We start from the raw sequence: 144,179 nt of genomic DNA, 5'->3' as shown, positions 1-144,179 counted from the left end.
TCCCTGAAGGGGACTTTGCAAATACTTTTTTATTCACTGATCAGATCACTCTGGGATTTATCAGGCATCACTCTGGACAAACCAACAAAATCTCATCTCCTACTCAAGGTTCCATGTACTTATGGTGTTCAATTAAGCTGTCTACATAAGTTAGGAAATGCACTAGTCAAAATACAAATTTTGTACCAAATAGACATTTTTTGCTTTAGTCTCACACATAAGTTGAAATTTTAAAATATTAATCATCATCTATTTCAACACTCTGCAGTAATGACATTCCTTTGTTCTTCCTCATGCAAAAACATTTTTAAAATTTGTACATTTAGTCACGATCATTATACATTCTAGGCATTCCTAGATTATACCATCTCAGTCCTTATCATCTATGTTTCTTTGTGATTTCATTTGTGCCCCCAGCCCTCCTCCCTCTATTATTCTCACATTCAGCTTCATTTAGTGTTTTAACATTGTTGTATTACAGTTAGGTAGTATTTTGCTGTCCCTTTCTGAGTTTTTACATTCAGTCCTGTTGCACAATCTGTATCACTTCAGCTCCAGTTACCCAATATCTTACCCCATTTCTGTCTCCCGATGTTCTCTGTTACCAACGAAATTCTCCAAGTTTATTCATTAATATCAGTTCATATCAGTGAGACTGTACAGTATTTGTCCTTTCGTTTCTGGCTAATCTCACTCAGCATAATGTCCTTAAGGTCCATCCATGTTGTTACATACTTCATAACTTTATTCTGTCTTACAGCTGAATAATATTCCACCATATGTATATACCACAGTTTGTTTAGCCATTCGTCTGATGATGGACATTTTGGCTGTTTCTGTCTCTTTGCAATTGTAAATAATGCTGCTATAAACATTGGTGTGCAAATGTCCGTTTGTGTCCTTCCCCTCATGTCCTCTGAGTAAATAACCTAGCAGTGGTATTGCTGGGTCATATGGCAATTCTATACTTAGCTTTTTGAGGAACCACCAAACTGCCTTCCACAATGCTTATACCATTTGACATTCCCACCAATAGTGGATAAGTGTGCCTCTTTCTCCACATCCTCTCCAGCACTTGTTTTTTGTTTTATTGATAATGGCCATACTTGTGGGTGTGAGATATCTCATTGTGGTTTTGATTTGCATTTCTCTAATAGCCAGGGAAGTTGAGCATCTCTTCATGTGCCATTTGGCCATTTGTATTTCCTCTTCTGAGAAGTGTCTGTTCAAGTCTGTTGCCCATTTTATAATTGGGTTGGCTGTCTTTTTGTTGTTGAGTTGAACAATCTCTATATAAATTCTGGACACTAGACCTCTATCTGATGCATCCAAATATTGTCTCCCATTGTGTAGGCTGTCTTTTTACTATTCTTGACGAAGTTCTTTGATACGCAAAAGTGTTTCATTTTGAGGAGTTCCTATTTCTTTATTTGTTTCTTCAGTGCTCTGTCTTTGGGTGTAATGTCTAGGAAACTGCCTCCGAGTATAAGATTATAAGATATTTCCCTACATTTCCTTCTATGGAACAAAAACACAGTTTTATGGTCTTAGATCTAATGTTTAGGTCTTTGATCCATTTCGAGTAACTTTTGTGTAGAGTTTGAGATATGTGTCCTCTTTCATTCTTTTGCATATGAATATCCAGTTCTCTAGGCACCATTTATTGAAGAGACTGTTCTGTCCCAGGTGAGTTGCCTTGACTGCCTTATCAAAGATCAGTTGTCCATAGCTGAGAGGGTCTATATCTGAACACTCTATTCAATTCCATTGGTCAATATAGCTATCTTTATGCCAATACCATGCTGTTTTGACCACTGTAGCTTCATAATATGCCTTAAAGTCAGGTATCGTGAGACCTCCAACTTCATTTTTTTTTCTCAGGATACTTTTAGCTATTCGGGGCACCTGCCTGTATTAGTTAGGGTTCTCTAGAGAAACGGAATGAACAAGGAACACTCGCAAATATAAAATTTATAAAAGTATCTCACGTGACCACAGGAACACGGAGTCCAGAATCCGCAGAGTAGGCTGTGAAGCCGACGATTCCGATGGAGGGTCTGGACGAACTCCACAGGAGAGGCTCACCAGCCGAAGCAGGAAGAGCCTGTTTCTTCTGAATCCTTCTTATAAGGCTTTCAGTGATTAGATTAAGCATCACTCATTGTAGAGAGCACGTCCCTTTGGCTGATTACAAATGGAATCAGCTGCGGATGCTGCTGACATGATCATGATTTAATTCTATGAAATGTCCTTATCCCAGCAAACAAACCAGCACTTGCCCAACCACCACTTGGCCAAGTTGGCACATGAACCTGACCATGATACTCTACCCCTTGCCAAGTTGGCAACTATACATGCTACCTTAAACCATAATAACGTGGTTATTATAAGGTGGTTATAATAAATAACCACCTTAATAAATAACCACCTTAAAAAAAACTAATTTCTAAATAAAAAACACATTTTTTTTTCTTTCACTTAACAATACTCAGCTGTCCTGCATATAATTGGAAACACATTAAATCTCTCCAGAATAGGGTGCAAATCCTTGAGTAATATTCATTCTTAAACTTGATATCTTACAACCTAAATAGTATAACAGGAACAAAACAGCATTACATTCCTCGTTTCTGTAACTGATCACGTGGTCAAAGTTCATATTTATCACTACCTTCTTCCACTACCCATTCCATGTTCCCCTTTACCCTCAGCAAGCACTTCAGCTGGCCATGGTTCTTTGCCTGGTGGGGTGACCCAAACCTTCATTCCTGAGTTTTCAGAGCAATTGGTAGTCCTGCCTGCATTGCGTTGTTGCAGGTTTCCATTGATTTTAATCACAGGGCATGGTAGTACTAAAAGATACCCTAGGGGATCTCCTATATTCCAAGAAAACTCTTCTTATCTCCATTATGTAGTTGCAGTCCTACATCCCCCTGATAGTCAGGGTCAATTACCCCAGACAATAATGCAATCTCCTTTTTGGCTTGTTGATCCAGTGGCATAAGTAGCCCAAAGTGACCAGGTGGCACTCTTAACTTCCAGTTCAGTGGAATCATTGTTTCTCCTGGAGGAAGCACTCCCCATTTTGGAACTAAAAACCTGTAGACCAGCAGAGCTCAGGGCCACAGGGACAGGAAGCAGAAATTTTCCTAGTGGATCACTAGGGGTAATAGTGAGTGGTACCACTCCCATTTCCACCCCTTGGTTCCTGGACCCATGGATCCTGGCTATGGGAGAAACAGCACCATACAGCAGATGCTGATTCAGAGCATATACAGCTTCCTGGAGAATATTACTCCAGCTTTTCAAGGTATTGCTACCTAGTTGGCACCGTAATTGAGTTTTCAAAAGGCCATTCTACCATTCTATCAATCCAGCTGCTTCTGGATAATGAGAACATGGTAAGACCAGAGAATTCCATGAGCATGTGCCCATTCCTGCACTTCATTTGCTGTAAAGTGTGTTCCTTGCTCAGAAGCTATGCTGTGTGTAAGGCCATGACGATGGATAAGGCATTCTGTAAGCCCACGGATGGTAGTTTTGGCAGAAGCGTTGCATGCAGGGAAAGCAAACCCATAACCAAAGTATGTATCTATTCCAGTTAGAACAAATCGCTGCCCCTTCCATGAAGGGAGTGGTCCAGTGTAATCAACCTGCCACCATGTAGCTGGCTGGTCACCTAGAGGAATGGTGCCATATCGGGGGCTGAGTGTGGGTCTCTGCTGCTGGCAGATTGGGAACTCAGCAGTGGCTGTAGCCAGGTCAACCTTGGTAAGTGGAAGTCCATGTTGCTGAGCCCATGCATAACCTCCATCCCTACCACCATGACCAGTTTGTTCATGAGCCCACTGGGCAATGGCAGGAGTTGCTGGGGAAAGAGGCAGACTAGTATCCACAGAACGGGTCATCTTACCACTTGATTGTTAAAATCTTCCTCTGCTGAAGTCACCCTCTGGTGTGCATTCACATGGGACACAAATATCTTCATGTTTTTAGCCCACTCAGAAAGGTCTGTCCACATACTTTTTCCCCAGATCTCTTTGTCACCAATTTTCCAATTATGGTCTTTCCAAGTCCCTGACCATCCAGCCAAACCATTAGCAGCAACCCATGAGTCAGTATACAAATGCACCTCTGGCCAGTTTTCCTTCTAAGCAAAATGAACAACCAGGTGCACTGCTCGAAGTTCTGCCCACTGGGAGGATTTCCCCTCACCACTGTCCTTCAAGGACACCCCAGAAAGGGGTTGTAATGCTGCAACTGTCCACTTTTGGGTGGAACCTGCATATCGTGCTGAACCATGTGTAAACCAGGTCCAAGTTTTCTCTTCCTCAGTCAATTCACTATAAGGAACTCCCCAAGAAGCCATAGCTCTGGTCTGGAAAAGAGAAGGTAATATGGCAGGAGTGGAGACCATGGGCATTTGGGCCACTTCTTCATGTACCTTACTTGTGCTTTCAGGACCTGCTCTGGCTCTATCTTGTATATACCATTTCCATTTTACAATAGAGTGCTGCGCACGCCCAACTTTATGGCTTGGTGGATCAGACAGCACCCAGCTCATGTTTGGCAGCTCAGGTCTCATGATAACTTGGTGGCCCATAGTTAAGCATTCAGTCTCTACTAAGGCCCAGTAGCAGGCCAAAAGCTGTTTCTCAAAAGGAGAGTAGTTATCTGCAGCAGATGGTAAGGCTTTGCTCCGAAATCCTAAAGGTCTGCGTTGTGATTCTCCTGTAGGGGCCTGCCAAAGGCTCCAGACAGCATCTCTATTTGCCACTGACACTTCCAGCACCATTGGATCTGCTGGATCATACAGCCCAAGTGGCAGAGCAGCTTGTACAGCAGCCTGGACCTGTTGCAGAGCCTCCTCTTGTTTAGGTCCCTACTCAAAATTAGCAGCTTTTCTGGTCACTCGATAAATGGGCCTGAGTAGCACGCGCAAATGAGGAATGTATTGTCGCCAAAACCAAAAGACCAACTAGGTGTTGTGCCTCCTTTTTGGTTGTAGGAGGGGCCAGGTGCAGCAACTTATCTTTCACCTTAGAAGGGATATCTCAACAAGCCCCACACCACTGGACACCTAGAAATATCACTGAGGTGGAAGACTCCTGTATTTTTGTTGCATTTATCTCCCATCCTCTGACACGCAAATGTCTTACCAGTAAGTCTAGAGTAGTTGCTACTTCTTGCTCACTAGGCCCAATCAACATGATATCAATATAATGGACCAGCATGATGTCTTGTGGAGGAAACGATCAAGGTCCCTACAGACAAGATTATGACATAGGGCTGCCGCTATAGCATGGGGAACTCACGGTTCTGGGGGGGCTCACAGCCGGTCTACCTGGTCCAGACTGGGGTATGCTGTGTGTCCAGTCACTGATGTGGCTCTAGGAGCTGCTCTGTACTGTTCCAGGTTATTTTGTAGCTGTTCTGGAGGACCAACTAAATCGTGCACCTTGCTAAGCCACCATCTTGGCCGATCTGCCCCTAGGGATAATTTAGCACAAATGTGAAAGAACAATTTACTGGAAATGAGCTTTGGAGAAGCTAGAGGCTGAACCCCCTTTCAGTCCTTATGTAGCAACACCTAGAAGAATGAACTTAGGAAAGATTGTTCTCGGAGGAGAGTTTAGTTTCCGTTATGACAAAAAGGTGAAGTGTGAGCATTTATTGCAGTTTGTTTCTATGGAAAGTTGGTTCCAGAGAGGAGAGGAATCCACTCTATTGAATAAGACATGAAGCACAGCATTATGGGGAACAGTGTACTGCAGAGATGGTCAAGCATAGATGATTGCATTTCTTAGGATGTGACCAGGATAACAAAAATGTGAATCTCATGGTCTAGCAGTTTCAAAGCATTCTAATTTCACAAAAATGCAGTCATAATATATGTATGATTTTGTAATCTGCTGTTTTAAAGTTAACCATATAGTGAACAGCTTTCAGTATCAGATTTTAAAGTAGTTTAATTGAGATATATTCACATCCCATACAATCTATCTAAAGTGTGTAATCAGTGTCTTTGATTATTCAGTGTTGTGTTTTCATCATCACCACAATCAATTCTAGAACATTTTCACCACTCCAAAAAGCAAAACCCCATACTCCTCAGCAGTCACCTCTTAGTATCACTGTCCTTCTCTAGCCCTCCATAACCACCAATCTGTTTCTGTCAAAGCACTTTTTTTTCCATCTCTATAAATTTATTTATATCTACATTTTATATAAGTGAAGTCGAAGAGTATGCAGTATTTTGTGTCAGGTTTCTATCACTTACATAATGTCCTTGCTGTTTGTTTTTGCAGTTGATGAAAGAACATTCATGTGACTATTCAGTACACTCCATAGTTTGCTATGTGTATTTTTACCCATGTACCACCCTATTATTGATACATTAATAGTATCATACATTTGTTCTAATACATGAAAAAGCATTCTTATATTTGGACTATTGATCACATTCATTCCACAAGAGGGTTTATTTACTATGTTATGCTACCCCATGTTATATTCTCTCGCTTTCCTTTGAAGATATACATAACCATAAATTTCCCCTTTCAACCACAGTCACACACGATTCAGTGCTGTTAGTTACTCTCACAATACTGTGCTACCATCATGTGTGTCCATTTCCAGTTACTAAAATTCTGCACAAACTAACCATTTGCCCCCCCCCCCCATTCTCTACCCTCATTCTATCTTCTGGTAACCTGTATTCTAGATATTAATTCCAGCGAGTTTGCTCATTATTTTTGTTTCATGTTGGTGAGATCATACAATATTTGTCTTTCAGTGTATGGCTTATTTCAGTTAACATAATGTTCTTCAAGGTTCATCCATGTTGTCACATGCGAAAGGACTTCTTTCCTTCTTAGAGCTGAATAATACTCCATTGTATGTACATACCACGTTTTGTTTATCCATTCATCAGTTGAGGGACACCTGGGTTGTTTCCATCTTTTGGAAATTGTAAATAATGCTGTTGGGAACATCAGTGTGTAAATGTCTGTTCACATCCCTGCCTTCAGTTCTTCTGAGTATATACCTAGTAGCGGAATTGCCAGATCATATGGCAGTTCTATACTTAGCTTCCTGAGGAACCACCTAACTGTCTTCCACACAGTTACACCATTCTTTAGTCCCACCAAGTATTTTGTTGAGGATATGAATTTTTAATCATCTCCTAGAAATTTATTTTTTATAAGTACCTATGCTTTATTGATCCATTCCCCTCTTGTTAGATAGCATAGTCTTAGCACATTTGTTTAGAATTAAGGTTGAATGGACATTCATTTTTCAACTGCTTCGAGAAATCAAGTATATGTTACGTTGGTGTACATTTATAATTTTAAATATTCTTAAAATACTGTACTATAAGTGAATTTGTGAGAACTTCAAAGAATGAGTCCACTGCTATTAGAGTAAGAATGCTTCCTCACCGCATGCACTTAAGCTGAGAATAATTCTGACCTTTATAGTTAGTAGGTGTAAAGGATCCCAACGAATCTCCAACTTAATAGAAAGTCAGTACAATTCTGAACCCAAACAATTAGTGAATTGATTTCAGTATTAAAAGTATAAAATCAGACCTGGACTTGAATCCTATCTCCATCCTTTTTTATCTTTGTGACCTTTGACAGGTCTCATAAAAATCTTAGTTCTTCATCTATAAAATGTAGATGATTTAATTTATTTTTCGTAGAGTTTGGAGGATTAAATGAAGTAATATATGTAAAATGTTTAACCTAATGCCAACACATAGGAGATATTCCTTAAATATTAGCTTATTATTTTGTTGTGTTTCCTTATTCTCCTCTTTCACTTGATTGTCTATACTTCCAGTAACTAGTCTTTAAGGAGAGTTAACAACTCTTTGTTAGAGTTAATAAACAGTATTGAAAGTACCAAGTTTCATTTAAACAGTTAAGCTAAAAACGTATACTAGATTTTCCCCTAAGTTTTGCCTACACTTATATAGAATGTCATCAAATAATTCATCCTGTGTTGATTCAGTAAAGCAGCAGTCCCCTGACTTGTTTGATGCTTACTGCCTGAGTATTATCCTGGGAGTTTATTAAAAACACAAATTCCCAGATCCCAGAGTTGTCAACTTAAGTTCCTCAAGCTGTTCTCTTTGGGCTCATTTGAGATCCACTTTTAGTTAGAAATTTTTGAGACCCCTTTAGAACTTTAAGAGAGTTAAATGAATATACGGGGATATGTGGAAAGCAACAAAACTATTTTTAAGATGTGACTCCTAGCTGAGTGTCTGGTTACTGCACACATTAATTAGTTTCATAGTACATGGAATTCAGGCGTGTGTCTCAGAATAATTACAAATCAAATGTTCTGAAAAGCTTGCAAATAATCGAAACTTACCAATTTACTCATCATTGCCTAGAGTTAGACACATCAAATCATCTAGATTTTTATTAAATATCTACAGTATAAAAGTCTGTGTGTTTCAAAAGTTCAACGAATCGTGCTGCAATAAAGATACTCACATGGAAAACTAATGAAATGTGACCCTGCCATATAGCATACAAGAAAAAAAAAAGTCTGTGTGTTTCATGAAACTGTCAGCGTTTCTCATCAAGCTGTGTTTCATTTTTAATATTTTTATTGTGCCTAATTTTTCATTTGCATTGAATATTATGGGATAATATGTTTCTCTTAGTAGTTTAGTGGTTTCTTTATGATTTAATTGGATTTTATTATATTCATTTAACAAAACTTCCCAATAACAGATTTATTCCATTAAGCAAAATATCTACATGTAGTTTCTTTAGTATGTGAATATGTTTACCACTTAGGTGCCTATGGTTCATGCTTGAAGTTTTAATGACAAAGAATGAAAACAATAGCCATGCCTTTATGAAGAAGATGGCAGAAAATATCAAGTTAACCAGAGATGCCCAGTCTCCAGATGAATCAAAGACAAATGAAGTAAGATATGTGTTAGGCCAGTCAGTTCTAAGTTGTACAGAAAAAAGATTATGGCCTTGTCACACTAGTTTTTTCTGTCCTTTTTTTTTTTTTGTCCTTTTTTAATCAATTAGATTGCAGAATGTCTATTTAAAAAGATATTTGTAGTCATTTTATCAGTTTTAGTGCATTTCATTACAATTGAATTCTAAAATTTTTGAAATATTTATTATTCTTGAAAAGATGAGGATAAGAACTAATAAATATTAACTGCTATCTTACGAGTTACAACATAAGTGGGAACTCTGTGTGTGTATGCATGTGTGCACACATCTGGTTATGTTTTGGTTTGTTTATTTTTAAGATATTTTGTTGTTTACCAGGACACTATTTAAGAAAAAATGTTGAACACAAATATGTGTTTTCACATCTTTCTTTTGACTCTAATCTATACATTGGATAAGTTAGTACTTATGGTTATTTTGTACTACTGAAAGCTACATATGATCTTTCTTTTTTCTTCTGTAGAAACTTTATACAGTATGTGATGTGGCCCTCTGTGTTATAAATAGTAAAAGTGCTTTGTGCAATGCAGATTCACCAAAGGATCCAGTCCTCCCAATGAAATTTTTTACACAACCTGAAAAGGTAATTTTCTAACCCCTTGTTTTATTACCATGCAAAACTGATTTGCATTTATCTTAGAGGCAAGTATTGGCTTGTGTTGCCACATTTAGTCAGAAATTATAAGTGTATTTCTAAATTCTGAGACACTAAAATTGTATTTGTATAAGCTGGTATTTCCCTGGAACTTTGAGAACTTTTGTGACACCTAAGACCCAGAAATGGAGTTCTGCAGCCCTGAACGTTACGTCACTACATACAAAAAACAGTTAGCGTAACTGAAAAAAAGAGATCACTCTTCAATTAGAAATAAAATGAAGCCTATCTGATTGAGACTAAGGTAAATCAGAATACAGGGTAAAAGATCATAGCTTACGTGTTCTAGAGCTTCCCCTACTGTATAAGACTAAAGGCGGAGAGGTTTATTGTTATCTAGAACCTAAATTTTCTGTAACACACAATCTAAGTCAGCCTGTCTGGGTAGCTCGTTTAAATAACCCAAACTGGTTCATAGATCCATCTCACACTGTGGTGGGCTGACTATTAAACTTTCCCATCTGGGAAACATTGGAGAATCCCAAGAATATGGGCCAAACCCTTGATTTTAAGGCTTGCCCTTATGAAATTTCTTCTGTAATAGATAAGCTAGGACTCCCTATAATGAGGCCTATGCGTTGACAATGCTATCCTGATGAAAAATGGGGAAAATGTAATAAAATAAGCCTTCAGTGGCTGAGAAAGTTCAAATAGAATCAAGAGGCTATTCTGGAGGGTACTCTTATGCAAAATTCAGCTAAATATTGCTAATTCCTATGGTTTGCCAAACCCCAACCAATATCATTGCGGTTAACTCTTAAGAACACCTGGGGCTCTAACTGAGACTCTGTATAAGTTTCAGGCACTAAGTTTATTTTCCTTGAAAACTGTGACCTCCAGAGGATAACCTAGAACTAGGATTTCTTAAAAAAATAGTATTTAACAAAGGGATATGACTGCTGAATCATTATATTCATATTTTTTTTAGCCTCCAGTGTTTTGGAGCAGCTATAAGGAAAAATCTGACATAGTGGGATGATAATCCGTAGCAAATGCTGAAATCTGCTCTGTAACTCCTTGTTAAAATATACTTTGAAAATTATAGTTTTTTTCTTTGTTTACCTTGAATATATGTTGTATTTTACAATTTTAAAAAATTAAAAAAACATGTAATTTGAAGTAATTGCTTTTTCCTCTCCAATTAGGTGGGCTATTGTTCTTTACTAAAGTATCAGATAATCTAAATGATATTGTATATTTTAATTCTACATATATTTGAGCCTCCAGATGTTATCTTTAGTATTTTGTAATCAGCTCATGTTCATTTAGATCTTCCCACATATTCACTATGTCTACTATTCTTTAACCCTTCCTTTATTGCTTTTCCATCTCGAGTCACATTCTTCTGCCTAAAGTACTCCCATCACTGGTTATTGATTTCCAGGTTGGCAGCAATTTTCTTTCACCACTTAAAAAGTGTCATTCCATTTATTCCTTGTTTCTATTCTTTCTGTTGTTTGGCTGTCAATAAAATAGTCTTCTTTTGAAGGTAAATATATATATATTAATATATGATTGTCTTGACTACAGAGTAGAAAAATACCTCTATAATTTAATGGAGGAATGAGAGATTTTCTTCCAAAGCCCTGTGACACATCATTCTGACCTGCTGAGTAGGACACTGAATCAAGCATAGAGACTTCCTGGTCTTTTCTCCACATACATTTTCTCCTGGCATGCACCCTTTGCCCTAGGAATTCCCCCGATCACACAGATATGAATGTCCTCATTCCCATAGAAAACTGTTTCATCGTGGTGTTAGGTGCCACACTCAGTGTCCCACAGCTGGCATTCCTTTGCCCCAGGCAGCTATGATTTTAATGTTCTCCTTCAGTGAAGTAGGAGAGTTCTATGAACTGCTTGAGAAAATATCAGAAATTCCCCAGGTGGGGAAGTTTAATATTTTCTCCTTTCTCCCCTGTCCACCAAGGGGACTTTGCAAACACTTTTTCATTCTCTGCCCAAATTACTCTGAGATGTATTGGGGCATCACATTAACTTGTACAAACCAATAAGATCTCATGACGTATTCAAGATTCCATGTAATTATGGTGTTCAACTAAACTGACCATACAAGTTAGATAATATGCAGCCCACAATATAAATTTTGCACCAAATAAATATCTTTCCCTTTTGTCTCACACAGAGGTTGAAGTTTGAAAATATGGGCCATATCATCCTTTACCCAATATTTTGATTTACCTTTGTCCTATCCAGATCAGCGTCATTCATACCTCTAAGCATGTATGAAACCAGAAGGAAAGATAGAGGATAAAGACTGAGATGATATAACTTAGGAATGCCTAGACTCCAGATTGCATTTTAACCACTTAGGTTTTTCTGATTTTAATGTGCATCTTCCCTTATTTCCTTTTCTAATCTGTTGCTTTTAATGTACTGTAAATTGAAACACTAGAAAATTAGGCTTGGTAAGATAATGAGTTTAGTGAATAAAATGTATGAACTTTGGTGCCCAGACTTAGTAATATTTATTTTAGCTGCACAAAAATCAAGGATAATAAAAATTAATACACTTGTTCCCTTTGACTTTTTTTTTTTAATAGGATTTCTGTAATGACAAGAGTTATATTTCAGAAGAGACGAGAGTACTTCTGTTAACAGGAAAGGTATTATGTGCTAGGGATCTTTCTCATATTCATATAACTTCTGCTATTCCTAGAAATAACCTTCATGTCCCTGAAATTTTATAGTTCCTAATTCTTAAGCGTCACATTGTGGATTATAGCATCTAAAGCAGCTGTTCTCTCCTGGTTTTTCTGCATGAACACTCATGAATTGCACCCACCTACCCTCATCAGTAATGATAGATTTCAAGTTATTTAGAATCCACAAAACAAATTTTTCTAAGAAATGGTATAATAAACCTAGGTATGTAAAATAAAGAATAATTTTAAAGGAAAATTTAATTTTTGATAAATAGTTCATAACTATCGTATCATTCCATAGTGTGCTTGTAAGACTTTTATGTATTTCACTGTTTTTCAAGGGTACTTTTATTTTGATTGAGCAATAAAGATAATAAATATTGCCTAGTTATTTCAATTAAGTGGAGTTAATGGATATGACTTGGTCATATTAAGACAAACATAATTTTACAAAATTATCTTTTCTAGTAAATACATTTCTAATGAATTTCCAATGTAACAGCAATTCCTTGGGGTAGGCTAAACAATAACTCTTACATGTACCTAGATTTATATGGATTCCTTTCATAAGGTATAAAATAACATGCGTGTATATAATTTTTAGCCAAAACCTGCTGGAGTATTAGGTGCAGTAAACAAGCCTTTATCAGCAACGGGAAGGAAACCATATGTTAGAAGCACTGGAGCTGAGACTGGAAGCAATATTAATGTAAATTCAGAGCTGAACCCTTCAACCGGAAATCGATCAAGGCAAATTTTTCTCTACTTTGTTACTAAGATTCATTTGGTTCACATTTTAATTTAGTCCTGAAGTACTGTATCACAAAATGGACTTCTCTTTAGAAAATGTTTTGGTAAAAAAATGATGACGAATTTTAGTATAATTAGGGAAATTTTGAGTGAACTATATATTTTGAAACGGTATAGCATTCTAAGTGTGTAGAAAAATTAAATGGAGGAAACATAGGAATGTGTAATTTACCTGGAAATTTTTGTTGTCTATGTAGGAATACTGAAAAAAAAAAATACTCAGCCCCTAGGAAAATTATAAGAAAATAGAACTTTTAAATAAACTGAATTAATATCCTTTAAAATTTTAAACTTAAATTAATATAGAATGATATAAAATAACCTTTTGAAACATTTTCAACTTATAAAAATATTTCATGCTTATTATAATGATTTGTATTCACTGTTTTAGCAACTAACTGCATGAGATAATGCACCTGACCCTATTATTTTAACACTAAATATGGCAGCTTTTAAATATTGAATAAAGATTTTATTCTTTATGTGGGATCTTTAGAACACTCTCAACCAGTGGTGTTTTAAAACCATTTTTAGGGCAGGCCACGTCGCTCAGCAGGCAGAGTTCTCACCTCCCATGCTAGAGACCCTGGTTTGATTCCTGGTGCCTGCCCATGTTAAAAAAAAAAAAAACATTTTTAGCATTTTAGAACCCTGAATAAATTATACGGAGCAGCTTTGGTTTAAAGAGATAGTGAAAGCTTGAATATCTCCCATGTAGCTTCTTCCTGCAGCTCCCTTAGAGAACATTAAGAACCCTGACTGGAAGTAACTATACTATATACTATGATCTGTAGTTTTAGTTTTGTTTTGTTTTATTCTTCGCTACTCTGTCCCAAACGAGAGACAAGGCTTAGAATAGTTGTGTTATTTTGTTTCTCAACAACTAGTCTTTTTGTCAGGTGATTTTTAAACACTCACTTCTAGCCTTTGTTATTAAGATTACATAGGAATCAGTAAGGTGATGTTATAGAGGAATAGCCTTGAGCCACAGAAGATCTGAAGCTTACTAACTTGGCTTCAACTTGGTCAGGTTTCTAAACCAGCCTGAGTCCCCCATTTCCTTATCAATATAGTAAGAGAGTAAACTTTGACTCGTGGTGAAAAAAGAAACCTTGATTACATTTTGTTTCAGCAGGGAACAGAGTTCAGAAGCAGCAGAAACTGGAATTAGTGAAAATGAAGAAAACCCTGTGAGAATTATTTCAGTCACACCTGTAAAGAATATCGACCCAGTCAAGAATAAGGTAAACTTAAAAACTTAACAAGTGGATTTCTCCCATAGAAATTGTTATTTCAACTTCATGGTAGGTGTTAGAAACTCACAGCATGCAGATTAGTATATCCTCCCTTTTGTGCGTTTGTATATGCCATGCCCTGTGTAGTACGCACTGTGCCTCTACGTATGCCCACCTACTTCATTTTACAAGAGTTTATATGGTCGCCCATAGTGGTGTCCTTCTACTACAGCTACCTCTGCCTACTAACTCGGAAGGATTAAAATTGAAAGCTTTTGAAATCTTAATTTCAAAAGTTAATTGATCCTTGCCAAAATTCTTGTCTTGTTTCTATCACTTTTTTTAATTAAACTGAAAATTTTTTAAATTTTAAGTTTTTGTTTAACAACTATATTCTTTATTGTTTTGACATGTTAATTATGGCACTGACTTTTCTTAATATTTTGGCGGGAGAGAAAGAAGTATACCCTAACTGGTAGGAGGACAATTCATATATTTAAAGGTTACTTTCATTATGAGAACTGTTACTCTTCTTTTATGTTAAAATGAAGCTTTATTACTTTGAACATTTGATATGACTTAAAACATGTGTGTATGCTAACTAAAAAGAGGAAATGACCAAAGTGGAGCATTAATGATTACTGCACTTAAAAGGGACAACATTTGGATTAGAATGATTAGAGGGAGAGATTATAGAACTTCCGGTCATAGAACTGTAAGGATTACTATATTTAGGTGCATTGTAAAGAAATAATATAACATATTGAATTATGAGACTGTGTACCCATCTTTTGAAAAGTAATCAGATTTAGAGCATACCATCAATTTAAAAGAACCATTCATTGAAATGTGTATGATAACAAAAGCAAGTGGATTTTCTCTCTTTTATATATACTCACTGTGCATTTTAATAATCATTTATTGAGCACATTATGTATGTGCCAAGCACCATTGTAGCACTAGACATCATCCATACCCTCAAATGACTATCCTAATGGAATGTAACAATTAACTAGAAGGCTTAGAAACCTCACTCCTTTAAAATACTTTTAGAATATTCTTTCCAGTACAGATTGTTAATATTTATAGAATTGTTTTGTGCTATTTCAGGAGATTAATTCTGATCAGTGTACCCAGGGCAACATCAGCAGTGACCGAGGGAAGAAAAGAACAGCAACAGCCGCTGGGACAGAGAATATCCAACAAAAAACAGATGAGAAAGTAGATGAATCAGGACTACCTGCCCCTTCCAAACCCAGAAGAGGACGTCGACCCAAGTCAGAATCTCAGGGCAATGCAACCAAAAATGATGATATAAATAAACCAGTTGGCAAGGGAAGAAAGAGAACGGCAGTCAGTCAGGAGAGCCCTGGGGTGCTGGAAGCAGGTAATGCCAAAGCACCCAAACTGCAAGATGTAGCCAAAAAGGCAACACCTGCAGAGAGACAGATTGACTTACAAAGGTAATGTATACTCTCTTTTATGAATATGAATATGAATTTAGGCTTTGTGTTTTATTATTAGTATGTGCCAGTCAGCTTCAAATACCTGGACATCTGTTAGTGAAAATTACCCTTGGTTTTCTTGAGTAGGTTATAATGGCATTTGTTTTCTTATCCCATAACTCCAGTTTTAAGGTGTTATTTTGAAGAGAGATCTCCTTTCTTTCATTAATTGTTAATTAGGTTATGGATAGTAAAATAATACATACCTCAAAGCTTTGTTCTAAGAATTAAATGGATTAAAGATATAAGGTAATTAGAAAGTGTCTCGCACAAAATAATTATCCTTGTTTTGAATTCCCTTTGCTTGACTCCCTAAGAATTTTCTGTTATACAAAAATTGAACAGTTTCCTTGGTGCTTGCCAGAATTCCAAGGCATCTCTAGAATTACTATCCTAGAAATTCCTCATATATCCAAAAATGTATTGGTCGTCCCAAAGGCCTCCTGAACCACATGACCTTACCTACCACTAACCATCTTTTTGTTATCTAACTAAAATACCCAAGGTACATACTAAGACCCAAAAAACTTTTCAGTGGCAACCAGACCTCTGAATTAGAACACTGTAAAATTTATTTCTACTTTTACCCACACCATACACCCCTTTAACATTTTTTTTAAAAAAGGTGGCGGGAGGGCCTTTTATGCCAGAGACCAAATGGCATTTGGTCTTAAAAAACTCTAAAACACCTTTTTTTTAGAGTGGTAAAGGCACCCTAGAGATCTTAAGTGTATAATTAATAGATTTTGGGGGGCATGTGTATTCAAAATGCAGAATTTTATTTATTTTTTTGTTCTCGATGAAAAGTTGGTTAAATCACATGTGCATGACAACATTATACTGTGTCAATTCAATAGAATTGATCAAACATTTTGCTCACATATTTCAGAAACTTCTGATTGAGTGGTTGACTGCTTCGTCTTGATTAATGAAACAGAAGTACATTCTGGTATCTTTTCCAAGCCTCTTTTTGTCTTTTCCATCCATACCTGGACACAATACACAACTCTGCCATTGGAACCTAGGCTTGCAGTTTAGGCTTAGAATCCTGGTGAACTTTATTCAGAGAAACCTAAATTGCTCCAGAAACTATATTGCTCATATATTATATGAGCATGATTAGCTCATGCTAATCAGTTGCATAGAGTTGAAAGCATTATGAGACACATCAGTATTTCTCCTTGTCCTACTTCTCATTCATTCATTCTTTTAACAATTACTTACAGATTTGAGTGCCAGTCATATTGTGTGTTAGCAATGTAGTAGTGTCCAAAATGGTAGGTACTTCCCCTTAAAAAAATACTTTTCTTAGCTAGTCAACTACAGAAAAGAGGAGAAAATTTTCACTCTAGGTGTGTTGATAAAGACAGAACCATTTCAAAATTATTACATGAAAATAGTAATAGCTAAAACTAATAAAGTATTTATTATATGCCTGACTCAGTCCTAAGCACTTTATTTGTTAACTGATGGAGTCCTTAAAACAGCTTCATGTGGGTAAGTACTATCATTATCCTCATTTTAAAAAGGAATAAACTCAGGCACAGAGGGATTATGAAGCTTTTGGTCACTTTGCTTATATATATATAAGTGGTGGAGCCAGGAATAAATCCAGGCAATGAGACTCTAGAATTTGCAGCCACCACATTATATTATACTTTTAAGAGTGAAATTAAGTCTTAATCTGTAGACACTGTACATTCTCAGAAAATTGCTATTTTGAAAATATTTACTTGTATATTTTAAACAGCTAATGTACTTCAGTAATGTGATAGTTTCCATAAAGTGGAATATATTTGTACACATAATGTAGTAGCTTATTCTAAATAAGCATAGGTTAAACCAAACAGACCAAATGTAGACTTCATTTTTACCTCTTTCAGAGTATATACAAACAAAAACTTCTGCATTTTAGGGTCAGAAAGGGAAGCCAAGAGAGATCAGATGGTCATGTAAGTAGCAAACTTAATGTAAATGAAGCACCCAAGCTAACTAAGAACCTTGTCAGGCTGTAATGAGAATTAGCTAGAATAATGTGTGGATGGTATTTGGCATGTGCTTGGCCATATATTAGTAGTAATAATGGGAAAGGTTTACCAAACATGAATTATCCTTGCCAACAACCATTTGAAGCAGGTGCAATCCTATGTTACAGGTAAGAAAATAAAGACCTGAAATGATTAACTACTCTAGGGTTAGTGCTACATAGAGCAGGGCTTTGAACCCAGGGGTAGCATCCCTTATTAACTGCCTCATTATACTGCTAATAGCAGAGGCTGTAGTTTTGTTTCTCCTCTAACTTATGTAGTATTTTGAAACATTAAAACAAAAGTTCCTTGTTTGTAATTTTCAACTCATGTTTTTAGCTGTGCCTCAGTTTGAAGAGAAAACACTAAATGGTTAAAATCCTGAAGGTACCAGCTGTATTTTTATTTCATATGGAACTGTAGCTTCTACCTGCCTACAAGATTCTAAATATAGCTCTCATTAACTGCAAATATTACTTTGCAAATGATTTGACATCCCTCCTGTATTTTCCTGAAAGCTAGCAAGGATAAAGTACAGGTAAAGACCACGAATTTACCAATTCTGAATATATAACTAATGTAGCATCTTGAATCATCCTATTAAAATTATTACAATTTCAATCATTTAACAGGAAAGAGAAGAAATAGTGTTCCCAGATCTAGGTGCCATCAAGCATTACATTTCCAAGCTAAGGATAAATGCAAAATAACAAAATCAGCTCACTTCATTCCTTGGCCCTGGGACTTACATTATGAATTGCTGCACTAAGTGGTTTCTAAGCCTGAATGCAGGACTTCCGTAAATAAGGCTCAGCATCCTGTGCTTTCATCCTGATACCACTTCATCATTCTTTCCTCCACTTTTCACTTAGTCTCTCACTGCCCAGATAGTCAATTCCTGCTCTGTTCAAAATCCTCCCTGTAGTCGCATCTCAGAAAAGCCTCTCCTTCCTAATTTTCACCCTACATCTTTAACCCCTCTAGTCCCGTGCCAGTCTTTGTATAGGATCTCCTCAAGGCAGCCAGTCCACCTAGCGCCACTCTGGAAAACTTGTCCTATTTTATCATGTGGTATTCATATTATTGTCATACTGTATGGTTATTTAAATTTATTATTAAATAATTAATTTAAACCATTTTTTCGTTCCTAATATATGCCAACAATACTAGATGCTTTATGTTTATCTCGTTATTCCTTCAGCCCTTTTTGGTAGGGCTTTTGATAAGTGTTAGTCTCTAGAGCCATTTTAATATCACAGCATTACTTCTGATATGTGACATAACCCCTCCAGAATTCCTCTTACTAGGTTTTTACTGACATTAGGTTAATAATAATTCTTTTCTGTATGATCACTATATATATATATATATATATATATATATATATATATATATATTTACTAGTTCACTCATACTTTATTCCACTGAAATATGGATAGTATATACAAAATCAGATTTTACTGTTGATGTGGAAGTTGATGCTAAGCATTTTAATTTGCAGAGTTAACTGCAGAATTTTATCTCTTTGGATTTTTGTAGTAAATATACTCCCTCAATCATTTATTTACTTTTTCTCATGGGTTCCAATAAATATCTCTTTTTATTTTGGGGCCTGCATTTGGAATTGTTAATGCATTTGAGAAAATTCCTTCAATTCCCCCTGTATGGTCCCAAGATACCATATCCTAGTCCACATCTATAAAAATCAGCCATTGGTACTACGGTAAAAAAACTGAGTCTGAACGAGTGGACAATTAATATTGACTCTTTGCAAATTTTGGGTGAAGCATTGATCATTTCCATTGTTTAGTTCACTTGGTATTGTCTTTGAGCTATTTTCTACATGGCAAACAGTTCCAGACATTTTGCATTAAATATGTGTATTTATTAAGGTGATTTTTTTTAGTTTGTTTTGCTTACAGTTAAGGCCAGATTCTTCCATGAAGAAATATTTATCAATAAACACCAGTGGACAAACAGGATACCTCAAACTTGGGATTTCTGAGGGATCTTAGATTTAAAAAGAATGCTGTAGGATAAGAGACTCTAATTTTCCCATCTTTGTATTGGCATGCTTAGTGTAAGAGTATCCAAGGATTTTGACATTTATCCTTAAGTAAAGAATTTCCTGATTTCCTATGCTTATTTGTATATTGAGAAGGTTTCCTCGTATGACACAGGTTCATATCTTGAAATTAAAGTAACCCCTGAGTGTGTATCCTCATGTGTTAAACAGTTATATATTAATTTGATATGAGTTTTTTTTTGGCAACAAGTAAATTTTTATCAAAATAATATGAATTTTTCAGAAGTGAAGTCCTTGGAAGTGATGGCAGTTCATTTTGGGACATAGAATCAAGTCCAGAAAATTCTTCTAGTAATCTGAATCATTTAAAGTTCTGTGAGAGGAGCCAGGAAGATACTGAGAACTCAGAGCTAGAAAAGGGAGGCTTCCTGAAGGCGCTGCAGGCAGCTTATAGAGGATCTTTTATATCATATTATTAAACTTGTTCTATGTATTATAACACGTTATTAATTTAATAGCTTTTGTAAGACTATTAATAATCACCCACCATTTTTAGCATAGTTACCTTCATAAAATATATATATAATATGGAATATAAGGAAACAGCTCTTCTTGTACTCTCCCAAGTTTGAAATTGTCGAGAAGTATCTTAATACTATAAGGCTGATTAAAAATGTGGAATTATACAGGCAAGGTGGTGCACCACAATTGAACCAGAGGCCTCCCCTGGTAAAGAGCAGAACAGAATACGCTTCCCTGGGCAAAGGAGAACAAATTGAGATTAGGCCACCAGCAATCAGTTCCTGGTCTCATCTATTTGAGTTGATCTTCCTCCTCCCAAAGAATTAGTGACGGGAGATGAAGAAGAAGCCATATCATACTCCCTATGCTCCCAGAGTCAAACTTTCCCTTCTTACTGGGGAAGTGGTGGATTCCCCCCAACCACTTAACAGAACTGAAACTAAATTTTCTTTCCAGTTTTCTTTGTTTGGGGCTTTTGATTCAAACATGTATTTTCTAATACAGCTCAGGAGTCAGAATTTATTGTGCTGCTTATAAATTCATTTTGCCATATTGTCCATTAGGTTTTCTTATTAATTACAAATTTTTTTCAACATAAGTACCTTTTATTGTTGTAAGCAAATAAGAGTATTGAATAGTAGCACTTAATGACTAAAAACAAAGATTCTCCGTTTGGTATTTTGTATTTATATAAAGAAAGGTTCCTTGAAGTAATAAAGTCCTAGGTGGGAAATGAAAAATATATACACTTAAAGAATTTGGATGGCCATAGAAGCAAAATAAGTCTGGTTTTGGTTTGTTTTCCTTTCTGCATCTTATCTAACTTTGCTCTTTCTCCTACTCCTATCCCCAAGGTAAAAAGAAAACTCAATTTGCAAAGGGAGAAAATGAAGGCCAAACAGAAACAGGATCCAGCTTCTGCTAAACTTGGATTCGAAATGTCCCTGAATAGAGAAGTTAACTTCAGAACATACACTTTCTGCCTTTAAAACTAAAAGAAACTATTACTTCCTTTTCACATGACCACAATTCCTTCGGTGGAAATGTACAGCTGAAACTCTTGAAAGAGAGGCTAAAAGCAACTCTTCTACCCCCCTCCCCAGACTTTTCTTATGAAAAGTCAATAATTAAGCAAATTGCTTAACACTTGGTTCCAGTTCCTGCATATCTGGAGTTTAAAGTGCATAATACACCATTAATTTTCATGCTGCATTTTTTTATTTTAAAGAAAGTAACAGTATGTCCTTACACTGACACTGAAAATTCATCAATTTTAGAGCCAGGAATCCCCATGTTACACAAGAGAAAATAGAAGTCTACTGAATTGATTTTTAAGAAGAAAGGAGATCAGATATTTGTTTTTCCTTTTTGGAAACTTTTATGTATAATTCTTTTCTGCCTGCCTACTTTTCTGCAAAAATGAGATGTACAGATTTCAGTTCCCTGCTATGAAAAGTGATGTGGTGGCAATTTTATAAATGTTGCTTTCTGATTTTTATCAGAGTGAGAAAATAATTAAAATTATTATTGATTTGCAAGTAGTAAACACTTCCTTTTTGATTTCCTCTCCATTTTAGTTTAATATAATTTGCAATAAATGTACATATTGTTGTTTGTTTTATAAAACATATCACTTTAAAATGATTTCTACTCCTGTGATTATGTTGGAATATTTGGAATTTTAAAGGAGTAAAGACTATCCAGCCTTTGGTTTTATAATGTTTGTCACCAGATTTTTATTATTAATGTAAAAAAAAAAAGTCAATTTTTTAAACTAGTTGGACTTTGGCAGCTTTGTGAGGAAAGTTGGAGGTGTTTAGGATTTCTATCAATATTCAGCATTGTGCTATATGGAAATAAGTCTGTTTGCTTTTGTCTGCCAGTCTGGGCTCAGTTTTTATGTTTATTTTAGAAGACAACTGTTGCATCAGTATATTGTTTCTTGGCATTGTTCAGCATAGGTCATGTGTACACTTTTTGTGTACACATAATCATATTTAAGTTTTTTTGCATAAAATAAATGCTTCTAGATGTCATATGGTAGTCTTTTAATCTTTTTATCATGTTTTCTTGTGAATTTTTTTAATGTGAAAGGGCTAAAAACATGAAACAAAGAAGATGATTACAGTCAACTCTCAATTATCTATAAAATTTTAACTTTGCCTCAGGTTTTAACTTTTGTAGTATTCATAACCTTACAAAGAAATAATGGAGGGGTATACTGTAAGACCTGATTCAGGAAAATCTTGAAATGTGTCTTATCTCACATTCAATATTATAACCTGCCTCTACTGTCCACTTAGCTTCATCTGCTCAGTTTCCTTACATATATCTAGCTTAGGCTAGAAGAAATAAATGTTTGGGTTATAACTTGGTCTTGACAGGCTGTAATCTACATAGGCTGTAAAAGAAACAGTGAAAATTAATTGTGTCAAAACAAGAGCGACCTCGTTAAGAGTGAAATTTGCTGGCAGTAAATGTCATTTATGCCCTCATAGATAATCAAGAGTTGGCTGTATTTTGATTCTGAGTGATAGATGGGTAATTCTTTTAAATATGCATATATACACTTATTTAGGCTTCTGAAGATGGTTAGGGAACAATGGATACCAATGATAAAACCAATGTCTTTTAAAAGGGCAGAAAAACCTCTATTCTTCCATATTGCCTCTTCATAACCCTTTTAAAGGAAAGTATAAAATACTGCCTCCAGCTTGCTGAAAAAGAATATCTATGCATAAGTACCAGAGAGGTCCCTCAAGCAATCAATAGGCATGTTCTAGTTAGAAAGATTTTAAAGTTCTCTTAGCATCAGATAACTTGATTCTTATGGCCTCCAGTTTATCACCAACAAAAAGCACACTGTTAGGGACCTTCCTTCTCTTCTCCTCCTAATTCTCCAGCATCACAAGTTACTAGATTACCTGGAGTGTTAAGTCATATTTAGCATTATGTGTAACAGAACCGCTTATATGGATCTACGGCTGCTTAGGTTTTTGCAGAAAAGGAGTTAGCTAGAAGGATCTGGTCCTCATAAATAGGTAAATGGCCCACTTGCATCATTTGTGAAATGATGTGTCTGCCACTAAGGGAAGGGAATGAAGGATGATCGAAAAGAAGTTAAGCTGATGGGGAGGGACTTATTTAAGGGAAATCATTTGTTTTCCTTAAAGGAAAACATAAGATCCCTTAGGAATTTGGTATTCACATCTCAGAGACAACACAAAAGTGCAGACTTATATTTGAAAATTAATGTTAACCCTTTGTGTCTAGTTTGAAGCTTCTTGTATTTGTCTAAAACTACAAGCCAGAATTTTGTATCTCCTTTGATAAAAAGTGTATAATGTAAAGTAGTTTTGCATATTCTTGTGCTGCACATGGGCTGAATTTTTAGAATTTTTTAAAATCTTGAAGCAGAACCTTGTAATGTGTGTATATGACAAGTGTAAAATCCTACCATAAAATATGCACTGTTTCGAATAAAACCAAGAAATGCAGCATTACATAGTAGTGTGGAGCCCTGAATATTCATGTACCCCTTGGATGTCACACGTGATAAAATGTCTCTGCATATTTTCCTGTTTAGATACTAGAATCTGCATATCCTAATAAATTAAATGGCACCTTCAAACTTATGGCTAGGTTCTGTAGTGACTGAGGGAAAACTAAATTCCGATGAACATTTAACTTTAGAAATTGTTGTTTAACCCAAGAACATAAAAATATCCTTTCAATGCTCACTTCGGCAGCACATATACTAAAATTGGAACAACACAGAGAAGATTAGCATGGCCCCTGCGCAAGGATGACACACAAATTCGTGAAGTGTTCCATATTTTTAAAATATATATATATATATATATATATCCTTTCATCACTATCCTATATTGCATCTATGTCACACAAATTTTGACATGCATACTTGGGAAATAGTTCTTGGGGAATAAGCAGATTTCATAAATCTTCAGAGTAAGAGGTAAACAGAAGTAAGATAAACTATCATGCTGGGTTTTTGCACCCTCAGGGGGTTGAACTTTTCACACATGATATTTCCACACTTGTATTTTCAAGGCTTTCTGACTTTACCAGAATCTGAACAGCTCTGACAATAACTTTGTTGCTGCCTAAGTAATACTGTTGGGGTTGCCCACAAGAAGTTGAAAATTTGCTACAAGCTAGCAACAGTTATTTAAGAACAATGGAAATTAGAGTGCCTCATCAGTCACCTTTTCTCCCAACCAGAGCTCCAATCTTTCACCCCCATAACAGTAATAACCTTCACTTACTTAATTTTGTACAAGGTCCCATTTCTAAAGTGGTTTCTCAGCTAAAGCATTTTGCTTTACCTTTTGTAAGTTGCTAACTTAGGGCACTTCTCTTCCCTCATTCTCTAGTAACTCATGTTGGCTACCAAAGACTGTCATTCTGAGTAAAAGCCATTCCTTTTAGGAAATAGCCTTGTATCTGTTTTTCATAGAGAAGCTTTGAAAGAGGCCAACTTATGTGGCGGTCAGCCACACAAGGAGCACCATTGTACAGGGAGTGGATATGTGGAAGGTAATAAGATAAAACTTGAGGGTTTGGGCCAGGTAGTAATTTTCTTCATTATTGCTGTTTATTAACTGTACAGATGAGGCATAGTGCCAGGATCTCATGCTAAAAAACAAGACTGGTGCCTTAGAAAGATCAGCAATATAAAGCAAGGACCACAACACGGGCAGATGTGACTGCTCCAGCTTATACATTAGGTCTGGATTTTAGAACCCTGAAAGATACTGTAGAAGCAAGAAATCCCCTCTTATCCCTATAGAGAAGTGTAATCCTGAGACCTATTATGCGAACTTCTAGGTCCCTAAAGAAGTGATCAGGCTAAATGAGCTGCCTGCCTCATGGGATGAGCTAGAACTGGTGCAGGAGGCAGCTCTACATGTTGTGGGCCCCCTGGGAGGATGTTATACAGGTAAGCAAACATGGGCTGGGGAACAGCAAGATGGTAGCTATGTCAGTTTCAAACTTGCATTGCTCTAGTCACACTGGAGAAGACCTGGTCTCAGCCCTCAGACTTTGCCTCTCTACCATCATAAGTGGCACCCACACCCCAACTACAAATTCAGGCGTGCTGGTAATTTTGTGACTTCTCTAGACAAACTTTGTGCAACTGTACAGGCTTTGTGGGCTTCAAGAAGCTAGGTTTGTTGGGGCCCAGGCAACATCCCCTTAAAGCACCCATCCTAGTTTGATTTTGAGCCTTTTTTTGAGAGGAGAACCATACTACCATTATCACCAACTACTCTTAAAAAAAAACCCAAAACCCTCCTACCTTAGGAAGGGTGTGGCAGTTTTGCTATCTGGTTGCATCTAGCCCCCCAAGAGAAAGTTAAGCTGCAAAGATAAGGGAAACCTGTGCCTTAGCAACCCATCTAAAAGCTGAAAGAAAGGGTACCCTAAAACTACCTTATGACCTATTTATGGGTTCTTTTTTAAATGTAGTATGTACATTGAGCCAGGGGATGGGGCTAAAGTCTCCGCATTTATTGACCTCTTGGCAGTTGGCCTGCTCATGGGAGTTTATGTCATGGGCACCAGGAAGTCTCTCCTTTTTAGAGCTTATGGCTCTTAGAAATCTCAAAACTTAAGATTCCCATCTCTCACCACATGCACATACTATCAGATTTTATTTATCACAAGGCATCCAACACACCGTGGTAGTCAAGCACATTCCAGTCCCCAAAGTCGGCTCAGAGGAAAACTTTTACGAAGATTTTTTAAGCTCAAGTATAACATCATCTTCAGTCTCCTGCTGAATTAACCTTTTCATCAGAACAGCCTTAAAGGCAAAAAAGTATTTGTTCTCCTTGCATTGCGGGGATGGAAGAGTGGAACATTTGCCACAATTGACGATGGCAAATTTTTATAATTGTACTATTAAGTAAAGTCCATAGTTCAACTTAGGATTTTCTATTTGTTTAGTGTAGTTTCCACTGATTTTTTTTTTAATTTTGTTCTCTTATCATAGGCAATCTAACATTTGCCCTTTTAATCATTCAGATATATATTTCAGTGCTGTTGAGTTTACAATGTTGTATACCATCAACACCATCTATTACATAAACATTTCCATCATTCCAAGTAGGATCCTTGTACATTTTAAGCCTTAAGTCCCCATTTCTTATCCCTACCCTGAACAATAGAATTTTTCAAATTGTGACAAACCTTCCAAAAATTTTTAAGTACCAGATTGCTAATATGCACATGGCCAAAGCACCATTATTAAGTTGATTTCAGAAGCTACACACCATTTCCAATGGTGATCTACAGGATTCCACTCGGGCTTACTGGGATCAGTCCAATTTTCATCTCTGAGGGCCTGGAAATGGTTTTCTCCACCATGGCCATAGCCATAGCCATGACATGGTTCTTCACTAACCACAATGAAAGACACTGTAAACCAGAGGCCAAGTATTCATGATGGCTGATGAGTTCCTTCTCTCTGCTTGGAAAGTCACTGTGGGCACCTGAGTTGGAATGACAAAGACTGGGAAGCATAGGCTTGCTGCAGGGAGGGGTTAGCTGGGTCATCTGACCAGTCTGCCTTAGTTAATCCATTGGCCCTCCTCTGACTCAGTTTCCCACCTATAAAATAATAACTTCTTTATAGATAGTCGTGAGGAGTCGTAGCAGACATCCAGGCCGAGTATGACGAGTTGGCCCAGAAGAACCAAGAGAAGATGTTCAAGTACTAGTCTCAGCAGATTGAAGAGAGCATAACAGTGGTCACCTCTCAGCTGAGAGAGGAGGTGCTGAGATGACATTCACGGAGCTGAGATGTACTGTCCAGTCCTTGGAAATCAACCTGGATTCAATGAGAAATCTGAAGGCTAGCTTGAGGGATAGCCTGCAGGAGGTGGAAGCTTGCAATGCCCTGCAGATGGAGCAGCTCAACAGGGTCCTTCTGCACCTGGAGTCAGAGCTGGCGCAGATGCGGGCAAAGGGGCAGCACCAGGCCCAGAAGTATGAGGCCCTGCTGTATAATTCTGTATAGCTTAATGTAATACACGGATACATCTTATAATTATAATTCTGTATAGCTTAATGTAATATACAGATAAATCTCAGACTATGTTGAGCTGATAATTAAAAAGTATTGGTAGAGTCCCTTGAGGGACAGAAGGAAAAGATAATGGAATTATTAAACTTTCCCATCTGGGAAACATTGGGGATTCCCAGGAAAATGGATCAATCCCTTGATTTTTAGCCTCCCCATATGAATCTTATTTCTATAGTGGAGAAGCTAAGAGTAACTGCAACAAAGCCTAAGAGTTGCTTCTGGGAAATCTCTTTTGTGGCTCAGATGTGGCCTTTCTCTCTCTCAGCCCAATTCTGCAAGGAAAATCATTGCCTCCCCCCTATGTGGTACGTGACATTCAGGGTGAAAGTCTCCCTGACAACATGGGACAGGATCCTGTGAATGAGCCTGGCCCTGACACCATGGGATTGATAAGGCCTTCCTGACCAAAAAGGGGAAAAGAAGTGTAATAAAATAAGGCATCAATGACTAAGAAAGATAAAATAGAATCAAGGAGCTATTCTGGAGGCTTCTCTGGGAGCCATGTCCCACATTGTGGGGAGGGCAGTGAGTTCACCTGCTGAGTTGGCTTAGAGAGGCCACATCTGAACAGCAAAAAAGGTTCTTTGGGGCTGACTCTTAGGCATAATTTTCAGTAGGCTTAGCTTCTCCTTTGCAGGAATAAGTTTTATAGGGCAAATCCTAAAATCGATGGCTTAGCCTATTGGTTTCCCCCACTGCTTGTAAGAATATCAGGAATCTTCAAATAGGGAAGTCGGATATGTCCTCATTTCTCCCCAGTCTTTTATATCCTTGGTTAATTTTATTCCTAAATCTTTCTTTTGGTTGTTATTGTAAATGAATGTGGTAGTTAGGTTCAGTTGTCAACTTGGCCAGGTGAAGGTGCCTAATTCTATTGTTGTGGACATGAGCCAATGGCATGTGATGCTCATCTGTTGCTAATTACATCTGCAGTCGGCTAGGAGGTGTGCCTGCTGCAATGAATGATGCTTGATTTTATTGGCTGGATGCTTAAATGAGAGAGCTCAACGTAGCACAGCCCAAGCAGCTCGGTATACCTCATCTCAGCACTCGCAGCTCAGCCCAGGCCTTTTGGAGATGCAGAAAGGAATCACCCCATGGAAAGCTGTTGGAACCCAGAGGCCTGGAAAAAAGGTCAGCAGAGATTGCCCTGTACCTTCCTGTGTAAGAAAGAACCTCAGTTGAAAGTTAGCTGCCTTTCCTCTGAAGAACTATACATTTTTAACTAAATAAATCCCCTTTTATTAAAAGCCAATCCATCTCTGTTGTATTGCATTCCAGCAGCTAGCAAACTAGAACACTGGAGAAATGGGGAGCTGCTGCAGTTTACAAATACTAGGCATGTTAGAACAGTTTTTTGGATGGCTAAGGGGAAGATTTTGGAGGAACTGTGAAGAAAATGATGGAGAAGTCCTGGAGTGCTTGGAGTGCTTGTTGGTGTAAACGGAACCACTGCCAATCTGGACAAAGGAGGACACAAAAGGGACAAATTGGAATTGCAGAGTGAGAACCATGGAAACTCAGGTCTGAAGCCAAGAAACCTCAGCCAGGAGAGTGGACCCACCCATACACATGGAGAGGGTGAATTCGTCCTGAAGGCAGAGGATGAGTTTCCCACCTCATTGCAGTGGAAGAGTTGTGCCACCTCAGGCCTTGGAGAAGGTATAGTTCCTTGCGGACTGGGGAGAGTTTGGTTGCCACCATATGGAGGGGTTGAGTGTGTGCCCTGGAAATGGTAGAGAGCCCAGGTGTGGCCCCAATGCTTAGAGTGGGTGGAGCCAAGAAAAAGCTGGTCTCCTCAATGTCCCCCGAAGTTTATTCAAAAAGAGGTGGGCCACTGTGTAGGCCTTTGGAAAGAGTGGGTCTACCACTTTCTAAAGCCAAAGGATAAATGACTTTCATTCAGACTTTGAAATCCAATGGAATTTGCCCTGCAGGTTTTCAGAACTGTTTGGGTCTTGTGACTCCTATGTTCCTTCCAATTTCTCCCTATGGAAATAAAAACATGTATCCTGTGACTGTCCTACTTTGCATATTGGCACTAAATAACTTGTTTTGAGATTCCTAGGTCCACAGCCAGAAGAGATTTTTGCCACTTTAATATCGTTTAAGATGATGTGTATAGTTGCCAAGTTGACAAGGGGTGGACATGTGGTAGTTAGGGTCAGGTGTCAACTTGGCCAGGTGAAGGTGCCTCATTCTATTGTTGTGGATATGAGCCAATGGCATGTGAAGCTCATCTGTCGCTGATTACATCTGCAGTCGGGTAGGAGGCATGCCTGCTGCAATGAATGATGCTTGATTTAATTGGCTGGATGCTTACATGAGAGAGCTCAATGTAGCACAACCCAAGCAGCTCAGCATGGCTCGTCTCAGCACACGCAGCTCAGTCCAGGCCTTTTGGAGATGCAGAAAGGAATCACCTCAGAGAACGTTGTTGGAACCCAGAGGCCTGGAATGAATGCCAGCAGAGATCGCCCTGTGCCTTCCCATGTAAGAAAGAATCTCAGTTGAAAGTTAGCTGCCTTTCCTCTGAAGAACTATACATTTTTAACTTAATAAATCCCCTTTTATTAAAAGCCAATCCATCTCTGGTGTATTGCATTCTGGCAGCTAGCAAACTAGAATGATGGAATTTTCTTTTCTTGATTTCCTCCTTAGATTGCTCATTAATAGTTTATATAAACACTAGTGATTTCTGGATGTCGCTCTTGTACCCTGTAGATTTGCTGTGGATTTTTTGGGATTTTTGACATATAGTTAGATATCTGCAAACAAGTATTTTACTTCTTCCTTTCCAGTTTTGATGCCTTTTCTCTCTTTTTATTGTCTAATTGCTCTGGCTAGAACTTCCAGCACAATGTTAAATATCAATAGTGACAGTGGACATTTCTGTCTTGTTCCTGATCTGAGAAAACTTGTAGTCTTTCCCCATTGAGGATGATGTTAGCCGTGATTTTGTTTTGTTTTGTTTTGTTTTCATGTATTTCCTTTATCATGTTGAGGAAATTCCCTTCTATTCCTATCCTAACACTTCTTGATGAAGTGTTCTCATCAAGAAAGGATGCTGAATTTTGTCAAATGCCTTTTCTGCATCAATCGAGATGATCATGTGGTTTTTCTGCTTTGATTTGTTGATATGGTGTATTATGTTAATTGATTTTCTTATGATGAACCATCCTTCCATACCTGAAATAAATCCCATTTGGTCATTGTGTATAATTCTTTTAATGTTCTGCCGCATTCAATTTCTAAGAATTTTGTTGAAGATTTTTGCATCTATGTTCATTAGAGAGATCGGTCTGTAGTTTTCTTTTTTGTGGTATCTTTGGCTAGCTTTGGTATGAGGATGATGTTGGCTTCATAGAATGCATTAGGTAGGCTTCCCTCTTAAATATTTTTTGAAGAGTTTGAGCAGGATTGGTACTAATTCTTTCTCAAATGCTTGGTAAAATTTACATGTGAAACCATCTGGTCCTTGATTTTTCTTCTTGGGGATCTTCTTGATGACTGATTCACTTTCTTTACTTGTGATTGGTTTGTTGAGATCATCTATTTCTTTTTGAGCCAATGTTGGTTGTTCATGCTGGTTTGAAAGGATGTATGTCCCCTAGAAAAGCCATGTTTTAGTCTAAATCCCATTTTGTAAAGGCAGAATAATCCCTATTCAATACTGTATGTTTGAATCTGTAATTAGATCACCTCCCTGGAGATGTAACCCAATCAAGAGTGATTGTTAAGCTGAATTAGGTGACAACATGCCTCCACCCATTTGGGTGGGTTTTGAGAAGTTTCTGGAGTCCTATAAAAGAGGAAACATTTTGGAGGATGAAGGAGATTCAAAGAGAACAGAGCAGAACGACATAGCCACAAAAAGCAGAGTCCTCCTGCCAGTGATCCTTGGAGATGAAGAAGGAAAATGCCTCCCAGGGAGCTTCATGAAACAGGAAGCCAGGAGAAGAAGCTAGCAGATGACATCATGTTCACCATGTGCCTTTCCAGGTGAGAGAGAAACTCTGACTGTGTTTGCCATGTGCCCTTCCACTTGAGAGAGAAACCCTGAACTTCATTGGTCTTTTTGAACCAAGAAGGTATCTTTCCCTGGATGCCTTAGATTGGACATTTCTATAGACTTGTTTTAATTGGGACATTTTCTTGGCCTTAGAACCTGGTATATTGCATCCTGGCAACTAGCAAACTAGACCAATGCCTTTCCAGGAAATTGCCCATTTCATCTATGTTGTCTAGTTTACTAGCATGTAAGTTGCTCTTAGTATTCTCTCATTACCTCCTTTATTTCTACAGGGTCAGTGGTTATGTCTCCTCCATTTCTGATTTTATTTATTTGCACCTGCTCTCTTTTTCTTTTTATCAAATTTGCTAAGGGTCCATCAATTTTAATTATTTTCTCAAAGAACCAACTTCTGTTGGTTTTGTTGTTTCTGGTTTTGTTGATTTACTCGATTGTCTTCATGGTCTCAATTCCATTTGTTTCTGCTCTAATTTCGTTATTTCTTTCCTTTCACTTGCTTTGGGGTTAGTTTGCTATTCTTTCTCTAGTTCTTCCAAGTGAACAGTTAATTCCTCGATTTTTGGTCTTATTTTTTGATATAGGCATTTAGGGCAATAAATTTCCCTCAGCACTGCCTTTGCTGCATCCCGTAAATTTTGATATGTTGTATTTTCATTTTCATTTGCCTTTAGATATTTACTGATTTCTCTTGTAATTTCTTCTTTGATCCACTAGTTTTTTAAGAATATGTTGTTTAGCTTCCATATATTTGTGAATTTTCTGGCCCTCTGCCTGTTATTGATTTCCAACTTCATTCAATCTTCAACTTCATTTCAATCTTTTAAAATTTATTGATGGCAGGCCACAGTGGCTCAGCAGGCAGAGTTCTTGCCTGCCATGCCGGAGACCTGGGTTCAATTCCTGGTGCCTGCCCATGCAAAAGAAAAATGAGACTTACTTTGTGACCCAGCATATGGTCTATCCTTGAGAATGATCCACGAGCACTTGAGAAAAAGATGTATCCTGCTGTTGTGGGGTGTAACGTTCTGTAAATATCTGTTAAGTTTAGTTCATTTTTTGTATTATCCAAATTCTCTAATTGGGAAGTCTTCAGCCATTATTTCTTTGAATATGCTTGATGTCCCCCAGTTTCCCCAGGTTCTCTTCACGTTTCTTTGTTTTCTGTTCCTTCTGTTCCTCAGACTGGATGATTTCAGTTGTCTTATCTTCAAATTCATGGACTTTTTTCTTCTTTCAGTTCTATTCTGCTGTTGAACACTTCAAAGGAATTTTACATTTCTAGTACTGTGGTCTTCAGCTCTGTTTGGTCCCTTTTCATAATTTCCATATCTATACTGGTATTCTTTGTGGTCCTTTGTCTTTTTTCCTTTAGTTCTTTGTCCATGTTTTCCTCTAGCACCATTTTTTTTTTAATGGATAAATCATTTGTGTATTTATGACCATATATGTAGCATTTTCAAGCTTCTATAGTCCAAATAAGGAACAATGCATATGTATACTGTATAATGTTACTTTCCTTACAATAGGTCTTTGGTTTAGATTTTCAGACCAAATATAACACCTTTGATCATATTTGATTTCTAATGACTCTAAAATAAATATATTAAAACTACTCCACACTTGTTTTTTAAATGTCTTTTGGAAATTCTCATTTACTTCTGCTGCTCTTGTTTTTCTACTCTTCTTTTACTCCATCTTATGAGTCCCTATTTCTTCTTCATTTCCTAATTTGCCACTTCACAGCTAATGTTGCCAGTTTTCCCATCTGTTCAACTGATTGTTATTTTTCTTTCTCTCTGAACTGAACTTTCTACTTGATTGTCGCATTTAGATCTTGTGTGACTTGTAGCACCATTTTTTTTAAGAAAACAAACAATACACTTAGAGCCACAATAGCACCATTTTTTAGAAGTCTTTGCTGGCTTGTCCAGGTCTGGTCCTCCTTGTTAATGTTTTCTAATGTTTTAATTTTCTCCTTTGCCTGTGCCATTGCTTCCTGTTTCTTTGTATATTTTGCAATCTTTTATAAAACCTGGACATTTTGATACTTTAGACTCTGAGACTTCTGTTCCTTAAGCTCGTATCCAGCTAATGTTATGGCAGAGCTTTTCCTGAATGCCACAAGCCAGGTACTAACCACACAAAAAAGAAGGCAAAGAAAAAATAAAACACCTTTTCCAGCCTTTGCAGATTGGCCTATGTGAATGCCTTCCTGCTGCACTTAGGCATACTATAATAAGTTTAGGGGGCAACTCAAGCCCAAAGCATAGGGAATACTCTGATCCTTTCTGCACGTGTCTTGTCTTGGGCATGCACATGTGGCCCTAGAAATTGTACCATTTACATGGTTCTGAATGTCCCCTCTTCCCCAGAAATAGGGTCATCATAGTCCCAGGCACTGTATTATATATCTTGAAGCCAGATATCCCTTGCCTCAGGCAGCACAATTTGACTACTCTCCCACAACATTCTTCAGGAGGGCTCTGCAAGTTGCTTTATACATACAGAACAAATTTTGGGACCATGATTTCCTCAGGCCACCACTAGACAGATTGGGCCAGATATACATGCTCATAGTATGGATCCAAGAGTTACTCTGTTTCCTCTAGAACAGGGATCATGGATCCACAGTGGGAGCATGGCTAGCTCCATGCTGAGCCTGTAAGCAGTGGGGAGAGGGTGCAGCCACGGTACAAGGTCCTACTGTTTTCAACAAGCCTTTTTCTTGATTTGGTATTCACCCTGTTAATGCAGTCCTTTAACTGTTTTCTGGAACTTTGAGAAAGATGTTTCTGCCGGTTCTTGCTGGTTGTTCAAAGCTTCTGTGGTGGGACAGAGCCCTGAAGTGTCTGCATCTGACTCTATCAGGGTGGGAATAATGTTGTTTTAAATGGAATTTTTTACTTGATGTCCTTTTTTAGATAATTCATTGCTAGTGTATAGAAACGCAACTAATTTTTTGTGCACTGGAGTTGTATCCTGCAACTTGGATGAATTCATTTTTTACCTGTAGTAGCTTTCTACATAGAGGATCATAACATTTGTGAGTGAGTAGGGAGCTTTACTGCTTCCTTTCAAGTGTGTGTGCCTTCAGTTTCTTTTTCTTGCATAATTGCTGTGGCTAGAGCTCTCAGTACAATGTTTGAATAACAGTGATAAAAGCAAACAGGGAAATGAGACAAAGTGTCAATGGCTGAGAGATTCCAAACAGAGTCCAGAGGTTATCCTGGAGGTTATTCTTATGCATCAAGTAGATATCATCTTGTTATTCAAGTTGTAATGGAGAGGCTGGAGGGAACTGCCTGAAAATGTAGAGCTGTGTTCCAGTAGCCATGTTTCTTGAGGATGATTGAATAATGATACAGCTGTCACAATGTGACTGTGTGATTGTGAAAACCTTGTGTCTGATGCTCCTTTTATCTACCTTGTCAACAAAGGAGTAGAACATATGGAATAAAATAAATAATAGGGGGAACAAATGCTAAAATAAATTTAGTTTGAAATGCTAGCGATCAATGAAAGCAAGGGGTAAGGGGTATGATATATATAATCTTTTTTTTTCTTTCTGTGTTCGTTTTTCTTTCTGTTGTCTTTTTATTTCTTTTTCTGAATTAATGCAAATGTTCTAAGAAATGATGAATATGCAACTAAGTGATGATATTGCGAATTACTGATTATGTATGTTTTATTTTGTTTCTTTATTTTTTTAATTAATAAATAAATTTTTTTAAAAAATAGACATCCTTGTCTTGTTCCTGATCTTAGGGGTAAAAGCTTTCAGTCTCTCACCATTCAGTATGATGTTAGCTGTGTGCCCATCATATTTGAAGAATATTTTCATTGAATATAGATAGAGTTCTGGGTTGACCCTTTCTTCCTTCCAGCATTTAAAAATTGTCACTGTGTTGTCTTTTGGATTGTCTTGTTTCTGATGAGAAGAGTCCAAACAGGGCTTCCTGTCTTTCCCACAGCGGCAGCTGCTCCACCTCTCAGGCCTGCACTAACAAGGGTCTTTCTTCCGGTCTCCATATATGCCCAGTCTTTTTCATGATGCCCACTGGAGGACCAGGTACCAGTGCCTACAAGTAGGTGTAAACCCCCTTTTGTCTGAGATTCTCAGGGGTTCCACACTTTCATGATAGCCCACACTTGGCCTTTAGAAAGTCATTAAAAACTTTAGCTGAATTCTTCTTATTCATTTTATGTTTTCCTCCCAAGTCCTACCACAGATAAACCAGTGCTCATGTTTTATCTTTCCTTCAAGGCACCTTTCTTTAGATCTCAGGCTACTTGGTTGTCTCAGTTCTTTGAGTGGTTCATGAGAAATTATGATTTTTTGGATTATCTAACTTTTTCTTGTTATGGTGGGAACTACACTCTTTTCAGATTTCTATGTTCTAGACAGAAGTTAAAAGCCCCAAGATTAAAAATAAACAGTGATAACATAGTGACTGAAGATGAAAAAACAGAACTTCAGCTACTTTAATTTTGTCATTCTACATGACTGCTTCGGACTTTTGTTTTTAAAAGGACTTCAAATGAATGGTACTCCTCTTTCAGAATACTAGTCCTGGTGAAAATTGCAGTACATTGTCCTCTCTTTTCCCTCCAGTCATGGGCAGAAAAGTCAAAGCTATACCAGCCTCCTGGCTCTGTCTAGAAAACTACTCTGCCTGTCTCTGTAGATGGGGAGAAGGGCTCCAGGGCCTTGGGATCATGGCCCCGTGTACCCAAGTGTGGGATGTTACTGGGAATAGTGCTGGCAACTTCACCAGTTTAACCATACCCCAAATACACCTTTGGTGGTATTGTGGAAAGGGCATCCTCTGACCAAAATTACCTAAGAAGTGGTAGAGGACCTGTACTCTGATCCAACTGGCCATCCCATTCACCCTGGCATTTGAAAAGGAAGAAGTTCTAACTCAAGGAGAAAGAAAGGATCTTTCCATGATTGAGTTTATTTAGACAGTAAAGGGGTGTCAAGAGGAATTCCAGATAAGTTTAAGGCTAGGAATCAAATAGCGGCAGGAATTGAGTCATCCTTATTCCGGTAGGTCACCGTCAACAAAAATGTGGAGTGGACACACCCTATACAAAAGTTAACTCAAAATGGATCAAAGATCTAAACATTAGGTCTAAGACCATAAAACAGTTAGAGGAAAATGTTGGGAGATATCTTATGGATCTTACAACTGGAGGCGGTTTTATGGACCTTAAACCTAAAGCAAGAGCACTGAAGAAGGAAATAAATAAATGGGAACTCCTCAAAATTAAACACTTTTGTGCATCAAAGAACTTCATCAAGAAAGTAGAAAGACAGCCTTCACAATGGGAGACAATATTTGGAAATGATATATCAGATAAAGGTCTAGTATCCAGAATTTATAAAGAGATTGTTCATCTCAACAACAAAAAGACAGCCAACCCAATTACAAAATGGGAAAAAGACTTGAACAGACACCTCTCAGAAGAGGAAATACGGATGGCCAAGAGGCACATGAAGAGATGCTCAATGTCCCTGGCCATTAGAGAAATGCAAATCAAAACCACAATGAGATATCATCTCACACCCACCAGAATGGCCATTATCAACAAAACAGAAAATGACAAGTGCTGGAGAGGATGCGGAGAAAGAGGCACACTTATCCACTGTTGGTGGGAATGTCAAAGGGTGCAACCACTGTGGAAGGCAGTTTGGCGGTTCCTCAAAAAGCTGAATATAGAATTGCCATACGACCCAGCAATACCATTGCTAGGTATCTACTCAAAGAACTTAAGGGCAAAGACACAAACGGACATTTGCACACCAATGTTTATAGCAGCATTATTTACAATTGCAAAGAGATGGAAACAGCCAAAATCTCCATCAACAGAAGAGTGGCTAAACAAACTGTGGTATATACATACGATGGAATATTATGCAGCTTTAAGACAAGATAAACTTATGAACCATGTAATAACATGGATGGACCTAGAGAATATTATGCTGAGTGAATCCAGCCAAAAACTAAAGGACAAATACTGTATGGTCCCACTGATGTGAACGGACATTCGAGAATAAACTTGAAATATGTCATTGGTAACAGAGTTCAGCAGGAGTTAGAAACAGGGTAAGACAATGGGTAATTGAAGCTGAAGGGATACAGACTGTGCAACAGGACTAGATACAAAAACTCAAAAATGGACAGCACAATAATACCTAATTGTAAAGTAATCATGTTAAAACACTGAATGAAGCTGCATCTGAGCTATAGGTTTTTGTTTTGTTTTGTTTTGTTTTGTTTTGATTTTACTATTATTACTTTTATTTTTTTCTCTATATTAACATTCTATATCTTTTTCGGTTATGTTGCTAGTTCTTCTAAACCAATGCAAATGTACTAAGAAATGATGATCATGCATCTATGTGATGATGTTAAGAATTAATGATTGCATGTGTAGAATGGTATGATCTCTAAATGTTGGGTTAATTTCTTTTTTTCCGTTAATTAAAAAAAAAAAAAAAAGAGAAGGGATAATTGGAGATGAAGGGATACAGACTGTACAACGGGACTGGATATAAAAACTCAGAAATGGACAGCACAATACTACCCAATTGTAATGCAATTATGTTAAAACACTGAATGAAGCTGCATGTGAGGTATAGGTTTTTTGTTTTTGTTTTTTTTGTTTTTTTTCTTTCTATTATTGTTTTAATTCTTATTCTGTTGTCTTTTTATTTCTTTTTCTAAATCGATGCAAATGTACTAAGAAATGATGAATATGCAACTATGTGATGTTATTAAGAATTACTGATTGTACATGTAGATTGGAATGATTTCTAATTGTTTTGTTAATTCTTTTTTTAATTAATAAAAAAAAAAAAATGTGGAGTGGATTAATCAGCAAAGATTTCAGTTATACCAAGGATGCAGTTAAGGGAATAGCAGAACAGTTGGATGCTACTAGCCAAATGACATGGGAGAATAAGATGGCCCTAGACATGCTGCTCGATGAAAAGAAAGGCATTTGTGTTATGGTCGGGGGAGCTGTTGTACATTTATCCCCAATAATACAGCCCCAGATGAAACTATCACAAAAGCTCTATTAGCTCTACTAGGCCTAATGGCTTTATCTGAAAAATTCAGGCATTGATAACCCTATCATAGGATAATTAGAAAGCTGGTCTGGGAAATGGAAAGGGGTACATTGTCCATGATAACTTCTTTAATCATAGAAGCTGGGATACTCACAGCACTTGGGTTCTCTGTTATGCCATGTGCCCAGGGGTTAGTTCCGAGACTCACTGAGGCTGCCTTAACCAAGCAAATACCTATTCAGTACAGGTAAAACAATTTATACACCCTTAAAGAGGAAGATCCCTGTTATGAAGAGTGTAAAAAGGCTCTTATCAACTTTGAAGAAAGACTAAAATGTAAAAACTAAAGAGTTCAGAAAGAAAGGGAAGGGGATTTGTAAGAAAACTAAGTTTAGCTTTCACACAAGATGATACATGAAAGGGATACAGGGCAGCTCAAACTGGTCTTGCAGGTAGGGAAGGAGAGCCTCTGACACAAGCCTAGAAATGGCACCAAATAGGTAGAAACAAGTTTAAATAACGGCCAGGGTCATTGAAATGTAAAGCAGGAAACTTCAGGCGGGAAATTTGAATTAGACTATCTGGATAGGTTGTAACCTCTGGAGTATCCAGTCAGTGGGGATAAGAGGGAGGGACCTGCAGGTTAGGCTAAGGAGATAAGTATCACTGCTTCTGGTTGCTGGATGCACCATCCACCATTTTTGAGCTGGTTGCCCATTCTTGCAAGAACATGAATAAATTATCTTCTCCATACACATACACAAAAAAAGAGAGAGAAAATTATCAATTCCAGGTGTTGAATACTCTGAGTATATCACTGATAAAAAAAAAAAAAGTACCAGCTGAGGTGATTGATCCCTATTATCAAAATGGAGTTCCTGCTGCAGAAAGGAATGTGGTAGGAATACAGAGACCACTAGTACTCATACTTGCTTGTCCAGTTGTAGGAAAAGAGTTAATAGAAGATGGCTCTTCCATATAAGACCACCAAGGACTCATCTTCAGGAAGAAATGTTTGGCTCACCATACTAAAAAAAGAAACCCAGTTTATTGAGGCACTAACTAAATGAGAGTTGAACTTGGAAAGGATATAGGGAAATCATAATGGTGACATTTGCAAACTACTGCTCAAGACCAATTGCAGAAACGAGGACTGCAGCATTAAACCATAATTTCTTATGTATAATTTAAGTAACATTTTAAGTGATTTATTAAAATTTTAAAATAAATTTTTATATTTCATACTATTTTCTGCTTTTCTTTTCTATGCTATTTCATAGAGACTGTGTTTTCAATTAACTTTTTAATTCATTCCATAGATTATATAATATCATAATGGAATCAGTGAGAAGAGACATGGACATTGCACAGAGATTCTAGGACTAGGTCAAAGTGCTTGTGGTATTTTGGTCTGACCCCTTGAGGGGTCAAAGATACTTTGGGATGTATAATAATTACATGCTTGCATAATTAGTCTTCTTGTATAATAAAAATTTGGTTTTATATAACAAAAGTTTGCAAAGAACTATAAAGTCCAGAAAAAAAAAGTGCTATGTGTAAATAGGAGGTCAGAGAGGGGGTCAGGTAAGGGTTAAGAAGAATGACGTTCTGTCAAATAGGATTTCATCAAGAAGGAGAGAGGGCATTTCAGATGGTCAGGGAGAGGGGAGAACAGAGACTTGGAGATAGCTCAAATCCCAGTTGTATGACTCTTAACAATGTATGAGGCAAATCACATCTCAGTTTTAAATTTCTCATCAGCAAATGAGAAGGTTTTCCCAAAATATCAATGTGATATTTTTTCTGACAGGCTACCTTTACAGTCACCTGCACTATAGGTAGCAACTCCTTCAAAGCCGTAACAATACATATGCAGAATTTTAAATCCATCTCTATAAGTGATTTGATCAGTGAGTGGAAACGTATTTGCAAAGTCCCCTTCGGGGAATGGTGATAAAGGGGGAAATTCAACTTCCCCAAGTTGAATTCTTGATATTCTCACAAGCAGTGTGGACAACCAAAGCTATAGGCTGAGACCCCAGTCTTGGGGGTTGTTCATATGAAACTTAACCCCGCAAAGGATAGGTCAAGCCTACTTAAAATTTAGGCCTAAGAGTCACCCCCAAGAGAATCTCTTTTGTTGCTCAGATGTGGCCTCTCCCTCCAGCCAACACAACAAGCAAACTCACCACCCTCCCCCTGCCTATGTGGGACATGACTCCCAGGGGTGTGGACCTTCCTGGCAACATGGGACAGAAATCCTAGAATGAGCTGAGACTTAGCATCAAGGGATTGAGAAAAACCCTAGAATGAGCTGAGACTCAGCATCAAGGGATTGAGAAAATTCTCTCGACCAAAAGGGGGAACTGTGAAATGAGAGAAAGTGTCAATGGCTGAGAGATTCTAAACATAGTAGGGAGGTTATCCTGGAGGTTATTCTTACGCATTAAGTAGATATCATCTTGTTATTCAAGATGTAATGGAGAAATAGGGGGAACAAATGTTAAAAAAACTTAGTTTGAAATGCTAGTGATGAATGAAGGCAAGGGGTAAGGGGTATGATAGGTATAATCTCTTTTTTTCTTTCCTGTGTTCGTTTTCTTTTTCTATTGTCTTTTTGTTTCTTTTTCTGAATTAATGCAAATGTTCTAAGAAATGATGAATATGCAACTAGGTGATGATATTGTGAATTACTGATTATGTATGTTGTTTTATTTTGTTTCTTATTTTTTAATTATTAAATAAATTTTTAATGCTTAAAAAAAAAAAATGTAATGGAGAGGCTGGAGGGAACTGCCTGAAAATGTAGAGCTGTGTTCCAGTAGCCATGTTTCTTGATGATGACATACAGCTTTCACAATGTGACTGTGTGATTATGAAAACCTTGTGTCTGATGTTCCTTTTATCTACCTTGTCAACAGACGAGTAGAACATATGGAATAAAACTAAATAATAGGGGGAACAAATGCTAAAATAAATTTAGTTTGAAATGCTAGTGATCAATGAAAGGGAGGGGTAAGGGGTATGGTATGTATAATCTTTTTTTTTCTGTTTTCGTTTTATTTTTCTGTTGTCTTTTTCTTTCTTTTTCTGAATTGATGCAAATGTTCCAAGAAATGATCATGATGATGAATATGCAACTATGTGATGATATTGTGAATTACTGATTATATATGTAGAACGGGATGATCATATGTTAAGAATGTTTTTGTTCGTTGTTAAATTTTTTTAATTAATAAATAAAAAAAAGGAAAAAAGGAAAAAAATCCATCTCTATATATTTCCTGATTATAGAATTCATGCATTTTTTCTAGCCCATCTTTCCCACCAAGAAATAGTACTTTCCATCTCTCCCAACATCTTTAAATGTTCCCATTCCCTATGGCTTTTTTCCTTCTATCACAAAATGTACCTATGCACAAGTTTCTCATCCCTTAGAAAGTAAGCATTTATGTGACTCTGCTTTGAAGTTCCTTCAGTTCTCTTTTAAATGCCAAACTTCCACCAAAAGGCACGGTAGCTCACCACTCTCAACCTTCTTCTCAACTTGCTGTTAGTCCAATCAAAACTGCTCAGAGGCTGATACAAAATAATTAACAAAATGCTGAAACTTTTGCCCTTATATAATGACTAGCTATATCCTTTTCCAATATTCTGATGTGTTTAATGTTGCTGATGGTACCCTCCCCTTAGAACCATTTCTTCTGCTTTTCTTAATGTTCATTTTTTCCATACACATTTAATTCAATTTGTTTGACATTTATTACATGCCTATTATATGCAATGAGAGTAGTAAGGTATGCATAAGGAGTTTACAATCAGTTGGGATAGAAAGCTAAGAAGAATATAAAGTAGAATGTATATAAGCGTTGGAACAGTTCTAAAATTCTGTGGGACATTTGAGAGGGCTCATGGGGCTGGTAGCATTTGTGGATGGACTTGAAGAATAAGATCTCAATTTATAGAAATAAAAAAGCATCACATTCCAAAAGAAGAAATAGTAACATTAAATGATAGAGGCAGGTAGAGCAATGAATTTTAGAGAAACATTACTAGATGGAGAAATTGGAAGGTCTTTTGATATAAACTTTTAATAAAATAAATGGTGGTTAAATAAAAGCTTATAAAAGTCCTTTTCTTAGGAGACAAGTTAGTAAGACTTCCTCTGCTTTATTTTTTAACCCTTCCCAGCTGTTTATCTCTGACATTATATGCTTATATTACTATTTATGAATGTATAAATTCTGGATATTCTATATCTACAACCTAACCTAAGAGATGAAAATTTAGTATGTTTAGGTTGCCCCCCTCCCAAACCTTACAATATAGATTTATCACTAAAATAGATTAAATCAATGACCAGTATTTATGGCCTTGCAAATGTTGTTCATGAAGAGCTATCTATATATCTTAACTTTATTTCCTCTCTTAAGATGGTCTATAGAATATCAGTTAAGAGTAACAGATGTGAAGCCATACTGGGGTTCAAACCCTGGATTTGTCACTTTCTAGCTGTGTTAAATTTGAGCAAGTGATTTAAATTTTCTGCCTGTTCCATCTGTAAAATAAGTACAAGACCTATATCACAGGGTTGTTATAAGGATTAAATGTTAATACATGTAAAAGTATGATACATAGTATATACTTCAGAAATGTTATAGTTTATTGTATAGTTTTATCTGCATTAATGTTTATAATTGTCTTCCTCTTAGGCCTTTCATTTGATCCATCCATGTAGGACAAGAACCAGGGGGCCCCCCATTCTCATGGACACAAAAAATGGAGTGATGTAATAAGGCATTTTTTTTCTCCATACTGGGTATTTTATCAAGTCATTTTTCAAGGATCCCTTCATCAAAGCTCTCTGTCTTGCTCTAAAACAGCCAGTCTCTTCCTGTGCTGTCATCATGGATGTTCTCCGCATCCTTCTCCTGGGTTAGATCCACTGTTTCTTTGACCTTGAGTATCTTTTCTACTTGAATATTCTCCATATTGCTACAGCATCTCTTAAGCAACTTCTTCAGACAGTAGAATAAGTAAAATTTCAGAATTTTTGAATGCAGAAAAATATATTGTTATTCTAACCTCATAAATGATTGACAGTTTGGGTTAAATTTTAGATCGAAAAAAATTTCATCATTTAAAAATTATTCCACTCTCTTCTAGAATGTTGAAGAATTTTTGAGAAATCTGATGGAATTCATTCTTGCTTATATCTTTCAAGAGGTGTTTAGGATCCCCTGTTCTGCCCAGTGCTTTAAAAGGTGTCAAAGATATGTAAGTCTTTTTTCATTGATTGTACAGGGTTGGTGGGTCTTTCAGTCTGGAAATTTGCATTCTTCAACTCTGAAATTGTCTTGTACATTTTTTAAACAATTTAGTCCCTCATCTTCCCTATTCTCTCTTTGTGAAGTTGAACTGTTTTTTGTTCTCTTTCTGGGATCAGTTTCTGGGTTGATCCTTTATATTTCTTGTCTTCTTGCTATTTCCCCCTGCCATTTTCCCCTCATCAATACTTCTACTTGCTAACTCTTCTATACATTTATTTATTCATTAATTTACTCAACAAATATTTATTGATGACTGACCTTTCTTACTATATTTTTCTATGTTCCAGGCAAGGTTCTGGGCATTAGAGATACAGCAATGAATAAGAATAATCCCAGTCCTCATGGAGAGTAAGTTGTTGGACAAAATTTAAAAGTGGGTTAACAGTAAGTGTCACAAAGAAAATTAAACAGGTAGGGGAGGGAAGATGAATTGAAGTGGAAGCTGTTTTTTGTTAAGTTGTCAGGGAAAGTCTGACATTTGAATAGCAACATGAATAAAATGATAGAGCAAGTCATGTGAGGATCTGGAGATAGAACATTCCAGGAAGTAGAACAGCTATTTAAAGGACTGAGGTTGCAACAAACCAGCTATGTTTGACAAACAGCAAGAAGCCAGTATAGAGTGAGCAGGGAGCTATGAAGGAATAAGGCCAGAGGGTATCAGGAGACCCTTATTTAGAGTATTGTGGTTATGGTAAAGAGCCTGGATTTTACTCTAAACTTAATTAAAAGCCATTTTGAGCAGGCAATTATCATTTAAAATAATAACATTCTGGCTGCTTTGTGGCAGATGGACTATGGGAGCTCAGTAGTGGAAATAGGTAGACACTATGAGTTGAAAAGTAAAGAAATAATAATAAAGCAAATGTGACAGTGGCTTGGTTAGCGAAGTAGCAGAGAGCAGTAAATGGAAATCAGAATCTGAATATATTTGGAAGTTTAATAAGAATAGCTGCCTAATTTGAGACATTAGGTAGAGAAAGAATTGAAGGATGATTATTGGGGTTTTCACCTGAGCAAGTTGAGAAATAATGGTAACACTCAATTGCCCAAGGAAAGGAGGGGGAAGTAACAGGTTTGGATGTGGAAGGGCAGCAAGGATTCTATAGATATGCTTGAAATGTCTAGGATAGTGGATCTGGAGGATGGATTCTGGAGGCAGACTTCATGCGCTCAATTTCGAGACTGGATGGGGCATGAGCCTATACAGGTTTCCTTTTTCCGTCTTTAAGACAAAGATATTATAGCATGTTTGTATGCTGAAGAAAAAATAGAGAAATTAACAATTCAAGAGAAAGAGATGGATTAACTGTAGGAGCAAACTCCTTGAATAGATGACTGAGAATGGAATCCATGCATGAGAGGACAGGGTGCTGGAGGAGTCCCTCCATTAGAATCAGAAGGAAGACAGAGTATATGACAATAGATGCAGGTAGGAAGATACATTTGATGCTGAGAAGATGTAGTGCTCTTTTTTCTATTTTCCAGTAATACGAGAAAATACTTCATTGGTTGTGAAGGATTGGATGGAATGATTGGAGATTTGACAAAAGTAGTTGTGAAATAGTCAGCTTAGAGAATGGAAGATTGAAGTGACTGGGGAGATATAGTTGGTGCTAAGGGCCATTTGAGAGTAGAGGTAATCAGTTTGCAGGGAGATGAGCCAGCATAACTGTTTTTCTCCAGCTAAATTCCTAAATGCAGGTACAGCCGTTGATTAGGTAGACACCCAAGAATATACAAGGAAGGCCATGAAGCAAGGGACAAGAGGATGATTACATGAAATGTAATGATGTGATGGCCCATGAAATCTAAACTGGGTGGAAATAGGATGGAAGAGGTGCACCTATCCCACCTCAGGAATGTGGGGTGTGGAATTACAAATAGCTATCAGATTTTTTAATCCAACAATATTAATAGTCACTTTAAATATAAATGGTCTAAACACACCAATTGAAAGATATAGATTGTCAGAGTGCATAAAAAGCAAGACGCAAATATATGCTCTTTTTTAAAAGAAACTCACTATGAAGATATAGATATGTCAAAAAGAAATAAAGATAAAAGGATGAAGAAACTATACCATGAGAACACTAGCTAAAATAAAGCTCGAATATCTATATTAATTTCAAAGTAGACTTCAAATTAAGACTACTATTAGAGCAAAACAGGGACATGCGAAAATGAAAAAGAAGTCAATTCATATAACAATCATAAATGTATATGCACCTGACATCTGAATTTCAAACTACATGAAGCAACAAATAATATATCTGAAAAGAAAAAATACAATCCACAATTTTAGTTAGAGGCTTCAACACTCCTAAGGATTTGATAGAACAGGTAGGCAGAAAATCAGTACGGACATAGATGACTTGAGCAACACTATCAACCAGTTTGACCTTTTTCACATCTGGAATATTCTATGCAACAAAGACAGATTATACATTGTTTCCAAGTGCACATGGCACACTAACCAAGATAGACCATATCCTGGGTCATAAAATAAGTCTTAACATATTAAAAATAATTTTAAAATCTTTAAAAATACATTCTCAAACCATAAGAGAAATAAATTATAAATCAATAACAGAACTATCTGGAAAATCCCCAAATATTTGTAAAGTAAGCAATATATTTCTAAATAACCAATGGGCAAAAAAGGAAGTCTCAAGGGGATTTAAAATATAATTTTATCTGAACAAGAAGTAAAATAAAATGTATCAAAATTTGTAAGACGCGACTAAAGCACTGCTTAGTGGGAACTTTATAGCATTAAATGCTTATATTCAAAAAAAAGATCTAAAATCAGTAATCTAGAGCCTCCACCTTAACTACAAAAAGAAAAGGAAATCAAATACAAAGCAAACAGAAAAGGTAGAATAAAGATCAAAGGAAAATTAATGATATTGAAAACAGAAAAATAGGGGGAAAAATGGCTGTTTCTATGATCAATGAGATTGATTAAACCAGTAATCAAGGAAAAAAAGGACACAAATTACCAGTACCCAGAATGAAAGAGGAGACATCACTACTTTCCCCACAGACATTAAAAGAACAGTAAGGAAGGGAGATGCAGATAAATGTTTCAGAAGAGAAGGTTACTTCTATCTGGCACAGGTGGACACTAGACTGGACTCTGAAGGACAGAATCATCAATTCATTAATGAAGGATGACTTGTGTTGAACAAAACAAGCTGGGTCAAGCATTTGAAGATGCTTTTGAAGTACTAAGGCAACATTCAACTGGAGATCTTCAGTACGCCCCGGATTACAAAATTTACCTGGCTTCCAGCAACCATTGCCCTCATGTCAGAGGAAATTCCAACTGCTATGGAATGCTGCCTATAGAGAAACCTGTCTGTAATTGGAGAACCATAATCAACAGTGCTGCAGGCTTTATTTTGAAGGAAATACTCATCAAACTCTACAGAATGCCACTGAAAACCAGTTAGTACAATCTGCTATCCTCCAGCAGAAGGGAGGAAAAGGCGGAAAGAAGCTCCAACTGTGTGAATACCTTCATGAGTCCCTGTGTAATCCCAAGATAGGGTCATGCATTCAGTGGGTGGACACACCTAAAGGTATATTTCAGTTTGTATCAAAAAGCAAAGAAAAACTTGCAGAACTTTGGGGAAATTGAAAATGCAACTGGAAAGCCATGACTTACCAGAAAATGGCCAGAGCACTGAGGAACTGTGGAAGAACTGAGGAAATCACCAAAATTTGGAGAAAGCTAACTTACCAGTTCAGTGAGGCCATTCTCTAAAGGCTCTCTCCATCTTATTTCTTTGGGAGAGATCTTCTACTCACATTTTGTTCAACCTAAACAAGAATGTCAAGGTTTAAATAACTGGAATGCAAATTATAATTATGCATGTGCCAATTACCATCAGTTAAATAACTCTGATTGCTAAATACAACCTTACGTATAATAGTTTTCTGGCATCAGAAATTCCTGCAAGCTTCAGAATTTTCCTTTTAAAGCAAGTATTGAAGAGGAAAAACAAATTTAAACGTTATTTTTATTAAAAACACACCGTCTGTACTAGCTTGGTGGGAAATTCTGTCTGTGAACAACTTTAAATGATCAAGCTCCATTTGAATGTATGTCCTTCATCTTACTACTTTCTATGCAACTAAATTCTTCTAGATTAACAGTGCCAGTACAGATTATTTATGTAGTTTTTGCCTGTCATGAACTCATGTGAAAAAAAAAATCACTTGAAAATTTATCTGATGGCTTTAATGAGAAAACAAAAAATGACTGCATATGATACAGTCTTTATGCCAAAATAGGTTCATGACTTTAAAAACTTTCATGGATATCCTCAACCTATATTTCCTCTGCACTTCCTCTCTTGGTCTGTGGAGCTAAAGAAGCAAGAGCCTAAGGGAAATGTCACTTTCCTAAATAATAAAACTCAGAAGCATGCCCCCCCTCCAAAAAAAAGAACAATAAGGGAAAGTGATAAACAACTCTATGCCCATAAATTTTACAACTTGGATGAATGGACAGTTGAAACAATACAAACTATGAAAACTCATTCAAGAAAAAAGAGATAACCCAGAACATCCTACATCTATTAAAGAATTTGAGTTTGTAGTTTAAAATCATAGAAAAAAGAAAACTGCAGGCCCAGGTAGTTTCCCATTTTTGCTTTGAAAAACAACAATGCTGAGATTATCCTTAACCACATTAAGGATGGATTCTAGCTTTCTAAGAAACAAGACTGCAACAGGCAAGTAAACAAGACCTGAACAGAGGGGACTACCTACATAAATAAACCCTTGAAAAAGTGTCAATCTCACTAAATCTTTAGCTTAAGAACAAATCCACATTATTTTTCACCTTCACATTAGTTTTTTTTTCTAAACAAAACAAACTTTATTGTGATAACCTATACAACAAAAAATTTGCGATTTTAACCACTTGCAACTATACAATTCAGTGGTGTTAATTACATTCACAATGTTTTGCTACCATCACAACTCATTACCAAAATTTTTCCATTACCCCACAGAGCAACTCTGTACATTAATATATTAAATTTAAAATTTGAAATTAACAGAAGAGCCTATAAAATATATATACATTTTCAATTAAAATAATATAACTAATGTCTATGTAACAACCTAGATTAAGGAATTTGGACTTTATCAATGCTTTAGAAAATTCCTGCAGCTTTCCTGCCTCTACAGTATCCTGCTAATATATCCTTTTTTACTCTCCCACAGAGGTAATACACAGTAGTGGCTTTTTTCTTTATAGCTTTGACTGTTTTTTAACTATCACATAAGTGGAATTATACTGTTTTTATTTTCCTTTGACTTGCCTTTTTTTTGGGAGGGGGGGCTCAAAATTATGTATTGTTAGATTAACCCATGAAGAAGTGTGTAGCTGTAGTTTGTCTGAATTCCTTGCTGAATAGTATTCCATCACATCAATATATGAAATTTAGATGTTTTAAATTGTTGGATTTTATAAACAATTATGTTCTCTATATACTTATGCATATCTCCTAATGCACATGTATGAAATTTTCAATGGGGTATGTACCTAGAGGTGAAATTGTTGGGTTGTCGGGAATGCTCATGTTACTAGGTACTACTAAAACATTTCCTAAAGAGATGCACCAATTTAGAGCCCACCAGCATTATATGAGAACTACTGCTACACATCTTACCAATATCTAACATTCTTAGACTTTTAAACTTATGTCAGTCTGAGTATGTCACTATTTCTTACTTTTATTTTGCATTTCCCTATTACAAATGAAGTTGAGAATCTATCAATGGTTATTGGCCATTTGCATTACCTTTATTGTGAAGAGGCTGTTTAAATCTAATTTCTTCTCCTGGGTTGTCTTTTTCTCTCATAAGAGTTCTTTTATATATATATAAAAGTTCTTTTATATATATATAAACTTTTTTAATTGTATAGTAAGTATAACATATATACAAAGCAAAGAAATTAAAAAGCAATAGTTTTCAAAGCATTCTTCAAAAAGTGGTTACAGGACAGATCCCAGAGTTTGTCATGGGCTACCATACGATCCCCTCATATTTTTCCTTCTAGCTGCTCCGGAATGTAGGAGGCTAGAGGGATTAAATCTCTTTTTTTTTAATCATCACAATCAAATTTTTTCCTTTTTTTTTTTTTTGTGAACAGTAACATATATACAATAAAGCTATAAATTTCAAAGGACAGCACCACAATTAGTTGTAGAACATATTCCAGACTTTGACATGGGTTACAATTTTAGGTTTTTACTTCTAGCTGCTCTAAAATACTGGAGACTAAAAGAAATATCCATTTAATGATTCAGCATTCATATGCATTTGTTAAGTCCTATCTTCTATGTATAATTCCACCATCACCGTTGATCTTTCCACACCTCTCTTTGGGGTTGTTTGGGCTATGGCAATTCTAAATTTTTCATATTGGAAGGTTCTGTCACTAATATGGGGTAGGAAAATGGAACTAGCTGATGTTCTGGAGAGGATGGGTTAGGTTTCAGGATTTATCTGGACCAGGGACCCATCTGAAGGTTGTAGGTTTCTGGAAAGTTACTCAAGTGCTTGGAACCCTTGTGGAATCTTATACATTGCCCTAGGTGCTTTTTTAGGATTGGCTAGAATGGTCCTGATTGGGGTTTGGCAGGTTATGATAGGCAACAAGGTCTACCTGAAGCCTGTGTAAGAGCAACCTCCAGAGTAGCCTCTCAACTCTATTTGAACTCTCTCTGCCACTGATACTTTATTAATTACACTTCTTTTCCCCCTTCTGGTCAGGACATAAATGTTGATGCCATGGTGCCAGGTCTGGATTCATCCCTGTGAGTCCTCTCCCACATCACCAGGGAGGCTTTCACTCCTGGATGCTTTACCCCACGTAGCGGGGAAGGCAATGATTTCATTTTCAGAGCTGGGCTTAGAGAGACTGAGGCTACATCTGAGAAACAACACAGGTCCTCCAGAAGTAACTCTTAAGCATGCCTATAGGTGGTCTAAGCTTCTATGTTACATACATAAGCTTACAAGAGTAAGCCTCATGATCAAGGGCATGGCCTATTTATTTGGGTATCCCTAAAGTTTGACACCATTAGGAGGTTCCCTAATGGTCAGGTTTAATACTTCCATATTCTTTCTCCTCTCCCTCAGGGGACTTTGCAAATATTTTTGATTATCTGCTTAATATACTCTAGGAAAGTTTCCAGACATTACAATAATCTATACAGGATTAAAGTATCTCTTTCTTATTCTGTGCTTCCTGTGTTTCAATTGTTCAAATGAGCTATACAGATAGGTTGAATTAGATTATACACTACAGAAATATTCAGTTCCAGATCAAATAAACCTTTCTTCCATTGTTCTCAAAGAGTATGTGTGATTCTAAAATATAGACACTGTCTTCCTTACCCTTGTGTTCTGAATTACTTTAACTGCAATCTGTTTGGCTTTGTTCTTATCTCTCAATGTATAAAACAGCCTCTCAAAATCCAGAAATAATAATCACCACTACAGATTTAAAGTTTCTGCTCTAAAAGCTTACAATCTGGGCCCCTGTTTTCTTATAAACATTTTCTAAAGGTGACCATACCATTGTTTTTTTTGTTTCTGGTTTATTTTGTCTCACCAAATGTCCTACATGTTCATTCACATCCTCGCATGCCTCACGACATCATTCCTTTTTGTAGAAGCACAACCTTCATTCCTAAGTATACACCATTGTTCCCCAATCTACTTCTCTGTCAGTGCATCCTTCAGCCACCTACATTCACTGGGCATCATATAGAGGGCCCAAAGTCCACAGTCCATCAACATTCTCAATTTAGGTAATTTCATTGTTCCCAAGAGACAGAAAACCAATAAACATACCCTCACCAAATAGGAAATCTAAATCTCCTCTTAACTCTTGTCCCTCATTATTTACCTCTGCTGTTGCTGTGGTAGTGCTGATGGTTTCCTTTTGAACATAGCTCATAGCATGCAATAACGGTTTTTCCCCTGTAACCTGGACTTAAACACTCTTTATACAAGTATCATATCTTTGAAGTAATTCCTATGAGAACTGATTCATATTTCTAGTGTGAGTCAGTGGGAGACGTAGGTCTATACAACCCCTTTCAATCTTGTTCATCTTCAATATGGTAATATTACTTCTAGAACCACTAGAGAATCATCTTCACTCCTATCTATTCCTTTACATTGGAGTTCAACCTCATTAGCTAATGATTCACCCATCTCTAGCTTCTATATATCTCTCAATCCCCTATATTCTGTATTATAAGCCTCTAATTATACCTTTAAGCTGGTCATAAAAGTGGAATTATACTGTATCTATCCTTTTGTGTCTAATTTCGCTCAGCATTATGTCCTCAAGGCTCATCCATCTTGTGATGTGCTTCAGGATGTCATTTTGTCTTACTGCTGCATACTCCATCGTATGAATAAACCACATTTTGTTGATCCATTCTTCTGTTGATGGGCATTTGGTTTGTTCCCATCTTTTGGCAATTGTGAATGCTGTTATGAACATCAGTGTGCAAATGTCTGTTTGTGTCATTGCTCTCATCTCTTCTGGGTATATACCAAGTAGTGCTATTGGTAGGTCACAGGACAACTTGAAATTTAGTTTCTAAAGGAACTGCCAAACAGTCTTCCAAAGTGGCTGCACCATTATACATTCCCACCAGCAGTACATAAGTGTCCCAGTTTCTCCACATCCTCTCCAACATTTATGGTTTCCTGTTTGTTTAATAGCAGCCATTCTTATAGGTGTGAGGTGGTACTTCATTGTAGTCTTGATCTGCATTTCCCTTATAGCCAATGAAAATGAGCATCTCTTCATGTGCTTTTGGGCCATCTGTATTTGCTCTTCAGAAAAATGCCTATTCATATCTTTAGCCCATTTTATAAATGGATTGTTTGTTCTTTTGTTGTTAAGTTGTATGATTTCTTCATATACACAGGAAATCAAACCTTTGTCTGATATGTGATTTGTAATTATTTTCTTCCATTGAGTTGGCTGCCTTTTCACCTTTTTGACAAAGTCTTTTGAGGTACAGAGGCATTTGATTTTGAGGAGTGCCCATTTATCTATTTTTTCTTTTGTTGCTTGTGCTTTGGGTGTAAAGTTTAGGAAGCTACCTCCTATTACTAGGTCTTGAAGATGTTTCCCTATATTTTCTTCTAGAAGCTTTATGGTGCTAGTTCTTATATTTAGGTGTCTGACCTACTTTGAGTTTTTTTTTTTAATTAATTAAAGAAAAAAAAGAAATTAACACAACATTTAGAAATCATTCCATTCTACATATGCAATCAGTAATTCTTAACATCATCACATAGATGCATGATCATCATTTCTTAGTACATTTGCATCGATTTAGGAAAAGAACTAGCAAAACAACAGAAAAAGATATAGAATGTTAATATAGAGAAAAAAATAAAAATAATAATAATAGTAAAAAAAAAAAGAAAAGGGAAAAGAAAAAAAGACACAAACAAACAAACAGACAAACAAACAAAAAAAACCTATAGCTCAGATGCAGCTTCATTCAGTGTTTTAACATGATTAATTTACAATTAGGTATTATTGTGCTGTCCATTTTTGAGTTTTTGTATCTAGTCCTGTTGCACAGTCTGTATCCCTTCAGCTCCAATTACCCATTATCTTACCCTGTTTCTAACTCCTGCTGGTCTCTGTTACCAATGACATATTTCAAGTTTATTCTCGAATGTTGGTTCACATCAGTGGGACCATACAGTATTTGTCCTTTAGTTTTTGGCTAGACTCACTCAGCATAATGTTCTCTAGGTCCATCCATGTTATTACATGCTTCATAAGTTTATTCTGTCTTAAAGCTGCATAATATTCCACCGTATGTATATACCACAGTTTGTTTAGCCACTCGTCTGTTGATAGACATTTTGGCTGTTTCCATCTCTTTGCAATTGTAAATAACGCTGCTATAAACATTGGTGTGCAAATGTCCGTTTGTGTCTTTGCCCTTAAGTCCTTTGAGTAGATACCTAGCAATGGTATTGCTGGGTCGTATGGCAATTCTATATTCAGTTTTTTGAGGAACCGCCAAACTGCCTCCCACAGTGGTTGCACCATTTGACATTCCCACCAACAGTGGATAAGTGTGCCTCTTTCTCCGCATCCTCTCCAGCACTTGTCATTTTCTGTTTTGTTGATAATGGCCATTCGGGTGGGTGTGAGATGATATCTCATTGTGGTTTTGATTTGCATTTCTCTAATCGCCAGGGACATTGAGCATCTCTTCGTGTGCCTTTTGGCCATTTGTATTTCCTCTTCTGAGAGGTGTCTGTTCAAGTCTTTTTCCCATTTTGTAATTGGGTTGGCTGTCTTTTTGTTGTTGAGTTGGACAATCTCTTTATAAATTCTGGATACTAGACCTTTATCTGATATGTCGTTTCCAAATATTGTCTCCCATTGTGTAGGCTGTCTTTCTACTTTCTTGATGAAGTTCTTTGATGCACACAAGTGTTTAATTTTGAGGAGCTCCCATTTATTTATTTCTTTCTTCAGTGCTCTTGCTTTAGGTTTAAGGTCCATAAAACCGCCTCCAATTGTAAGTTTCATAAGATATCTCCCTACATTTTCCTCTAACTGTTTTATGGTCTTAGACCTAATGTTTAGATCTTTGATCCATTTTGAGTTAACTTTTGTATAGGGTGTGAGATACGGGTCCTCTTTCATTCTTTTGCATATGGATATCCAGTTCTCTAGGCACCATTTATTGAAGAAACTGTTCTGTTCCAGGTGAGTTGGCTGACTGCTTTATCAAAGATCAAGTGTCCATAGATGAGAGGGTCTATATCTGAGCACTCTATTCGATTCCATTGGTCAATATATCTATCTTTATGCCAATACCATGCTGTTTTGACCACTGTGGCTTCATAATATGCCTTAAAGTCCAGCAGCGTGAGACCTCCAGCTTCGTTTTTTTTCCTCAAGATACTTTTAGCAATTTGGGGCACCCTGCCCTTCCAGATAAATTTGCTTATTGGTCTTTCTATTTCTGAAAAATAAGTTGTTGGCATTTTGATTGGTATTGCATTGAATCTGTAAATCAATTTAGGTAGGATTGACATCTTAACTATATTTAGTCTTCCAATCCATGAACACGGTATGCCCTTCCATCTATTTAGGTCTTCTGTGATTTCTTTTAACAGTTTTTTGTAGTTTTCTTTGTATAGGTTTTTTGTCTCTTTAGTTAAATTTATTCCTAGGTATTTTATTCTTTTAGTTGCAATTGTAAATGGGATTCGTTTCTTGATTTCCCCCTCAGCTTGTTCATTACTAGTGTATAGAAATGCTACAGATTTTTGAATGTTGATCTTGTAACCTGCTACTTTGCTGTACTCATTTATTAGCTCTAGTAATTTTGTTGTGGATTTTTCCGGGTTTTCTACGTATAGTATCATATCGTCTGCAAACAGTGACAGTTTTACTTTTTCCTTTCCAATTTTGATGCCTTGTATTTCTTTTTCTTGTCTAATTGCTCTGGCTAGAACCTCCAACACGATGTTGAATAATAGTGGTGATAATGGACATCCTTGTCTTGTTCCTGATCTTAGGGGGAAAGTTTTCAATTTTTCCCCATTGAGGATGATATTAGCTGTGGGTTTTCATATAGTCCCTCTATCATTTTAAGGAAGTTCCCTTGTATTCCTATCTTTTGAAGTGTTTTCAACAGGAAAGGATGTTGAATCTTGTCAAATGCCTTCTCTGCATCAATGGAGATGATCATGTGATTTTTCTGCTTTGATTTGTTGATATGGTGTATTACATTAATTGATTTTCTTATGTTGAACCATCCTTGCATACCTGGGATGAATCCTACTTGGTCATGATGTATAATTCTTTTAATGTGTTGCTGGATTCGATTTGCTAGAATTTTGTTGAGGATTTTTGCATCTATATTCATTAGAGAGATTGGTCTGTAGTTTTCTTTTTTTGTAATATCTTTGCCTGGTTTTGGTATGAGGGTGATGTTGGCTTCATAGAATGAATTAGGTAGCTTTCCCTCCGCTTCGATTTTTTTGAAGAGTTTGAGGAGAGTTGATACTAATTCTTTCTGGAATGTTTGATAGAATTCATATGTGAAGCTGTCTGGTCCTGGACTTTCCTTTTTAGGAAGCTTCTGAATGACTGATTCAATTTCTTTACTTGTGATTGGTTTGTTGAGGTCATCTATTTCTTCTTGATTCAAAGTTGGTTGTTCATGTCACTTTGAGTTAATTTTTGTGTAGGGTGTAAGATAGGGGTCCTCTTTCATTCTCTTGGCTACTGATATCCAGTTCTTCCATGCCCAATTGTTGAAAAGACTTTTTCGTCTCAGTTCAGAGGATTTGGGGGCCTTGTTAAAAATCAGTTGACCATAGATTTGATGGCATATTTCTGCACTCGATTTGATTCCATTGGTCAATGCTTCTGTCTTTGTGCCAGTACCATGCTGCTCTGACCACTATGGTATTATAATAGGTTTTAAAGTCAGGGAGTGTTAATTTTCCCATTTCATTCTTCTTTTTTAGGATGCTTTTTAGCTATGCAGGGTCTCTTTCCCTTCCAGATGAATTTGATAACTAGCTTTTCCAAATCTTCAAAGCAAGTTGTTGGAATTTTGACTGCTACTGTGTTGAATCTGTAGATCAACTTGTGGAAAATTGACATCTTAATTCTATTTAGCCTTCCTATCCATGAGCAGGAAATGTCTTTCCACCTATTTAGATCTACTTTGATTTCTGTGTACAAGTCCTTTATGTCCCCAGTTAAGTTCATTCCTAAGTATTTGATTCGTTTAGTTGCTATTTTGAATGGAACTTTTTCCTTAACTAACTTGTCAGCTAGCTTATTGCTTGTATAGAAATGTTACTGATTTTTGCACATTAATTTTATATCCTGCCACCTTGCTGCATTTGTTTATTAGCTCAAGTAACTTTGCTGCAGATTTCTTAGGATCTTCCAAGTATTGTATCGTCTCATCTGCAAATAATGAGAGTTTTACTTCTTCCTTTCCAATTTGGATGCCTTTTATTTATTTGTCCGGCCTGATTGCTCTAGCTAGAACTTCTAGCAGAATGTTGAATAACAGTGTTTACAGTGGGCATCCTTGTATTGTACCTGATCTTAGGGGGAAGACTTTCAGTCTCCATTGAGTACGATGCTCGCTATCGGTTTTTCATATATTCCCTTTAAAATATTAAGGTAGTTACCTTTGATTCCTATCTTTTGGAGCGTTTTTATCAGAAAAGGATGCTGAATTTTGTCGAATGTTTTTTTCAGCATCAATTAAGATGATCATGTGATTTTTCCCTTTTTATTTGTTAATGTGCTGTATTACATTAATTGATTTTCTTGTGTTGAGCCATCCTTGCATTCTGGCATAAACCCCACTTGCTCATGGTGTATAATTCTTTTAATGTGCTGTTGGATTCTATTTGCTAATGTTTTGAGAATTTTTGCATCTGTGTTCATTAGGGAGATTGGCCTTTAGTTTTCCTTTCTTATAGCATCTTTACCTGGTTTTGGTATTAAAATGATATTAGCTTCATAAAATTAGTTAGGTAGAGTTCCATTTTCCTCAATTTTTGGGAAAAGTTTGAGCAGGATTGGTGTTAGTTCTTTCTAGAATGTTTGATAATTCCCCTGTGAAGCCATCTGGCCCTGAGCTTTTCTTTGTAAGAAGACTTTTGATGAGTGATTGAATCTCTTTACTTGTGATTGGTTTGTTGAGATCTTCTATTTCTTCCTGAGTCAACATAGCTTGTTTGTGTGTCTCCAGGAGTTTGTCTATTTCATCTACATTGTCTAGTTTGTTGGCATTTAGTTGTTCATAGTATCCTCTTATAGTTTCTTTTATTTCTTCAGCATCTATGGTAGCATACCCCTTCTCATTTCTGGTTTTATTTGCATCCTCTCTCTTTTTTTCTTTGTCAGTCTTGCTAGTGGCCCATCATTTTTTTTTCTCAAAGAACTAAGTTTTGGTTTTATTGATTCTTTCTATTGTTCCTTTGTGCTCCCATTCATTTATCTCTGCTTTAATCTTTTTTACTTCTCTTCTTCTATTTTCTTTGGGGTTAGTTTGCTTTTCTTTATCAAGTTTCTCCAGGTGAGCTGTTAAGTCCTGGATTTTTGCTCTTTCCTGTTTTTTAATATAGGCATTTAAGGCAATAAACTTCCCTCTCAGCACAGCCTTTGCTGTATTCTCATTTTCATTCATCTCCAGATAGCTACTGATTTCTCTAGCAATTTCTTCTTTGACCCATTGGTTGTTTAAGAGTGTGCTATTTAATCTCCATATATTTGTGAATGTTCTCGTTCTTTGGTGGTTATTGAGGTCCAGCTTCATCTCATTTTTTTTTTTTTTTTTTTAGAAATTCAAATATTTATTGATGCAGTACAAGATATTTTTGTCAAAATTTCATAGCTAAAATGAGCCCTTCCTTAAATTACCTTTTAAAAACGTGCATGGGGGCACTTCTCAAACTTTCAAATGAGCTCTTGTTGGTGACAAGTTCACCAAAGGACTCTGATGCTCACATAGGTAATGTGAATCAATAATCCAGTCATTTATAGGTCCATAAAATACTATGAATGGGATTTGATTATCAAGCAAGTTTTTAAAAAATTGCTACCAGGGGAGTCCTTGAAAAATACTTTATCTATTATCCCATTTGACACTGCTGGGGGGTAGACATGTATTACCAAAATTCAGAACTCATTTATTCAGAACAACAACAAATTAAAAAACTACCACAAATTATGAGGGCTACACTTACACTTATCTCTGTTCTAAGGAATTTGCCTACATTAACTTATTTTAAATTCACATCAAGCTAGAGGAGAAGATTTTCTTATCACCTATAAGTAGAAAATGAAATCAAAGCACAAACAAATTAAAGTAACTTCTCCTGACTTATAGAACACAGCCAGTTTTAACAAAATTTCTGTTTGAAGACAGGTAATGTGAATTAATAGTCCAGTCATTTAATCACTGCCCTTTGGATCCCGGATCTTCCTTCTTTCACTCATCCAGCAGAATTGCTGGGCATTTTCAGCTTCACCACATAATGTCAAGTAGCCATTCAAAGAACTGTACAGATTAACAATTTCTATTACTTTTGTTTTCAAAAAACCAATCCCACCTCCTCCAGATCTTGTAATAGGGACCGATAAGAGATACATTTTTTTAATGAGTATAAGATATTGCCTTGGAAGGACAGCTAGGACATCTTTTATCTAAGAATAAAAGAACTATTTGAATATTTTTATGTGTAGGGTAACCCATCTCTGTTAAAATGTAAACTGTGTGCAAGATAATGGGAGGACACACATCATAGGGTTTATGATGGTTAGCCCAGCAATGTGAATTTGGAGTACGCTGCTTAACACTCTTCACATTGCGGAGAGCTTTACTCTTTTTAACAGAGGCAGCCGTTCTTGACCTTGAATTGTGTTATCTTCAAGGATTCTAGGAAGTACAGGTAGAAGTTGCTGCCTTTAATTGAAAAATGTCCAATAGCTGTCATAAGAAAAATCAGGTTAGCCTGGGGCAATCAGATGCTCAACTGGGTGTCTTCAGATTTGTTGGCCCTGCCCACACCCACAGCTGACTAGTCACCACGTTGTGGATTTGCCGACAATGGGTGTCAACTAAGATGGAATGGTGGGAGCTGTACACTTGCTCCAGCAAAGGATCCTTCTGGGTTCTTTCAAGTGCACAGCTGAGGCTGCAGCTCCATTGGCAGCTCCTGCCTTTAATGAAGAAACCTCTGGTAGCCTCTGTTAACTTGCTCTGCCTTTTGGATGAGTGGAGGCCAAGGCTGATGATATTGGCGTGCCTCTCATAGCCAGTGCCTTGGTGGAGCTAGCTACTGGAGGAGATATTGTTGCTGTCCTGATAGGTCATGGCCCATGTCCTGAAGATGTTGATCTGGTCCATGGATTATAGAGCTTTGTGGCAGCAGCCCTGGAGACATCCCATCTAAAAGCTGCTGCGATGGGATCCTGGATTCTCTTGAACTTCTTGTTGGATATCTAGCTTCTGAGGAGGTCACCAACCAAGGTAGGAACTATCCAAGCAGGAATTGCAAGTTTTGCAACTGCTTTTGTTTGGAAATCCTCTTGCAGCCTTTGCAGTATTTGAATTTGAACTCTGTGCTCTAGCCCAGGCTTACTCTGGGCACTTTGAACTCCAGGAGGAGGGGATGGGATCCATATAGAGTCTGCCAAAGGGATCAATAGCTCAGAAAGCATTCTTAAAGATGGCTCTTTTTTTTTTTTTAACGTTGGGCTGCTGAAAAGATTTTTGGCTTATAGTTGCCTATTGCTCTCTCAACCCAGGCTTCATTTTCTGGGGTTACTTCTCTGGTCCCTGAGATGCAGACCAATGGAACAGAGAGGACTCCTCAACCCAATGCTGCTGCACTTGGGCCCTGGGATGCTCTGCAACTCCTTGCTGAAAATCTTGCTCTAAAGGCAACAGTGGTGACCTGATTACTCTTTGGGGCGTGGCCTGCTGTTGCTGTGAACATAGGGACTGTCCATTATTTTGAGGATACTGACTCTGCTGCTGTGACTGAATGAAGGGACATCCCTGCCCTAGATTCCCATGCCTCACATGCTTCAGAAGTGGTTCCTGGAACAGTGGTTTCTCTTGAAAATTCTGAGGCTGTTGAGGCTGCTGCAAATGACGATACCAACGACTCTGCTGCTGTCCTTGCAATGGTGAATAATAACAATGGGCCATATTCTGCTCCTCCTGCTGCTCCCCCACTCCATGTATACTATGAACAGAGTTCAAAAGGAAGGGGCTGCCATCCTGGCTTCTCCCTGCCTCAGGCCTGTACTTGTTAAAATAATGCACGGAAGGTATAGGAGGCTGAGCATACATCGATGAGCTGTAGCTTGATAAAGGATAGGCAGGAGGAGGTCTTCTTCCTTTATCATCTTGATAAGCCAAAGCGTAGCCTGGTTCCTTTTCAATGCCTGGGCTGTCAGAGCCATCTGAATCCACCTGTTGAGAGGGAACGCACTCCTTCTTCAGAAAGGAGCTGCCATCTCCACGCTCCTGGGCACAAGAGAAGCCCTGTTTAGTGCTATATTTTGGGGCTTCAGCCTGGACATCCAAGAGGCTTGGAAGTGGGTGATCTTGCACAGGGTGCTCATGTAGTTTCCTAGCAGCAAATAATCTGTGTCTCTCTCTAAGTGGTAGTCGGGCTCTTTTGTTCTGGAACCAGTTATCGATTACAGATACATAGCAATGGACTTGTTTGGCCAGTTCTTCTCTGGTTGTAAAATCAGGGTAAGGATCCTCTACAAATTTATTGTTAAGGATGCTCAATTCTTCCTTAGTAAACTTATGTCTTTGTTTTCCTTTTCCTTTTCTCCACTTCGTTTCTCTTACTTGATTATGGCTATCCTCTTCAAATGGTGATCCATTGGAAGCCATGTCGAACCTCGAACCCAGAGTCTTTCTGAGTGATCAATGTCAGCTTCATCTCATTTTGATCAGAGAAGGTGCTTTGAATAATTTCAATATTTTTAAATTTGTAAAGACCTGTTTTGTGCCCCAGCATATGATCTATCCTGGAGAATGTTCCATGAGCACTAGAGAAGAATGTATAACCTTGTGCTTTGGGGTGCAATAACCTATATGTCTGTTAGGTCTAATTCATTTATCAAGTTATTTAACTTCTCTATTTCCTTATTGATCTTCTGTCCACAATAGTTTTTGATGTTGTTGTTTTAAGAGAATGCTTACATTCAGTTAAGAATGAGGTGACCCTTTCATTGATATTAGTGGTAATAGTAGGACAACATTACAGTAAAGTCTTATGGCAATAAAACTTCTGGAGATTGTCCTTAAGGAAATAATTTGAAATGCATGCAATGTGGTTCAAGTTCGCATTACTTTTTTTTTTTTTTGTAACTTTTTAAATTGTATAATATAACATATATACAAAGCAAAGAAAGAAAATAAGCAATAGTTTTCAAAGTACTCTTCAACAAGTAGTTACAGGACAGATCCCAGTGTTTGTCATGGGCTACCATATGATCCTCTCAGATTTTTCCTGCTTGGCTGCTCCAGAACATAGGAGGCAAGAAGAAACAAATATTTTTTTATCATCTCAATCAACGTTTTTTTCCTTTTTTCTAAAAAGTAACATATACAGAAAAGCACTAAATTTCAAAGCACAGCACAACAATTAGTTGTAGAACAGATTTCAGAGTTTGGGATGGGTTATAATTCCACAATTTTAGGTTTCTACTTCTAGCTGCTCTAAGATACTGAAGACTAGAAAAAATATCAATTTAATGATTCAGCAATCTTAATCATTTGTTAAACCCTACCTTCTCTGTATAACTCCACCATCACTTGTGATCTTTCTATAAGTTGGCATTACATTTTGGGTTTTACCAAAGTAATATATAAAGGTTGTAAAAGTTAAGCAATACTAAAAGATTATTTTTTAAAAATCCACACATGACAGCTAAAGAATGTGGAGTTTTTTTAGGGTAATGAAAATGTTCTAAAATTGATTGTGGTGATAGATGCTCAACTCTGTTAGTATACTAAGAGCCCTATTACATTGTATACTTTAAATGGGTGAACTATATGGTATGAATTCTCAATAAATTTGCTAAACTTACATTAGCAGTGTTCACACGTAGTCCATTTCATTTTTCAAAGGCAAATATTTTCAAAATAATAATGCTTATACTGCTACCTTTGTATTAATTGCTGTTCTAGTTAGTAAGCTGACAGAACGCCATATACCAGAAGGGGAATGGCTCTTAAAAGGGGAATTTATTAAGTTGCATGTTTACAGTTCTAATGCCGTGAGAATGTCTAAATTAAGGCAAGGCTATGAAAATGCCCAAATTAAGGCACCAACAAGAGGTTACCTTTAGTCAAGAAAGGCTGATGAAGTTCAGGGTTTCTCTCTCAGCCAGAAGGGCACATGGTGAAGTTTGCTAGCTTTCTCTCCTGGTTTATTTCATGAAGCTTCCCTGGGGGTATTTTCCTTCTTCATCTCCAAAGGTCTCTTGCTGCATGGTCACTAAAGATGTTTCCAAAATGGCTCCCTCTTAAAGGGCTGCAGTAAGCAAACCCCACCTTGAATGAGTGGAGATGCATCTCCATGAAATCCATCTAATCAACAGTTACCACCTACAGTTGGGTGGGTCACATCTCCATGTTAACAATTAAATAGCTCCCATCCAGCAACACTGAGTGAGGATTAAATAACTTGGCTTTTCTGGCATACACAACAGATTCAAACTGGCACAATTACTTTCAAATATAATATACTTTCTAAAGGTAGAAGAGTAATTCCTCTGTTATGATGGTCCACCCCTACTTCCACTGTTTTCCCAAATATTTCACAATTCTTGCTAACCAGTTTACGTTATGACCACATAGTTATTGTTCTCCTAGCGAACATACTTTGATAAGGTTTTTACTGGTTTTCTACAATAGTAGCTTCTTTTTCTATTTGATCAGTTTTTTGTGTATCTACTATTGGCAATTCTTCACTTGCGCTCAGATTAAACCCAAAGTAATTTCACTCATAAAATGTGTAAGAGAGTTTATCAGTTTCTTTTTCTTAGAGCTGCTGCACAGGTGGCATCAGACGTGGCCTCTCTCTTAGCCCAATTTTGCAAGTTAAATCATTGCCCTCTCACCTATGTGGGACATGACATTCAGGAATGGCAGTCTCCCTGGCGGCATGGGAGATGACTCCCAAGGATGAGCCTGGCCATGGGACCATTGGATCAACAATGACATCCTGACAAAAAGGGGGGAAAGAAGTGTAACAAATAAGGTATCAGTGGATCAGAGTTCAAATAGTCAAGAGGCTAAACTGGAGGTCACTCTTATGCATGCTTCAGTTAGACATTGCTACCTATAATAACTTGACAAACCCCAACCAAAACCATTCCAGACAATCCTAAAGAATACCTAGGGCATTATATAAGATTCTACAGTTTCTATGCACTAGGGTTAACTTTCCAAAATCTACAACCTCCAGGTGGGTCCATCTGAGGGGCCAGTTTCTCCAAGACATCAACTAGTTTCACCCTCTCCACCCAATCCCATACTATCGACAGCCTCTTTCAATGTGAACAAGTTAGAATAGACATAGCCTAAATACTCCTAAAGAGTGGGAGAAAGATCAAAGGTGATGGTGGAGTTATACAGAGAAGGTCGGGTTTAACAAATGAGTGTTGAATCATTATGCTGGCATTTCTGTTAGACTCCAGTACCTCAGAGCAGCAGAAATAAAAGCTTAAAATGTTGGAACTATAACCTATACCAAACTCTGAAATATATTCTATAACTAATTGTTGTGATGAACTTTGAAATTTCTTGCTTTTATGTATATACTATTTAAAGTGAAGAAAGAGTATAAAAGAGAGGATAAAATTTAACAAATGAGAAGATGAATGTGAGAATAATAGAGGGAAGAGGGCTGGGGGCACAAATGAAATCAGAAAGAAAGATGATAAAGCCTGAGATGGTATAATCTAGGAATGCCTAGAGTGTATAATGATAGTGACTAAATGTACAAATTTTAAAAATGTTTTCGCATGAGTAAGAACAAAGGAATGTCATTACTGCAGGGTGCTGGAAATAGATGGTAATTAATATTTAAAAATTTCAACTTATGTATGAGACTAAACCAAAAAATGTTTATTTGGTATAAAATTTTTATTTTGACTAGTGCATTTCCTAATATAACTTATGTAGACAGCTTAACTGAACACTATAAGTACATGGAACCTTGAATAGGAATAAGATTTTGTTGGTTTGTCCAGAGTGATGCCCGATAAATCCCAGAGTGATTTGATCAGTGAATAAAAAAGTATTTGCAAAGTCTTCTTCAGGGAATGGTGATAAAGGGGGAAAACTCAACTTCCCCAAGTTGAATTCCTGATATTCTCACAAGCAGTGTACACAACAAAACTATAGGCTGAGCCCACAGTCTTGGGGTTTGTTCATATGAAACTTAACCCCACAAAGGATAGGTCAAGCCTACTTAAAATTAGGCCTAAGCGTCATCCCCAAGAGAGCCTCTTTTGTTGCTCAGATGTGGCCTCTCTCCAGTCAACACAACAAGCAAACTCACCACCCTCCCCCTGCCTATGTGGGACATGACTCCCAGGGGTGTGGACCTTCCTGGCAACGTGGGACAGAAATCCCAGAATGAGCTGAGACTCAGCATCAAGGGATTGAAAAAAACCCTAGAATGAGCTGTGACTCAGCATCAAGGGATTGAGAAAATTCTCTCGACCAAAAGGGGGAACTGTAAAATGAGACAAAGTGTCAATGGCTGAGAGATTTCAAGGGAGTAGGGAGGTTATCCTGGAGGTTATTCTTACACATTAAGTAGGTATCACCTTGTTATTCAAGATGTAATGGAGAGGCTGGAGGGATCTGCCTGAAAATGTAGACCTGTGTTTCAGTAGCTATGTTTCTTGAAGATGTCTGTATAACGATATAGCATTCACAAAGTGTGTGATTGTGAAAACCTTGTGTCTGATGCTCCGTTTGTCTACCTTGTCAACAGATGATTAGAACATGTGGAATAAAAATAAATAATGGGGGAACAAATGTTGAAGTAAATTTTGTTTGAAATGCTAGTGATCAATGAAAGGGAGGGGTAAGGGGTATGTATAATTTTTTTTTGTTTTCGTTTTATTTCTTTTTCTGAATAGAAGCAAATGTTCCAAGAAATGATGGTGATGATGAACATGCAACTATGTGATGATATTGTGAATTACTGATTATATATATAGAACGGAATGATCAAAATAAGAACGTTCGCATTTATTTGGTGTTTTGGGGGTATTTAAAAAAAATAAAAAGAATTTAACAAATGAGTAGGATGACTGCTGGCTCAGTCATTGTATTGATATTTCTGTTGGGCTCCAGAGTCTTAGAGTAACCAGAAGAAAAAACGAAAAATCTTGTAACTGTAACCCATACCAAACCTTAAAATTTGTCCTATAAGTACTTGTTAAAATGTACTGCATTTTTGTATATATCTATATTTCATAATTAAAAAGGCACCCTATTTTCTTTGTTTTGTCCATGCAATAGCCGTCTCTCAAACTAAACCCCATCACTGAGAAGACAGAGGCAGGGGGTGAAAACAGAGTCAAGAAATACCTGCATCAGTGATGGAACAAAAGAAATTTAACTAGAGTTACAAAGGAAGGCTAGAGTTTAGTGTCCTGAAGATAACCACCTAGAAACAAGAGTCAGAGACGTTTAAAATATTTTGCTGTATAGAATACTAGAAATAAGAAGAGAATTGTGACTTTTCCACTACGAACTTTTCCCTACCACTGATTTCCAAGAAGCAATGACCGTTTATTTTGGTGAAAAATTTTTAAAGAAAATCAACTACACTAATAAATTATCTCAGCAGACCATTATCCTAAATTTTTTATAAAAACTTTGCCTTCTGCTTTTATCTGTCATGACATCTTAAGAATTTATCCTGAGAAAAGCAACATTTTCTCATATATAAAGAATGAGTATGACATTATGCAATTAAAAACTAAATTATCTTGATGAGATAAAGTGATTTTGGGGGGCCAGCTAGATTTTGCAACTTGAGGAAAAAAATCTCATAAAGCAACAATACTACTTTATTTTAGAAATAAGGGAAAGTATATGTTTGGCACATGTAAATCAACTTCAGCAAAGGTCAAAGGGGTGTTGAATTTTGTTCAGCTTTTATGTAGTGTTTGATGTACATTAATAACAGCCCAACAAGTACAATAACATTATTTCAACAGCTTGACTTTCTTGACTTTGGTTCAGCATCTTATTCAAAATTCAACAGAAAGGTTTAAGTAGAATGATAAAAGTCCTTTAACATTTTTTACAGAAATTAAATGGGGAAACATGAAAATTACATGAAGATATGAATAGATTACAGTAATGTGGTAATATATTGCTAAAGGTCATGCTATTCACTGATAATCTTTTCCTGAGGGTCAAAACAAAACATGTACTGTCCCTTAAATATGACCATGGTAGGGACTGGCATGAAGCCTCACTTTAATTCCACTTGTTATCCTTGATTTTCAATACCTAAAGATCCGGCTTTGCTGTGTGAAAATAGTACTTCATAATAATACTCCAGGTCAGAAGCAATTTCATCTCCAGGCAGCAGACACTCATATGCCTTGTGAAACAATTCAGAGTCCTCTCCACTGTCCCATCCAGAAAGATGTGCGCACAAACATGGAAATAGAGTTAAGTCCTAATATTTTCTATATCAAGCAACTCTGGATTACTCTAAATTTTGTATTATAATCTAAACAAATGCCCCACTTTCAAATAAATTACCTGGTTCCTCTTCTTGTTTAAAGTAACTACCTGGCTAACGTAACTAACCTGGTCCAGAAAATGCCTACCCAGAAATAAAATATAAACCATTCTCAGGGGAAAACATGCATGCATTTATTTTTAAGCATTCCCAGTAAGGGGGAAAAAAAATTCAACATCTTTAAAAATGTGTTTATTTTTTTAAAAAATCAGTTGTGTACAAAAGTGTTTCGTAGCTTTTAATTCTCAAGACAAATTCCCAACCCTCCACCCACAGCCCACCCTGCTTCAATGGTTTTTCTGGTAACCCACCCATTTTCCCCTTACAGGAAATTTACGGCTCAGAATAAGACCCTCCTACAGAATGTATCATCACTAACAGATTGTTTAGAATAGAGATCTAGAGAAGCTAACAAGCAAGGTTCTTTCTCAGTGAGGTTAATGAGAATCCCTATAACGGCAGTAGGCTTCCAGCAGACACCACAAACAAAGCACCATCAATTGCTGAAAGCTAAAAAATAGATAATATTTTCAATAGTATTTCATTTTCTATTGGAAAAGTCTTTAAATTACATTAAATAAGTCTCTTTCCCCCCAAAGAAATAGTCTAGCTTTTATTATGATGCCTGTAAAAAGTAGGTAACAGCAAGCAGACAAGGGTCGTTAATAGCACAGTGCAATGATTTGTATCCACTCATCCCCTAAAACCGAACTGAAAAACTGTGCCACACCTGATTATATTTAGCAGCATGGTTGAAATAACCAAGCAAGAGGTGACACATTCAACTTACATTTAGATGATGATCACAGATTTATGAGGGTAGATCAGTTCAATAAAGCAGTAACAGGACAAAGGAGCTATTGACATTCCCTTATCCCTATGCCACAAGATTTTTCATCCATATTGAAACAATGCAAACAGAACAATGTGACATAATATGTAGACACTGCAGAAGTCACATATGGGAAAAAGAGGCTGTTTATCAGTAAATACTTCAAGTTGTCTTCTTCCCCAGCGACAGCAACAGGCTGATGTTAAGCATTTATTTTAAACTGGTACTAAAAGAATAGAAATGCAAATTTTTAAATCAATGATTTGTACCCTGGAATTGAAATTGCTTAAACTAGAAAAAGCAATTAAAACACCATTTTGTAAAAATTCATGACATAAATTGTAAACAGACGGCTTCTATTTTCATATCCTAACACTGTTTCCAACTATGTACACAAAGGTATACCTGGCTTTCAATTCTCCCCTAACCAAATCCATCTCAAATCTTTACAACAATAAAAATTCTTAATTTCCTATGGGCATACACAGAATCACAGAAATATTATCATATCTCTACTGCAGTTTTAAAGCCGAAAACAGGCATACAATTATCACAAAGATCTGCATTTCACATTAATAAACTTATTAAGCAGTTTAAACATTTAACACAATATGCTGTATTCTGTAGTGCATAAAGAAGTAAAATCTGCGTTAATAGCCAATTCTTCCATAGATACTTAAAAAATTTTTTTGCATAGTTTTAAGTGCCACCAACAATCACAAATCTGATATGTTTCCAAAAAAGAAAAAAAAAATGAGCCTTACTTTCTAGAATAGTTTCCTCAAAAAGAAAATACTCGACTCCAAACATTTATATATCCTTGGACATGTTACATGTTTAAGTAAACCATGGCCATAATTCTAAACACTGGGGAGAGCCAACTCAAAGTATCTAATTTAGTATCAATTTCCTCAAATATTTATATACCAGTATGTATTTACTTGGGTCACAAATTGCTATTCATTCATTCAGAAATCTGTATTCAAATACTATACAACTATTATCTTCTTATAAAAGTCAGGCACAAACTCAGAAATAGACCTGATGCAATAAAAGCCTATCAGAATACTACAAAACGTGAGCAAATCTGCCTGCCTACCTGGGATTTAACTGCAGGTTCCATAATCATAATTTTTGAGGCCTTTAAAACTGAAAAATCTCATAAACATCAAGAATCATAAAAATAACTTCTGCCATGGTATCTCTTTCTTAGCTCTGCACTGATAGTATCCTTGTCTGAAACATTTAAGACCAGAGAAAAAACAACAGTTTTAATTTCTATTGGATAAATAAAACTACCTGGAGCGGAGTGAAGAAACAACTAAAATCTAAAGCACAAAGAGAAACGTACCAGAAAGAAAAAAGGATTATCACATTAAGCATAAATGAGGTAAATAATATTTTATAATGAAGAATCCATTACGGAGAACCTCTCAAATCAAATATCATACTTTCCAATTTCCTGGGCACTGGGAATACTAAATTGTAAGTAGGTGTATAAAAATCAAAGGCAAGAAACAGCTTCCTCAAAGAGCAAAGTATGTAATGCTTGTCTTTCAGTTCTGAGTTCTCTCTCCTTTGTCTAACCATAGGACAATTAAATATACCCTGATAATACAGGCAAGTAGTGACCCAGTAGCTGTGTTTGATCATTTAAAAAAAAATCCAAATAATATTACCAACCCATCCTCCACAAAAGAAAATTACTTATATCCAACATGGGGCAAAAGTGACCACATTTTCACACATTCCTAACTTCCTTCAAACTATAAAATACAAGATTTTAACTGCTTAAAATAAATAAAGAAAAATCTTGTTTCCTTTGGCATCTTTAGAAAATAACTATACTACAACAATAAAAGGAAGTGATTGTATAACGAAATTTATGCTTAAACACTGGGAAAAAAAAACACAGCAACTTGTGTTTAGTATGCAGTAATAACAACTACAAGAGTTTACTACTGAATAGGAAAGGCTTACAAGTTTTTGGAAGAACCTTCACATCTTTAATATTATAATATATTTAATAATGATTCTTTTATTGCTTCTAAGTATCAAGATAATTGAGAAGTCAAATGAAATTATGGTGAATTGATGGTTCACAAATTATTTTCCAAACACTTTTAACCATTATAATTTAGGATAAATAACATTAGGGAAAGCAAACCTTTTATAATATGACTTTCAATATACAGTCTTATTTTAATTCAGTATGAATCCATTACATTTTTGTTATTTAATAAGAACTGAGTTTCTATATATAGGACTGCCTGCATAAATCTACTTCAACCTTCATGAAATGACCACATTAGTGTTTGAGCCTGCAAAACTAGTAATTTTCAAACTTTTGAACTTAGAATGAACTGTAACTTTAATACAAATAGAAAGTATGACTATGTACAAGAGAAAGTAAAGTTTTCAATTCTCTTATCAGAAACATCATAAAGAAAGCTAGATTTATAACACACTTCTATTCCTATGTGCATCTGAAGTATGTACAGTAAAACATCAACACAGCTTTCATGTTTCAATATGGGGAAAATGCAAGCAACAGTGACTCTCTGAAGTATCCAATAAAGCTTTCTCTATAAAGCCTCAATTTAGGGTTGAAACAAGCAAAAAAAATCCTGCTGCAGTTGTCTGCATCCTTGTGAGTTTCAAAGAAAAATTTTATCTAAGACAGTTTTAAAAACAGAAGATGTCAAATTTACTGAAAAACTAAATCGGTTCTTTCGTTAAATCTGGAAATATTGCAACATCAAATATTTCCTGTTATTTTACTGTTTTTGCTAGAGAAATAAAATTGGCAGCTCCATTTACACATTATTACTTACATAAGAAAGCTTTAAGAGTGCCTGAAGAGCTGTGACAAAACATTCCAAACATATGACTTAAAAATGAAGCAAGGGATACTACTGTCCCTTGACACATTTCCCAACCAAATACAGAGAAATTTACCATTATACTATTAGCTGTGAGTGATAGAGGGGGAAAAAATAGAGTGTCCCAATCTGGTGACAAGGACAGAAAAGGCTTTGAATAGGTCACCATCTTCAATTCTGGATAAATTTCATATTTAAGAATTCTCAATGCTTAATGGTGGTCTTTTCAGCTACCCACCCTAAGAAGTCAAGTACAAGCATGCAAGAAATTCACAGGCACAGAGGATCCATGTTAAAAACGGTTAAGGTAGCTGTGATGCAACACCAACAATTTGAATGGCCCTGACACACTCAAAATAGTATCTTAATTATTCAACAAAATCCTGAAGCAAACCCTTGCTAGTCTTGGTACACTGCTAAACACTAAAGTAGCATGTTTTTCCATGGTTTTAGCTTAGCTCAAAGAATTTTTACACTATTAAGTAAGAAAAAAAATTAAAGTATTTCCCCTTTTTAAATTTACACAGACGTTTAATTAGCTTTATTTACAGAGCAGGGTTTTTTTTTTGTTTTTTTTTTTCAGTCTCCAATGGTGCCTAGATAACATCATTAGGCAAGAATGCCAGTTTAAAAGAAATCTATGCAGAATCCTAAAAATAACAGATGTTGATGCTCCTCAAGAAGGGGCAAGCTCTTTCTCTCTGCCTCAGTTACTCAGAAGCAATTCTGTTGCAGTCTCTACATCCCATGATTTTGAAGACAAGGCCACTATTACTGCGTTCTGTAGAGAAGAAAAGGGGACAAAAAAATTTAAGGAAACTTTTTTAAAATACTGAAATCACTCACTATGTTTTACACAATTATTATACTGAAATCAATATACCCCTTAAGTACTTACCCTATCAAAGCCCATAGCACAAAGGTTTTCTATTTTTTTGGTGTATTCTGGACTAGAAACTGGTGCTCCAGCATACACATGTGCCCAAAGTCGAGCTGTCTGTTTAAACATTTCAGGATTTTGTTTGTACTGTATTGGGGGGGGAAAAAAGATTCACAATACAGTTATAATTCATATGGTAAGTCAGCTCTTAATTGCTTTCTCTAAATGAAATTAATTTACATTTAAATTGTGATTCATTTTCCATAGCAACCAAGCTATGTCACTCAAGAAAGGACTGTTTAAACTGAAATTTTAATTCAGAGGTTGTGTCGACAAAAGAAAAACAAAAACAAATAATCTTTATCAATTTTAATCTCCAATTTCAACAAGGAGAAAACTAACACAAAGTGAACAGGGGTATCAGAGATGTTTCTAAACACTGTAACTGCAAACATCACCCAACTAAAGACAGAATTACTAGGTTCTAAAATTATGTGGTCATTAACTAATAAACATGACCAACTTTTTAATATTAACCCAGCTCAGACTAGCTCAGGCTAGAAATACAATTGGATTTTGTTGTTTTGTGAGAACTGTATTAGTGTACAGTGATTTAAAGAAAACCCACATGGGAAGTGATAACTTGATGATTACTGTCTCACCATGAAGTACTTTTAAAAGGTAAGATGACACTCTCAGCCTCTCTTTGCACCTGAGAAGATTGCAGCACAGCTGCCCAAAAGGTGCTGTTTGTATGTTTGGGTAACATTTATCGGTCACCCACTGCAGAAGAGGTTTTCAGAAAACTGAGCAAAAGATTTCAGATAACTTTTTCAGATGGGATCCCTGACAGTGGTGCTGTTTCTGCCTGGAACGTGGGTTGGTAACCAGATCTAAGAGCTGTAAGCTGCCTAAGAAATCATGGCATTAAAATAGTCCCTAAAATAAGACAGGTTACAAAAGAAGACTTTGCCACATTTGATTATATACTATGCTGGATGAAAGCAATCTGAGAGATCTGAATAGAAAAGGTAGTGAAGTTAAAAACTGCAAAGCAAAAAAAAAAAAAAAAAACTGAACTACTTGGGAGCTATGATCCACAAAAACAACTTATTATTGAAGATCCCTATTATGGGAATGACTCTGATTTTGAGACTGTACACTAGCAGTGGGTTAGGTGCTGCAAAGCATTTCTGGAGAAGTCACAGTAAAGCTGCATCAATTTTACTGCTGAAGGCCGACAACAATTAACATCTTTATATTCATGTTCTAGATTTTTCAGCCAGTGTGTTAAAAGTGTAATGTTTCATGGCTCAAGGCCACAACATTTTTTTCAATTGATTTATTCTTTTCTTAAAAAATAACTGCAGATGGAAATCAATGTTGTGTTTAGCAGAAGAATTAATAAAAATCTTTGATTCAGAAAACTTATGAGGTACGTTAAGTGTTCTTAAACACTCTTGCCCCAGTTATAAAAACAGCGGAATGGGTGCACAGGTAGTTCAGTGGTTAGAATGCCTGCCTTTCATGTGGGAGACCCGGGTTTGATTTCCGGACCACACCCCCCAAAAAAGTGGAATAAACAAAATATAATGTTTTATATGTTGAAACAATCACTCTTTTCAGTGTTTAACCTTAAGGTACTATCCAGTGATGGCTAGTCTTCTAATACGCTTAATTAGGGCCTTAATAAGTAATTAAAACATCAAGTTCAGCCCAAGTCAACATGTGAACCCACAGAGACTTTTAAATAATCTACCACTTTTTAAAGTCAATATGTATAACTTAATGGACAAATGTCCTCTATTCAATAATTAAAGCATCACATCATACGCCCTAGTGATAGTTCACAATCTTAATTGGAAGTATTCTAATTCATACATACCCAGAGTGCACACTTGTATGTTAAAAGCATATTAGAGAATGATTTATGTTATAAATCTTCAGCATTATTTTTGATTTTTGTTTATCTAGGTTACTTCATGAGGAAATCAACGTTTTGTTCCCATTTGGACCACTATGCCCCTGAAAATGTAATTACATGCAGAAAGAACACTATATCCTGTTTCATCTTATGCTGACAAAAATGTCTGTGCTTTATATGCACATATAACCTAAATGTCAATTATTTCATTTTGGCTTAGATGGGAAAAAAAATAGTTTAAAAGCTGGAAAAAAAGAATTCTACTATGTTGAAGTTCTTAAATATGTTAAGAGTTCTTTCATCAGTGTTTCATTTATAGGTAATTTCTGTGTACTTTGAGATAACTATAATTTCAAATTCATCTGGATATATATATAGCAGAAAAGGTTGTATTCAAAATAAACTGGGGTGTATAAAAATTGTGATATTAAAAAAAAGAAAAAAGGCAGGACATCCCATATCCAGTGGAAAGAGGTCAATTTAATCTCACCTATTTGGGGACATTCATTACTTAGTAATGCAAAGTTTAAATTTGAAACAATTTTCAACTAATTTTACTATTTATCTATTTATTGTATGCTGTGCAGTAGGAGTCACATTTCCCTCTTTTCCACATGAATACCCAGTTATTGTAGCACCATTTGTTGAATGTTATTGGGGGGTGGGGCAGAGGGTGTACAAATAGGCTGGGAAACAAATCCTGGTCTCCCACATGACAGGCAAGAATTATTCTAGTGAATTACCCTTACACCCCTACTATTTCTTTCTCCTTTTGTGGGTGTGTGTGTGTGCGGGGGTCGGGGTGCATAGTCCTGGAAACGAACCTGGGTCTCCTGCATGGAAGGTGAGCATTCTACCACTGAACCAACCATGTACCCCTTACTATTTCTTTTTAAAGTATTTTATACATATTGAATATTTTTAAACCAATGAGCTTTTATTATATATTAAAATGTAAATCTAGTTTCTACCATTAATTCATAACAAATCAATTACTGAAATGTTTTAGGAGCTAGAAGAAACTTTTAGGTCCAATTTTACAATTAAATTAGGCTCAGAACACAACAGGAAATCAAAGCTGGGACTCCAGCCAATGCCTCATGACTACCAAAAATCAGTAAACAGCACAGAGATAACATGTAAAATTGTAATTCAAGCATTCTGAGACAAATGATAGAACATATTAACAAGGTTATATGTAAAGCAAGGAATAAACAGTTCTTGAAGGGAAAGAAAGAAGAAAAGTTTCCCAAAAGAGATGATCTTAAAGGATGAAGAGAAGCTTGCTAAGAGGGAAAGAGGCAAATAGTCATTTTAGGCAGAGGGAATATGGCCAACTAGATGAAATGACATGTAGAAATGAATGCAATCTTGAAAAATCCTAAATTTGAGGAATTACAAGGATTCAGGAGTTGAAGCTGGGTGTGTAGACAGTTCAAATCATGAGAAAATTCTGCAAATCCAACAATTTGGACTTAAATAGGTGATAGTGGAGCAACTAAAAGGATTTTAGTAAAAAAGTAAAGATATATGCTTTATAAAGTTAATTGTTATCAATATAAAAGATGGGGAAAGGAAAGATTTATCTGAAGTCCTCAAAAGCAAAACACTTAAGACTCCAAATATTTACATATCCGTGGAAGTGTGAAGTGTTCAAGTAAACCATAGGCACAATTCTAAACATTCAGGGGAGCCAAATCAGAGGATGTAATTTAGCAGCATGATCCTCAAATATTTATATACTATATGTATTTATCTGGGTCACAATCTGCTATTCATTCATTCAGAAACCTATACTGAAATACTATACAACTAATTATTTCTTATAAAAGTCAGGCACATAGGAAACTGACTCAACTGCAGTCAGAATCTGAACTATGGCAATGTAAAGGTGGTGACAGAGACACTGGGAATGGAATGAAGAGGGAGAAAGGAGACATAAAGGTTATACTTCAGTTTGTGGTGAGCATATTTAACTAAGCTGACAATGGTATCATAGAAGAATGGACAGGTTCCCAGGATTTTAGAGTCCATTCAGTTCTGGCAATGTTTCGCTGAGGTATGCAAGGAGCAAACATATAAAGCTACCTAGCTACAAATAGGCTCTTGTGCTTAGGAGGCAAGCCTGACCATTTTATCACTGAGTAGGTGGTAACAATGTGGATATAGTCATATGAGTGAAAGTATAATGGAAAGTAAAGGGAATAATGTCAGGACAGAGGAACTGCATTTAAAGGGCTGAGAGAAGAAGAGAAATAACTGAACAAACAGTCGTGAAGATAAAAAGAGGGTAGTATCTCAGAAGTCAAGGGGGGAAAAATTTGTAGGGGGTAAAAAGAATGCTCAGCAAATCCCAATGACTTAGAACATGGGTTGACAAACGCTTTCTTTAAGAAGCAGAGGATAAATATTTTAGGCTTCTGGATCTCTGTTATAACAACTCAATTCTGTCACTTTAGCAGGAAAGGAGAGTAAACAAATCGATGTGTCTGTATTCCAATAAAACTATTTACAGAAACAAGTGCCTGATGATAGTTTGCCAACTCCTGTCTTAGAGCAAGTAAGACCAGAAATCAAAAATATTATTTCATATTTCCATGCCATGGTAGGAGCTAATTAAAATTATTACCAGGTACGCTTATCACTGAATGGAGAGATACACAGAAAGATATATACATGATAAAGCAAGTAAAATAAAATGTTAATCATAGAATCTAGGTATTAGGTGTATGGTTACTACATAATTCAACTTTTTGCATGCATGAACATTTTCATAATGCTAGAAAAATATCATGTATCATACATCTAATTACACAAGTATGCTAAAAATCAATATTCTCACAAGCAGTGGGGACAAGCAAACCAACAGGCCGAGCCTTTGATCTTGGAGTTCACCCCTACGAAATTTATCCCTGCAACGGATAGGCTAAACCTACTTAAAAGTATGCCTAAGAAATACCTCCTAGAGAACCTCTTTTGTTGCTTATATGTGGCCTCTCTCCCTAAACCAACTCAGCAGGTGAACTCATTGCCCTCCCCCCTCATGGGACATAATTCCCAGGGGTGTAAATATCTCTGACAATGTGGGACAGAACTCCTGGCATAAGCCGGGACCCGGTATCTTGGGATTGAGAAAGCCTTCTTGACCAAAAGGGGGAAAAGAGAAATGAGACAAAGTAAAGGTTCAGTGGCTGAGAGATTTCCAACAGCTGAGATGGTATCCTGGAGGTTATTCTTATACATTATATAGATATCCCCTTTTAGTTTATGGTATATTGGAGTGGCTGGAGGAAAGTACCTAAAACTGTTGCGCTGTGTTCCAGCTGCCTCGATTTTTGAAGAGAATTGTATAAAGATGTAACTTTAATGATGTGACTGTGTGACTGTGAAAACCTTGTGTCTGATGCTCCTTTTATCCAGGGTATGGAAAGATGAGTAAAAAAGTATGGATAAAGAATAAATAAATAATAGAGGGGATAAGGGGTAGGGCAGATGGAAATACTAGTGGTCAATGAGAGGGAGGGGTAAGGGATATGAGATACATGAATTTTTATTTTTTATTTCTTTTGCTGGAGTGATGCAAATGTTCTAAAAAATGACCATGGTGATGAGTACACAACTATACGATGCCATGTATGGACTGCATATGTGCAAAGGTGTGTCAATAAAAATATTATTTAAAAAATCAATGAGCCAACAACACAGTGAACACTAATATAAACGATAGACCATAACTAACAGTACAATTAAAACAATATTTCCTCATCAGTTAACAAAGACACCACACTAAAGCAAAATGTTAATAAACCCCAATAAGCCACCAACAAATCCACACTAAACAGAATACCTATAAATGTATGAATTTATGTGAATGTGGGCAATCCTTTGGTTGGAATGCAGATCTCATTCAGCATCAAAGAACCCATACCAAGGAAGAATTATTTCAATCTAGAGAATGTGAAAACTTTTGGTTTCAAGGCAAATCTTGACTGACATGAGGTCGTTCATAACGAAGGAAGGCCCTTATAAATGTGACAAATGTGCAGAATCTTTCTGTTGGTGCAGAAGCCTTATTAAGCATCAGTGTACTCATAAAGAACGGATAACTATTAAAGGGGAAAGCTACGATTTAAAGATGAGAACTTACCACTACCTGCAAGTATATATAACTTAATCGTTCCTTAAAATGTAAAAAAACAGAACTGAAATGGCGTTTCTGTGGAGACCCTCTTTTTGCAGCTAACCTTCCTGCTATGGTTAAGAACTATGTCACAGAAAATTAATAGGCTGTTGTGTTCAGTCTCCATTGAATCCCCTCTACTTCTTTCCCTCCAGTCTAGTTAAGGCAGAACAGAGGCACAGCAGCTTTGTTTTGTGGTTCCCCACGCTGTGGACCATTTAATGGACTGTGAACGAGTTAAGAGTGCCTCTCTTTGGATCATATAGAAAAAGACTCTTATCAGCCTCTTAGCTAAGTGTAGCACAGAGAAAAAGACATGATACTGCATAGACTTTTAAAAACAGTCTGAGAGCTCAATAGTAATTACTACTGAGATATTAATAATTACTAAAATGTATTCACAAAATCAGAATGTTACTAGATTCTTAAAAAAAAAAAAAAAGCCGAGAACGTTTTTTCTACAATATCTGACACGGTAATCTCACTAAAAGATAGGGAAATCATTTCTAAATTTAATTTCTACAGAGTACGCACACGCAAACACTAAAGTAAAGGCTCACAAGGAAGTGCACACAAAGTGTTTCAAAAGCAGCCATCTTACTTGATTCGCTACTACTGCATCTTGTGGATCATCTGGTTCTGCAGCTGCCAACAATGCTTGCAATGACAATAATACCGTGCGGAGAGTCATTGCTGCCGCCCTAAAATTAAAAGCAGGAAAAGAACCCTGGTGTTAAGAGGGGTCTGCATGGTAAAACAATATTAATGTTTTCTGAGTATTACAAATATTTAAAAACTACTGGAGCTGGACGTAATCTAGATGTTATCTTAATCTTAGAGTTAAGTTATGAAAATTGATAATTACGTATCTGCTCATTATGTCTTTTTCTGCTTTACAATGAGTCTTTTTGTTTCTCAAGACAATCTGAGCCATCCTGAAAGGGTCTTGTTTATTCCTTATGTTGTCAACATTCTGTTTGTCACTTTTATTAACTTTCTTTCTACTGATAGCTGTAGGAATAAATTTAAACTAAAGTGATAAACTATTAGTATCAATAGCCTGTGTAACTTAATTTCAATGGTACTCCAAAAGTAAATAAGATATTATAAAGCAAGTATCATTTACTTTCAAGAAAGGCTGAAATCATGCAACAACATTTTAGAAAAAGAGTAGGTTTTCTACTTATATTACTTAATTCTTCCTTCTAAATATTATTTCTGAAGCAAACATTGATCTAAAACTTGGACACCTACCTATTCAGCAAGGATTTCTGGCATTTTCTGATAAAAAGTTATTTGACAATTAATACTGAAATATTTATAAACATAACACACATCAAAATGAAATATTTTAAATGTTCAAGAATATTAAACCGTGTCCTTATTTTTACCATGCAAATCAGTTCATTCTAAACCTTCTTTTCTAACTGGGTTCCTTGTCTGAACTACAAAACATAGAAAATTATTGAGTGACAATTTTCACAATTTTTCCAAAGTTGTTAATTAACCTTTGATTCTTGGGAGAAAAGCTGAACTTGTAAGAAATACAAATTATCAAGCCCCCCAACAGACAAACTGAATCAGAAACTCTGCCAGTATTTTAACAGGGGTTCCAAATAACTGTGATGAACACTGTTTGAAGATTACTGCCTTAGGTCCTATCAGCTTAAGCCACTTGAGAAAGGCTTTTCTAAAACAACAAATTAAAATGAATACCACATCAGATGGTCCGTATTTTATACAGATAAAAAATTACACTTTAAATGGCTTTATATCTAAAATGCTGTTTGAACAAAAATTTTATTAATCTATTTATCCTTTTAGAGAAGCTATAGGAATAAGAAAAGAAATTGGTCATGATGCTCTTTGAGCATCATAGTTGATAGTTAAGCTGAATGCTAAACTAGCATTTAAAAGAAAACAGGATTTTAAAACATTTCAAACTTCTATATAGTTTATGTAATGGAAATTTCTAGTTCTGAAATAAGGCAGGGAATGTAGAAAGTATTTCTCTAGAGCAAGGTCCTAAATTTCCCTAAGAGCTTACACATACTATTTTCAACCAACAATCCTAACATCTTTAGTACAGACAATCTTGTTTCAGGAGTCAAAATATAAAAGGCCAAATTTAGTCCATAAATGCTTATTCTTATCCTAACATTATCACTGCAATAGGGGGAAATGCTTTCTTTATTAGGAGAAAAGTACTCTCATTGATTTTATCTTTGAGTAATTTCCAAAAGAGCATTTAAAGGTACATGTGTTTCAAAAGCTGGCTAGATATATCAGTATGAAGCTGACAACCACCCACCACAAAAAAAAAAAAAGAGACAAAAGCACAAGATATCACAGAAGTGGAAAATATAAGTTAGGCTAGCTACCTAATACCACAATGGAATTATCTAAACATCCTACTTTTGAAACCCATGATATTACTTTAAACAAAATCTTAATTCATACATTAAGTATCAGTTGTCTGAAAAGAAATTTAATGCAAAGTTATAAAAAAAACTGAACACAAAAATCAATGGTAAATTGACAAAAGAATTAGCTGATAAGAAAGATTATGTCAGCAAAATTTACTCTTCCAACCCTAAAACGGCTGAAAAACAGTATCACTTTCATAAATATTTACTTTTTGAAAGCTTGACAATAATTTTATCTTTTTTTTTCCTGTTTCTTTTTTATTTCATAAAAAATCCACCTGCTCTTTGGGGGGCGGAAGCGCGGTGCATGGCCCAGGAACCAAAACCCAGGTCTCCCCCATGAAAGGCGAGCATTCTACCACTGAACCATCTGTGCATCCTTCTAATTTTAAAATCTAAGTTCTATAATGTAAAAAAATTACAACTGAAAACAAAATCTCTGCTTCTATTCCATTTATTCTTTTCTTCAAAGTACGGATTAAATGTATACTGCACTGAGATTTTTATGAATTGATGTATAAAATTACCTTAATTCTACTTAAAAGCAAATCCTAGCTGGTAAACAAGAGTATGATATTTCAAAATGTGTTAGCAAATTTATCTGTGGATGATGTATCTAGGAAATCTATACACTAAACCAACTTTCCTCAAGCCTCAAATCAATACACACAGTTACTGTGACTAATATTCACAAGGACTCAGTAGGGCCCTAATATGTAGAATAATCATGTGCATTTTTCCATATTATAAGACTAATTTTTCTGTGAAAGATCTTCTGGAAGATCATCAATGAATAATCAATGTTTTTACTCAAAACACTGAATGCTTCTTAAAGAGACTGCAACTTTCTCACAATAAAAACATTTTAAAACGTTTTTATTGTCAAATATAAAATATATACAAAAAAATGCAATAATTTCCAAAGTTCATTTTAACAAGTAATTACAGAATAGATTTCAAAATGTGGTATGGGTTATCACTTCACACTTTCAAGTTTCTCCTTCTAGCTGTTCCCAAACACTGGAAGCTAAAAGGAATATTCTAGTGATTCAGCAGTCATATATACTCTCTTCTCTATTATAACTCCTCCTTCTCCTCTGATTGTATTCCCAATCTACAAAGGTCTTTGGGCTGTACACATTCTAACTTTTCTGTGTTGAAAAGGGCTATCAACAATGTAGGACAGAGGAACAGAATCAGTTGATATACTTGAAGAGGTGGGCCCCTTTGAGTTTTAGGATTTATCTGGCCTAGGAACCCTCTGGAGGCTATAGGTTTCAGTAAAGTAAACTTAGTACATGAAACTTTTATAGAGTCTCAGTTAGAGCCCTCAGTGTTCTTTAGGGTTAACAGGAATGATGTTTGTCGGTATATGGCAAACCAAGCCAACTGACAATATCTAGCTAAAGCTTGCATAAGAGTAGCCTCCAGAAGAGCCTCTCAACTCCATCTGAACTCTCTTAGGCACTGACACCTTTTGTTACATTTCTTTATACCCTTTTAGGTGTATTGATATATTAGGGAAATTAAAAGGCATTGTTAATCCTATGGTGACAGGGCCAGGTTCAACCTCAGGAGTCATGTCCCCTATCACCAGGGAGCCTCTCACCCCTGAATATCATGTCTCATTCGGGGGGAGGGTAATAATTTTCCTTGTAGAGTTGGGCTTACAGAGAGAGATCATATCCGAGCAACCAAAGAGATTTCCTGGAAGCAACTTTCAGGTATAGGGAGCCTTAATTTATCTGTTACAAAAATAAGTTTCATTAGGGCAAGGCTCAAAATCAAGGGCTTGGCCTATTTTCTTGGGAGTCTCAAATACTTGATAGAGTAACAGGGGTTTCCCAGATGGTAAAATTTAATATTTCAACATTTTTTATCCAGTCCCTCAAGGGACTATACCAAAACTTTTTTATTTTTAATGTGTTACAATTCCACAATTTTAGGTTTTATTTCTAGCTGCTCTAAAGCACTGGGGGCAAAAGAAATATCAGCACAATGATTCAGCACTCATACTCGTTTGTTAAACCCGACCTTCTCTGTATAACTCCACTATCACCTTTGATCTGTCTCCCAATCTTTAAGGGTATATGGGCCATGCTCATTCTAACTTTTTCCTGTTGAAAGGGGCTATCGATAATACGGAATAGGGGGATGGATCTAGTTGTTCTGGAGAGGTTGGCCCCTCTGCATTTCAGGACTTAGGTGGTCCATGGAACCATCTGGAGGTAGTAGGTTTTGAAGAGTTACCTTAGTGCATGGAAACTTTGTAGAATTTTATATAATGCCCTAGGTGTTCTTTAGGATTGGCTGGAATGGTTGGGGTTTGGCAAGCTAAGCAGCAATGTCTAACTAAAACATGCATAAGAGCAACCTCCAGCGTAGCCTCTCAACTCTATTTGAACTCTCTCAGCCACTGATACTTAACATACTTCTTTTCTCCCTTTTAGTCAGGATGGCATCGTTGATGCCATGGTGCCAGGGCCAGGCTCATTCCTGGGAGTCATCTCCCACACTGCCAGGGAGACTTTCATTGCCGAATTGAAAGTCACTGTCCCACGTAGTGGGGAGGACAATGATTTCACTTGCAGAGTTGGGCTCAGAGAGAAGCCATATCTGACAACAAAAGAGGTCCTCTGGAAGTAACTCTTAGACATACCTATGGGTAGGCTAAGCGTCTCCACTACATACAGTGCCCTTCCCTCACCTCCTACGTGGGCCATAACTCCCAGAGGTGTAAATCTCCCTGGTAATGTGGGACAGAAATCCTGGGATGAGCTAGGATTGGCATCAAGAGATTGAAAGAGTCTTCTTGACCAAAAAGAGGAAGAGAAAAATGAGATAAAAAATAGTTTCAGTGGCTATGAGATTTCAGAGTTGAGAGGTTATCCTGGTGGTTATGCTTACACATTATATAGATACACCTTTGGGGATTATGGTGTATTAGCGCAGCTAGAGCGAAGTACTGGAAACTGTTGAGCTGTATTCCAGTAGCCTTGATTCTAGAAGATGACTGTATGATGATATTGTTTCTATAATGTGGATTGTGTGACTGTGAAAACCTTGTGTCTGATGCTTTTATCTAGGGAATGGGACAGGTGAGTAAAAAATATGGATGGAGAAAGAACAAATAATAGGGGGGACAAAGGTTAAAATAAACTGGGTAAATGGAAATACTGGTGGTCACTTTCTCTTGGGAATAATGAAATTATCTAAAACTGACAGTGTTTCTGGACTGTGGACTCTGGATATTTATTTTTTATACATGATGCCTAAAGAATGCAGGTGGCTGAAGGATGCACTGACTGAGAAGTAGTCAGTCATCCTATGGGTAGACTAAGCTTCTCCACTACATACAGTGCCCTCCCCTCACCTCCTATGTGGGACATAACTCCCAGAGGTGTATATCTCCCTGGTAATGTGGGACAGAAATCCTGGGATGAGCTAGGATTTGCGAACGATGGTATATATACATACTCTGGAAGTAACTCTTAAGCATACCTATAGGTAAGCTAAGTTTCTTCACTACATACAAGAAAGGAACGAAGCATACCTATAGGGAGGCTAAGCTTCTCCGCTACATACATAAACGGAAAAGAATGAAGTTGGAGGCATGTAACATTGTGAATGAAACTGTGGGACATTTGGTGAGACAAAGTAAGCCAGAAACAGAAGAGCAATTATTATATGGTCTCATTTAGAAAAATACTTATAAGAAAACAAGGGCCTGTTCTTGTAGCAGTCACATTTTGTCCAGAGTGGTAATTATTACTTCCGGATTTTGAAAGGCTGTTTTATACATGTATAACCTGGTATTCAGAGGTAAGAACGAAGGCAATCAGGTTGGGATTAAGGTAATTCAGAACACAGGGGTAAGGAAGACATTGTCTATATTTTAGAACCTCACCTATTCTTGAGACCAAAGGAAGAAAGGTTTACCTTATCCAGAACCTAAATTTCTATAGCACATAATCTAACTCAACCTGTCTAGATATCACATTTAAACAATCAAAATATAGGGAGCCCAGAATAAGAATGAGGGCCATTAATCCTCTCTATAGCTTAATGTAATATCTGAATACATTCCAGAGTATATTAGGCAGACAATGAAAAGATACAGGCAAAGTTCCTTGAGGGATGGGAGAAAAAACATGAAACTATTAAACTTTACCACCGGGAAAATCCCTGATACTGTGCCAAGCATCAGGGACACCCAAATCATAGGCCTAGCCCTTGATCTTGAGGCTTGCTCTTGTGAGGCTTATGTATGTAATGCAGAAGCTTAGTATACTTATAGGTATGCCTAAGAGTCACCCACGGAGGACTTCTTTTGTTGCTCAGATGAGACCCCTCTCTCTCTAAGACCAAATATACCAAAACTTTCAAATTATCAATCTACCATAGTCTGGGTTGTCTCTGAATATTACATTAAGCTATATGGAATTGCAAGGACTCGTTTCCATTCTGGCCTCCGGTGTTTGGGTTGTTTAAATGAGCTATTGAGCCAGGTTGATTAGACTGTGTTACAGAAAATTTAGGTTCTAGACACAATAAATTTTTCTGGCTTTGGCCTCATACAGTAGGGGAAGCTCTAAAGTACGTACACTATCATCTTTTGCCCTGTATTCTGATTTATCTTAGTCCCAACCAAATTGGCTTTATTTTTATCTTTAATTGAACCCTGATCTCTTTTGATTACTTTAATGCTGACTTTCAGAGTTGCAGAACTCCAGCTCTGAATCTTAGGTGTCACAGAGGTACTCCAAGTTATACGGAAATATCAGTTTATACATATACAACTCATTGTCTCAGAATCTAGAAATACACTTACAATTTCAGACTAAGTACTGCTATTATAACAGGTTTTAATCTAGGTTCCAATTTTCTTTAACTAAGACATAATAAGCAGAGTAAGATGCTTGCATAGCTAGATTAAATTTTATATCTGTATAATACACTCATGTAACTACCATATACACTGAGAACCGGGATAAAACATCACTCTTAACCCTCCCATTCATAACCCTCATTCTACTAATTTCTGAGACCATATATTAGTTTGGGCTGATCTTGAATTTCATAAATAAGGAATCATACATTGTGTATTCCTTTGTACCTGGCTTTTGTCATTCAACATGCTGTGAGAATCATCGATGCTGTTTGCGTGTGTCAACAGTATATTGTTTTTTACTGCTATGAAATGTTTCATTGTATGAATATACCATAATATATCCATTCTCTTGCTGATAGACATTTGAATTATATCCAATTTGGGGCTATTATGAAGAAAGCTGCTATGAATATTCTTGCACAGGTCTTCTGATGGATATATGTACTCATATATACCTAGAAGCCAAAGTGCTGGACCATACAGAAGGCACACTTTTATCTTGATCGATACTGTACAATATAAGTGGCTGAACGACATATTCCCACCAGCATCTGCAGGTGAGCAGTGGTATCTAAATGTGATCCTAATTTACATTTCCTAATTTACATTCACTAATGACGCTGTGCAAAGTGTATGCAAAGTGTACTGACAATTTAAACATTCTCTTTAGCAAAGTGTCTATTCATGTTTTTTGGATGGCCAGCATTATTGAGTGAAATTTTTATGTTGCTATTTTTCCCCAAGTAAATGGAAAACTTTAATCCATTTTAGTTTCAACAGGAAAAGATTATCAGAAAACAGTTTCCACAAATGGTATTGTGGAAACCACATTATATTAAGAAATAAATGTACTAGGCGATTTCACTTGTCTCATGAAAAAGAATAGCTCATAAAATGTTTCGCTACATAAATTCAAATTATCTTCCTTCATATACACCACACTCTTTCAACCAGTTATAGGAAATAATAAGAAGTGGCCATACTGTTGGCTAACTAAGCGAAAAGGAAAGCCACTGGAAAGTTTAGTATGGAGTTTTGCTTATTTGATCTATAAAGAGAGGGAGGGAGAGTTTTCTGGTGAAGTTAGAAGAAGGAAGGAAGGCTACTGCAATCATCTAGGCAAGAAGTAATGCAGTTTGGATAAAGGTAGAGTGATAGTAGTGGTGCTGCTAATAAGATTTTGGAGGCTTCACCACCAATATTTGTAGACAGGCAATAGGGCACCAGAGAAAGAAGAAGAATCAACAATCCTGACAAGATTTTGGTCTGAGCAACTGCAAGGATGGAGGTGACTGTAAGTCGGATGGGGAAGTTACTCTAAAGGAGAAGGAGATTTGGAGTTAGAGGACTATTCGTTCAGTTTCTGACATGTTTAAGTTTGAGATGCCCATTAAATATTCAAGAAGAAATGTTAAGCAGGTAGTGGGATGTGCATTCCTGGAATTCAGGAAAGATAAATTTGCTGGTTGACAGTATATACATGGTGAAAAAATGAGTTCACCAAAGAAACGAGTACACAAAAAAAGGTACAGAGGTCTACAAGTTGGCTCTGAGGCATTCTAAAGTGCAAAACTTCAGGAAATGAAGAGGAACGAGTTAAGGAAAATGGGAATAGAAATAGGAAGGGAAGGTAAACAGAAGTCTAATGAAAAAGTATGATGTCGTTAATACTGCAAATATTCACTAGTATCACTGAATGACAGAACTATGAGAGGCCTTGAAAATAATTTTATAGATAGGAAGGCCAAGACCTAGACGGTCAATAAACTGCCAAAAGTTACAAAGCAAAAGAATGACTGAGAAGATAATTAGGCCTATTCCCTACTGTTCAATGTATAACAGTATGGAATAAAGATCAAGAAACAAGATCCCAAGAGATGATCTGCCAAGGGTGATTTATTCAGACATGGAATGTAAGAGCAAAAGAAAACAAAATGAGCAACTTTAGTCTGTTTATCCAGTTACCGAATAACCAAATCACCCATGTATTAAATGTTGTCATTCCCATTTTACCTTATTCTGGTTCCACTCTTTCCTTACTGAATTAAACATAATTTAAAGATCATGCAGCCAGCCTAGGCACATTAAATATGGTCTTGGCTCCATGAACTGCCACCACTGTTTCTCTATTTTCCTTCCTTCCTTTCCTATAAAATTGGAGAAGAGTTCCTAATGTATATCCACTCAATCTTTTCTAATTTTATTCATTTCTCCTCCAATCCAAATGTCTTTTATTTAATAATACTTCTCAGCTTTTCCACCTGTACAATAATGAGCTAAGTAAATAACACCTATATTTTGCCTAAACTCAAGATCTTTATCGTTCTTTGGATATGGGAGTCTCTGTTCTAAGAGAATTACATAAAATAACTCATTTAATCCTCTCAACAAGCCTATATTGCAAGTATTATTATTATTACTCCCATTTTACAAATGAGGAAACCAAGGAACACAGACTAGGTAACTTGCTCAGGCCCACATAACCTAATAAATAAATGGCAGAGTCGGGATTTGAATCTACTGTATTTAACTTCAGAGTAACAACTCTAAAAATGCTATGCAAATGTTAGTGATCAATGAAAGGGAGGGGTAAGGGATATGGTATGTTTGAATTTTTTTCTGTTGTCTTTTTTTTTTCTGAATTGATGAAAATGTTCTAAGAAATTATCATGATGATGAATATGCAACTATGTGATTATTAATTACATATGTAGAATGGAATTATTAATACATATGTAGAATGGAATGATCATACGTTAAGATGTTTGTGTTTGTTGCTATTTTTTTTAAAAAAATACTATGCTAAAATCAAATCAGGGATAAAACGAATTGGGTAGATTAAAATACTAGTGGGTCAATAAGAGGGAAGGGATAAGGGGTATGGGATGTATGAGTTTTTCCTTTTTTCTTTTTATTTCTTTGTCTGGAGTGAAAATAAAGTTTAGAATTAAAAAAAAAATTCAAATCAGAGGCCCTGGCACTGTGGCATCAACAATGCATCCTGACCAAAAAGGGGGAAAGAAGTGTAACACATGAGGTATCAGTAGCTAAGAGAGTTCAAATAGAGTCCGAAAGAACACCTAGGGCAATATATAAGATTCTACAAAGGTTCCATGCACTAGAGTAACTTTCCAGAAACCTACAAAATCCAGATGGGTCCCTGAACCAGATAAGTCCTGAAACGTAGAAGGGCCAGCCTTTCCAAAACATCAGCTAGTTCCATCTCCCAATTATTATTGACAGCCCTTCCAACATGAAAAAGGTAGACTGAGCATAGCTCAGATATCCCTAAACAGTGGGACAGAAAGATCAAAGGTGATAGTGGAGCTATACAGAGAAGGTAGGGTTTAACAAATGAGTATGACTGCTGAATCATCATACTGATACTTCTTTTTGTCTCCAGCATCTTAGAGCAGCTAGAAGTAAAAACCTAAAATTGTGGAACTGTACATACCATACTCTGAAACCTTTCTACAACTAAATGTTGTGCTGTGCTTTGAAATTTATTGCTGTTTTTTATATATATATTATTTTTAACAAAAAAGAAAAAAAATGATGACAAAAAAATACACACTTCTTCTAGCATCCCATGTTCTGGAGCAGCTAGAAGGAAAAATCTGAGATGATGGTATAGTAGCCCATGACAAACTCTGGGATCTGTCCTGTAACTACTTGTTGAAGAGCGCTTTGAAAACGATTGCTTTTTTCTTGCTTTGCATATATGTTATATTACACAATAAAAAGTTTTAAAAAAATCAAATCAGAAAAATCACAGGAAAGCACTACAAAGTGCTATGCAAATGAAGATGCCTCAAGGAGCAGTATTCCTTACAATGGGAGATCTTTATGCTCATTTAATACAACATCTAATATTTTTGTTGACTACATTTCATTTAAGTCAGAGCTGAATTTGTTACTCCAATACTTACATTCACAAATATCTTTCTGAGATAGCAAAGAATCACATTTACTGGAACAAATGAAATCCAAGGCTTTTCAAAATATAAAGCTAGCATTTCTGACTTTACCTAACATATTTCTTTTAAAAAACAGATTATATTGTTCCTGGCTCATGCACCCCTCCCTCTAAAAGAAAACAGATTATGATGTCAATTAGAACACATTTCCAATTATGTACTTAAAAGACTTCATAAAGTTTAAAAATTGCCAAGAGAATGCATAATAAATGCTTATGCTTTGAGGAAATTCCACATTTAATACTCTCAAGTGTTATTCTTGGAATTCATACAGAGAGGAGAGAAAGTGAATTAAAAATTCTTACCATTGATCTTTCAGGATATCCAAACAAATAGCCCCTGTTACGGAACTAATATTAGGATGCCATATTTTAGTGATAAACCGGACCTAGAACATAAAGCACACTTGAGTTTTAAAGTAGCAAAAATAAAACATATACAAGAAGCAGAATTAATTAAGAAAACGAAATCAGAGATGAAAAAAAAATTATCCATACTTATATTACATCATTTTACCTTGGTGAAGGCAGGTGTAGGTACAGAAGACAAAGCATTTGGTAAGCTGAATGTCATCACTGGCACATTCTTTTTAACAAACCCAACAATTACTACATGTTTACAATTAATGAACTATAATTTTTGATCCCATGAGAAATATAATAGAAAATAAAATCCATTTTCTGAGCAGATAAAGCAATACAGAAAATTAAAGAAGAGAATAGTAAGTGGCATCCTTCTTAAAGTGAGGTAGGAAGTAGGTGTGAAAAAGTAATAAAATTAATGCATGGAAAAATGAGTAGTAAGACTTCTCCTAACTTTTTGCAATAAATATTTATCAAATCTTTTAATTTGACAAAAATTTGAATGCCTATTATCATGTGTCAGGCATTGAATATAAACACTGTGCATTAGAGTTTAAGAAATTTACCCAAGATTAAAGATCTAGTTTGCAAAAGAACAAAATGCAACCCCATAGAACTTGATGGGATTGTGTCTTCAATCACCTTACTCTTTGACTTAGCAATGAAGAATAAGAAACAAAACGGAAATAAATCTTTCAGATCACCATGAAATGAAATCCAATTCATTAGCTCTTACTAACATGTTTTTGGAGGACCTCTTTTTAAAAAACAGTTTCTGACACAGCCAATAGTCATGATGACCTGAATTCTAATTCTTTCATTTAACAATGAATTACTATGGTCAAGTAACATTCTTAAGTACTCTACAAAAATTAACTCATCTTATGTGCTCCACATGTAAACTGTTAATGGAAAGAAGGTAAACAGCGTTCACTTTTCTGCTTGTAACTTCTTGATCTGTTTACACTACCTATCTACTTTCTCAGTGGCTACCCATTTTAATTCATATATAATCGGCAAAAGCACTTCAAACCACCAACTACTTCAAAATAGCAAGAACAATTGGATACTTTCTACTTTTTCTTACTTTTCTTTCTTTTTTTTTTGCAAGGAGTTTGGATTTTATTTTTTTAATAGAATTAACTTCTCCTGTTATTAACATCATGTATCATTGTGGTACATTTCTTACAATTGATGAGTCAACAGGGATACACTATTAAGTTAAGTCCACAGTTCATATAGGTTTCACTCTTTGTATTGTAGAGTTCCACAGGCTTTGACAAATACCTAATTGTCATATGTCCACCATTACAGTGCCATTCAAAATAGTTCCCAAGCCCTAAAATGCCCTGGGCGCCATATATTCATCCCTCCCCTTTCACCTAGAACACTTGACAACTACTGATGTTTTTATTGTCTCTTTAGCATTGCCTTTTCCAGAATGACATACAGTTGGAATTATACAGTATATAGCTTCTTCACACTGACTTCTTTCAATTAGCAATGTGCCTTTAATGTTCCTCCATGTCTTTTCATGGCTGGGTAACTCATTTCTTTTTATCACTGACTAATACTCCATTGTATGAATGCACCACAGTTCATCCATTCCCTACTGGAGGACATCTGGGTTGCTTTCAGTTTTTGGCAATTACGAATAAAGCTGTTAAAAATACTTGTGTGTACACCCAAAGCAAGAGCACTGAAGAAAGACATAAATAAACGGGAACTCCTCAAAATTATACACTTTTGCACATCAAAGAACTTTGTCAAGAAAGTAAAAAGACAGCCTACACAATGGGAGACAATATTTGGAAACGATATATCAGATAAAGGTCTAGTATCCAGAATTTATAAAGAGATTGTTCAACTCAACAACAAAAAGACAGCCAACCCAATTACAAAATGGGAAAAAGATTTGAACAGACACTTCTCAGAAGAGGAAATACAAATGGCCAAAAGGCACATGAAGAGATGCTCAACTTCCCTGGCTATTAGAGAAATGCAAATCAAAACTACAATAAGATATCATCTCACACCCACCAGAATGGCCATTATCAATAAAACAGAAAATGACAAGGACTAGAGAGGATGTGGAGAAAGAGGCACACTTATCCACTATCGGTGAGAATGTCAAATGGTACAACCACTGTGGAAGGCAGTTTAGCGGTTCCTCAAAAAGCTAAATATAGAATTGCCATATGACCCGGCAATATCATTGCTAGGTATCTACTCAGAGGACATGAGGGCAAGGACACAAACGGACATTTGCACACCAATGTTTATAGCAGCATTGTTTACAACTGCGAAGAGATGGAAACACCAAAATGTCCTTCAACAGACGAGTGGCTAAACAAACTGTGGTATATACATATGATGGACTATTATGCAGCTGTAAGAAAGAACAAAGCTATTAAGTATATAACAACATGGATGGACCTTAAGGACATTATGCTGAGTGAGATTAACCAGAAACCAAAGGATGGTCTCACGGATATTAACTGACATTAGTGAATAAACTTGGAGAATTTTGTTGGTAACAGAGACCATCAGAAGATAGAAACAGGGTAAGATATTTGTTAATTGGAGCTGAAGGGATATAGATTGAGCAACAGGACTGAATGTAAAAACACACAATACTATCTAACTGTAATACAATTATGTTAAAACACTGAATGAAGCTTAATGTGAGAATGATAGAGGGGGGAGGGCTGGGGGTACAAATAGATGATAAAGCCTGAGATGGTATAATCTAGGAATGCCTAGAGTGTATAATGACAGTGACTAAATGTACAAACTTTAAAAATGTTTTCGCATGAGTAAGAACAAAGGAATGTCATTACTGCAGGGTGCTGAAAATAGATGGTAATTAATATTAAAAAATTTCAACTTATGTGTAAGATTAAACCAAAAAATGTTTATTTGGTATAAAATTTTTATTTTGACTAGTGCATTTTCTAATATAACTTATGTAGACAGCTTAACTGAACACCATAAGTACATGGAACCTTGAACAGGAATGAGATTTTGTTGGTTTGTCCAGAGTGATGCCCCGGTAAATCCCAGAGTGATTTGAACACTGAATAAAAAAGTATTTGCAAAGTCTCTTTCAGGCAATGGTGAGAAAGGGGGAAAATTAAACTCTCCTGAGTTGAATTCTTGATATTCTCACAAGCAGTGCAGACAACCAAAGCTATAGGCTGAGCCCCCAATCTTGGGGTTTGTTCACATGAAACTTAACCCCACAAAGGATAGGTCAAGCCTACTTAAAATTAGGTCTAAGAGTCACCTCCAAGAGAACCTCTTTTGTTGCTCAGATGTGGCCTCTCTCTCCAGCCAACACAACAAGCAAACTCACCACCTTCCCCCTGTCTATGTGGGACATGACTCCCAGGGGTGTGGACCTTCCTGGCAACATGGGACAGAAATCCTAGCATGAGCTGAGCCTCAGCATCAAGGGATTGAGAAAACCTTCTCGACCAAAAGGGGGAAGAGTGAAATGAGACAAAATAAAGTGTCAATGGCTGAGAGATTCCAAACAGAGTTGAGAGGTTATCCTGGAGGTTATTCTTATTCTTATATAAATAGATAGCACTTTGTTAGTAAAGATGTAACGGAGAGGCTGGAGGGAACTGCCTGAAAATGTAGAGCTGTGTGCTCCAGTAACCATGTTTCTTGAAGATGATTGTATAATGATATAGCTTTCATGATGTGACTGTGTTATTGTGAAAACCTTGTGTCTGATGCTCCTTTTATCTACCTTATCAACAGATCAGTAAAATATATGGAATAAAAATAAATAATAGGAGGGATAAATGTTAAAATAAATTTAGACTGAAATACTAGTGATCAATGAAAGGGAGGGGAAAGGGGTATGGTATGTATGAATTTTCTTCTGTTTTCTTTTCATTTCTTCTTCTGAATAGATGCAAATGTTCCAAGAAATGATCATGATGATGAATATGCAACTATGTGATGATATTGTGAATTACTGATTATATATGTAGAACAGAATGACCAAAAGTTAAGAATGTTTGCGTTTGTTTGGTGTTTTTTGGTATTTAAAAAAAATTTTTTAAATTAAAAACAAAAACTAAAAACACCTGTGTGCAGGTTTTTATGTGGACATAACTCATCTGGGTCATAAACCCTAGGATTATAATTGCTGGACTGTATGGTAGGCCTTGTAAGAAACTGCCAAGCATGTCTTCCAAAGTGGGTGTACGATTCTGCATTCCCACCAACAATGATTGAGTGTACTGTTGTTACACATTCTAACCAATATTTGGTGTTCTCCAAGTTTTGGATTTTAATCATTTCAATGAGGGTGTAGTAGTATCTCTCTCTCTCTTTTCTTTTTTGCAATTCCCTAATGACATACATATTGAGCATCTTTTCATATGCTTATTTACCATCTGTGTACCTTCTCTGGTAGGGTGTCTACTTGGATGTTTTGTTCATCTTGTACTTGGGTTGTTTGCTGTATTACCGTTAACTTTTACAAGTCCTTTATCCGATACGTGCTTGGAAATATTTTCTCCCAGTCCACGGCTTGTCCACTCCTTCATTCTTGGCTATATTTTATACTTTTTTTCCCTTTCTTAAATAACATTATTATTTTCAATGATATCTATTTTTCTCCATCCACAAAGCTACCACCCCACTAGAGTTAACTATCATTCTTCACTTGGATAACTGCAGTATCCTGACTTCACTGCCTTCAATCTTGGTCCTTCCGAGCTATTCTCCACATTGAAACCAGAGAAAGCTTAAGGACCTTTAATAACTTTTCATTTCCTTTATATAAAGTTCATATTTTTAACATGACCTTCAGCCTACCTCTCAAATCTCAATCCCCACCTTCACTCATATATTCCGCAATCCTGTGCAGTGAGTCATATTCAAAATTATTTTTGCCTCCGGGCCTTCAGACATGATTTTTCTCTCAGTAACACACACCTCTATGTCCTCTCCCCAGCTAGCTCCTACTTATCCTTCCATCAAGTTGCAGCTTCCACATTTCTTCCTGACCTGTTTCCATAGTGCCCTCTACTTACCTATCACAGTACTGACCACATTCCTGCAATCAATTCCTTTTTTGTCCGGTCTTCCCTGGAAGGAACCTCATCTGTCCTGATTACTACAGCATCCTCAGTATCTAGAAGTGCCTCACACTGAATGAATGAATGAATATGCAATCAACACTATGACAAATTTGTCACTATAGGGCTGTTCTGGTTTGAAACTGTTATGTGCCCTAGAAAAGCCATGTGCTTTTATTATTCTTGATCTAATATTGTAGGGCGGAGCATCTTGATTAGGTTGTTTCCATGGAGATGTGACACAGTTGTGGGTATGACCTTTTGATGAAGATGTGACGCTACCCATTCAAAGCAGGTTTTAATTAGTTTACTGGAGTCTTCAAGAGAGCTCACAGAGAGAGAAATAGTTCAGAGCAGACAGAGATACAGAGGTTTGGAGATGCTTTGGACAAGGAGAACATCAGAGAGGAAGTCACTGGAACCAGCAGGTTCACGAGAGCAATGATACCCAGGAGGCAAAGGGCCAACAGACATCATCATGTGCCTTCCCATGAGATGCTAAGCAAGCCAGAACCCAGAGTTTTGCCCCAGAGAAGCTAACTAAGCACCTCAGATGCCAGCTATGTGCCTTCCCAGCTGACAGAGAAATGTGGCCCTTCTTCGAAGTCAAGGTGCCTTAGTTTGGACATTTTTATGGCCTTAGAACTATAAACTCGTAAATTAATAAATCCCCTTTATAAAAGCCATTCCAATTCTGGTATATTGCATTCCAGCAGCATTAACCAACTAAAACAAGGGTTAAACAAGATCTTTCTCAAATATAGTCAATTAGACATGGAAACAAGGGCTTATGTACAACAAACAAATCTCTATCCACAACTTTTTCTGACTTTAAAATAAAAGCTGATTCAATATCTTCAACAAGACTAGAAAATACACTTTTAAATTATCATTGAAGATTTCAGAAGACTTATGGTTTCGGCAAGTGGACTGAGGATATGTGAACTATATTTTGCTTTTAAAAGGGTCTTCATCAATAGAGGAATCTGCATAGTAAATATGAAAACAAATACACATATGCAGGACCATATTACACAATTATATTTGCAGGAAATTATGCAATTAAGTCTTACTTTTTATAAAAATCTATACATAGGAATGAACAACTTTGAATTTGCAGATGGTTCAGTGAATAAATTAATTTTCAAGAGAACACTCCATTATCCACTAGTACACATAAGTAATTGTCTTATAAGCATTCTTTGTGAGATTTAGCACTCTTTTATCTTTTCTCTCTTCCTTGTTTTTCTTTATCATCAACTTCCTTGTTCTTTACCATCAACTACCCCCTTTACATCTTTTCTTGTCTTTCTTAATTCTTAATGACCAATTAGTACATGTATCTCAAAATGTTGTCCTATTAATCTATAATTCAACTCATATCCATTGTATTCTGCCATTTTCTCCCAAGGTACTACTATTCTTGTTCTATATCAACAAAAATGCAGAATCAAAAGATCTTGAAAGAGGTAAGTTTTAAGAGCAGAAAACAATACAGTGGCATTTATTTTTTTTTTTAATTAACGGAAAGAAAAAAAAAGAAATTAACACAACATTTAGAAATCATACCATTCTACATATGCACTCAGTAATTCTTAACATCATCACATAGATGCATGATCATCGTTTCTTAGTACATTTGCATCGGTTTAGAGGAACTAGCAACACAACAGAAAAAGATATAAAATGTTAATATAGAGAAAAGAAATAAAAGTAGTAATAATAGTAAAAAAAAAAAAAAAACCTATAGCTCAGATGCAGCTTCATTCAGTGTTTTAACATGATTACTTTACAATTAGGTATTATTGTGCTGTCCATTTTTGAGTTTTTGTCTCTAGTCCTGTTGCACAGTCTGTATCCCTTCAGCTTCAATTACCCATTATCTCACCCTGTTCCTAACTCCTGCTGGACTCTGTTACCAATGACATATTTCAAGTTTATTCTCGAATGTCCGTTCACATCAGTGGGACCATACAGTATTTGTCTTTAGTTTTTGGCTAGACTCACTCAGCATAATATTCTCTAGGTCCATCCATGTTATTACATGCTTCATAAGTTTATCTTGTCTTAAAGCTGCATAATATTCCATCGTATGTATATACCACAGTTTGTTTAGCCATTCTTCTGTTGATGGACATTTTGGCTGTTTCCATCTCTTTGCAATTGTAAATAACGCTACTATAAACATTGGTGTGCAAATGTCCGTTTGTGTCTTTGCCCTTAAGTCCTTTGAGTATATTCCCAGCAATGGTATTGCTGGGTCGTATGGCAATTCTATATTCAGCTTTTTGAGGAACCGCCAAACTGCCTTCTACAGTGGTTGCACCCTTTGACATTCCCACCAACAGTGGATAAGTGTGCCTCTTTCTCCACATCCTCTCCAGCACTTGTCATTTTCTGTTTTGTTGATAATGGCCATTCTGGTGGGTGTGAGATGATATCTCATTGTGGTTTTGATTTGCATTTCTCTAATGGCCAGGGACATTGAGCATCTCTTCATGTGCCTCTTGGCCATCCGTATTTCCTCTTCTGGTAGGTGTCTGTTCAAGTCTTTTTCCCATTTTGTAATTGGGTTGGCTGTCTTTTTGTTGTTGAGTTGGACAATCTCTTTATAAATTCTGGATACTACACCTTTATCTGATATGTCATTTCCAAATATTATCTCCCATTTGTAGGCTGTCTTTCTACTTTCTTGGTGAAGTTCTTTGATGCACAAAAGTGTTTAATTTTGAGGAGCTCCCATTTATTTATTTCTTTCTTCAGTGCTCTTGCTTTAGGTTTAAGGTCCATAAAACCGTCTCCAGTTGTAAGATTCATAAGATATCTCCCTACATTTTCCTCTGTTTTATGGTCTTAGACTTAATGTTTAGATCTTTGATCCATTTTGAGTTAACTTTTGTATAAGGTGTGAGATACGGGTCTTCTTTCATTCTTTTACATATGGATATCCAGTTCTCTAGGCACCATTTATTGAAGAGACTGTTCTGTCCCAGGTGAGTTGGCTTGACTGCCTTATCAAAGATCAAATGTCCATAGATGAGAGGGTCTATATCTGAGCACTCTATTCGATTCCATTGGTCGATATATCTATCTTTATGCCAATACCATGCTGTTTTGACCACTGTGGCTTCACAATAACCTTAAAGTCCGGCATCGCGAGACCTCCAGCTTCGTTTTTTTTCCTCAAGATGTTTTTAGCAATTCAGGGCACCCTGGCCTTCCAGATAAATTTGCTTATTGGTTTTTCTAATTCTGAAAAATAAGTTGTTGGGATTTTGATTGGTATTGCATTGAATCTGTAGATCAGTTTAGGTAGGATTGACATCTTAGTTATATTTAGTCTTTCAATCCATGAACACGGTATGCCCTTCCATCTATTTAGGTCTTCTGTGATTTCTTTTAGCAGTTTTTTGTAGTTTTCTTTATATAGGTTTTTTGTCTCTTTAGTTAAATTTATTCCTAGGTATTTTATTCTTTTAGTTGCGATTGTAAATGGGATTCGTTTCTTGATTCCCCCCTCAGCTTGTTCATTACTAGTGTATAGAAAAGCTACAGGTTTTTGAATGTTGATCTTGTAGCCTGCTACTTTGCTGTACTCATTTATTAGCTCTAGTAATTTTGTTGTGGATTTTTCTTGGTTTTCTAGTATAGTATCATATCGTCTGCAAACAGTGATAGTTTTACTTCTTCCTTTCCAATTTTGATGCCTTGTATTTCTTTTTCTTGTCTAATTGCTTTGGCTAGAACTTCCAACACAATGTTGAATAATAGTGGTGATAGTAGACATCCTTGTCTTATTCCTGATCTTAGGGGGAAAGTTCTCAATTTTTCCCCATTGAGGATGATATTAGCTGTGGGTTTTTCATATATTCCCTCTATCATTTTAAGGAAGTTCCCTTGTATTCCTATCTTTTGAAGTGTTTTCAACAGGAAAGGATGTTGAATCTTGTCAAATGCCTTCTCTGCATCAATTGAGATAATCATGTGATTTTTCTGCTTTGATTTGTTGATGTGGTGTATTACATTAATTGATTTTCTTATTTTGAACCATCCTTGCATACCTGGGATGAATCCTACTTGGTCATGATGTATAATTCTTTTAATGTGCTGTTGGATACGATTTGCTAGAATTTTACTGAGAATTTTTGCATCTATATTCATTAGAGAAATTGGCCTGTAGTTTTCTTTTATTGTAATATCTTTGCCTGGTTTTGGTATGAGGGTGATGTTGGCTTCATAGAATGAATTAGGTAGTTTTCCCTCCACTTCGATTATTTTGAAGAGTTTGAGGAGAGTTGGTACTAATTCTTACTGGAATGTTTGATAGAATTCACATGTGAAGCCGTCTGGTCCTGGACTTTTCTTTTTAGGGAGCTTTTGAATGACTAATTCAATCTCTTTACTTGTGATTGGTTTGTTGAGGTCATCTATGTCTTCCTGAGTCAAAGTTGGCTGTTCATGTCTTTCCAGGAACCCGTCCATTTCATCTAAATTGTTGTATTTATTAGCATAAAGTTGTTCATAGTATCCTGTTATTACCTCCTTTATTTCTATGAGGTCAGTAGTTATGTCTCCTCTTCCATTTCTGATCTTATTTATTTGCATCCTCTCTCTTCTTCTTTTTGTCAATCTTGCTAAGGGCCCATCAATCTTATTGATTTTCTCATAGAACCAACTTCTGGTCTTATTGATTTTCTCTATTGTTTTCATGTTTTCAATTTCATTTATTTCTGCTCTAATCTTTGTTATTTCTTTCCTTCTGCTTGCTTTGGGATTCGTTTGCTGTTCTTTCTCCAGTTCTTCCAAGTGGACAGTTAATTCCTGAATTTTTGCCTTTTCTTCTTTTCTGATAAAGGCATTTAGGGCAACAAATTTCCCTCTTAGCACTGCCTTTGCTGCGTCCCATAAGTTTTGATATGTTGTGTTTTCATTTTCATTCGTCTCTAGGTATTTACTAATTTCTCTTGCAATTTCTTCTTTGACCCACTGGTTGTTTAAGAGTGTGTTGTTGAGCCTCCACGTATTTGTGAATTTTCTGGCACTCCGCCTATTATTGATTTCCAACTTCATTCCTTTATGATCCAAGAAAGTATTGTGTATGATTTCAATCTTTTTAAATTTGTTAAGACTTGCTTTGTGACCCAGCATATGGTCTATCTTTGAGAATGATCCATAAGCACTTGAGAAAAAGGTGTATCCTGCTGTTGTGGGCTGTAATGTCCTATAAATGTCTGTTAAGTCTAGCTCCTTTATAGTAATATTCAGATTCTCTAATGCTTTATTGATCCTCTGTCTAGATGTTCTGTCCATTGATGAGAGTGGGGAATTGAAGTCTCCAACTATTATGGTATATGTGTCCTTTTCCCTTTTCAGTGTTTGCGGTGTATTCCTCACGTATTTTGGGGCATTCTGGTTCGGTGCGTAAATATTTATGATTGTTATGTCTTCTTGTTTAATTGTTCCTTTTATTAGTATATAGTGTCCTTCTTTGTCTCTTTTAACTGTTTTACATTTGAAGTCTAATTTGTTGGATATTAGTATAGCCACTCCTGCTCTTTTCTGGTTGTTATTTGCATGAAATATCTTTTCCCAACCTTTCACTTTCAACCTATATTTATCTTTGGGTCTAAGATGTGTTTCCTGTAGATAGCATATAGAAGGATCCTGTTTTTTAATCCATTCTGCCAGTCTATGTCTTTTGATTGGGGAATTCAGTCCATTAACTTTTAGAGTTATTACTGTTTGGATAATATTTTCCTCTACCATTTTGCCTTTTGTATTATATATATCATATCTGACTTTCCTTCTTTCTACACTCTTCTCCATGTCTCTCTCTTCTGTCTTTTTGTATCTGACTCTAGTGCTCCCTTTAGTATTTCTTGCAGAGCTGGTCTCTTGGTCACAAATTCTCTCAGTGACTTTTTGTCTGAGAATGTTTTAATTTTACCCTCATTTTTGAAGGACAATTTTGCTGGATATAGGAGTCTTGGTTGGCAGTTTTTCTCTTTTAGTAACTTAAATATATCATCCCACTGTCTTCTAGCTTCCATGGTTTCTGCTGAGAAATCTACACATAGTCTTATTGGGTTTCCCTTGTATGTGATGGATTGCTTCTCTCTCGCTGCTTTCAAGATCCTCTCTTTCTTTGACCTCTTACATTCTAACTAGTAAGTGTCTTGGAGAACGCCTATTTGGGTCTAATCTCTTTGGGGTGCGCTGCACTTCTTGGATCTGTAATTTTAGGTCTTTCATAAGAGTTGGGAAATTTTCAGTGATAATTTCTTCCATTAATTTTTCTCCTCCTTTTCCCTTCTCTTCTCCTTCTGGGACACCCACAACACGTATATTTGTGCGATTCACATTGTCCTTGACCTACTTTTTTTGAGCCATATTTGACTGATACACAAAACATATTAGGATGGTTTATGGTACTAAAACATTTATCAATAACAATTCAAGTCTCATTAGATAAAACTGATACTAATACTATCTGGGTAACTAAAACATTCACTAGCTTTGGGGAGCACTCAAGGAATAAACAAAAATCTTAACAGTATGTACACAGTAGAAACTAAATGATAACCTGACAAAAGTGAAGACTATTCTAATTACCTATATTAGAATACCATCACCAGTATACTTATCTCCTCCTAAAGGATGCATCCTACATTTCATTCTCTAGGACAACAAACATCTCACCTCCTACTTCATGGTAGACCATGTGAGTTCTTATTTCCATAGAGTACTTCTAGTTTTAAGCTTGGAACTCAAGGCTATACAGTATTAAACCAGCTTTAGCTCATTGTACAAAAGAAAATGCTTCTTTTTTTTTTTTCTTTCCTGCAAGGGCAGGCACCAGGAATCCAGCCCAGGTCTTCAGCATGGCAGGCAAGAACTCTGCCTACTGAGCTACCGCGGCCCGCCCAGAAAATGCTTTTTTATTTTTTGCATAGGCAGGCACCGGGACTCAAACCTGGGTCTCTGGCATGGCAGGCGAGAACTCTGCCACTGAGCTACCATGGCCCACCATGCTTTTTTATTTTAAACATTCATGTACATAAACATTCAGGTGGGTAGAATCATAAAAGGTTAACACTGGAATTTATGCTCAATTTCACATTTAAGGATATGTTCATAATGCCAAAGAAAAAGAAAAATTTACAACCTAATCTCTAATATATAACTGGACAAATCATTGAGTTATAGTTTTAATGATTTTTTTTTCACTAATGGAATATATATTAGTTTACTCTAGAAATAACATTAGTTGTATATAATAGATCAAATTCCTTCTATATTACATGCAGCTGATTCAAAGATACCTTTCTCTGTCTCAAAGTAAACCTACCCCTTTCTGGTCAATAACTTATTGGAGAATAATAACACCAAAAAATTCTGTGGCTATATTAAGGTAAACAAATATAAGTTTTTAATCTCTTCTCAATTTTAACTGCACAGAGAATATAACCAGCTAACTTCATTACTTTTACCTAATAAGGCTTAAAATTAAACCTGAGTTTTATATAGTAAATATATATATAAACACGATAAAGCAAGAAAACTACACAAACATTCCCAATATTTTCAAATTTATTTTATATTTACCAAACAGTAAAATTTCAAATCAATGTAGTGTCATATTTACTAGATGTTCTTAACATTTACTGCAAAAGTTTAATGCCATAATGGGATATATACCATATTTAAAAGAGTACTACAGTCTAATTATGACTAACTTGGTTGAAGCCAGAGGAAAACAAATTTGAGTTGATTTAAGGAAGATATTTCTAAATCTTGAAGCTACCTCAAGATGGAATGGCTTGAATTAGGGCAGTAGGGGTGTGAAGGGCAGCATGAGGTAGCAACAAATACATGGGTTTGAAATAAAAAAGACTCAGTTCAAAGTTTGACTTTTCAGCTCTTTTGTTTAGAGTCTATTCTCCTAACTTTATTTTTTTAAAAGGAGGGAAGTTTAATAAGTTATTTCAAGAATTAAATGAAATAATATGTTAAAGTATCTAAAACAGATCCTGGACTATGTGATCACTTTGGAGCTATCATAATAGATTAAAATGAAAAAAAAAAAAATCAACAGCTTTAGTGAGACATAATTCACCTTGGTATTTAGAATATTCACAGAATTTTGCTACGATCACCATAACCTAATTTTAGACCATATTCATCAGCTCAAAAAGAAATTCGGCACCCATCAGCAGTCATTCCCTGATCTTCCCCACCAAGTCCTCAGCTCCAGGCCTTTAACCTACTTTCTATCCTTTTGGATTTGCCTCTTCCAATGTTTCACATAAATGGAACCATGTAATATGCGGCCTTTTGGGTCTTTAATTTAGCATGATGCTTTCAAGGTTCATTCAAGTTGTAGCACCTAACAGTTCTTCATTCATTCTTATAACAATAAAATTCACTGTATGGATATATCATATTGCATTCAAAAATTGACAGATATTTGGGTTGCTTCCACTTTGGGGCTACTGTGAATAGCGTTGTATGAACGTTGTGTACAAGTTGCCATATGTTCTCATTTCTCTTGGGTAGATACATAGAAGTACAACTGCTGGGTCATAAGGTGACATGATGTTTACCATTCTGAGCTAGATGTTTCCAAAGCAGCTGTATCAATTCACACTCAATCAGCAAGGTATAAAAGTTTCAACTTATAGATGATACTGAAATGTCAATGCTATTTTATTTAAAAATGATTTTACAGAGGGAACTCAACAGACTACTTGAGGAATGGCTTCTTACGGTGATAATCACTGGTTAATACTAGCTAATATATATCAAGTGCTTACTCTCTGTCAGTCTCTATTCTAAGTTTTATGTTTCATTGACTATCAGGCACCATCAACTATTCAAGACAACATTGTTTTATATTACTATTCAAGACAACACTGTTTTATATACACTTGAGAAGGAATAAAACTTTCTGCCAATTAAATTATGACATGCCATCCACTGAAGATACATTTTGATGTCAGAGATGTTAAAAATGTGAAAAGTTGTTTCAAAGAATTACTGATATATATGCTGCTTTACATGGATTAAATTCCTCAATTTTGACAATCCTGAGAGGATTTTATATGAGGAAATGGAAACACACAAAGGGGATAAGCTACACACAAAGGGCAGAAGATCTGAACAATTATTGATTGGCTCTTAGTAAAGTCCCTGTTTCAGAAAAGTTGCTCATCTTTCTCCTTATCATGATTAAGAAGTAAAGGACAGTTGTTTAACACATGGGCTACTAGAGCCTTATGCAAACTGGGTTCCATTCAACATATAAGCCTCAGTTCCCTCATTAACTAGACATGTCATAAAGACTGTTTGAGGAAAGGGATAAAATTCTTAGTACAAAACAAATTATAGTGGCTATCATGATTTAACGGTAAAAATTTAGTGGGTTAAGAGCACTACCTTTGGAGATTTTTTTTTCTTTTTTCCTTTCTCATCTCCATTTTGTCAAAAGCACTTTAGGCCACAAACACATCCTTATCTCCTAAACATTTAAAAATCTCCTTTTCTGAAATTTATGGTATTCTACAATTAAATTATCTTCAGGCCACCTACTCAATTCTAATAACACATTGACAACTTATATATATCAAATTCAGGAGGGTGACCAGGATAAGGATGGTCTAGAAACAGAATAGAAAGAACAGAGTTGGGGAAGGAGGGAGGAATCAACCAGGCTTATCAGACAACAGATATGCATATACAACAGAGTAACTGGCAACCCAAACTGGTAAGTGCTCAAAATTCATCCTGGAATTTCCATTACCATGCCTCTTCTTACATGGGAACAGCCAACAGTTTGAAAGAATGAATTCTGGAAGATTCCCTCTTGACTGCTACAATTTGCTCAAAGGATACTATTAACGGCTGCAGAAAACACAAAGGTGTAAGATATGGTACTTGACCTCCAGAGAACAAAAGCTAATAAAAGATACGAAGCCAAAATAATACATGTACTGGTACTATATTTAGATTGATACTATGTAAATTATATAAAATGCAACTGAACAAATGCCTAGAAAGCACATGAAAAAACAGTCACCGTCATTAGCCATCAGAGATATGCAAACCACAATGATACCATTTCACACTCATTACAATGGCTGGTATTATAAAAAAAAAAAAAAACAAAACAGAAAATAAGAGTTGGAGAGGATGCAGGAAAATTGGAACATTTATTCACTGCTGAGGGCAATGTTAAAATGGGGCAGTCAATATGGAAGACAGTCTGGCAGTTCCTCAGAAAGCTAAGTATGGAACCACCATATGACCTGGCAACCCACTAGTTACATACCCCAAATAACTGAAAGCAGGACTCAAACAGATACTTGCACAGCAATATTAACAAAAGCATTATTCACAATCGCAAAAAAATGGAAGCAACCCAAGTGTTCATCAACTGATGAATGCATAAAATGTCATATATACATACAATGGATTATTAGTCATTTGTAAAAAGGAATGAAGTTCTGATACATGCGACAACATGGATGAATCTTGAAGACATCATGTTAAGTGAAATAAGCCAGACACAAAAGGACAAATACTGTATGATCTCATTGATTACAAACAAGAATAAGAAATTCATACAGTCAGAATTTAGAATACAGGTTACCAGTGGATGTGGTAGGTATAGGAATGAGAAGCTCTGGCTTACAACTGTATAAGATTTCTATCTGGAATGATGGAAATGTTTTGGACGATGGTGATGGTAGCACAACACTGTGAATACAATTAACAGTATTGATATATATATCTGAATATGATTCAGAGGGGAAATGCTAGATTGTTGACATGGTAACAAAATAAATAATTAAAAAAAAATCATTCGGTAGTATGGAAGTACACTACCGAAAAAGTGAACCTCAAGTTAAACCACGCCTCTAATAGTACAACTATAAAAATGTGCTTATTAGCAATTGTAACAAATATTCTATATACCAATGCAAGGTGTTGGTGGTAAGGTAATAAATGGGAACTCTTGTGTCTAATGCATGATTATTCTGTAAACTCATAATTTTGCTAATAAAGGGGAAAATGCACATGAGAGAATAAAAGGAGAAATAATTTATGGGCACAGATTAATGGAAATAAGCAGTATTTTTACCTAGACTTCAAAAGAAAACTAGGATTTTTAAATGAAAGGGGTGGGAGAAGGAACAGAAAGTCAAGTGAAAATGACAGGTAAGTGTGGAAGAATAAGCCTTATCTACCAATAAGTAAATAATCCATGCTGGAAAATGAGACCTATTTGCAGGTAGGAGGATAAAAGACTACAGTGGAAAAAGGTCTGGGGGTTAGGTTGTGGTAGGTTTTAAATGCCAAGCTGAAAAGTTAAGACTTTATTAACAGGGAAAGAAGAGAAGCATGATCAAACGGCATTTTAGGAAGATTTATAAAACAGCAGTGGAAAGCTGAGTAGAAGTGACAAAGACGGAAGGGAGATTAACAGGCAAAATAGAGATGCTAAATGCCTGAACTTAAGTGGTGATAGTTGTAGTAGTAGTAGTAGAGACGGAAATGAAGCTATCCAGCCAAAAAAAAAATGTGTAGGTTAGGTTCCATAAAACTAGAGTATTCCATTTCTTCTTTTAAAATTCATCACAATTGTAATTACTTGTTTAATTTTTTTTTTCTGCTAGAATGTGAACTCCATGAAAGCAGACAGTATCAGCTTTATTTACTGCTACATTCCCTGGTACAGAGTACTCAAATTATTGTTGAATGAATGCAGACTACTCTTACCTAAAAAGCAAACTTCTTTGAGGCCAGTTAGGAACCTCTCTCAATCTGTGTAAGTTTTCTAAGTTTGGGAACACTTCAACATTTCTCCAGATCTAGAATTTAAGCCATTATAAGATGCATATCCTTTCCCTGTCCAGAGCTATTACTGCCTATCTTTGAGTAAACCTGCTTTTAATTGTAACTTCAGAAGTAAAGCTTCCAGCAACACTTGAAATCTTATCCACAACAAACTTTCACAAGTAAACAACCCATAAAATTTTAATTTTAATAAGCACTAATATATATTTAACTAAATGTATCAAGAAATAGTTTTTAAATTTTCATGCACAAAAAAAACAGGGTTACAATACCTTAGGGGGATTAAATGGATAAGTTTCTGGTATTTTTATCTCTAGCTGGTATCTTCCTCCTAAAAAATGGGGAAAACAGCAGGTTAAGAATGCAGCTCATCTCAATATGTGAAGTCAAACAAACATAGTGACAAGACTTTTGAAGACATTTGCTTTTTTATATCCCATTAGAACAAATTCATGTCTTAAAGTTGAAATCCAAACAGAAAATAATCAAAACACTAGTTTTTAATTTAAAAGTTATTTAAAGCATACAGAAAACTCATTTCTTACAACTATATTATTAGTTTTTCCATAAATAATAAAGCTAGAGATAGATGAATATATCAAATTCATAGATAATCCAATGCCAAAGATTTCAATTAGGAAAATTAACTAAAACAGGTTCCAGTTCCTTTTATTTTCTCTAGTCTAGTTTCATCCAGTGTTAGGAGTTGCTAAATAACAAGAAAATGGGAAGGAAAAAGTAGGAAAAGAAAAAACAAAAAAGGCAAATAGGTACAAAAGCAAAGGCCACAGATTAAACTCTAAACAAAAAATCTACTTTAACTGGTTCTCTAAAATTCAAATATATCTTTTAACATGCACCCAAAATTAAAATGCCAACATTTCTTGTTCAATTTTTGAAAATAAAATCCAACATCACTGGGACACATGAAAAAATTGGACCATGAGCTTTACATCAACCTTAAATTTCTAGAATGTGGTAACTACACTTAAGGTGAGTACACACGTGAATATCCTTGTTCTTAGGAAACATACATGGTAGTATTAAGAGTTTAAGGAGCACAATGCAGATGCATATAACCTACATTCAAGTGCTCAGAAAATGGACTGATCACAGGCAGTTAGGCTAATAGCAGACAGATTGACAGGTAGCTAGTATAATTCCGCAAATGTGGCAAAATTAAAATTGCAGTGATTTGGGTATGGAAGTGGGGGGGTGGAATTCTCTATATGGGCACTGTATTACTTTTATAACTGCCTTGTAAAGTCAAAATATTTCAAAATAAAAAGTGAAAAAAATCAACAGTAAGACAAGAGGTTAGCAACAAGAGGCTTAAAGACAGTAAATGAGTCTCTCTTCTTTTAAATGGCTACATAAAATGCAAAGCTTTACAAAGGATTATCTTAACTAGAAATCTATATATGAAAGGCAACACATTGGTTTGAAGTTATCTGGAACAACAAGCAGCCAAATAGGTACAAAAAAAAGTTTACCTAGCTTCCCATAGTATTGTATTCAAGCAGAGGATAATCACCTTTCCAGAAACAGAAAGGGGAAAACCTTGCACTGGATGAGAGGCTAATCTTAACCCTAACAAACCTCCAATTATAAGATTTTATGATCCATTAACATAGACTACTACTGCCAAATATGGCAAATAAAACTGTGCTACTGAAGTTTTTACATATGAAACGATGTCCGAGATTTGTTTCATGAGTTAAACACTGGTCATGACCTGATCGTTATTAAAGTGTGGTAGTGGATTTCAAACAGTTCAGAGATTACCCTGGAGATTATTCTTACGCATTATATACATATCCCTTTTAAGTTTATGGTGTACTAGAGTGGCTGGAGGGAAGTACCTGAAACTGTAGAGCTGTGCTCCACTAGCCTTGTTTCTTGAAGACAATTGTAATGATACAGCTTTTACAATGTGACTATGTGATTGTGAAAACCTTGTGTCTGATGCTCCTTTTATCTAGGGTATGGACAGATAAGTGAAAAATAGGGGTAAAAAAATACATAGAAGGGACAAAAGTTAAAAAAACTGAGTAGACTGAAATACTAGTGGTAAATGAGGTGGGGGTAAGGGATACAGTATGTATGAGTTTTTCCTTTTTTATTTCTTTTGCTGGAGTGACGCAAATGTTTAAAAAAATGATCATGGTGATGAATACACAATTATGTGATGATATTGTGAGCCACTGTACAGCATGTATGGAATATTTGTATGTCAAGAATATTTGTATGTTTGTATGTTGTTTTTACAATAAAAATATTAAAATAAAAAAAAGTACAGTGGTGAGTACATCAGGTTTACTGCTAAGCAGGGATATTTCCCATAATAAAAAATAAAGTAAAATTAAAACTGGGCACTACGGGATTATTTACTTCAAAATTCCATACACTCAGTTTTTGAAAAAGTAAAAAGCAGGGGACTTTCCTAAGTATATTCTGGATTCTGTCAATTACTTCTCTATTGTTAGGAATGGATGACTGTGAATTTGGAAGATTAATGAAACACCAATTCCTCTGACAGCACCTTCCTCAAGCCCTTTTCTGTTCTCTTCTCGCTAATTCTTTTAATAAAGTCCCACACTAACTGATGAGTTGAATTGGAATGCCTGAATCACAGAGCATATGGTAGCAGAGAAACATAAACACAAGTAACGAAGGGCAGGCAACGGTGGCTCAGTGGCAGAGTTCTCGCCTGCTATGCCGGAGACCCAGGTTCAATTCCTGATACCTGCCCATGTAAGTGAAAAAGGAGCAATGAAAATATAAAATTAAAAAAAAAAAAGACGAAAGGGAAAGGAACCTGAGGAAATTTTGTGAATAAATATAACAGTTTACGTTCAGAGTCAAAACTGCTAGTCTCAGATATAGGTATGATAAATTTGACCTGAATAATACACAGGCTCTTCTTTTTCCTTCTTAAGACTCATTTTTTTCTGATTAAATAAGAGATTTCCTTCTCTTTAGCCTTTTACAAAAAGTTCCTCATTCTTACATATCTATGAACAAGCACTTAGAAGCAGTGGGGGGGGTGGGGTTTGCAAAGGTAGTTCAGTGACAGAATTCTCATCTGCCATGCAGGAGACCAGGGTTCGATTCCTGGTTCATGTACTTCCCCAAAAAACAAACAAGCAAAACAAACCAACAAAACAAGCAAACAAAAATTCAACAAATGGTGCTGTAATAACTGGATATCACATGGGAAAATAGTGAAATGCGACCCTGCCATACAGCATACAAAAAAAAGGGAAAAAAACTAAAGAAGCACTGTGAGAGCCACAGAGGAATTATATAAACAATGCTGGACTCTACAGTCCCAGAACTCCTATTTCTGTTCCATCAGTTATTAATATGCTGCTTTGCATTATTATTTGACTACTTTCAATATATACCACTATAGCATTAAGTATAGGGCAACACAACTAAGGAAATCTTAAGATAATATATTATTCATATTATAGTATTTCACATTAAAAATTTACTTTCTGGAGAATAGCATTTATATTATAAATGAGAAATGCGAAAAAGGTGAAATTTTTTAAAAATATCAACAAAGATTCCACAAATTTAAAATAACTGTAAAGAAAAAAGCCTTAATAACTAAAGTAAAATTCTTAGAAAAACTAGTCCCTTGCCATGGAGTTATTAACTCCATGCAAAAGTAGTCAAAAAAAATTGAGCTAAACAACATATGTAATATGACACCTTTGTATTCTATGTCTCAATCTGATGACTTTGAGCACTATATGAGATAGCTGCCTTTTTACTTAATGACATGAACAGCAGGCATGTAAACATTTGCTTTAGCTTTTAAGTTTGGATTATAAAAATCCTCAAAAAGCCCAACAAAAGTATTATCAAAATATTTTCCCAAGTCAATTTAAAAGCAAAAGTATCTAAACTTTATGCCTTCGAATGGTGATTTCCTTAAAGTTCTATTTAATAGTTTTATGATTAAAAAAATAGAATTTAAGTTAATATATGTCAAGTATAGACCCAAAAAGCATATTAAAGCTCAGTTCATCAAAATATTAATGTCTCATTTTAGCAACAACAGAATTAAGCACTTAAAAATTAGGTAACATGTTTCTAAAAACATGGTATATTTAACTTGATTACTCTACAAATAGATGTACATTATCCATATTTTTTAATACCACCTACTTATTAAGGGTTACTAAGAAAGTAATGAACTTCTACCTGTCTAATTTACCTCAGGATTACCTTGTTTATAAAGTCAATATGATGGAAGAGTACTAGAATGACAATGCTCTACCCTACTCTATTAGTAGTATAACTAAACAACCTAGAAAAGTAATTTAAAAATATCCATAATGCAAGCCTTCAAGAAATTAGTGTATCACTACAGCCACATAGAATATCTGCTATTAAGATAATCACTTGATTTTTATAACTGAATGTCTCTTTTCTATCTAATGATTATTAAAAAGGACTAAATGAAATAGCATCCTTGGAAGTATCCAGACCAGGTCTGGCACATAGTAGGCACTCAATAAACAATATGAACAATTAAATGAATCAAATCATGAACTATAAAATAGAAAATACAATTGTTACCATTAAAGAATTAACAGGACATGGTAAAGAGATGCTGGGTGGGGGACTTTAAAAATCTGAATGAAAAATGGAAAAATATTCCAGAATATTAGATTTATCTGAAAATTTTTTTAGCACCTGTCCATTTTGGAATTGTAGAATCACTATGTCCATAAGAGATACAATAACCACTTCTCATATTCAGATCATTCTAATTTATTCAAAAACAGAGAGTGATTACAAGTGTAGGTTTTAAGGTAAAAGGCAATTAGGACTTATCCAAGCACTGCCACTTAAATGCCACTTAAATGCCTTAGAAACAAGTTACTTAACTTTTCTGAGCTTAAGTTTTTTCAGCTATGAAATAGGGATAGTTGTAGTTAGTTAAAGATTTGTTTAAGTATCAAATGGGAAAATACATGCAAAGCTCTTATAAGAACGCTACAAACTGCTATATAATTTCCACTGAATAAATATTTGAATGCCTGTTATATGCAAGAACTTGGCAATGCTGAATAACCCAAATTTACAGCAATACTCATTACTGAAGATTTGATAATTGAGGAATTAAGAAGCTATTAAGCTTCTTTTTGTATCTCACCACCCAATTTCATAGTCTAACTAGCTACAGACTTAGGTTGCATAAAGTTCAGCAAAAGCTGCTATTCTTTTCCATATGCCTTTTGTATATTTCTTTTCCATATGCCTTTTTTATATGTTCTTGAATAAAGAAAACCAAATATTTGGACTATAGCTTGTATGAAGCTATATGAGTAAATCAAATGCTAAATGACAAACAGGAGAGAGGAGCTTTAAAAAAACAAAGACAAAAACACTTTATCCAACAGAAATCTAAGGCAAGGTTTGTTATAGATACTTTGTGGAAAGCAACTGAGAGTCTAGCAGTTAGAAGCTTAACATGTTATATGTTTCATACTGTTAATTTCCAACCTATATAACCTATTAGTTGGCTCTGTTAAACCCATTTGGGGGAAAGGAAAAAATTTGCTTAAATTCAGTAAGAAAATAAATATCTAATTTATTATTTAAAAACTGCTGTTTATCCTAAGCCAAATGAAATCAGCTTCCATGTAGTTTATAAATACTTACGATTATTCTGATTTAAATGTTTTAGGTAAGTTCTAAAACGCACAATATTTTGATACACAAAAAAGTACTTGCCTTCATATGGTGTGTCTGGAGGTCCTGCTATTTCTCCTCTTAATTCTGTAAAATTCTCATCTACAAGATCTACTTTTATTTGATTTTTGCTCGTCTTAAAAATAAACAGAAAATAAATGTTAGTTATGTCAGCAAGAAAAAAAGCCTACTTTAAAGTATTACCTATAAAAAATTTTGAAGCCCCCATTTCAAAAACTTGATTTGCCTGCTCTAGTAAAAGTAAGTTTATGCTTTTCAAAAACTTTTAACCAGTTTCAACTTAGCTGTTTTTAAAGAAAAGAACACCACTGTGAACAATACTACTATATACTGATTTATATTAGGTCCAAAGTAACAAATCTGTTCGGCTGTAGATGAACAACGCTATACTATATATACCTCAAAGCTAAGTTGTTTCTGTCCATACAAAAATAAACTTCAGGGTCAGTTAAAGCTACTCAAACCATAAACCCTCACTTGAACTAAACAACATAATCCTAGATGCCTAGATTAGCTGAAAGAAATACTACACCATCCACTATAATGGAGAAAGCTCTAGGCATCTAATTAATTCCCCCTTCTATGAAAATTCTCAAAGCCTACAGGATTCACTAGAATCTTCTAATACATTCTTAATTTCTTTTCTGCTTAATTTACCTCAATGGTAACTATATAGTTTTCAAACATATTTCTATTTTAAACTTATCCACATCTACTTAGTTTGCACTTTACATTTCTCAAAGTACTTTCACATCTATAGTAACAGTTGAGTCTCTCAAAAATCCTTTTGCACAACTCACTTTCAGAGTCATGGCGGTCTCATATGATTCAGAACACACATCAACATTCTTAAATACCTGCCTGCAAACGGGCTCTGCCCTTACATTTTTAAACTCATACCAACATCTTGCTGATCTCCAATCCTAACACAATAAAATCTTACATTTCTCTTAATTTTTTAATCCTAAATCTCTAATGTAGAAGCTATCTTTCCATTTGTATGTTAGGATTCCATATTTTTACCTAATTGACATCACATATCTATTCCTATTAAAGAAAGCCTCACTTAAGATTTCAAGAGTAATTATTTGTTTTGGGATCCAATTTCTCAAACTTCCTTACTAGATGGAACAGTTTAAGAATTACTGTTTTAAGGTTCTTGGCTCCCTCACCACCCCCTTCCACCTGCCCCACCACAAAGATACTATTTTTACTATTCCCTGTACTAAGGTGTTTTAATAGAATGTTTAGCATAGAAACAAGATAAAATTTTAAAACCCCAAATTTTAAAAATTTCATAACTCCTAATTAATCTTAATTTGACTTTTAATAATAACACAGGATTAAAAACTTGCCTGAGTTTTATAAAATATTCTAATTAGTCATGGCTTATTTCCTGATTTTCTAAACATTTCAGGTTAGTGTGTAAAAATTTCATATTTTCCTGAAAATATTTTATCCAAAAATGAAATTTAATTATAAATAGGCACTCTAGGAAACTTCTCCCTGTGATCTAATAAAAATAATTACCAGGATACACAAGTGGTTCATTGGTAGAATGCTCACCTTCAATCCAGGAGAACTGGGTTTGATTTCCATGCAACACCCCCATCCCCACCCCCAAAATTATCACCACTGGTATTTGCAGTAGAAAATGAAATGTACATTTTTTGGAATGGTTAAAATACTTTGCCTGGTATGTATACGAATGAATAATGTTAAAAAAGACAATCAGAGGCATCAGACTTTCACTAATCAATTTAAGAAGCCAAATGGCTTCCATTTCTCCAAGATTTCTAAGTTAAAACTAGAAAAATCAGACACTGTAAATCATCAATGCTCTCAAATCCTATGTAGCTTTCCACAGTCCTCCTCTTCCCCCGCCAAAAAAGAAGAAAATAATCCTAAAATGTTATGATAATAAAGAATCTTATTAGACTAAACTTTTGGGGGAAAGGAAAGAAAGGCTAACAATTATGAAGAGCTGTTTTCTTCGCCTGTCCCAACTGCCTGACTTCCAAAATGCAGATAACTAAAGATTAAAGGAAATGGAAAGCTAAAAACAAAGATGTTTTGCAGCTCAACAATTTCTCCATGAAGCAAAAATTACCCTTTGAATACCTCCACAGTTTAATTCAAATATCCATTTGTTTCATAATCCAAAGCGCTAGTCCCTACTGACCCCACAAACTAACTTAAAACCCCAACTCAAAACTCAGACAATACCAGGAAGACATGGAAAATGGCAAAGATGACAGCATTAGAAAAGAAATGACCTTTGGAGTTGGACATGTTAAATCCTAGTTCTGCAACTAATATGAATTCAAATAAGCCACTTAACATTTAACTAAATTTTCTTGCTACAAAATGAAAATACTTATCTTAGAATTCAAATATCTGGGTAGATGTAAGTAGTACAAAGCCCTTATTGGTTCCGGGTCAAGATGGTGGCTTAACAATGTGCGCATTTTAGTTCATCCTCCAGAACAACTACTGAATAACCAGAAACAGTACAGAACAGCTCCTGCGGCCACGTCAGTGACCTGACACACAGAATACCCCAGTCTGGATCAGCTGGACCGGCAGCGAGTCCCCCCAGAACCATGAGTTCACCAAGCTGCAGTGCCCAGCGCCCCTCCCCCACAGGCTAATTTACAGAGGGGAAAGGAAAGAGACTTTACAAGCAGCTGGGGCTGAGCCTAACCAAACACCAATTGTGGAATTAATTAACAAGTTCTGACTATTAAAAATAGGCCCCCATCTCAGCTGAACCTGGTCAAAGCGGAGGTCACTCATTTTTGCTCTGGTGCCAAAGGGGCAGGGCTGATGGAAAAAGAAAAAAAAAAAAAAAAAAAAAAAAAGAAACAGAGGTTTTTGTGGCTGTCTTTCTACAGAAGCTTGGCTGTCTTTGAATACAGCAGCAGGGCTTCTCAGGCTGCAACTGCCCAGGCATAGGCAGAAACAAGCTCGTTTGAGGGCTTGTCTGGACCCTGTGGCTTCCCCAGGGGAAGGGTGAAGCTCAACTCAGGTGGAAACACTCTCTCAAGAAATTCAGACACCAGGGCTTGGTAATTTGAAGCCATTAAAACCAGCCTACAACCTCTCCTCCCTCTCCGCCACACCCAGCAGGGAGTCTGCCAAAGTTAAAGGTACTGCATTATCTTATGCTGGTGGGACCAGCAGGCAGACAAGCACCACATACGGGGCAGGATAAGAAAAACAGAGTCCAGAGACCTCACAGGAAAGGCTTTCAACCTTCTGGGTCTCACCCTCATGGAAAACTGACGCAGGTGACTCCTTCCCCCTGATAAGAGGCCAGTTTGGTCCGGGAAAATCCAGCTGGGGTCTATAATGCCTAAGTAGACCCTCCTAAGGGTGTGTGTGTGGGGGGGAGGCACCACACAAGCAGGGCAAGAAACAAGAAAACAAGAACTGAAAAATTCTCCTCTATTAAACAAAACCTAACCTAGAGGTCCAGAAAAAGCTGAACTACATGTCAAAGAACAGACAGACAACAAATTCATCCAGCAAGAAAACCCTAGGTAAGAGAAATGAAAGCAATCTCCAAAATAAACTAATTAAGGTAATTAAATGTCTAGATGCCAGCAAAAAATAACAAATCACACTAGGAAAATTGAAGATATGGCCCAAAGGAACAAACCACAATCAAAATGACATATAGGAGCTGAAACAATCAATTCAGAATATACAAACAGACATGGAAAACCTCATCAAAAACCAAATCAATAAATTAAGGGAGGATATAAAGAAGACAAGGAATGAACAAAAAGAAGAAACTGAAAGTCTGAAAAAACAAATCACAGAACTTATGGGAATGAAAAGCAAGGTAGAAGAGATCAAAAAAAAACAATGGAAACCTACAATGATAGATTTCAAGAGACAGAACATATAGGATTAGTGAACTGGAGGACGGAACATCTGAAATCCAGCAAGAAAAAGAAAATACAGGGAAAAAAACGGAAAAATATGAGCAGGGACTCAGGGAATTGAAAGACAATATGAAGCGCATGAATATACGTGTTCTGGGTGTTCCAGAAGGAGAAAAGAAGGGAAAAGGAGGAGAAAAACTAACGGAGGAAATTATCACTGAAAATTTCCCAACTCTTACGAAAGACTTAAAATTACAGATCCAAGAAGTGCAGTGTACCCCAAACAGAACAGATCCAAATAGATGTACTCCAAGACATTTACTAATCAGAATGTCAGAGGTCAAAGAGAAAGAGAGAATCTTGAAAGCAGCAAGAGAAAGGCAAACCATCATGTACAAGGGAAGCCCAATAAGACTATGTGTAGACCTCTCAGCAGAAACCATGAAGGCGAGAAGAGAGTGGGATGATATATTTAAATTATTAAAAGAGAAAAACTGCCAACCAAGAATTCTATACCCAGCAAAACTGTCCTTCAAAAATGAGGGAGAAATTAAAACATTTTCAGACAAAAAATCACTGAGAGAATTTGTGACCAAAAGACCAGCTCTGCAAGAATAGTAAAGGGAACACTAGAGACAGACACGAAGACAGAAGAGAGAGGTGTGGAGAACAGTGTAGAAAGGAAGACTATGAGTAAAGGTAAAAAGAAGGAAAACTGATATGACATATAAATTCCAAAAGGCAAAATAGCAGAAGAAAAGTATTACCCGTGCAGTAATAACACCAAATGTTAACGGATTAAACTCCCCAATCAAAAGACATAGCCTGGCAGAATGGATTAAAAAACAGGACCCATCTATATGCTGTCTCTACTCAAAGGACATGAGGGGAAGGACACAAACTGACATTTGCACACCAATGTTTATAGCATCATTATTTACAATTACCCAGAGACGGAAACAGCCAAGATGTCCATCAACAGATGAGTGGCTAAACAAACTACGGCATATACATACGATGGAATAGTATGCAGCTGTAAGACAGGAAAAAGTTATGAAGTATGTAACAACATGGATGGGCCTGAAGGGTATTATGCTGAGTGAGATTAACCAAAATCAAAAGGACAAATACTGTATGGTCTCACTGATAATGAACTGACATTAGTGAATAAACTTGGAATATTTCATTGGTAACAGAGACCATCAGGAGATAGAAATAGGTAAGCTATTGGGTAATTGGAGCTGAAGGGATACACAGATTGTGCAACAGGACTAAATATAAAACTCAGAAATGGACAGCACAATAATACCTAACTGTAATACAATTATGTTAAAACACTGAATGAAGCTGAATGTAAGAATGATAGAAGGAGGAGGGCTGGGGGCATAAATGAAATCAGAAAGCAAGATAGACGATAAAGACTGAGTTGGTATAATCTAGGAATGCCTAGAATATATAACGACAGTGACTAAACGCACAAATTTTAAAAATGGTTTTGTATGAGGAAGAAAAAAGGAATGTCATTACTGCAAGGTGCTGAAAATAGATGGTAATTAATATTTTAAAATTCCAACTTATGTGTGAGACTAAAGCAAAAAATGCTTATTTGGTACAAAATTTATATTTTGATGAGTGCATTTCCTAATATAACTTATGTAGTTAGTTGGTTGACCAACACAAGCACAAGGAACCTTGGGTAGGACATGAGATTTTGTTGGTTTGTCCAGAGTGATACCCCAATGAATCCCAGAGTGATCTGATCAGTGAGTGGAAAAGTATTTGCAAAGTCCCCTTCGGGGAATGGTGAAAAAGGGGTAAAAGTTGAATCCTTGATATTCTCACAAGCAGTGTGGACAACCAAAGTTATAGGCTGAGCCCCCAATCTTGGGGGTTATTCGTATGAAACTTAACCCCACATAGGATAGGTCAAGCCTACTTAAAATTAGGCCTAAGAGTCACCCCCAAGAGAACCTCTTTTGTTGCTCAGATGTGGCCTCTCTCTCCAGCCAACACAACAAGCAAACTCACCACCCTCCCCCTGTCTACATGGGATACAACTCCCAGGGGAGTGGACCTTCCTGGCAACATGGGACAGAAACCCTAGAATGAGCTGTGACTCAGCATCAAGGGATTGAGAAAAACTCTAGAATGAGCTGAGACCCAGCATTAAAGGATTGAGAAAACCTTCTCGACCAAAAGGGGGAAGAGTGAAATGAGACAAAATGTCAAAGGCAGAGAGATTCCAAACAGAGTGGAGAGGTTATCCTGGAGGTTGCTCTTACACATTAAGTACATATCACCTTATTAACTAAGATGTAATGGAGAGGCTGGAGGGAACTCCCTGAAAATGTAGAGCTGTGTTCCAGTAGCCATGTTTCTTGATGATGACTGTATAATGATATAGCTTTCACAATGTGACTGTATGACTGTGAAACCTTGTGTCTGATGCTCCTTTCATCTACCTTGTCAACAGACGAGTAGAACATATGGAATAAAAATAAATAATAGGGGGAACGAATGTTAAATAAATTTAGTTTGAAATGCTAGTGATCAATGAAAGGGTGGGGTAAGGGATATGGTATGTACAAGTTTTTTTTTTCTATTTTCATTATATTTTTCTGTTGTCTATTTCTTTTTCTGAATTGATGCAAATGTTCTAAGAAATGATCATGATGATGAATATGCAACTGTGATATTGTGAATTACTGATTATATATGTAGAACGGAATGATCATATATTAAGAATGTTTGTATTTCTTTCTTGTTTTTTTTTTAATTTAAAAATCAATAAAATAAAATAAAATAAAAAAGCAGTAGAATCTCCTGGGGACCTGGCTAGCACAACCCCCAATCTCACCAGGAGATGGCTTGAACTCCCACGGCAAACCCCTGGACCTGTTCCAAAGGAGCAGAATAACCTTTACGCACATACTGAGAGTATGTGTGTCTGGCTGAAATTGCCTAGCAGTGGCACGAGAGATTCACTGTGCCAGAATTTTGCCCCGTGTGTAGAAGGCATCTTGTGGAGCTCTCCTATAGAACACTGTGCAAAAGCAGTCAAAATAAAGCAAGGGATTGCCAGCTGTAGAACATACAGTGACAGTCCCAAGACCATGAGGAAACTGTTTCCTAGAGAAGAGGTGACATTTTTATCTGTGTAAATGGGGGCATTCCCAGGGCCACATGCTCATAGCCAAGACAAGACAGAGGATCCAGGCATTCCCCATACTTTGACCTCAATATATTTTTAAAATTCACTGTTTAGGCTCTGAAGGAGATCACCTGCACAGGTCAATCTGCAATGACTGGAAAAGTGCTACTTTTTTTTTTTTTAACCCCTGGCATTCAAAGAAAGCTGTCATAACATTAGCTGGATATAAGCTTAAGGAACAGACACCCCACAGTCTATGTGTCTTGGAACAGTCAGATAGAAAAACCTAAAATTGTGGAACTGTAACTCTTATCAATCGTTGAAATCTGTTCTAGGATGACCTTTTACATCTTTGTCTGATACGTCTCAAGTCTGGTTTTGCTCATTGGCTGTTCCTAATGCTTTAATTTTCTCTTTTGGGGGGCCTTCTAGCAACAAGTTAAAATATCAAACTGTCCAAGTTTCAACATGAAATTACAAAACATACAGAGAAACAAGAAGCAACTGGCTGCCAAAAAGAGAAAATTAAAGCATTAGGAACAACCAATGAGCAAAACCAGACTTGAGACGTATCATACAAAGATGTAAAAGGTCATCCTAGAACAGATTTCATCGATTGATAAGAGTTACAGTTCCACAATTTTAGGTTTTTCCATCTGGCTGTTTCAAGACACCAGAAACTAAAAGCAATAGCAATAAATGATTCAAGAGCCATACTTATTTGTTGAACCCTATCCTCTCTTTTATACCTCTACCTTCTCCTTCATTTTTTTTTTAAATTACTTATTTTATTGATCAATATTACATATTCACATACCATGTAATCATCCTATGTACAATAGTTGGCAATATCATCATGTAGCTATGCATTTATCGTCATAATCAACTTGTTTTTTCTTTTTTTGTGTGAAGAAGCAATAAATTTCAAAGAGCAACAACTAGTTGCAGAACAGATTTCAGAGCTTGGTGTGGCTTACAATTCCACATTTTTAGGTTTTTACTACTAGATGCTCCCAGACACTGGAAAATAAAAGAAATATTGTATATTGGCAGCTGATAACTTGTTCTGAGTTTTTACAGGTCCAGAGCCAGAGAACTTCTGCATTAGAATAGATCATGCCTGAAACTGACTTGATGATATCTTGTACTAGTTTTAAGTTTGTATTGTATTTGCATTGTTATTGAAATGGTTTAAGGCCTTGAGATATTGTGATAGAGTGAATATATTTTGTATACGGAAAAAACATGTCTTCTTTGGGGTCCAAAGGGTAGAATGTGCCAGTCTGACTGTACCACGTACCCCAGAAAAGCCATGTTTTAATCTTGATTCAATCTTGTTAGGGCAACCCTTTCTTTTAATCCTGATTCAATATTGCAGAGGTTGGAAACGTTTGATTAGATGTGACACACCCAAGTGTGGGTATGATCTTTTGATCACATGGAGATGTGACTCTACCCATTCCAGGTGGGTCTTGATTAGTTTACTGGAATCCTTTAAAATAGGAAACATTTTGTAGAGTCAGAGCTGACAGAAACGACAGAAGCCACAGAGCCAACAAAAGAGAGCAGATGTAGATGCCTGGAGAACGGTTGCTTCAGAGAACAGAAACGTGGATGTTTGGAGATGCTTGGAGCCCAGCAGGTGGCACCATGAGATCTAAGCAAGCCAGAATCTGGAGACAAGGGAAGCCAAGAGATTAAAACCCAGCCCAGAGAAGCAAAGTGAGGAACTTCCATGGGAAGAGAGGCTGAAAGCAGCAGAAGCCAAGAGCAAGGGACCAGCAGATGCCAGTCACGTGACTATCCAGCTGATAGAAGTGTTATCAATTGGTTTTTCTTGGGTGAAAAAAAGATTATACTAAATATGCTCAGAGCTAAAGTAATACTTGGACAAAGAACTACAGGAGGGCGGGCCGCGGTGGCTCAGCGGGCAAAGTGCTTGCCTGCCATGCCGGAGGACCTCGGTTCGATTCCCGGCCCCAGCCCATGTAAAAAACAAACAAACAAACAAAAAATACAATAAAACAAGAAAATGTTTAAAGATGTTTCCTTTCCTTCCTTCTATCCTTCCTTCCTTCTCTCTGTCTTTCCTTCCCTTCCTCCCTCTCTCTTTAAAAAAAAAAAAAAAAAAGAACTACAGGAAATTGGAAAAATGTCAGATGGACACAAACAGACAATCAATATTACAAGTCACATGTTGTGAGTAAATGCCCGAATCTTCAGATGAATATATTTTTACTCATGTCTCTTTCCATTGAATATGAATTACTTAAATAAAATACTGTTTGTGGGTAGGCCACGGTGGCTCAGCATGCACAGTTCTCACCTGTCATACTGGCGACCCAGGTTCAATTCCGGGTGCCTGCCCATGCAAAAAAAAAAAAAAAAAAAAATTCTATTTGTATCATTAAAAAAAGACTATGAATGGAAAGACAGGAAAATTATGAAAAAGCACACAGCTGAAGACCATAGCAACAAAATTGAAAAATTCCCTAGACAGGTTTAACAGCAGATTGGAGCTGGGAAAATAAACCAGTGACTTTTAAAATAAAACAATTGAAATCAAATAGTCTGAGGAGCAAAAGGAATAAAGAATAAAGTGAACAGAGCCTGAGGAAATGGTGGGACACCATCAGACGTACCAATATATGCATTGTGGGAATCCCAAGAGGAGAAGAGAGAGGAACAGAGAGAACATGCAAAGAAACAATAGCTGAAAACTTTCTAAAGTTAACAAAAGACAAGAATATACACATTCAAGACACTCAAAGAACTCAAACGCACACCACAACATAAACTGTGGAATACCAAAGATAAAAAGAAAATTCTGTAAGCCGCAAGAAAGAAGCAACATGTCATATATACAGAAACATCTATAAAAGTACTGATTTCTCATTGGAAACCATGGGGAAAGATGGCAATATGACATATTTGAGTGCTGAGAGCAAAAAACTGCCAACCAAGAATTCCATACCCAGCAAAATTGCCTTTAAAAAAGGAGAAGGCAGGGCTACGGTGGTTCAGTGGCAGAGATCCCGCCTGCATGCAAGAGACCCGGGTTCGATTCCCGGTACCTGCCCAGGCAAAGAAAGAAATAAAAAAAAAAGGAGGAAAATATTAAGACATTCACAAATAAACAAAAGCTGAGGGAGTTCATCACCACTATATTGGCCCTACAAGACAAGCTAAAGAGAGTTCTGCAGAGTTGTTATTTCTGGATTTCGAGAAGATGTTTTATATATGTATAACCTGGTATTTAGAGATAAGAACAAAGCCGATCAGGTCTACATTAAAGTAATTCAGAATACAGGGGTAAGGAAGAAAGACATTGTCTGTACTTTATACCTCATCCACTCTTTGAGACCAAAGAAAGAAAAATTTATTTCATCCAGAATCTAAATTTTCTGTAGCACATAACCTAACTCAATCTGTCTGGATAGTTCATTTAAACAACACAAACGCAGGGAGCCCAGAATAAAAATGAGAGCCTTTAATCTTGTATAGCTTAATGTACTGCTCAGATACAGTCCAGAGTATATTAAGACGATAATAAAAAAAAATATGTGCAAAGTCCCTTGAGGGATGGGAGAAAAAATACAGACCTATTAAACTTTACCATCTGGGAATCCCCTGATACTATTGTCAAACACTATGGACACTCAAATCAATAGGCCAAGCCCTAGATCTTAAGGCTTACTATTGTGAAGCTTGTATATGTAGCAGAGAAGCTTAGCTTACCTATAGGTATGCTTAAGAGTTATTTCTGGATGACTTCTTTGGTCATAAATTTTCATTTCAAAAGAATCAAATACTTAGGGATACAGAAGACCTATATACAGAAAACTACAAGAAATTCCTAAAAGAAATCATGGAAGACCTAAATAAATGGAAAGGCACACCATGTTCATGGACTGGAAGACCAAATATAGTTAACTTCTTCCCAAATTGATTTATATATTCAATGCAACACCAATTAAAATTCCTGCAGCTAACTTTGCAGAAACAGAAAATCCAATAGCCAAATTTATTTGAAGGGAAGAGCTAAATAAATTGTGAGGAGGATAAATGAGGTGGCAGGTTTCAGACTACCTGATTTTAAACCATATTATGAAGCTACAGTGGTCAAAACAGCATGGTACTGGCATAAGGATAGATATACTAACCAATGGAATTGACTAGTGTATTCAGAAATAGACCCTCTCATGTATGGACCATTGATCTTTGATAAGGCAGTCAAGTTACTTGACCTAGGACAGAGCAGCCTCTTCAATAAATGGAGATTGGAAAACTGGATATCCATCTGCCAAAGAAAGGAAAGAGGAGCCACACCTCACACCCTATACAAAAATTAACTCAAAATGGATCAAATACCTAAACATTAGAGCTAAGACTGTAAAACTGTTAGAGGGAAATATCTTATAAAACTTGTAATAGGTGGTGGTTTCTAGACCTTACACCCAAAGCACGAGTATTAAAAAAGGAAATAGATTAAATAGGAAATCATCAAAATTAAATCCTTTTGTGCGTCAAAGAACTTTGTCAAGAAAGTAAAAAGAGCCCACACAATGAGAGACAATATTTGGAAACCATGTATCAGATAAAGGTTTAGTATTAAGAATATATAAAGAGATTCTTCAACTCAACAACAAAAAGACAAACAACCCAATTAAAAAGTGGGCAAAAGACAGAAACAGTCATTTTTCACAAGAGGAAATACAAATGGGTAAAAGGCACATGAAAAGATGCTCAACTCCACTGGCTATTAGGGAAATGCAATCAAAACCACAATGAGATATCATCTCACACCCAATAGAATGGTCATTAACAAAAAAACAGAAGATGACAAATGCTGGAGAGGACGTGGAGAAACAGGCGCACTTATCCACTGTTGGTGGGAATGTAAAATGATACAAACACTCTGGAAGGCAGTTTGGCAGTTCGTCAGGAAGTTAAGTATAGAATTGCCATGTGATCTAGTAATCCATTACTAGGTATGTATCAGAGGACCTGAGGACAAGGACACAAACAGACATTTTCACACCAATGTTTATAGCAGCATTATTTACGATTGTCAGGAGACAGAAACAGCCCAGATGAGTGGCTTAATAAGCTTTGGTATACACTACGATGGAATATTACACAGCCATAAGAATGAAGTCAGCAAGCATGTAATAACGTGAATGAACCCTGAGGTCATTATGCTGAGTGAGATTATGGAGAAACAAAAGGACAAATACTGTATGGTCTCACTAATATAAACTAACATTAATGAGTGAACTTGGAGACTGAAGTTAAGAATACAGGTTATAATTTGTTGAAGAATGCTTTGAAAATTATTGCTTTTTATTTCTTTGTTTTGAATATAGGTTACAATATACGATAAAAAGAGTTTAAAAAAATAGAACACAGGTTATATGTGGCTGTGTGATTGTGAAAACCTTCTGTCTCCTTATCTCCAGGGTATGGACAGATAAGTAAAAATATGGATAAAAAATAAACGAATAATAGGAGGGACAAATGGTAAAACAAACTGGGCAGATGGAAACACTAGTGATGTTTGGTGTATGGTATGTATGAGTTTTTTTTCTTTTCTTTATTTCTTTTTCTGCTGTGATGCAATGCTTTAAAAAAATGATCCTGGTAATGAATATACAACCATGTGATGATATTGTGAGCCACTGATGGTATACCATATACAAAATGTATGTGTGAAGATTTCTCAATTAAAAAAAAAAGAGGGGGTCCAAGATGGCGGCTTAGTAAGGTACGTGCGTCTTAGTTCCTCCTCCAAAGCAACTACTAGGTGAACTGAAACAGTGCAGAACAGCTCCCGGGGCCACGGCAGGGAATGGACATACAGCGTACCCCAGTCTGGACTGGCTAGTCTTACTGCGAGACTCGGCTGCAGTGAGATCCCCAAGTGGCGCGCGATTTACCAAGCAGCGGCAGCTGTGGCGGCCGGAGCTCCTCCCTTGCTCCTTCCCGGGCCGGCTGAGAGTCTCGGAGAGGCAAGTTTTCCAAGCCGCGGCGGCCGGCGCCCCTCTTTTGCGGGTGGTTTCCTTGACCTGCTACGAGTCGCGGATCAGAGGACTACCCTAGCCGTGGTGGCCCTCCCCCGCAGGCAGCTTCCTTATCCGGTGGCGAATTCCCCAGGCCGCGGCAGCCGGTGACCGACGCACCTCCCCCGCGGGTGACTTCCTGGTCTGGTGGCGAATTTCCCGGGCCCGCTGCGGCCGGCCGGCGACTGACACCCCTCCAGGGAGAGGAGGGAATTTCTGACAGTAGCAGGGACTAGGTCCAACCAAACACCAATAGGGGAATTAATAAAGGAGCCACAGGGTCCCCTCAAGCCGCGGCAGCTGAAGCCCGCACCACGCGCGGCCCCCCGAACCAACTGAGAGAATTGGATCGGAAATCCCCAGGCCGCGGAATCGGTGACCGGGGGGAACCCTTTCAAACATGTGAGAAAAACGTGTGCCACGAGCGCCACCTACTGGGCAGGATAAGAAAAACAGAACCCAGAGATTTACAGAAAAATCTTACAACCTTGTTGGGTCCGACACCCAGGGAAATCTGACTAAATGCCCAGACGCCAGCAGCAGAAGACAACGGTCCACGCTCAGAAGATTGAGAATATGGCCCAGTCAAAGGAACAAACCAATAGTTCAAATGAGATACAAGAGCTGAGACAACTAAAGCTGAATATAAGAACAGAAATGGAAAACCTCTTCAAAAATGATATCGACAAATGGAGGGAGGACATGAAGAAGACATGGGCTGAACATAAAGAAGAAACAGAAAAACTGAAAAAACAAATCACAGAACTTATGGAAGTGAAGGATAAAGTAGAAAAGATGGAAAAACAATGGATACCTACAATGATAGATTCAAAGAGACAGAAGATAGAATTAGCGATTTGGAGGATGGAACATCTGAATTCCAAAAAGAAACAGAAACTATCGGGAAAAGAATGGAAAAATTTGAACAGGGTATCAGGGAACTCAAGGACAATATGAAGCGCACAAACATACATGTTGTGGGTGTCCCAGAAGGAGAAGAGAAGGGAAAAGGAGGAGAAAAACTAATGGAAGAAATTATCACTGAAAACTTCCCAACTCTTATGAAAGACCTAAAATTACAGATGCAAGAAGTACAGCGCACCCCAAAGAGATTAGACCCAAATAGGCGTTCTCCAAGACACTTACTAGTTAGAATGTCAGAGGTCATGGAGAAAGAGAGGATCTTGAAAGCAGCAAGAGAAAAACAATCCATCACATACAAGGGAAACCCAATAAGACTATGTGTAGATTTCTCAGCAGAAACCATGGAAGCTAGAAGACAGTGGGATGATATATTGAAATTACTAAAAGAGAAAAACTGCCAACCAAGACTCCTATATCCAGCAAAATTATCCTTCAAAAATGAGGGAAAAATTAAAACATTCTCAGACAAAAAGTCAATGAGAGAATTTGTGACCAAGAGACCAGCTCTGCAAGAAATACTAAAGGGAGCATTAGAGCCAAATACAAAAGACATAAGAGAGAGATATGGAGAAGAGTGTAGAAAGAAGGAAAATCAGATATGATGTACATAATACAAAAGGCAAAATGTTAGAGGAAAATATTATCCAAACAGTAATAACACTAAATGTTAATGGACTGAATTCCCCAATCAAAAGACATAGATTGGCAGAATGGATTAAAAAACAGGATCCTTCTATATGCTGTCTACAGGAAACACATCTTAGACCCAAAGATAAACATAGGTTGAAAGTGAAAGGTTGAGAAAAGATATTTCATGCAAATAACAACCAGAAAAGAGCAGGAGTGGCTATACTAATATCCAACAAATTAGACTTCAAATGTAAAACAGTTAAAAGAGACAAAGAAGGACACTATATACTAATAAAAGGAACAATTAAACAAGAAGACATAACAATCATAAATATTTACGCACCGAACCAGAATGCCCCAAAATACGTGAGGAATACACTGCAAACACTGAAAAGGGAAATAGACACATATACCATAATAGTTGGAGACTTCAATTCACCACTCTCATCAATGGACAGAACATCTAGACAGAGGAACAATAAAGAAATAGAGAATCTGAATATTACTATAAATGAGCTAGACTTAACAGACATTTATAGGACATTACATTCCACAACAGCAGGATACACCTTTTTCTCAAGTGCTCATGGATCATTCTCAAAGATAGACCATATGCTGGGTCACAAAGCAAGTCTTAACAAATTTAAAAAGATTGAAATCATACACAACACTTTCTCGGATCATAAAGGAATGAAGTTGGAAATCAATAATAGGCGGAGTGCCAGAAAATTCACAAATACGTGGAGGCTCAACAACACACTCTTAAACAACGAGTGGGTCAAAGAAGAAATTGCTAGAGAAATTAGCAAATACCTCGAGGCAAATGAAAACGAAAACACAACATATCAAAACCTATGGGACAGAGCAAAGGCAGTGCTAAGAGGGAAATTTATTGCCCTAAATGCCTATATCAGAAAAGAAGAAAAGGCAAAAATGCAGGAATTAACTGTCCACTTGGAAGAACTGGAGAAAGAACAGCAAACTAATCCCAAAGCATGCAAAAGGAAAGAAATAACAAAGATTAGAGCAGAAATAAATGAAATTGAAAACATGAAAACAATAGAGAAAATCAGTAAGACCAGAAGTTGGTTCTATGAGAAAATCAATAAGATTGATGGGCCCTTAGCAAGATTGACAAAAAGAAGAAGAGAGAGGATGCAAATAAATAAGATCAGAAATGGAAGAGGAGACATAACTACTGACCTCACAGAAATAAAGGAGGTAATAACAGGATACTATGAACAACTTTACGCTAATAAATACAACAATTTAGAGGAAATGGACGGGTTCCTGGAAAGACATGAACAACCAACTTTGACTCAAGAAGACATAGATGACCTCAACAAACCAATCACAAGTAAAGAAATTGAATTAGTCATTCAAAAGCTTCCTAAAAAAAAAGTCCAGGACCAGACGGCTTCACATGTGAATTCTATCAAACATCCCAGAAAGAATTAGTACCAACTCTCCTCAAACTCTTCAAAAAAATCGAAGCGGAGGGAAAACTACCTAATTCATTCTATGAAGCCAACATCACCCTCACACCAAAACCAGGCAAAGATATTACAAAAAAAGAAAACTACAGACCAATTTCTCTAATGAATATAGATGCAAAAATCCTCAATAAAATTCTAGCAAATCGTATCCAACAACACATTAAAAGAATTATACATCATGACCACGTAGGATTCATCCCAGGTATGCAAGGATGGTTCAACATAAGAAAATCAATTAATGTAATACACCATATCAAAAAATCAAAGCAGAAAAATCACATGATCATCTCAATTGATGCAGAGAACACATCTGACAAGATTCAACATCCTTTCCTGTTGAAAACACTTCAAAAGATAGGAATACAAGGGAACTTCCTTAAAATGATAGAGGGAATATATGAAAAACCCACAGCTAATATCATCCTCAATGGGGAAAAATTGAAAACTTTCCCCCTAAGATCAGGAACAAGACAAGGATGTCCACTATCACAACTATTAATCAACACTGTGTTGGAGGTTCTAGCCAGAGCAATTAGACAAGAAAAAGAAATACAAGGCATCAAAATTCGAAAGGAAGAAGTAAAACTATCACTGTTTGCAGACGATATGATACTATATGTCGAAAACCCGGAAAAATCCACAACAAAACTACTAGAGCTAATAAATGAGTACAGCAAAGTAGCAGGTTACAAGATCAACATTCAAAAATCTGTAGCATTTCTATACACTAGCAACGAACAAGCTGAGGGGGAAATCAAGAAACGAATCCCATTTACAACTGCAACTAAAAGAATAAAATACCTAGGAATAAATTTAACTAAAGAGACAAAAAACCTATATAAAGAAAACTACAAAAAACTGCTAAAAGAAATCACAGAAGACCTAAATAGATGGAAGGGCATACCGTGTTCATGGATTGGAAGACTGAATATAGTTAAGATGCCAATCCTACCTAAATTGATTTACAGATTCAATGCAATACCAATCAAAATCCCAACAACTTACTTTTCAGAAATAGAAAAACCAATAAGCAAATTTATCTGGAAGGCCAGGGTGCCCCGAATTGCTAAAAACATCTTGAGGAAAAAAAACGAAGCTGGAGGTCTCGCGATGCCGGACTTTAAGGCATATTATGAAGCCACAGTGGTTAAAACAGCATGGTATTGGCATAAAGATAGATATATCGACCAATGGAATCGAATAGTGCTCAGATATAGACCCTCTCATCTATGGACATTTGATCTTTGATAAGGCAGTCAAGCCAACTCACCTGGGACAGAACAGTCTCTTCAATAAATGGTGCCTAGAGAACTGGATATCCATATGCAAAAGAATGAAAGAAGACCCATATCTCACACCCTACACAAAAATTAACTCAAAGTGGATCAAAGATCTAAACATTAGGTCTAAGACCATAAAACAGTTAGAGGAAAATGTAGGCAGATATCTTATGGATCTTACAACTGGAGGCGGTTTTATGGACCTTAAACCTAAAGCAAGAGCACTGAAGAAGGAAATAAATAAATGGGAACTCCTCAAAATTAAACACTTTTGTGCATCAAAGAACTTCATCAAGAAAGTAGAAAGACAGCCTTCACAATGGGAGACAATATTTGGAAATGATATATCAGATAAAGGTCTAGTATCCAGAATTTATAAAGAGATTGCTCATCTCAACAACAAAAAGACAGCCAACCCAATTACAAAATGGGAAAAAGACTTGAACAGACACCTCTCAGAAGAGGAAATATGGATGGCCAAGAGGCACATGAAGAGATGCTCAATGTCCCTGGCCATTAGAGAAATGCAAATCAAAACCACAATGAGATATCATCTCGCACCCACCAGAATGGCCATTATCAACAAAACAGAAAATGACAAGTGCTGGAGAGGATGCGGAGAAAGAGGCACACTTATCCACTGTTGGTGGGAATGTCAAATGGTGCAACCACTGTGGAAGGCAGTTTGGCGGTTCCTCAAAAAGCTGAATATAGAATTGCCATACGACCCAGCAATACCATTGCTGGGAATATACTCAAAGGACTTAAGGGCAAAGACACAAACGGACATTTGCACACCAATGTTTATAGCAGCGTTATTTACAATTGCAAAGAGGTGGAAACAGCCGAAATCTCCATCAACAGAAGAGTGGCTAAACAAACTGTGGTATATACATACGATGGAATACTATGCAGCTTTAAGACAGGATAAACTTATGAAGCATGTATTAACATGGATGGACCTAGAGAACATTATGCTGAGTGAGTCTAGCCAAAAACTAAAGGACAAATACTGTATGGTCCCACTGATGTGAACAGACATTCGAGAATAAATTTGGAATATGTCCTTGATAGCAGAGTCCAGCAGGAGGTAGAAACAGGGTAAGATAATGGCCAATTGGAGTTGAAGGGATACAGACGGTGTAAGAGGACTAGATACAAAAACTCAAAAATGGACAGCACAATAATACCTAATTGTAAAGTAATCATGTTAAAACACTGAATGAAGCTGCATCTGAGCTATAGGTTTTTGTTTTGTTTTGTTTTGTTTTGATTTTACTATTATTACTTTTATTTTTTTCTCTATATTAACATTCTATATCTTTTTCGGTTATGTTGCTAGTTCTTCTAAACCAATGCATATGTACTAAGAAATGATGATCATGCATCTATGTGATGATGTTAAGCATTAATGATTGCATATGTAGAATGGTATGCTCTCTAAATGTTGGGTTAATTTCTTTTTTCCGTTAATTAAAAAAAAAAAAAAAAGAGAGAAGGGATAATTGGAGCTGAAGGGATACAGACTGTACAACGGGACTGGATATAAAAACTCAGAAATGGACAGCACAATACTACCCAATTGTAATGCAATTATGTTAAAACACTGAATGAAGCTGCATGTGAGGTATAGGTTTTTTGTTTTTGTTTTTTTTGTTTTTTTTCTTTCTATTATTGTTTTAATTCTTATTCTGTTGTCTTTTTATTTCTTTTTCTAAATCGATGCAAATGTACTAAGAAATGATGAATATGCAACTATGTGATGTTATTAAGAATTACTGATTGTACATGTAGATTGGAATGATTTCTAATTGTTTTGTTAATTCTTTTTTTAATTAATAAAAAAGAATGCATGTACTTGTACGATGTTATATCAAAAAAAATTTTTTTTTAATTTTAGTAAATACTCATTTTCGTATCTATTTAAAAGAAAAAAGTCTCACTCAGTAAGTTTATTTTTCAGAAACCTATAACCTCCAGATGGTTCCTAGGCCAGATAAGCTCAGAGTTCAGTCTCTCCAAAAGCATCAACCAGCTGCATCCCCCTATCCCATAATGTCATATCCCTTTTCAACATGAAGAAGTTAGAATAGTCATTGTTTAAATATCCCTAAAAATTGGAGAAGGATCAAAGGAGAAAGAGGAGTTGTATCAGAGAAGACAGGATATTTCTGAGAAGACAGGATTCAACAAATGAGTATGAATATTGAATCACTACAATTGAATCACTACTTCAATTGAATCACTACTTCAACTGAATCACTACAATTGAATCACTACTTCTTTTTAGTCTCCAGTACCTTGGAGCAGCTAAAAGGAAATACATGAAACTATGGAACTACAATCCATAACCAAACTTTGAAATCTGTTCTAAAACTACTTGTTAAAATTTACTTTGAAATTTATCATGTTTTTGTATATGTTATACTTCACAATAAAAAAATGTTTAAAAAAATGATCCTAGTGATAACTGCACAACTATGTGAGGATACCATGAATCACTGATTGTATACTTTTGACGGATTGTATGATATGTGAATATATCTCAATAAAATTATGTTTTAAAAAAAAACCAATATGAGAGGTTTAAGCTCTGCTAACTCTGGGTTACAGATATTTAGGTGTTTGTATTATTATTTTCATAAAATTTCATAATTTTAAAAAATAGCAGATGTGAGAATACATTACTCTTTTCTACTATAGCCAGAAATGTTTTGGAGTCAGTCCTGGTTTCAAATCCCTGTTCCACTAACAAGTTACTTGATAATGACAGCTGCAACTTTCTAATCTGTAAAACAAGAATAATATCAATCTCGTAAGCCTGCCACGTATATAAAACATCACATGGTAGGCATTTAACCATACACAGCTATTATTTTATATTTGCAGTGAAAGCAAAAATCTAAAGGATGGAGAAAGAGAAAAGGATTTTGAATAAAAATGAACTTCAACAACCTTATTAGAATTACATAAGGGAATACCATACATGGATGTAACCAGACAGTTTCTAGCTTACAAGATCCAATTATGAAACAGGAATTTACAAAGGGATTTAAAATGACATACAATAGTGTTAGGAATTGAATCATGCCTCCCACAACAGATATTTTCAACTCTTAACACCCAGTCCCTTGGGTGTGCACCTATTTGTGAACAGCATCTTTTTTTTTTTCCACATGTGAATTCTTTTTTTTAATTTAATTTTATTTTTTTATTAATTAAAAAAAATTAACTAATACAACATTTAGAAATCATTCCATTCTACATATGCAATCAGTAATTCTTAATATCATCACATAGGTGTATGGTCATCATTTCTCAGTACATATGCATCGATTTAGAGAAAGAAATAGCAAGACAACAGAAAAAGAAATAAAGTGATAACACAGAGAAAAAACAAAAATAAAAATAAAAAGTACAAAAATATATAAGAGAAAAAAAAAAACTATAGCTCAGATGCAGCTTCATTCAGCGTTCCAACATAATTACATTACAATTAGGCAGTATTGTGTGAACAGCATCTTTGAAGATCCTATTTAGATAAGGCTGAATTGAATAGGACGGTCCTTAATCCGAGTCCTTACAAGGAGACGAAACCTACACAGACACTGAAAATTGAGCAGAAGAAGAATTCAGAGAGGGTGAGAGAGAGTGACATGTAATGGAAGACTGCCAGAAAGCCATCAGAGACTTCGGAGAAAGGATGTATCCTGACTTTGGCCTTCTAAGTCTCCAAAACTGTGAGCCAATAAATTCCTCTTGTTTAAGACAACCAGTCTGTGCTAATAGTAATAGCCGCACTAGTAAATTAAGACACAAAGCTAAAAACTTGAGATCCCTTGGTCCAGTTCAAGGAGACCAGGGCCATGTTAAGGAATCCAAAATAATTCCATAATTTTATTTATTTGAAAGGTTCCTCTTATAGGTTGAATTGTGTCTCCCCAAAAAGATACATTGAAATCCTAACCCCCAGTCCATGTGAAAGTGGGGTTATTTAGAAATAGGATCTTTGCAAATGTAATCAAGTTAAAATAAGGTCATAATGAATTAAGGTAGGCCCTAATCCAATTGACCAGTGTCCTTATAAAAGAGACACAGACATAGACACATGGGAGAAGACCATGGGAAGATGGAGGCAGACACTGGAGGGATGTAACTACAAATCAAGGAATGGCAACAGCTGTCAGCAAGTTAGAAGACGAAAAGCAAGGAAGGATTCTCCTGTACAGGTTTTAGAGGGAACAAAACCTTCCTGACACCTTGATTTTGTAATTCTTACCTCCAGAATTGTGAGAGACTGTATTTCTGATTGTTTTAAATCACCCAGTTTGTGGTAACATGTAACAACAATTCTAGGAAATGAATACTGCTCCCAAATAAACTTTTTTCAGTTTCAAGTTTTAAAAACTTTCCTCCAGTTTATAACTAACTCACTTCTAAAGAAGTAACCAATATATTGAGAACAAAATCCACACATATTCTTTTATATCCCCCCTTAGTCCATGTGTTCTAGTTTGCCAGCAGCCGGAATGCAACACACCAGAGATGGATTGGCTTTTAATAGAAGGTGATTTATTTCATTAGTACTTCAGAGGAAAGGCAGCTAACTTTCAACTGAGGTTCTTTCTTACCTGGGAAGGCACAGGGTGATCTCTGCTGGCCTTCTCTCCAGACCTCTGGGTTCCAACAACTTTCCCCAGGGTGATCTCTTTCTGCATCTCCAAAGGCCTGAGCTGTGAGTGCTGAGATGAGGTATGCTGAGCTGCTTGGGCTGTGCTACACTGAGTCTCTCATTTAAGCATGAGCCGATTAAGTCAAACATCATTCACTGCAGCAGGCACGCCTCCAGATGTAATCAGCAGATGAGGTTCACGTACCATTGGCTCATGTCCACAGCAACAGAACTGGCTGCCTTCACCTGGCCAAGTTGACAAACTGCATCTAACTACCACACCATGGGTTTGTTTTATACAGATGATGACAAGAAAGCACTATCAGTAGCACTATAGCTACTATCTTAAGCCTTTCCTAGAAGCAAATTCACATACAGCAATCAGACCATTAAGGGAAAACTTTATAATCCAAGAACAAGCAGAATATGAAAATATACTTTAATAATTTTAACATCTAACAGTTACCTATTGAGTTGAACGTTTAATAAACATCCTAGGCATTGTTCTAAGGACTATAAAGGCTTTCTTTTCATCTTCCTAGGTGGGTATTAGCCTCATTTTTTACAGATAAGGAAACTAAGATCCAGAGTGAGTGCTGCAGGTATTAAATGGAAAAGTCAGGACTCAAAGCAAATCTAATTCCAAAGCCCACACTCCTAAATGTTAAACTAAGTTTACTATATTACGTTTCAGAAGCTAAATATCTTTGCCTCCTGGCAAGTTTACATTCTAAGATCATTAGGAGGACCAAAAGCAACACACTTGCACAATACGTTAACCTCTTTTTTTAAAAAACTAACATTCAGTATTCCTAATATTACTTACCAAAAAAGATATTCTCACAGAGCTTCATGCATGAGAGCAGTATGGAGTAGACTAGGTATGCAAAAAATCCGGGTTCAACATTAATCAACTTTATGGCACTGAGCAATAATCAATCTTTCCAAGACTCAGTTTCTTGCTATTACCCATGAGTTTAGTCTAGATCTAAGATCTCTTCCAGCAGTAAAAATCAATGCATTTTATATGTTCTAAAAAATGATCATGGTGATGAATATAAAACTATGTGATGATATTGTGAGCCACTGATTGTACACCAACTACGGAACGTTTATGTTAAGAATGCTTGTGTTTGTATGTTTTGTTTTGTCAATAAAAATTAAAAAAAAAAAGAAGCCATTCTCATGGGTGTGAAATGACAGCTCATGGTGGTTTTGATTTGCATTTTCGTGATGACTAATGATGTTTAACAGCTTTTCATGTGCTTTCTGGCCATTTGTATATATATTTTTTGGAGACATGTCTGTTCATGTCCTTTGCCCATTTTTAGTGGCTTTCTTTTTGTTAAGTTAAAGGAATTCTTTATACATTTTATATGTTCTTTATATATTTATTAAACCTTTACCTGATTAAAAAAAACAATGCATTTTTAGAACATTTTCTAAGACACTATCACTATATTAATGAACAAAGATTTGAAGGCATCATTTGAAAAACTTCAAGATAAAACTGAATCAAATAAAAAAACTGAATCATATAGCATACATTTTTGTTTGTTCTTTTACCCAAAGATACTCAAAACTAATTTGTGCTATTGTAAGTGACTGGAAAGGCATAGGGTGCTAGTCACTTTTATTGTATATACTTTTACTTCAAGATAAGAAAGAAGTAGCTTAGAAATGTCATACAACTGCACAAGTATGTTTGTGTGTATCAATATTGAGCTGTGCAACCTTCCTTTTCTAATTATGTAAACATGTTTCTTGCATAATTTTATCAATAATCTCATAAATTACAGTATTCCTGTGATTTCTATATACTGTTTCCTGGATGTAAGGTCTTAACTTTCCTTCATAAATAAGCTGTAGAACCTCCCACACAGTGATGCAAATGTTCTAAAAAATGATCACAGTGATGAATATACAGCTTTGTGTTGATATTATGAGCTACTGATTATACACCATGTATGGAATTTTTGTATGTTAAAAATGTTTGTGTGTTGTTTTATCAATAAAAATATTTTTTTAAAAAAACTCTCCCACACAAGTACCTGAAACTGCTGAACTGTGTTCCAGTAGTCTTGATTCTTGAAGACTGTACAAATACATAGTTTTAAAACGCAAAAATAGGTTTTAAAATGTGACTGTGTGATTGTGAAAATCTTGTGTCTGATGCTCCTTTTATCCAGGGTATGGACAGATGAGTTTTAAAAAAATGGATGAAAATAAATAAATAACAGGGGGAGGTAAAGGGTAAAAAAATTAGGTAGAATGAAATACTGTGGGTCAATGAGAAGGCAAGGTAAGTGATATAGGATGTATGAGTTTTGCTTTTTTTGCCTTTTATTTCTTTTTCTGGAGCAATGCAAATATTCTAAAAATGATCATGGTGAAGAAAACACAACTATGTGATGATATTGCGGGCCACTGATTGTATAATATGGTTGGACTGTATGTGTGTGGATATTTTTCAATAAGAACATAAAAAAAAGAGCCTCCCACACACATAACCTCAGAATTCCTACAGCATTTATTCTCTGCACCTAACATTTAGCATACTTGGGCACTATGTTGCTTCATCTATCGTTTGTCTGCCTTTCCTCTCCAACCAGGTATAAGTCTCTTGGGAACCTGGTCAATATGCTCAAAAACTGTTGGTAATACATTTATCAAGAAATAAAAGAATATATCCTTTACAAATATATGCTAATGGAAATACAGCAGCATCTAAGTCAATGCTAGATGGGCAATCTCAAAAGTCTTTCTAATAAGTAAAGTAAAACAAGAAATGCACTCCAAACCGTATTACTCACACAGGTCAATTTATTTTTAACCAGGTCTATAAATTTTCTTGCCCTATCCACATCCTAACGTACAGTATAAGTTCCACAGAACTATAACTTAGGTAACTGTAAAAAAAAAAGTTCCAAAAAAATTGTTCAAATGATGACTACATTTTTCTTAGCAGAGAATTGCATCTTTTTGTTTAAATCAAAAACGATAAGAAGATAATTATGATTTCTGGATTTTGAGAGGCTGCTTTATATATGTATAACCTGGTATTAAGAGTTAAATAAAGAAGCCCATCAGATGGAGATTAAGGTAACTCAAAATACACGGTAAGAAAGATACTGCCTGTATTTTAGAAACCTATCTACTCTTTGAGACACAGTAAGAAAGGTTTATTTTGTCCAGAACCTAATTTTCTGTGGCACATAATCTAACTCAACCTGTCTGGATAGCTCATTTAAAGAATTCAAACAACAGGGAGCCCAGAGTAAGAATGAGGACCTTTAATACTGTACAAGCTTAATGTAACGCCTGGATATATCCCAGAGTATTAGCAGATAATCAAAAAGTATTGGCAAAGTCCCTTGAGCGATGGGAGAAAAAATATGGAACTATAAAACTTCACCACCAGGGAAAAACCCTGATACTGTATCAAACATTAGGGACACCCAAATCAATAAGCTAAAACCCTTGATCTTGAGGCTTGCTCTTGTGAAGCTTATGTATGTAACAGAGAATTTAGCCTACTGTGCTGGTTTGAAAGGATGTATGTCCCCTAGAAAAACCATGTTTTAATCCTAATCCCATTTTGTAAAGGCAGCCTTTCTTCTAATCCCTATTCAGTATTGTATGCTTGAAACTGTAATCACATCATCTCCCTGGAGATGTGATTTAGTCAAGAGTGGTTGTTAAACTGGATTAAGTAGAGACGTCTCTCCACCCATTTGAGTGGGTCTTGATTAGTTTATGGAGTCCTATAAAAGAGGAAACGTTTTGGAGAAGAAAGGAGATTCAGAGAGAGCAGAGAATGCTGCAGCACCACAAAGCAGAGTCCACAGCCAGCAACCATTGGAGATGAAGAAGGAAAACACCTCCTGGGGAGCTTCATGAAAATGGAAGCCAGGAGAAGAAGCTAGCAGATGACGCCCACACTTGCCATGTGCCCTTCCAGATGAAAGAGGAACCCTGACTGTGTTCACCATGTGCCTTCTCACTTGAGAAAGAAACTCTGAACTTCGTCAGCCTTTTTGAACCAAGGTATCTTTCCCTGGATGCCTTAGATTGGACATTTCTATAGACTTGCTTTAATTGGGACATTTTCTCAGCCTTAGAACTGTAAACTACGAACTTATTAAATTCCCCTTTTTAAAAGCCAATCCATTTCTGGTATATTGCATTCTGGCATCTAGCAGACTAGAACACCTATCTATAGGTATGCCTAAGATTTACTTCTGGAGGTTCTCTTTTGTTGCTCAGATGTGGCCACCCTCTCTCTAAGCCCAACTCTGCAAGAGAAATTACTGTCATTAATCCCCACCCCCTGCCATGTGGGACATGACATCCAGGGGTGTGGATCTTCCTGGTGGTGTGGGAGATGACTCTCAGGTATGAGTTTGGCCCTGGCACAATGGAATCAACAATTCAAAAAGCGGGAAAAGAAGTACAACTAATAAGGTATCAGTGGCTGAGAAAGTTCAAATACAGTCGAGAGGCTAAAATGGCGGTCACTTGTACAAGAGCTTCCATTGGACACTGCTACCTACCATAACTTGCCAAACCCCAACCTAAACCATTCCTGCCATTCCTAAAGAACACCTAGGGCAATATATCAGAGTATACAAAGGTTCCATGCACAAGGGTAACTTTGCAGAAACCTCCAGATAGGTCCCTGGACCAGATAAGTCCTGAAACCTAAAGGAACCAGGCTCTCCAAAACATCAACTAGTTCCATTCTCCATTCCATATTATCAACAGCCCCTTCCAACATGAAAAAGTTCAAATGAGCATAGCCCAAATACCCCTAATATCTAGACTCCAGTGTTTTGGAACAGCTAGAAAGAAAAACCTGAAATAATGGAATGTTAACCTATAACAAACTCTGAAATCTATTCTGTAACTACTTGTTGAAGTACACTTTAGAAATTATTGCTGTTCCTTTTTTAGTTTGTATATATGTTCTATTTAACAATAAAAGAACATAAATATGAAAAAGGATAAACTTTTAAAAAAGGAAATCATTTGTACATCTTCGATGATTACATGGTATGTGACTAATAATATACATCAATAAAAATAATTTTTAAAAAGGAAATTATTGATTAAAAAAACTGCTAAAAAAGTTTTGAAAACTAAAATAATATTCAAAGGTAAATTTTTTTGCACCTTTATTGTCCATTCATCCTTTAGATAAATTATACTACACATATTACATACTTAAAAAGTTTTAAAAGTTCTTCTCAAGAGTTTTGTCTACAGCAGTGTTTTCAATATTTGGCAACACCTGGAGACATTTTTGGTTGCCACAAGTGGCAGTGGCTTGTAGGAGCAAGGGAGAATGGGGGGGACAAGGTGGGGGGAACTGGGGCAGTGCTAATGGCATCTCATGGGTAGAGGCCAGGGATGCTATAAATATCTTACAATGCATAGAGAACCACCCACAACAAAGAATTAATTATCCGCCCTAAATTACAATAGTGCCAAGGTTGAAAAACCATGGTCTACACAGAAAGTCGAGACTTTCTTCTAAAGATTTGCAACTAGCTCTATATGGAATAATCTAGATCAAATAGACTAAATTTACAAAATTTAAAATGACAATACAAAAATCCATTTAAATACTTCAGGCAAGCTTTGATAACAATACTAGTTTCCATAAAATCAATATGTTATACCATAGATTTAAACATTCCCTACAAGAGGCTTAGAAAATGATGCCAAGTTGCAACAATATTAAAAACTACCAGAACCATACAGAATAAGACAAGAACAAGGGAAGTATATGTATGTTGATTTAAGGGCATTTTATTTCATAAATCTTCAAGTTTAAAAACATTTTGCACACTGCAATGCAAATATATCTTTCTTATTGTAATGAATTTAATTATATTAAGTTGTACTTAAATCTTTTAAGCAAATAACACAAATCAGGTTAAATTATTTTAAAGAAATAAAAGTATGCTATCCTTAGTAAGTCATAACCATGTGGAGTAGTAAAGACAGACCCGGCTGCAAATCCGAATACTATATGTTTGTAGACAAATATTCTGTGAATCTCAGTTTTCTCACCTAAGAAACTGGAACTCTAATTCAGAGACCTGTTCTTGAGAATTAGCAATATGTACAAATGAAGTGGCAGTTAGTTAATGGCAGCAATAACTGATCATAAGTAATACAACCTATGAATAAAATACAGATCATGGCTTTATTATACCCTCACAATCAACAACCACTCACATAATTTAACTCATAAAATAACTCAAATTACTATAAATTGACCTTAAATCAATTTTCCACTTTCAGCAGGTTTTAAACATTACTTATCTACAAATTTAGATTTCAAAATTAATATCTGATTATATAAGGACTTAAAGACTTAAGGAAAAAAGACCTGAATGATACTTTCACTTAATGTTTTACTTATTTTGATTAAATAACATACTTGCATGGTTCAGAATTCAAAAGGGAGCTATATTTCCTTGTCTAAAACACCCAATTCCCCTCCACAGAGGCAACCCATGTTAGAATTTCTCATGAATTCTTTCACCTCTACAGGCAAATACATAGATTTCCCCCTTTCAACACAAATGGTGGCCTCCTACACACTGTACTGCACCTTGTTTTTTACATTTTCTTTATCTTGGAGGTTATGTTTTAATTAGCACACACACTAAGAATGGCCATTTATAGCTTCTTAGGAGAATTCAACAAACATCAGTTATCTTTACCAAAGTGCTTAAAAGGACCCCTCCCCAGCTAAAAAAAGGAAACACATGGCTTGCACACAAGTCCTTCAATGAGGTGATAATAATCAACACAAATATAATTCATTTATTGGTTATATAAGATATTTATTGGTTATATTCATTCCAAGATTAAATCATCCGTACGACCCATTCCTAAATGTTCTTGGTAACTTACTTTCCTAGAAGTTTCCTTTGAAATTTTTAAAAGGTACTGCTTTTGAAAAATCAGTTGTTCACCTGTTTTTATTTCTTGTCCTACTCCTCGGAAACACCATAACACAAATAAGGCTTATCTGATGAACTAAGGCTTCATCATCCCTTACATACAAAGAGCAGTATTTTTTATCATATGCATTATGAGAGCAATCAAGTATTACTGGTACCAAGAATACCATGATGAAAAGTCACCTCACATAAAGCTAAGAGACTGATATGAATGACCAGAGCAGTAAACCTCACCACTTTCAAGTAATGGAAAACAATGCATTACAAGTCTATTAAGTTTCAGGCTTCTACAACTTTACTATGGAAAATATGTTTTAGATAGTTGGCAACAATAATAGTTGCAATCCTTCATTAGGAATAGATGTCAATTTTCCTAACGTATCTTATGAAACAAAAAGTCAGAATCATTGCTTTCCTGTGCTTATCAGTACAACATTTATGACTTTTTCTGCACTCTATCACACAAAAAAAAAACAAAGTCATCCTTCCACTGAGTTTTGGCACTTGAACAAATACAGAGGTTAGAGTTCGTATACATGCTCTGTAAAACAGAGCATTACTTATAACTACCTACATTCAATAAACGTGCTAGCACTGCCATTTTAAAATAATTTTAATTTAATCATTTAAATTTCAGATTCAAAGGCATAAATAAAGCCTAAATATTATCAGATCTGTCACTCATTACATACAGAGAATGCTGAATTTCACAAATCATTATTGACACTACCAAAGTGCCAACATAGAAAAAATACAAACAGCAACAATATATTCAATTATGGTATGTGATGTCTAGAAAAAAATCATCATTTTCACTATTAATTTGTCATCCTTCTTGTTAAATCCAAGCAGGGAAAATAACCTAGCAATTCTGGCTGATTTTGGTATGAAGAACTATAATGATAACACAGTTTTAAGTCAAATTACCATGTTTTGCATCTCATACAAATAATTGTGGCCAGCACTAATGTATGTAAACCTCTACAGGACTGAAAAGCACTTTGAGAAAAATGCTTTTTTTCTAGATCACTTCAGATATATGTTGGGATAAACCTATTCAACTTCATAAGGAATTGTAACAACATGTTAATCTGGTGAAACACCAATTTTTTAATAGGGCTATGTTTCAAATACAAGATTCCAGTTAACTACGAGGGACATCATAATGAAGTTTCATGGAACAACGTAACAGAGTCACAGAGGCATTGTCTTAGGAGAGACTGATCGGTAACTAGTAAACATTTTGAAATAAACTGCTCATACACTCCACTGTTTTCTTAGCTAAAATATTTTAAGTGCTTTTAATACACCAAACAACTTGCCTTTACCCTATCAAAATATTTAAATGCGTATCAGGAAGAAGCGAAGAGTTGGTGGTAAGTGAAAATGAAATAATGATCTAATCTGGAATTAATTTCCTCTCAGGTGAAAATTCCCTTATGATAGTACGGAATATGATAGTATCCCATTATGTCTTCCCTTCAACACGCCCGACACCCAACTAAGAAAGAGTAACTGTGAATGTCTTTCTTCCTCCTTTCATCAATACATCTCTCCTTTCCTAAGGAAAGGACGGTGACGGCCTGACAGGCAATAACCCAGAATATCCTAAATCGTGCGTGCGGGCCTAAGAGCAGCGCAGCTCTCTACAGATCCAGTTACCACCTTTCCCCTTCCCCCAACCCACTTCCCGGGTTTTCGCAAGCTCGGCCTGCTCCCTCCCCACCCCGCAGCCACACTTCCAGCTGCTGCCACCGCCTTGGAGATTCCTCTAGGACTCACACCAAGCAAAGAAGTGCACCCCTCTCCACCCTGCCCCCCCAAACCGTGCTCCTCCTCAGACCACCCGCCGGCGAGATCCTCCATCCCAGAGACCCGGGAGGGGAGGGCGGCGGAAGGAGGAGGAGGCTGCTGCTTCCCCATGAGCAGAAGGGCGGCCTCTGGGAGGGCCACCCACCGGGGAAATCAGGGTCGCGAATGAAAGGGCCCTCCCGCCCAGGGCTGAGATGGGGGATGGCCGGGAGTTCATTTCTGACCTCCTCGCTCTTCAGCACCTCCTTGAACTCCCGCTTGATTCGCTGCACCGCGATGTTGGCCATGTCTCCGCCCGCAGCTGATTCGTACCCGCCTCCTCCGCCGCCGCTACGACCACCGCCACCGCCGCCACCTCTTCCTCCACTGCCTCCTCCCTCGGCGATTCAGACCCGGGCACACGAACACTGCCACTGCCACCCCGGCCGCCGCGTTCTCCTCAGTGTGGAATCACCTCCGCGCCCGGCCACCAAAATGGCGCCGGGTCCGCGCATGCGCACGACGCTGGCCCGGCCGGGCGGCGCAGCCGCTCCCGTTGTAGTCTCTAGTACGCCTCAGCGGCGATTCGGCGCCGCGCCGCGTTGCGCCGCGCGTCTAGTCTCCGGGCCCGAGCTGCGGCCGCGTGGCTCCGCCCCGCTGGCGTCTGGCGCCGGGTGGGTGCGGCTTCCGCGTTGGCCAGCCGTGACCCAGCCTCTGGGGTCCTCTGCTGCGCGGCGCGGCGCTACGCTGCCGATCGGTGTAGCATGGTCAGCGCTTTCAGCCCCTGGTGGGTGGCCGAAGGTGCGAAACCAAGCCGGCCGAGTCCACGCGTTCACACTCTGCCTGGAGCGTCGCCCTGACAAAGCCAGACCCAGAGCAAAGTCGTAAATCCACAGG

General features: G+C 36.4%; 3 protein-coding genes, 1 non-coding gene and 1 pseudogene across 13 annotated transcripts in view; 3 read left to right on the top strand and 2 right to left on the bottom strand.

The window, feature by feature from the left end:
- The window catches only part of PDS5A (PDS5 cohesin associated factor A), a 202,557-nt gene extending 178,615 nt beyond the window's left edge, over positions 1-23,942 (top strand). For 5 of the 8 annotated variants that reach the window (XM_077136644.1, XM_077136645.1, XM_077136643.1 and 2 more), the window contains 8 exons: positions 8,817-8,949; positions 9,457-9,576; positions 12,213-12,275; positions 12,919-13,064; positions 14,257-14,368; positions 15,470-15,822; positions 17,780-17,816; positions 21,294-23,942. In XM_077136644.1, coding sequence (XP_076992759.1) covers positions 8,817-8,949; positions 9,457-9,576; positions 12,213-12,275; positions 12,919-13,064; positions 14,257-14,368; positions 15,470-15,822; positions 17,780-17,816; positions 21,294-21,428 — 1,099 coding nt within the window. In that variant the 3' untranslated portion in view covers positions 21,429-23,942. Of the gene's footprint in view, positions 1-8,816; positions 8,950-9,456; positions 9,577-12,212; positions 12,276-12,918; positions 13,065-14,256; positions 14,369-15,469; positions 15,827-17,779; positions 17,817-21,293 lie in introns of those variants that run through there. The other 3 variants (XM_077136646.1, XM_077136648.1, XM_077136649.1) reach the window with 3 other exon arrangements.
- A 230-nt stretch (positions 23,943-24,172) lies between these two features.
- Positions 24,173-24,279, top strand: LOC143663789 (U6 spliceosomal RNA). Its single transcript, XR_013166171.1, has one exon. It is a non-coding gene; the product is annotated as a U6 spliceosomal RNA (small nuclear RNA).
- Positions 24,280-47,014: 22,735 nt separating this feature from the next.
- Positions 47,015-48,177, top strand: LOC143663567 (transcription factor Spi-C pseudogene; annotated as a pseudogene).
- A 12,205-nt stretch (positions 48,178-60,382) lies between these two features.
- LOC143663376 (cytoplasmic polyadenylated homeobox-like protein 2) lies at positions 60,383-61,474 on the bottom strand. Its single transcript, XM_077137089.1, has one exon. The coding sequence runs from the start codon at positions 61,472-61,474 to the stop codon at positions 60,383-60,385; it is 1,092 nt and encodes a 363-aa protein (XP_076993204.1).
- A 10,120-nt stretch (positions 61,475-71,594) lies between these two features.
- On the bottom strand, positions 71,595-143,895 carry UBE2K (ubiquitin conjugating enzyme E2 K). 3 transcript variants are annotated; one of them, XM_077136636.1, is made up of 7 exons: positions 143,528-143,886; positions 112,434-112,527; positions 106,952-107,010; positions 89,668-89,750; positions 78,670-78,769; positions 71,983-72,111; positions 71,595-71,865 (listed from the first exon to the last, which is right to left on the bottom strand). In XM_077136636.1, exons 1-7 carry the CDS (start codon positions 143,588-143,590, stop codon positions 71,791-71,793), a joined length of 603 nt encoding a protein of 200 aa, XP_076992751.1. In that variant the 5' UTR covers positions 143,591-143,886; the 3' UTR covers positions 71,595-71,790. The 3 variants fall into 3 exon arrangements, with proteins under 3 accessions (XP_076992751.1, XP_076992752.1, XP_076992753.1); XM_077136637.1 differs by lacking the exon at positions 71,983-72,111 and having other exon boundaries at positions 143,528-143,895; XM_077136638.1 differs by lacking the exons at positions 106,952-107,010; positions 112,434-112,527 and having other exon boundaries at positions 143,528-143,884.
- Positions 143,896-144,179: the final 284 nt, after the last annotated feature.

The sequence above is a fragment of the Tamandua tetradactyla genome, chromosome 19 (genome assembly GCF_023851605.1).
Source record: "Tamandua tetradactyla isolate mTamTet1 chromosome 19, mTamTet1.pri, whole genome shotgun sequence".
Classification (NCBI taxonomy): domain Eukaryota; kingdom Metazoa; phylum Chordata; class Mammalia; order Pilosa; family Myrmecophagidae; genus Tamandua; species Tamandua tetradactyla.
The sequence above is the reverse complement of the archived record's forward strand: the minus strand, read 5'-3'. Positions and strand labels throughout refer to the sequence as shown.

What these genes read in the sequence shown, in the direction of transcription:
- LOC143663376 (XM_077137089.1), bottom strand. Translation starts at nt 61,474, where the DNA reads ATGGCTTCCAATGGATCACCATTTGAAGAGGATAGCCATAATCAAGTA.
- UBE2K (XM_077136636.1), bottom strand. Translation starts at nt 143,590, where the DNA reads ATGGCCAACATCGCGGTGCAGCGAATCAAGCGGGAGTTCAAGGAGGTG. An exon ending in AGGTGCTGAAGAGCGAGGAG is followed by an intron (nt 112,528 to 143,527) that starts GTCAGAAATGAA and finishes TTTATTTTTAAG; the next exon opens with ACGAGCAAAAATCAAATAAA. An exon ending in ATGCAGTAGTAGCGAATCAA is followed by an intron (nt 72,112 to 78,669) that starts GTAAGATGGCTG and finishes CCCCCAATACAG; the next exon opens with TACAAACAAAATCCTGAAAT.